Source organism: Typha latifolia, chromosome 6 (genome assembly GCF_019914945.1).
Source record: "Typha latifolia isolate L0001 chromosome 6, TyphaL0001v2, whole genome shotgun sequence".
NCBI lineage: Eukaryota > Viridiplantae > Streptophyta > Magnoliopsida > Poales > Typhaceae > Typha > Typha latifolia.
In genome coordinates this window covers 11,796,214-11,901,954 of record NC_133091.1, presented here as the reverse complement: position 1 = coordinate 11,901,954, position 105,741 = coordinate 11,796,214, and the positions used below count along the sequence as shown (strand labels likewise).

At 37.1% G+C, this 105,741-nt stretch overlaps 15 protein-coding genes and 1 long non-coding RNA gene across 23 annotated transcripts; 11 read left to right on the top strand and 5 right to left on the bottom strand.

Annotated features, from left to right (window-relative positions):
* Positions 1-2,377: 2,377 nt before the first annotated feature.
* On the bottom strand, positions 2,378-10,529 carry LOC140790680 (phospholipid-transporting ATPase 1). Its single transcript, XM_073140871.1, has 7 exons — positions 8,585-10,529; positions 8,150-8,456; positions 6,661-7,348; positions 6,451-6,574; positions 6,123-6,342; positions 3,025-3,483; positions 2,378-2,824 (listed from the first exon to the last, which is right to left on the bottom strand). Exons 1-7 carry the CDS (start codon positions 10,128-10,130, stop codon positions 2,614-2,616), a joined length of 3,555 nt encoding a protein of 1,184 aa, XP_072996972.1. The 5' UTR covers positions 10,131-10,529; the 3' UTR covers positions 2,378-2,613.
* A 3,062-nt stretch (positions 10,530-13,591) lies between these two features.
* On the bottom strand, positions 13,592-15,776 carry LOC140791175 (phospholipid-transporting ATPase 1-like). The gene is made up of 2 exons (XM_073141588.1): positions 14,225-15,776; positions 13,592-13,905 (listed from the first exon to the last, which is right to left on the bottom strand). The coding sequence occupies exons 1-2, from the start codon at positions 15,774-15,776 to the stop codon at positions 13,592-13,594; spliced, it is 1,866 nt and encodes a 621-aa protein (XP_072997689.1).
* A 2,326-nt stretch (positions 15,777-18,102) lies between these two features.
* LOC140791521 (uncharacterized) lies at positions 18,103-19,254 on the bottom strand. The gene is made up of 2 exons (XM_073142135.1): positions 18,984-19,254; positions 18,103-18,907 (listed from the first exon to the last, which is right to left on the bottom strand). The coding sequence occupies exons 1-2, from the start codon at positions 19,131-19,133 to the stop codon at positions 18,275-18,277; spliced, it is 783 nt and encodes a 260-aa protein (XP_072998236.1). The 5' UTR covers positions 19,134-19,254; the 3' UTR covers positions 18,103-18,274.
* Positions 19,255-22,568: 3,314 nt separating this feature from the next.
* Positions 22,569-27,107, top strand: LOC140791420 (uncharacterized). 3 transcript variants are annotated; one of them, XM_073141983.1, is made up of 3 exons: positions 22,569-26,506; positions 26,610-26,671; positions 26,757-27,107. In XM_073141983.1, the coding sequence occupies exons 1-2, from the start codon at positions 22,648-22,650 to the stop codon at positions 26,633-26,635; spliced, it is 3,885 nt and encodes a 1,294-aa protein (XP_072998084.1). In that variant the 5' UTR covers positions 22,569-22,647; the 3' UTR covers positions 26,636-26,671; positions 26,757-27,107. The 3 variants fall into 3 exon arrangements, with proteins under 3 accessions (XP_072998084.1, XP_072998083.1, XP_072998085.1); XM_073141984.1 differs by lacking the exon at positions 26,610-26,671 and having other exon boundaries at positions 22,985-23,103; positions 23,445-26,506; XM_073141982.1 differs by lacking the exon at positions 26,610-26,671.
* A 3,624-nt stretch (positions 27,108-30,731) lies between these two features.
* LOC140791174 (putative disease resistance protein RGA1) lies at positions 30,732-33,998 on the top strand. Its single transcript, XM_073141587.1, has 2 exons — positions 30,732-33,188; positions 33,485-33,998. The coding sequence occupies exons 1-2, from the start codon at positions 31,135-31,137 to the stop codon at positions 33,981-33,983; spliced, it is 2,553 nt and encodes an 850-aa protein (XP_072997688.1). The 5' UTR covers positions 30,732-31,134; the 3' UTR covers positions 33,984-33,998.
* Positions 33,999-41,146: 7,148 nt separating this feature from the next.
* LOC140790678 (putative disease resistance protein RGA3) lies at positions 41,147-44,401 on the top strand. 2 transcript variants are annotated; one of them, XM_073140868.1, is made up of 4 exons: positions 41,147-41,638; positions 41,724-43,822; positions 43,932-43,977; positions 44,063-44,401. In XM_073140868.1, the coding sequence occupies exons 2-3, from the start codon at positions 43,045-43,047 to the stop codon at positions 43,949-43,951; spliced, it is 798 nt and encodes a 265-aa protein (XP_072996969.1). In that variant the 5' UTR covers positions 41,147-41,638; positions 41,724-43,044; the 3' UTR covers positions 43,952-43,977; positions 44,063-44,401. The 2 variants fall into 2 exon arrangements, with proteins under 2 accessions (XP_072996969.1, XP_072996968.1); XM_073140867.1 differs by having other exon boundaries at positions 41,147-43,822.
* Positions 44,402-47,409: 3,008 nt separating this feature from the next.
* On the top strand, positions 47,410-51,364 carry LOC140790676 (putative disease resistance protein RGA4). The gene is made up of 3 exons (XM_073140865.1): positions 47,410-49,067; positions 50,885-50,925; positions 51,016-51,364. Exons 1-3 carry the CDS (start codon positions 47,481-47,483, stop codon positions 51,104-51,106), a joined length of 1,719 nt encoding a protein of 572 aa, XP_072996966.1. The 5' UTR covers positions 47,410-47,480; the 3' UTR covers positions 51,107-51,364.
* On the top strand, positions 49,578-50,838 carry LOC140790677 (putative disease resistance protein At3g14460). Its single transcript, XM_073140866.1, has one exon. The coding sequence runs from the start codon at positions 49,695-49,697 to the stop codon at positions 50,739-50,741; it is 1,047 nt and encodes a 348-aa protein (XP_072996967.1). The 5' UTR covers positions 49,578-49,694; the 3' UTR covers positions 50,742-50,838.
* A 6,565-nt stretch (positions 51,365-57,929) lies between the features above and the next one.
* Positions 57,930-61,926, top strand: LOC140791173 (disease resistance protein RPP13-like). The gene is made up of 5 exons (XM_073141586.1): positions 57,930-60,477; positions 60,733-60,825; positions 60,890-61,369; positions 61,479-61,530; positions 61,616-61,926. Exons 1-4 carry the CDS (start codon positions 57,930-57,932, stop codon positions 61,502-61,504), a joined length of 3,147 nt encoding a protein of 1,048 aa, XP_072997687.1. The 3' UTR covers positions 61,505-61,530; positions 61,616-61,926.
* A 4,641-nt stretch (positions 61,927-66,567) lies between these two features.
* On the top strand, positions 66,568-70,592 carry LOC140791575 (putative disease resistance protein RGA4). Of its 4 annotated transcripts, none has more exons than XR_012109586.1 (4): positions 66,568-68,286; positions 69,824-70,033; positions 70,138-70,179; positions 70,261-70,592. XR_012109586.1 is itself a non-coding variant. In XM_073142220.1 (4 exons), exons 1-3 carry the CDS (start codon positions 66,923-66,925, stop codon positions 70,146-70,148), a joined length of 3,054 nt encoding a protein of 1,017 aa, XP_072998321.1. In that variant the 5' UTR covers positions 66,578-66,922; the 3' UTR covers positions 70,149-70,179; positions 70,261-70,592. The 4 variants fall into 4 exon arrangements, 3 of the variants coding, with proteins under 3 accessions (XP_072998322.1, XP_072998320.1, XP_072998321.1); XM_073142220.1 differs by having other exon boundaries at positions 66,578-66,981; positions 67,050-70,033; XM_073142219.1 differs by having other exon boundaries at positions 66,569-70,033.
* A 642-nt stretch (positions 70,593-71,234) lies between these two features.
* On the top strand, positions 71,235-73,378 carry LOC140791364 (uncharacterized). Its single transcript, XR_012109558.1, has 2 exons — positions 71,235-71,880; positions 71,980-73,378. It is a non-coding gene; the product is annotated as an uncharacterized lncRNA (long non-coding RNA).
* Positions 73,379-74,601: 1,223 nt separating this feature from the next.
* Positions 74,602-77,208, top strand: LOC140791363 (disease resistance protein RGA2-like). Of its 2 annotated transcripts, none has more exons than XM_073141900.1 (2): positions 74,602-75,284; positions 75,391-77,208. In XM_073141900.1, exon 2 carries the CDS (start codon positions 75,670-75,672, stop codon positions 77,071-77,073), a length of 1,404 nt encoding a protein of 467 aa, XP_072998001.1. In that variant the 5' UTR covers positions 74,602-75,284; positions 75,391-75,669; the 3' UTR covers positions 77,074-77,208. The 2 variants fall into 2 exon arrangements, with proteins under 2 accessions (XP_072998001.1, XP_072998000.1); XM_073141899.1 differs by having other exon boundaries at positions 75,353-77,208.
* LOC140791172 (putative disease resistance protein RGA1) lies at positions 74,997-75,620 on the top strand. Its single transcript, XM_073141585.1, has one exon. It carries the CDS (start codon positions 74,997-74,999, stop codon positions 75,618-75,620), a length of 624 nt encoding a protein of 207 aa, XP_072997686.1.
* A 2,442-nt stretch (positions 77,209-79,650) lies between the features above and the next one.
* Positions 79,651-83,577, bottom strand: LOC140791387 (uncharacterized). The gene is made up of 4 exons (XM_073141937.1): positions 83,386-83,577; positions 82,821-83,282; positions 81,106-81,146; positions 79,651-80,961 (listed from the first exon to the last, which is right to left on the bottom strand). The coding sequence occupies exons 2-4, from the start codon at positions 83,128-83,130 to the stop codon at positions 79,972-79,974; spliced, it is 1,341 nt and encodes a 446-aa protein (XP_072998038.1). The 5' UTR covers positions 83,131-83,282; positions 83,386-83,577; the 3' UTR covers positions 79,651-79,971.
* A 12,349-nt stretch (positions 83,578-95,926) lies between these two features.
* On the top strand, positions 95,927-98,833 carry LOC140791524 (transcription factor Pur-alpha 1-like). The gene is made up of 5 exons (XM_073142139.1): positions 95,927-96,351; positions 96,441-96,488; positions 97,943-98,086; positions 98,185-98,427; positions 98,513-98,833. The coding sequence occupies exons 1-5, from the start codon at positions 96,103-96,105 to the stop codon at positions 98,618-98,620; spliced, it is 792 nt and encodes a 263-aa protein (XP_072998240.1). The 5' UTR covers positions 95,927-96,102; the 3' UTR covers positions 98,621-98,833.
* A 784-nt stretch (positions 98,834-99,617) lies between these two features.
* On the bottom strand, positions 99,618-101,450 carry LOC140791097 (thioredoxin-like 1-2, chloroplastic). The gene is made up of 4 exons (XM_073141490.1): positions 101,067-101,450; positions 100,703-100,879; positions 100,460-100,624; positions 99,618-100,336 (listed from the first exon to the last, which is right to left on the bottom strand). The coding sequence occupies exons 1-4, from the start codon at positions 101,307-101,309 to the stop codon at positions 100,070-100,072; spliced, it is 852 nt and encodes a 283-aa protein (XP_072997591.1). The 5' UTR covers positions 101,310-101,450; the 3' UTR covers positions 99,618-100,069.
* Between the last annotated feature and the right edge of the window lie 4,291 nt (positions 101,451-105,741).

Below are 105,741 nucleotides of genomic sequence, written 5' to 3'. Positions count from 1 at the left end.
CATACTTCTCTTTGTGGTTGGTGTCTCTCAACAACTCATATATATATATATATATATATATATATATATATATATATGTGGGGTTTATTTTCTATAGATCAAGTATTTTAGGCTAATCATAAATTAGATATAAAGACTAACTCTAATCAATGTATAAGTTTGGACATCAACGAACCAATTCTCTTAGAAAACAGGCTATCATAAACCATAACGGACCAACGAAAGCGTACATGGACATAATCTAAATCACAGGTTTATACATCTCCACTACTAAGCAGCATGATACGTTTGTCCTAAGGTTTGAATCCAAATGAAATTAATCAATATTTGCAACTGTGTTTATATTGATATATTCCACGTAGGCACCTACTGCATCTACAAGTGCGTGGAACTAGTGGAAAAAATTATTTAAAGTTTATGCCTTATTTCCTGAGTCCACGAATTTAGCAGCCTTTGATTAGCTTCCAGATCACCATTATATATATTATATTGTTCAAAGTACAACTTTGTCAACAAAAAAAAATAAAAATAGATAGACAAATCTAGGACAATTATCTTTTCGATGCCAAACATAAAGCTAATTACTGATTAGCATCTGAGTTAGGTGTAGCCCTAAAATGCTACAAAGAATGCTTCGTTTAAGAAAATATTTTAACATTATATGGTTAGTTTTCTTAATTAGAAGAATACCAGAAAGACAAGTTACATATAAAATGCTGGGAATTTAACGATTAATATCCATACGAGACGAAGGGTATGAATAATAATTTTAAAAAAAAATACTAGATCGCCAACTATAACGAAAAAAAGATGAGTTTATTTCCCTTTTTCTTTTTATAAGTTCTTAAAGAAAAGCATATAAAAATAGAGAACAAACAGATGTGACGCATAGGCATAGTAGTAAATAGAAATGCATGCAATCATATAAATATCATTGCATATGGCACAAGATCCATTAGTTACTTTTGAGATGGACGAAGAACATGGAGAGGTGGGAGAACTAAACTTTTTCCGGATTCCAAAATGGAAGCATGCATCCAAGAATGGATGAAAGAAATGAATGATACGATAGAAAAGAAGATATAATTAGAACGTTCAACTTCGATCCCTTCCTTGATTGAGGGGGAGGAGAGGGGTGGGAGGACCGATAAGACTCCTGGCGTCATGGAAGGTTGGGGTAGCAGTCGACCAACGGGGACCATCCGTACCACTCCTCCAACAAGCACCATAGCTTAGAGTTTTTTCTTCTTCTTTATTTTTATTTTTTTTATTTTTTTTGAATTTTTTTTTTAGGGTTTTGGTATTGGGAGGGGTTGTCCCCAACCTAGAACCAACAAGTGAACAAACCCTAGGTTGGATCCATTTTGGAAGGCCTCCTTGGGACCTAACAGATGTGACACCAACTGTTTGGGTGAGGGGGTTCACTTTACCATAAAGTTAGATCTTCAAATTCCACCTCAAACTATGTCGATCATTCATGTCTGTGATTGATATCAGCCCAGTGTGGCATAATAGAGCATGGTAAGACTTGGCATCCTCTAAGGAGACAAGCTAATGTGCAATGGTAGAAGGCTTTCTTTTTTCTTTTTCTCTTTTCTTTTCTTTTTGAGAGACAGAATGAGTGAGAAGATCCCATTAGTATAATTTACAAAGTATACAGAAAGATCCAAGGGGAAGATAACAAAACACTTTGATGGATAAAATAATTCTCACGGTTTCTAATTGACTGTACGAATACTCCAAAGTCCTGTGGTCGTAATGCCTGTCTTTTCGATTAACTCTGTGGATCTCTTTCTTTTTCTTTCCTTCCAGATGTGCATGGTAAGTAAGTAGAGGCTTGTCATCCAATTTGAGCAAAACTGAGAGAGATAGACGAAGGTTTTTTTCTTGGTCCGTTTCAGATTCGTTGGATCCATCTTGGTGTTTGTCATTAATCAATCATTTGGTTTATAGATGGATTTCTTGAGCATTTAAAGCCATTAGTTTCTTATCCTATGGTAGCAAAATTTTATACTAAATAATAGGGGGTTCATACACCCACTTGTTTACTGTCATCAATGCCCCCCTCCCCTCTCAGGATCCACAGGATCCATGCAAGTTGTTAGATTTAGAGGAGAAGAATTTTGGGGACTAATTCATCATTTTGCATAGTTTAGTCATTAATCTCACAGGTTAGCATCAGGCAAGTGGTAGTTTGAAAGAGAGAAACTTGAAGCAGTATGACATCCTCAAGATAAATGGTAAAAATACATCTTTATATTAGGTTGCATTGACCTTTCCGATAGGAGATAAATATATTTGATGGATAGCATAACGAAGAACAAAATGGCATAAAAATGATGTGCTGCTCATCATTCCAGATAATGAAGTCAGAAGGTTTCCATTTGAACAATATTACTTTTCATTTCATTTGCTTTAATTTAAAATGAATTATATATAGATAATATATGCAACTCTGGGACTACAAATCTACCCCTTTGGATAGGTAAGAAACACGAACGCGGCAAGACAACGGTCTCACAGCTGAAAGAATCGAGTAAATTATACACACAGAAAAGAAGAACTTGGATCAAATAACCAAAAAAAAATGACCGGTATAGAACCCCCCCTTTACTAAGGTTGTGAAAATGTTCTCATGGGAATATTTGTTGGAGTGGTGCCGTTCACATTCCCAAACTTCTCTAATTCTCTGGCTATTTGAATGTCACTGGGCATAACATACTCTGTAAAAGCTTTTGTGGCAAAATGAGGAATCATGCCGACTACCATGATGCTGAGCAAGCACAACCAAAACAAGCCAGTACCCATTATGTGATAGATTGCCCTGAAATATAAAGAGATATCAGCAACTCTTTTCAAGATATAATTGTATATTGCGAGAATGCATATAATAACATTTCCTTATTCTACGTTCTGCTGCACTAGTATAAGAGTTAAGAAAGGTACTTCTAAGCGTAAAAAATGCCGACAGATAAAGCTATGCCATCCAAAATGTAGTGTGGGAGTTAAGGAAAAAGGACATACCAGTATCCAGGTAGTAACCATATAGAGTCAATGATGATGACACAAATGGCTGTTGCAACAATACAGCCCCATATTGATGCATGTGTGATCCAATTCCACCGGATTATGTCCATCGCTAAGTGAACGTTTACCAGAATGACCACAGCAAGGGTCCATAGGTCTCCTAGACTGGATCCATCAATGGTGCTGTGTCTATATGCAAGATAGGGAATGAAAAAGATAGCTAGACTCTGCCAAACGGTGTCTAGCATAGTTAAGATAAACAACTTCAGGTTGTACTTCTCCTCCCTCTGTCCGGCTCCGTAGAGCGCGGGATACTCCAGCAATGTCTTCCTACTAAGATCCTTATCCAGAATTCCAACCACAATTGTTGGGGCAGCAGTATAGATCACAGAAAATAACACGCTGCTCCATTCAGTGATGGCAGTGGTCAAGGAGAAAGCTGTGTAAAGTACATACCTGCAAATGATCAAAGGTTATTGTTAGGCACTTAAATTATTGTATTCTCAATAAAAATTCCAAAGAGAACAATAATAATTCTAGCTCAGGATATGGCCACTAAATTACGATCACTGTATCTGTAGACATAGATTTCTCCAAGCTTCTATCAGGTAATCTTTATCGTTCATTACTGAAGACAGTTACCATCTAAAGAACAAAGACCTTTACATTTATCAAGAACTAGCAGATGATTTTATCATTTATTGGAGGAAAGACAGGTAATTCCATAATGCTACACACTTGAACTACAGGTTTTGAGCATAATCTTTCCAGTCAAAACAGTGAGTGATTAATCAAATGAAAAATACTACAAAAATTTATCCATTTATGCCAAGCAAAAGAGTAAGTACAAGCATTTCTAACAGCTTAAAATATCCAATCCTATTGAGCATTATTTAATTTGTTATTAAACACAACAGTGCCAATAGTTTTTGCCTTTTTGGGACCCCAAGAAAAAAAAAAGAAATGAACATAGTGTTTTATCATGTTCAAATGCAACAAAAATGCCAAATGATGTAAGTCACAAAAACAATGGTTTTGCTTTTCATTTTAGGAAAACCTCCTTGCAGCCTCTACTCATATTATGCCAGCAATAATTGGAATGCTAGCATGCACAAATATGGGGGAACAGGATTTGGTTTTCAACAACAACATATTTAGCATAGCAAAGTACAGAACTACCACATGCCTGAGAGTGATGGAGATGGAGAGAGTGTTGTTGTGAAAGGTCCGAAAGAAGCATTGACTTAGCTTTAACTTGACTACTAAAAGAGTAATCTGAAAATAGACTGATATATCAAAAGGTTAACTAATATTTCTCAACCATCATATTAAAGAAGATCCTTTCCTGCTTACTAGTCCTTGATGAGAGAACTTCTTGGGCATCCATACTATCTCAGGCATGGGATTCAGAAAGACGTGTGATCTTCAACTTATAATTAAAAACTGCCTTGCAAATGTGGCCCTTAACAACTCACCTACCACAGGAACTTACACAGGAAGGGAAGAGACCCAAAGGAATGACCACTAAATGTGCCTTTCAACCTTACGATCAGAATTTTCTGAAGGTTACCAATGTGTAATTATACTCAGTCATTATGATCTTAAATGATCACACACCTATTTCCTTCATAATAACAGAACAGATAGCTTTATTGTGCTAAACATTGGCAAGTGAACAGACAAAACAGAAGCATGAAAGATTGTGGTTCTGCATGAATACTTACATTAATTAAGTTCTCTTATCTAACAAACTTACTATTTCCCCGCCAACAGTACAAAGCAATCCACCTTTGTTATGATTAAGATCAAAATTCCAATCAAGCTGATTTTTTTCTATGATGCCACCAACTAGTGCCTAGTCTCCACTAATGACAATAAAATATGCCAAAGGGAAAGATTTTATCAAATATTCAGAAATTCATGATAAGCAGTACATAGTGGGTTTCAAATGGTTTATCAGTTGTTTCACAAACAGTACTCGCTAGATTTGCAAATTGCGTGGTTGCAACAATTGCTTCATGCAATTAACAGTGCATCTAATAATAATACCGTCTTCTTTCAAGAATATAAATTCTCTTATAGATTGTACCTAACGATACATCATCTTCTTCAAGAAAATGAATTTTCAAGCCATCATGTTTGGACAACTCAACCTCAATAACTAGCCATTAAGTTGATGGATATGTCATTTGTTGTATGGCAGCCATACGTCTACTGGTTTTTACTTAGTGTAGACTAATAGTGAATTTGACCACCAGTGAGAGTTGGAGGAGTATTCCCAACATACCATAGTTCCAATTCAAGGTTTTGTACTTCTGTTGTTGAGATTGATATTCCAATTGTAGGGCTAAGTTTGAGGAAATAAAGCTAATTATGATATTTCCATAGTAGATGTTAAGGGAAGCAAAGAATACAAGACCTGATAGAAACGTAAATTGTAGGCCTCATTCACTTTGAGTGAGATTAAGAAAATCTAACATAGCTATTCTAGATTCGTATTCCTAAAATTATACGTCTAATTTAGAGTAGGATATTCTAATGTTTACTTGTAATTTAAAATAATATAGTAATTACTTTTGACATGACACATGATTACAGTAAAGTACAAATAAGAAGTTAACTTTAATCAAATCAAGGGTAAAATCGCAATTGGACTTACATGTGGAATAATTTGAACAACATTTATAATTTAGAATAGTGGTAATTTGATGTTTAATTTCTAATCTAGAATAGTATTCCCTAATCTAGATTAGGAAAAAAGATAATCCAGAATGGAGGCTAAAGTACTTCTGTTTGTGCAAAATGAAATTGAAGTGTCCATAGCTAGTGTCCCCAAACAGAAGCAATAATCATGTCTAATATCAAATGATCATAAGGGGGAGAAGAAAGGAACAAAGTCAAAAACCATGGATAATAAGAAAATTCACGAAACTATAGAGCATATCATATCACAAAAATTGAGCGCATCTTAGTAGATTTACAAACATTTAGCACACCCAATGAAGAATAATGGGAAAATAAACAGAAACGTATGCCTCTGCAAGATTTTTGAAAAACAATTTAACTCAAGCACAACCATTAGAGAAAATTCTTACCAGAAAAGCACAAAGACAAACACGGCATTTCTGTAAAAGTTGTATAGGATCATATAGCCCATTCTTTGGTAATTCCAATGACCATGGACCAATAGAAGGGGTACTAAGAATCTGAATTGCCCCATCGCAAAATCCGAGGCCATAACTGCTTGCCGTCCCTCCTGACCACTGATGCCTATCCCAACATCAGCCATTTGAATCATGGAAACATCATTTGCACCTGGACAACATATATTGCTCAAACTTAGCTCACATTATGGGGCTCAAAATTAATATAGTTAAGAACTTAAGATAAACTTATCAATCAAATTAAAACAGAGTGATTTACCATCTCCAATAGCAAGCGTCATGTCATCTGTTCGGTTCTTGATAAGTGCAACTATTCCAGCTTTCTGGAGTGGTGCCACTCGGCAACATAAGACAACATTACACCCTGTGGCTACTCTAAATAGCTGCAGAATTTTAAACGAAAAAAGAGTCAAGTGAGCATAAAGTAATGAAAAGACTACTGTCATTCTAAATTAATCATGCACAGTACCTCTTTTTCTAACTCTGTCTCAAGAATGTATACAAGGCTGTTGCCATCAATGATTAAAGCAAGAGAAACCGCATCATTCTGTGAAGCAGGAGATATTGTTGAAAATTTGTTACACATGGCAATTGCATCCTCTAGATTTTTCCTACAAGACTCCTTTGAGTGACTGTTTATTACTATTTGTGTCATCTCATTTGATAAGAGCTTACAAGAATAGCCAATGGAAATGGCAGTTTCTTGCTTATCCCCTGTTAAAACCCAAACCTTGATCCCTGCTTGCCTCAGTGACTCTATTGCTTCAGGTACCCCTTGTTGCAGCTTATCTTCAATTCCTGAGGCGCCTAGTATGTGGAGATTGCATTCAATATTAGTTGCAACGGCTCGTAGTAAGCTCGCTCTTCCAAATAATGCTGTACTAGCTCTTTCATAGGTTGATTGCCACTCTTCAAACTCTATCTTACTCAATTCCCGCATGCCAATAACCAATGTTCTCAGACCCAATGACGAGTAATTATGGAGATGTGTCTCAGTTGCACGGACAATGTCCAAATTTAAGGATTTGTTGATGACTCCGAACATTGAGTTGTCTGCACCTTTCACAAATAGCTTGACTGTTTTATCAGGACAGCCAATTATGACAGACATCCTCTTACGGTCACTATCAAACTCATGAAGACCTAGTACATCGAATCTGCACATCCAACAACATCACAAAGCAAAAGGACCAGAAGTTAGACAAACTGAAATGCTCCTCGTGTGAAACTCTCAACTGATGCAAAAGTTGAAATAATATAAAATGCCATTTCGAAATACAACCAACAAAAGCAAATAAAATAAGAAAATTATCATTGCAAGAATAAGTATTACTCTCTTAAACTAGCAAAAACAGCACAAAAAAAGTAATGAAACTAAATATTTATAGCTCCAAGTATGAATTCCATAACTACTAAGAGCATTGTCCACCTCTAGAAGCAAAAGATGAATGCATTCTGCTTGGAGATCATCACCAGAAGTACAATAAGCTACCCATCACCATAAATACCTAATACCACATAACTAGTTAAGGAAGGTGGCGAGATGGTCCGCCATCACAAGGGGAAGATTTTCAGCAAGTATTAATACTATAGCCACAAACAAAGGAATGAATGAATGATTACCATCATCACCACAAAAGCTACAACTACTGATTAAACTATTCAGAACCTTGCAACAGCAAACACCAGCAACCATGTCAGCTGCAAACTATAAATCTGCTGATGAAAAAATATTCTTGCTATTAGTCCTGGCAAATGCTATGCAATTAGAAGATGTATCTTCTTCTGAAACAAACTCTTTGTCCTTTACAACAACTACTAGCACATAATAGCATAGTACCTTAAAGAAACTATGATAACAGTTCACTACTGATCTTCACTGCTAGCAAAAAATAATGGATTAACCGTGTAAGCATATAGTAGCTAATAGTTAGTTAAGCAAAAAAAAATCATGGTACCTCTGTCTATCCCCAAGAACATCAATGACTATGTGCCCTGAAGTTCGTTCAATTAGTACAAAGCCATATGCTGCTGCAGCGTAAACCAGTGCCTGCTCATCTGGAGACTCACCCTGATAATCAATCAACCTCTTTTTAGGGTCCGGAGTCTCAACAACCAAAGGCACAATGGTATTGCAGGCAGCCAGAGCCAGGAAAAAATCATGACAACTTTTCCCTTCCTTCGTTTTTCCACCATCTCTCAATGACCTCACAAGCTCAGGGTCAGTCTTAATAGGCATCTTTGGCATCCAAACCTGATCGTCGACTGTTGCCGGAATGATACAAGAAAAAAAGAAGAGAAAAACTCAACCCTCTTAAGCAGGCCATGTAACAAAATAAAAAATCATAACCGAATATTCGGAAGACTAAGAAGTTGAATGAAGGTTATCCTACCTTTAATGGGTTTGTTTGTCGTATCACCTAGCTCCGGAGCTTTTCCATCACTATAATCAACTCCTAAGATACTTGCACACTGGAACTCCATCTTGTTCTCTGTCAGAGTCCCAGTTTTATCCGAAAAAATATACTTAATCTGCCCCAAATCCTCATTTATATTCAAAGCTCTACACTGAAACCTCGAATTTGAAGCCTCATCATACAAATTAGTATCCCTGATCATGAAATAAGCCTGCCCCAACCTGACAAGTTCCATCGAGATATAGAGCGATATGGGGATCATAATCTGAAACACGATAACCGACATGAGGAAGGTGAAGAACACCTGCGACCCAAGCCCGTAGTAATTATACCTGCTCTCATCTCCGCCCGAGTAATCATTCTTCCTAAAGAACTGTGCCAGGTCCAACTCGTCCCCATGATTGCCCAGCCAAATTCCAGCTAAAATAGATGCAATGGAACACATCCCAATCAAGATTGCAGACAGGAGCAGTGTTTCTCTATTCATATGGGTCTCCAATCTGCTCCTCTTCGAAGGAGCCCCAGAGCTATTGAGCATGACCTTAGTGTCCCTCCCTGCGTACACAACCACCCCAATCGCCCACGCCGTGTTCTTAATCTCACAACCCCTGAGAATTATATTGGATGGGCCTAGCGAGACCCGCCGCCCATCAACCTCCAAATTGGCATGGAAGCCATATATATTGCGATTCGGGCGCTCACACCGGATAATCCCGGCAATCCCATTGACCTCTGAAGCCCACGGAATAGTCTCTTGCTTCGCATACCGCGTCTTTAGATTGGATTCGCCATCCAAATTGATGGTCTGCACATAGGCCACTCCGGTGGGGTCAGAGGTGGCAAGCAGGACCATGTCTGCTGGAAGGGTCTCGTTAGCTAACAACTTAACTACATCCCCCACGCACACATCCTTCCACCTCTTGGGCAAGAATTGGGCGCTGTCGGCCAGCACGTTCGCGATCCGGTTGTTCTCGATTCGATCCGAGCGGTGGCGGCGCCAGTCTTCATAGGCATCCTTGACGGCCGTGACAAGAAGGACGAAGGCGAGGGGAAGGATCGAAGCTCCACGGCCGAAGACCGCAAGCTGGGGGAGCTGGTTGAGGATGGCGATGATGAGGAAGTAGATGTAGGCGACACGGTGGAATTGCTCGAACAGGTTGCGGGGGAGGAAGGTGAGAACCGAGTACTTGCCGGTGCGGATCGAATTGCCCGCGAATTCAAACCGCTCGTTGGTCCGCGTGGGGTCGTTGACGAAGACGATGCGGGCATCGTCGTCGGCGATGTCCCTCTGCGATGCGGCGAGGCGCTCGGACTCGGCGCGCGAGCCGTGGCGGACGTGGACTGGAGGTTCGGCGAAGGAGATGCGATCGAGAGAGGCACGGGAGCGGGAAGAGCGCTGCGAGGAGTGGAAGGGGGCGTGGTCGTGGCGTAGAGGAGGATCCGAGATGGGTTTTGGGAGGTCGGTTAATGGTGGCGGAGATGGATTTGGGGGAAAAGAGGAAGGCGGCCACTCGGAGGTCATGGGAAGAGGGTGCTAGAGAGGTACCAGAGACATGGATTTGCTCCAAGATTGGATTTTTAGAGATGAGAACGGAGAAGAAAGTCAAAAGCTTCAAGATTGGATTTTTAGAGAGGAGAAGGGATGATGAGGAAGACGGGCTAGAAGAAGGTCAAAAGCTTACAAGATTGGATCTTTGAAGTAAAGAAAGGGTGGAGGACGAAGACCCACTTGGGGAAAGTTAAGAACGCGTTGGGGTTTATGGAGGAAAGGGAAAAGATGGAGGAAAAGACAAAGTTAGAAGAGGAGGAGGAGGAGGAGGAGGGAGAAGACAGAGCAAGGTCAAAGGAGGAGGCTCGGAGCTTGGGAGGAGGAAAGGAAGGAGCTTTGTTGGTAGTTGAGTTGAGACTTGGATGCTTGAGTAAAAAGGAAACGAAAAGAGTTGTTTGGGTATTAAAAGCCCAGGGGAAAAGTCCTAACAAGAAGAGAGAGAGAGGGAAAAGAAAAGGAAGGAAACAAAGGTGAGATTTTTAAATGGAACAGGACGTCTGGACGGGATTGGCATTGGCTACTATGGATGGAGACTTTATATCTGGAGATATGTTCTTTTTATCCATGATGATCAAATTGAGAAGAAAACAACGATAAAGGAGGGGAGAGAGAGAGAGAGAGAGTTTAAAATTTAAATGCCAAGTAGAGATATAGAGAGAGAACTCAGAAGATAGATAGGTCTCTTTCTTCTAGAAGGATTCTATTTGATTTTGAGTGGGTTTGGGTTTGGGTTAAGGTGCCAAATTGGAGTCCAGTAGGTACAGGGCATGATGAGTAATGATGGATTTGGATTTAGTTGTGAGTCACGTGGTTTCATTCATGGTCGATGCCTCTTGCTACGCCTTGGAATCTTATCTTTGTATCCAATCGATTAGGCGTGCAATTATATAGTTGGGATTCTCTTTGAGCATACATCAAACATATTAATCGTCACTAATTGACGATTTTAATTTAACTTCTCCATTAAATCATAGCGACTACTACTAATCCAACTCTATAATCCAAAAGGCTAAACATTATTGATTCTTTTGTGCCCATTGCCAACATATAAAGTTGTCACAAAAAATTAGCCGGCAAACCTCTCTCTCTCTCCCATAATATCTGAAACATTGAATCGAATTATTCTAATCATTCAATTCAACACGTTATTATGGACACTTAATACTTATTCTTCTCCCCTTCCACGCTATACCACCCAGCCTGCCTCGTGTACATTATAAGCAAGTGGGTCCCCCTCCTAGATTAAATTCCTCCATCGAAGGGTGCATCCAATAACTTGTAGATCACGGAAGGATCTCGACCGTACGATTGACGGAGCTCGATTATATAATATAGCTGAGTCAAAGTCAAAGATGGCTACCACATTCAAAGGTGTCAGTCATCCTATTCTATTACGATGGCTTGGAAAGAAGACTTGAATAAGATATAGTGTCATTCCTTATATTATAGGTGTCAAACTTGGCTTCTTAGTCCACGTAATAGCTAACAAAGATGATGATCATGTCAAAGAAGAGTGTCACGAATATTTTTCCTTCATTGAATTACGAAATTCTAGATGGAATCACGAGGAAAACACCTGGATCATAATTTTTTTGTGCAGATAAACCTACCAACTTCTACATAGAAATATTTATGGAGACGTAAATTGTATAGATTGAATACGTCGACTTTAACTAACTAACTAACTGGATAAACTTATCGGAATATAAATATAAATTTGAATATAAAGAAGGATAAGTAAATCTAGCAAGATATTATCCCGCCCCCTTTACAAACTTGATCATCAAAAAATTTCACCTCTAGATTCTTATTCCGTGAGGATCCATAAAGCTCTGCATACTTTCTCTTTACTAAATCATGATCACTGAAACGCCACTAGTCGAGGTGACATGAGAAGTTTTATTTATTTTTAAGTTTAAATATTTTTCATATGAAACTAAACTTAATTAATTTCTCCAATCTTCTTTTCTTGTCTATCATATTTCCTTTGAATCTTTCTTTATGTCACAATCAATATCACACAAACATGAAGGTTTATCTACTACGTCCAAAAGTGGTATCTTTCCTGAGTAACAAACTTGCTTTCATTTTCCAAAGCCACGTCATCAAATTAGAAGCCTTGTAAAAAAATAATGATGACACTTGGCATATTGTCTGCCACGTGTACTGGGGGGGGGGGGGGGCGGGGGGTGGAGTAGTTGTATTGATATATATTGAATAAAGGTGTTTAAAGTTAAGTGACGTCGAGGATCCTAACTAAACCTCAATTAGTTACTAGCATCATCTCACTTATTCATAACTCGACTTGCCTATTGGAATAATATTATAAGATAAGTCCACGGAAAGGCATTCCCCTTACAAGTACTTTCATATATAAGTATATCTAATTTTGTTGGTGGAATTGATAAAATATTGATGCGAGAATGTTAAATAGGTTCATTTTTAATGCGCAATTCTCGGATCTAGCGTTTGAACTCGTTGCCGTAAAGAATTTAATACAACAACAACTAATCAACCACTTCATCTTCATTCATGCAGATGAGGTGGAGGTAGGGGTGAAAACGGGTCGGATTAACTCCGACCCAGCTCGCTATCCGACCCGATTCGGATTGGATTCAGATAAAAAAAAAATTTCTATCCGATTCGGATACGGATTCGGATAGAATTTTTGAAAAAAAATCGGATACGGATTTGGATACGTATCGGATATATTTTTCGGATTCAGATACGGATATCGGATATCCGCATATTTTTTTAAAATAATTTACAGTTTTTAATTTCCTTATTTAAATAGTAAATATTAATATTATTACTAATAATACATTATATATTATTTATAGAGATTAATTTCTCTAATTTTATAAATTTGACATATAAAAAAATTATTTAGCCTAAAACTCTTAATAATTTTGTGTTAATTATATATAAATAAAATATTATAATTATTTTAAATTCAATCAATATCTGTTTAAGATCCGATCCTCTATCTGAAAATTATCAGTATCCGTTTAGTTAGGATATAGTTTTAAATTTTGCTATCCGTCTAATATTCGTATCCGAATTCGTATCCGGACTAAAAATATGGATCCGAATATGGATTGAGCACTATCCGATCTGTATCGGATCCGTTTTCACCCCTAGGTGGAGAAGTACTAGACTAAACTAATAGAAGGACAAAAATCTAAAGACAAATTCTTTCTCCTACTCTTATGATCATTCCTAGAAGGATAAGAGATCTTACTATTATTTTTCTGCTAAATTTAATCTAATAGCCGTTAACGAAGTACATACACAAAGGCAAATTAAAACAAAATGTCTAATATTTTTGAGACACTAAAAGCAAATTTCATAAGCTTTTCTTACTTAGAAGGCATATTAAAACGGAATAAGAAACAAGAGTTAAATTAAAGAAAGATGGAGGAGGTAATTAGGGTTTAGGAGTACCTTTGCTTGTCACCAAAGACATCAATGATGATGTGGCCAGAAGTCCTCTCTATGAGCATGAAGCCATAAGCAGCAGCAGCATAGACCAATGCTTGCTCATCTGGGGACTCACCTTGGTAGTCTATCAGCTTCATCTCTTGCTCAGGGGTGTCCACCAAAATTGGCACAATCGTATTGCAAGTAGCTAAGGCGAGGAAGAAATCACGAGCTCCATCTGCCTTTCTTCCAACCCCATCTCTTAGTAAACTTTGTAGCTCTGGATCAACCTTGATATTTGTCTTTGGTCTCAAGGTTACACCATCCACTGTTACAAAGATACATCCATGGAATCTTTGGTAAGGACTAAGGACTTGGGAGTATTAAAAACAATATGCCAAATTTAACTATACCAACTATGTTTAGCACCATATATTCTGCATTACTTAGTAATACAAAATATTTTGGCATATTTACATTTATTGCCACTGAGAATATTTAAAATATCATAATTACTACCGAATTATTGGACTGCTTTTTAAAAAAAAAAAAAAACTAGTTTGCATCCGTGTTAATAATTGCTTAAAAACTTAAGGGTTAAATTGAAAATAGTGAAAATATAAGGTGTGAAATGCAATTCAACATACCAGTAACAGGAGGCCGCTCGATAACATCGCCATCTATCCCGTTGCTGTAATCCGTCCCACACACACTAGCACACTTGAACTCCATCTTATTCTCGGTTAAAGTTCCCGTCTTATCCGAGAATACGTACTTTATCTGCCCCAAATCCTCGTTTATGTTCAGCGCCCGACACTGGAACCTGGAATTAGTCCTCTCATCAAACATACCCTTATCCTGCACCATGAAGAAAGCCTGCCCCAATCTCACCAATTCCATGGATATGTACAAAGATATCGGGATCATTATCTGGAAAAGTATCACCGAGCTCATAAAACTGAACACTACCCCCAACCCCTCCCCATACCACTTGTAATTATCCTTATCCGGGCCCGAATAGTCCTTCTTCCTATAGTACGGCATTTCGTCGAGCGCATTGCGGTGGCGATGCAACCACAGCCCGGCGAGGAGGGAAACGATCGAGCACAAGAGGGCGAGAGCAATGGCGAGCAAGATGGTCTCCCGATTCATGTGGGCTTCGAGCCGGCTTCGCTTGGATGGAGCTCCGGAGTTATTGAGCATGACCTTGGTGTCTTTGCCAGTGTAGACTGCGACCCCGATGACCCACCTCGTGTTCTTGATCTCGCAGCCGCGGAGGACGATGTTCGACGGCCCAAGCGAGAATCTTTTCCGGTCTACTTCGATGCTGGCTTGGAAGCCGTAGATATTTCTGTTGGGCTTCTCGCATTTGATCAATCCGGACATGGATTGGGGAGGAATCGAGAGAGTTTCTTGCTTGGCGTACCGAGTTTTGAGGTTGGATTCGCCGTCGAGGTTGATGGTCTGGATGTAGGCGACGCCGGTGGGGTCGCTGGTGGCGAGGAGGACCATGTCGCAGGGGAGGGTCTCGTTCGCGGTGACGCGGATGAGCTCCCCGACTTGGATATCCTTCCAACGCTTGTGCTTGAATTCGCCATCGATAAGTACGGCCGCTCCGCGGCTGTTCTCGGTGCTGTCCGACTGGTGTCGCCGCCAGTCCTCGTACGCGTCCTTCACCGCCGTGACGCCGAGGACGAAGGCTAACGGAAGGACGGAGGCGACCGGGGAGAAGACGCCGAGCTGGGGGACTTGGTTCAGCGCGGCGAGGACGAGGAAGTAGACATAGGCGACGCGGTGGAACTGTTCGAATAAATTCCTAGGAAGGAAAGTGAGGATGGAGTACTTGGTTGTCCGGATTGAATTGTTCGGGAACTTGACCGGACCATTGGTTCTCGACACATCATTGATGTAGATAAACCGCGCTTCCTCGTCGGCGATCTCTTTTTGCGAGCCGAGCCGCTCGGAGTTCGACCGCCTGGAATTCTTGCGGTCCGAATTCTCGACGAAGAAGCCTCTCTTCGAGCTCGACATCAACTCCGCTAGCGACGGCAACGCGTCCCGGGACGACATACTTCTTCTCTGAGATGGAAATGATCTCAGGATCGGGGACGGGATCGGGTCCGGCAATTTGGCGTCTTCGGGCGCTGTCGGCTGGGCCGGCGGCGAGGATGGGATCAAGAGAGGACGGTTGGAAGCCATGAATAATAGGACAGTTGGATAAATGATTAATTAGAAGAGTAGAGTATATGAAAGCATAGTAACTATAAGACAGAGAGGAAGATGGTAATGTGAATGGAGAAAAATGGGATTATGGAAAGATAAAAGTCGAGAGAGAGAGAGAGAGAGGGAAATGTATGAAAGTCTTCTCCATGGAGTCAAGAACTTCTAGATAAAGAGATCTCGGGCTAGTTTGGGTGGCATTTGGCGTTGGTTGTTATTAGCATTTCTAAGAAGCTGCTTTGAATTGGAAATTCCTTAATAAAATTCATTAATAACATCATGCCGTTCGTCAGCCACAAACATATGTTTCAAAATAATGCGGCAGTCGTCTTCTTCTTCTTCTTCTTCTTCTTCTTCTTCATGGGATTTCCTAAAAGCCGGCTAAGTCTAATGGATACTCATAGATGACTTCTCTTCAGATGTTTCTAGTGATCGATCATATGGACTAACTGGATGTAAATATCCGTTCTAAAATTGTCCTTAGAGATGATTTGATGGCTTTGGGTTTCCTAATCCTGTAATTCCATGTTTAATTTTACGTTCTAGATGATTGGAAAAGATCAAACTTCCCAAAGAATTACCGGTATCTAACTTTAATGGGAACACATTTAATGCTCGCATTCAACTATATTGGGTGGATATAGCCAAACTATATATATATGCTCTTCTAGAATAGTTGATTTCATAAAGATGGGATCATGGGAGAATAACTGCGTAATGGGAATCTAACTGTTATAAATCTTGCCATTTGGTATTAACTAACACCCTGAAATGGAGGCGGGTATCTGCATGAGTTGTATGGGGAGGACAGTTAGGCACACTTAAATGTGGATTTGTTAATTTAGATGCAATTAATTAGTGTGGGTGGATTTATAATTTGTATGGGCCCAATCTTGTTATTAGTAGACACTCTTACGGGCCGAGCCGAAGCATAAACTGGGCTATTTCGCGATTCTCAATGTTACTGTTTATTATAGGGATAATTACATTTAAACCCCGTTCCCCATTTTTATATTATACGCCTCTCTTAGGGATGGGGTAAAGGCCAATTCTAATTCTTACATTCCTTCTTGGTTGCTTGGCCATGTTTGAACACCCTCAAATCAGGTATGCAACATTAAACCTCCTTATTTATTTTATCAGTCTCACTGCTCTTAACTATGTAACACTTTTTTGTCGCTATATATAAATATAAATCCTCTAAACTATCTTTTTTGTTAGTTATCTATTTAAATTTTTATATTTAAAAAAGATATATCATGTGACTTTCACGTGATCGATTTTTGATGCTCTAAAGACTATTGTACACATATATCTTGACAAAAAAAAAAAAAAAAAAAGAGATTCTCTGAGGGTAAGATATTATTTGACGTTTCTAATATCACTCTCAAGAGGTTAAAAGATAGTAGACAGTTGATGAGGTCCTGTCTCAAAAATTAAATAGGGGGGAGGGACTCTTCCACCTTCTTTGTGAGGTCCCCCCACCCCCTCATTTTCTCCTATTTATCTTGTTTTTCCTCATCCTAGCTCCATCCTCCGTCAATTTTTTTTTTCCTTTCATCTCCTCCAACCTAAAATCCCTTGGCATCTCGGCTTCACTGTGGGCCCTTGTCTTCCTACGCCTCCTTCCTGATTATTCTCCTTGTCCTGTTGTTGCTGTTCTTCGTCGTTAAACTCATCCCTAGTCCATGCCTTTCGATAATCCTTGTTTCGGCATCCTGAGTTATTTGGACAATGCCTAGCCTGCTCTCACTCCTCGCCTTTGTCGCCGCCTTGGGTCACTGGCCACAATGTCACCACTTCCCATCGTCCGCCTAGTTGCAACCCCATCTTCGTTGCCTCGAATGTTGTTATCATACCTAAATTTTGGGTTTTTTGTTCTATCTTTCTCTTTCCTTAGCATGGTGGAGGTTTGGGGTCTTGGGTTTTCTATAGTTTTGGATGGAGTCAAATGATGTCAATTCTCTTATGCTTGCCTTCTTCCTCTAAGCCTTTTGCTATGCTCTCTGTGGTGCTGTCCATATTGAATAAGAGAGAGGCTTACTTCTAGGAGCGAAGAATTCTTTGCATATATTCTTATTTCTATTGTTAGTTGCTTGTTGCTTCTCTTTATTATGGTTCAGTTTGCGTTTAGCTAAGTGTAAAACTTGTTTCCATGGTGTAGCCCTACCTCCCTTTATATTTTAGTGCATGTTGTATTGTTTACTTGAAGCTTAATGAGTTTATAACTTTCTTTCATAACGACTGGATTGCCCACTTTTGGGATTTGATATATAATATTAAATTTTAATGCAATGTTAAGGACTTCTTTGGAAAAAATAAATATTTAGCAAACATTACGCATATCTTGTGTCATTTTACAAATCTTGCACAAATTCTCCTACTCGCAATTTCTGTATACACTTAGTAACACATTTAATTCGGAAGAAAATAAATCTACAATTCCAATTCAATTCAAATTTGTAAAATTAGAACATCTAATCTCTAACCTTTCCAATCCTAAGAAAAATTGGAAACGTAACCACCTTGACAGCGCTCCCATCGCCACCCCACGCCTTCAAGAAATCACCCACCGTACGTTCGGTCAGCAGCTCCACCCCCTTCTCCTGAGCCGTCTGATACGCCGACCACGACCGGACGTACGTCAGATACGTCTCCAAGTCCATCGCGCTCTCCGCCGCGAAATCCACCGGCCCCGTTCCCTCCTCCCCGTCCACCGGATCGAACGGGAAATCGATGCCCCTGTACTCATCCTCCACCGTCCGCCTCTCCGGGGCCCAGTAGGGCTCCGCACAAGTGTACACCCGACGGAAGACCGAGTCCACGGCGGGGTCTACCTCGGCGAGGGTGTAACACCAAACAGCGAGGACGCCCACGTGGCGCTTGAGGATGGAGCGGGCCTGGGCGTAGAAGGTGGGGAGGTCGAACCAGTGGAGGGCCTGGGCCACCGTGATGAGATCCACGGTGGATGGGTCCGCCACATGGAGGTCGGAGAGGGAGTGGGTGGGGTCTGGGGTGTGGATGTAGGTGACGTTGGGGAGTTTGGGTGCGTGGGAGAGCTGCTCTTCGCTCGTGTCGGTGGCCACGACGTTCTTGTACATCTTGGCTAGCTGTGGGCGATTAGGATTAACAAAAGGATTTATAGCAAATTTAATTAGTAAAGAGTAAGATTAAAGATTGTCTTACGGAAACGGCAGCCTGCCCGCTGCCGGTGCCGACATCCCAAGCTAAGTCGTGGTTTGGCGTCTTGGACGCGATATACTGGAAGAGCTCCGGTGGATAACTCGGCCGAGTTGCCGCATACTTATCCGCCTGCTTGCAGAATAGATTTGCCATTTCCTTCTATCTATGTAATCTATCTATCTATCTATCTATGGAAGAGATATATAGGAGAAGAGTACTGAAGGAATCTGACTGCTGACCCAACTAAACATTGACCACAATTGTGGATAACAATGTTAACTTTCTCCATAAGCTACCGTATAACTAAAGTATTTTTACCCAATTGCCCTAAAAATATCTCTCTTGTATAAATTGCTTAGAATAATTCTAAAGCTATCTAGTATTAAAAATAAAAGTCTTATATTTTGCAGGCTGAATTATCTCATATAACGTAAGGAGATCCAAAGAAAAAGAAAAAAAAAAGACAAAAAAACCCAGATTGCTCAACTAGGCGAAGAAGAAATCTGTCACTAGCCATCTTTAATGGATTCCAACCCTAAATAATATTATGAAAAAATTATTCGGTGGTTTGATGATTTTGCTTGATTCGGTTAATGGCTCGGCAGTACGATTTGTTTGGAGGAATAACTCGGCAATGCGATGGCTTGAAGCAGATTTCGATGGCGTTTGGTTCGGAGCAATTATTCAGCGACCCATAAGACTTGAAGCCTAGACTAGGCAGCTAAAAAGTTTGGTGAAGCCTACATGCCTCTATATGTAGGGAGGGTTGGCTCTTTGTTCAGCCCATATCTAACTTTCAGGTTCATGAATGGTCACAAAAAATAATCTGTCAGAAATGATTCGGCTTATAATTAACTTGTCAATTGACAAAAGTGATGCCTATTTTTATAGTTTAATCATCAAATAGATATTATTAGACTCGATGGATCGATCTTATTAATAATTAATATTTTCAACCTGACATTAGCATCAGATTGTTGGTTTGAGTTACATGATCTCACCTTAACAAACTCAATTTGCTAAACTGTAACAGCAAGATGATCACATTCAATTCCACCATCAATGCTATCCCTAGTTATAACTTGAGTAATTATGTGATCCCTCTCAAGATCATTGATGACATTGATAAGCGCTTTAGGTTCTTCGTTTGGGTTAATAGAGACAAAAAAGGCTGTCACTTGATTAATTGGAATACTATTAACTTGCCTAAAGATAGAGGGGGCCTAAGTATCCTCAACCTCAGGTTGGCTCGTTTGGCCTTCATGAACCCCATCATCTCAAACTTACTCAATGCTTGTTCCCTCCGTTGGGTTTAGCTCATGACAAGCAAATATGGGAGATTCAATCACATTTCTAATGCGGCCTCTAGTCTTAAAGATGGCTTCATTAAAAATATCAGTGATGGTAGAAATACCTCCATTATGCTCGAACCTTGGCTCTTTCTATGCCACTGTCTTTTAAGTCCACTTACCTCAACATGAATGTAAGCCTGGGAAGAAGAAAATGGCTAGATTAATGCATAGGGGCATGTGGCATACCGAAAGAATTTTACAATGGTTTGGTCAGAATATGTGTGATATTATCTAGAACATTAAGCTCCCCCGCTACCCTTCCAATGACACCTAGGTTTGGGCCGATGACCCTCGAGGTCTGGCCACCTTAAGAATGCTTATAATTTCCTTATTTCCAAATTCCATCCTTACAATAGGTTGACCTAAAATAGAAGCTTATTTGGAACTTGCCTATAGCTTCTCGTATCAATACCTTTCTTTGGAAGCTCACTTGGAATCGCTTGCCTACCAAAACTAGACTCCTAAAGCAAGGTATGCATATGGACCCCCTATGCGACATTTGTGGCAAGGATATTAAAATTGCCAACCACATTTTTCTTGATTGTAATATTGCCAAGCAAATCTGGGATCTAAACTTGTCAGTCTTGGGTATCCACCTGTCTTTCAATGGCAGGTGGCTTGAGGGAGATTGGCTTAAAGAGGGAGGAAACTTACTTAAGGACCGAAAATATTTTATTCTTGCACTGATTGCTAATTCTTTCTTGCAACTCTGGAAACACAGAAATGCTACAAATTGTAACTCTCTTTCTTACCCCGCCTAGACTAGTTGGTGCACCACTATGACTATGACTATGACTATGACTATGGAATATCTCCAATTGAACAACAAGTCTCAGCAAAAGCACATTCCCCCACCACTCATCCAATGGTCGTCGCCCTCATAGTTATGGGTCAAGCTCAACTGTGATGACTCTTTCAACTTGACCAATGCTAACTAGCTCGCTAAGTACTCTAGGATAATTGCATTGCCTTTTTTGTGGGATGGCTCAGGTGTGTCTAAGTTTACATCCATATTATGTTTTAACGCTGCTGGCATCTTGCTCTAGTTAGGTAGCAGAGTGTAATCGTTTTAGGTCGTCTTGCCTTCTCAGTTTAATGCAATTTTAATCACAAAAAAAAAATCATTTTGCCAAACCAATTAACACTAGGAAGAAGGTTAATAAATAAATAAATAAATGAATAAGAGGGCAATTTTAAAAGAGAAACCCATCACAACACATTCCATTTTGTGGCATTTTAGATCATTTTCTTTTATGTTTTAATCCACCATTATAATTTTAAGTTTTTGTTCATTTATTGTCCCGATTGGCGAGCTATCGCTATTCTTTCTTTGTGAGATTTATGAGGCTGTATGACTGCTAGTTTAATAAAACTAGTAAGACTAGAGATTTTCTATTCTAGTGAATTTGTGAGGCTACACTCTACTCTTAATTTTTTATGTGTGCTCTTGAACTTCATTCTCTACATTATATATAACATTATTTACTATAGGCCAAGCATAAGGCTTGTATTAAAAGTCTATCACTTAATTCCTCTATACTGTGAATTAGACTACATTGATGTATTCTTAAAAATTAATAAATTATTCCAACTTACAACCTTTTCCTTAAAAAACTAAACTATACCAGCTACATATAAACCAATCTCCACTGAATTGAATTATTGATTGAAATTTTATTAATAAATACCAAATTTGGGTTTTCGATAAATATTCTACCAAATTTTAAAAATGCAAAAAATAAAAATAATCAAATTGGCATATAATTGGTTGGCTTCATGTTATTGACACGACAATCTATAATGATACAGTATATTTCAAGTAGATGTTTCAGTTACACAATAATTCTCAGTAGTGTGTTTAGGATGCAAAATAAAATCTAAGCAATTCATGTATAAGATTCTCAATAATTTTATACATATATTTTAAATAAAAATTATATATATATATATATTGTATTTTTTTATTTTTTTGTTTGGTTGAAAAGTATAATAATTATCTTAAATAATTTTATTAAAAATTTATATTTAATTATTTAAATATAATAAAAAATTTACTTAAAAAATATTCATAATTTTATCACACTGTTAATCTGTAATAAGATTTTGTGCATAACTTATACGTAATTTGATCAAAACATACATAAACAAATATTTAATCATAGATTTATATTTTTAAAAAAACCTAATTTATAAATAGTTACTCTTCATGTACAAACCAATCACCACCTTACTAAAGGGATAGCTATTTGGTCAGTTTGCGGTCAGTTTGCATCAAAGTAAAGACGGAAAGAAAGAAAGGAATCGAGCTATATTATATGCCTTCCCCAGCCCGAAAGAAGAAGAATAGGATCCAATTCCAGTTGTATTATGACACCCTTCACTTTAATTACCTCTGTTTCAAGTCATTCTTCTCTATGGTATTTATTTGCTTTCTTTGCTTTGGAGTTCTAAGAGATTTAATCATTCTAGAAATGGCTCTAGAAATAGTGGGAGAACATCTTGTTTCAGTCGTTGTGGACGGGCTAGTTAGCAAGTTAGGCTCCCGGCTAAGGTCGGAGCTTGGACTGGTATGGAATTTTAAGAATGACCTCGATGACATGAAGAACACCTTGATCTCCATTCAAGCATTCCTCAACGATGCTGAGAAGCAATCTCATGAAAGGGAATCTGTGCGCACCTGGTTGAAGAACCTCAAAGCTGCTGCCTACGACATTGAAGACATGTTGGACCAATTCCAGTTCCAGGCCCAAAACCAGTCAAAGGATACCAAGGTATTGAAGTACTTCTCCTGCTCCATGTCATTTTTTTCTATGAGCCTCCCAATTATGGCTCACAAATTGAAGTGCATGAAAAAGAGACTAGACAATATTGCATCCAAAAGGAGCAGATATGGTCTGAAAGAGGGGTCTATCACTAATTCACAAGAAGTAATTGAGGGTCGCACGACCTTCTCCGCAGTGAACAAAGATGAAGTTTTAGGGAGGGGTGAAGAAGCGACAGAGATAATAAATAGGTTGCTGTCTCCCAGTGACGCTGTCTCTATTATTTCTATAGTCGGCATTGGGGGATTGGGGAAGACGACGCTTGCCAAACTAATCTTTAACGATGGCAGGATAAAGGGGGTCTTTGAGCCGAAGATATGGGTTCATGCTATGGACTTCAAACTGGAGAAATTGGTCGAAGATATATTGTTATCATCTGGAACTGCAAATAGGAATAGCCTTGGCAATTTGGAGTCCAAAATCAAAAGAGCCAAAGAGATTCTAGACGGGAAGAGATACTTGATTGTCTTGGACGACGTGTGGAATGAAGATCAGCAAAAATGGAAGGACTTCAAGCAGGTGCTACAAGATGGTAAAGGAGATAGCAAAATAATAGTGACTACGCGTAGTGAACGAGTTTCTTCAATCATGAGTGATGAAGCCCCACATAAGTTGAAGCTCTTGTCAGATGATGTTTGCTCAAAGTTGTTCGAGCAAAGGGCATTCCGGTCAGATGGTGCGAGAGATCAAAATCTAGTATCAATTGGAGAGAAATTAGCAAAGAAATGTCAAGGTGTACCTTTGGCAGCTAATGTTCTCGGAGGCATGCTCTGCTTTAAGAGTGGGGAAGATGCATGGAAGGAAGTATTACATAGTGAATTTTGGGAATTGAATAAAGAGGAAGGTGGATGCATGAATGAAATCATATCCTCTCTAAAGTTAAGCTATCAATATATGCCCTCTTCATTGAAATTATGCTTCGTTTATTGCTCTATGTATCCCAAAGCCTTTGAGCTAGACAAGGACATGCTAATTCAGCAATGGATTGCTCAAAGGTTCATTCAGAAGGAACATGTTGGTGATTATTATGTCAACTATCTGCTGGCCATTTCATTTCTTGAAGAAACTGAACGAGAAACTTACGAGATGCACGACTTGGTATACGATCTTGCAACATCTATTGCTGGGCATGAAGTTTCAGTCTTAGAAGCTGGAAAGAGCCAAAATATTAATCTCGAGGAGTGTCGCTATGCATCAATGATCAATTATGATGAACCATTAGTGTTCCGGAGAGATTTACCGCGGAAGGTTAGAGCACTACACTTCCAAGAATGCAGGTCTCTTCCTAATGATATCTTCTCATACACTAAGTATCTTAGAGTCTTAGAATTCAGTATTAATTCCAAATATCAGCTACCGACTTCAATATACAAGTTGAAACAACTAAGGTGTCTCAAAATTTTGGGCAACTTTGAAGGAGTAGATACAAGGATAGGAAAACTTTGGACCTTAGAGACACTGATAATCAAAGAGTCCAGTTATCTTGAAAGTCTACCTGAATCTCTGGGCAATCTTGTGAATTTGAAGACATTGAACATCGGTTGGTGCAATAATTTTGGAAGTCTACCTGAATCTCTAGGCAATCTTGTGAATTTGAAGACATTGAACATCGGTTGGTGCAATAATTTTGGAAGTCTACCTGAATCTCTAGGCAATCTTGTGAATTTGAAGACATTGAACATCGAAGGGTGCAATCTTGGAAGTCTACCTGAATCTTTAGGCAATCTTGTTAATTTGAAGACATTGAACATCAAAGAGTGCCATAATCTTGGAAGTCTACCTGAATCTTTGGGCAATCTTGTGAATTTGAAGACATTGAACATCGGTTGGTGCAATAATTTTGGAAGTCTACCTGAATCTCTAGGCAATCTTGTGAATTTGAAGACATTGAACATCGGTTGGTGCAATAATTTTGGAAGTCTACCAGAATCTCTAGGCAATCTTGTGAATTTGAAGACATTGAACATTGAAGACTGCTATGATATTGAAAGTCTACCTGAATCTGTGGGCAATCTTATGAATTTGGAGATATTGAACATCAGTGGTGGTTCTAATATTCGTGCTCTTCCTGTATCTATCGGAAAACTTACTAATTTGCTGCACCTCAACCTCTCCTTTTCTAGAAAACTTTGGGGAATTCCTGACTCGATTGGGAGCCTCCAAAAGCTACATTCATTGAACTTATGTGGTTGTATAAATCTCAAAAGTTTACCTGAATCTCTAGGTAATCTTATGGAATTGAGAATACTAGACATTCAGAGGTGTGGGCTTATTGAGTCACCAAAAGCTATTCGTGACATGACACATCTAAAGATCCAAAGCAGTGAGCCACTAGAATTTGGGCCTGCGACAAATATAGAACTTTACCTTATCGATGGTCAACCTAATGCATATGTGGTGTGCAACATCGCTCATGCTGAGAGAACAAATTTAAATGAGAGAGGAGGGAGTATCAAATTTCTAACATATGAATGTGAGAATGCGGATGGAGGGGTTGCGGAGGCCATGCTAGAAGCACTCCAACCACACCAGAATTTGCAGGATTTATTCATTTTCAGATACAGTGGCACAATGTTCCCTACTTGGATGAGGAATCAGATAGAGTCATTTCTCCCAAATCTGGTCAAGATCGCTCTTTTTTGTATCTCTGATTGTGAACTCTTGCCCATGCTAGGGCAGCTGCCTAAGCTTGAGATGATAGGTATTAAGGATATGCCAAAAATAAGGAGAATAAGTGACGAGTTCTGTGGGGCAAAAAATACGGCAGGGACATCATTCTCCTCACTGAAAATACTAATGCTCTATAATATGGCGGAGCTTGAAGAATGGGTGACTGCTGTAGTGGTAGGGGATGGAGAAAGAGGAGCATCCATGTTCCCTTGCCTTGAACAGTTGAGAATCTCTAATTGTCCGAAGCTACGAGTACGACCAGGTATTCCACCATCAGTTGAGACATTGAATCTAGAAAGCTCAATGCTACCACTTCTTATGGGGCTAGATGTTTGTGATGGAATGTCCCTAAAACACTTGAGCATTAGGTGGCTTGAAGATATGATCAGTTTGCCAGAGAGCATCCGACACCTCTTCACCTCTCTCGAAACCTTGAAAATTGATTATTGCAAATCATTTACCACACTTCCAGAATGGTTGGGGGAACTCTCCTCGTTGCGATCCTTGAAGATCGAAGGTTGCGGACTCATCGATCGTTTGCCTGAGAGCATTCAACATCTCACTGCACTAGAGACGTTAAATATCTGTCCATGCAGCGAGAGCTTAGGGAAACGCACTGAGAAAGAGACGGGTGAAGACTGGGATAAGATATCTCACATTCCGAATATCAGAATATCAACAAGTATGTAACCATACCATCCGTTAATTAATTTGTCGCCTAATACGTTTTCTTAGTCACATTTCTTCTTTGCTAGCTAGCTGATAATCTCCTCTCATATTTGTAGCATTAGGTTACACTTTGCCTCCTTAGGGAGTTGTGAGAAGATTAATGCCAGCAGCAAAATGAGTATAAAATCATATTCCATTATTTATTTATCTATTTTCCTTTACCTTTGAGCTGACTGTTTTAACATTGCTCGCTCTGTCTCCAGGCCTTGCCGTGAGGCTTCTTCCCTCCCTCCAAGTCCAAATTATTTTGGTCATCACATCCTACAGGAAACGGAGTTCCTCAATCTAGCATGACAATTTATTTCGACAAAATAAAGAAAACGGGATCAAAGCACCTTTCTTCTGCTATCATGTGTTTGTCTAATTGGCAAAATAAATACTAGTATATATTGTGTATCAAAATTATATTGTTTGATGTTTCTCCAGTACAGTGTGTTTGCATTTCAATCTCTACTTATTGTGTAAGTTTGCAATGTAATAAAGTTTGTAAGTTTGCAATGTAATAAAGTTTGTTTATCCCTATTTGTAATAAGATTGAAGCTTGCGTACTATAATTTTATTTGCCACGGTTATTTCCCCATTTAATTTTATTGTGTAAGTTTGCCATATACAGAGTGTGAAGCAAGATTGTAACTGCTTTATGTAAGCTTTAAATTGCTGGTTAGGATGGTTATTTCTAATCTGTCTCATTTTTCTCAGCAGGGGAAACAAGTACTTGGATTGTTGCTTCTACTTACAGCAGCAGTCTAACGCAACAGAATAATCTGGCATGCAATTAACTTCTCAATAGACAGAGATTATTCTGGAGCCTTTAATGGAGATCGCAATCACTTTGCCGGCACCGCCGACGTTGGTGATCAGTACCAGCTTGAAGTATGCATGGCCATTAATGGTGAGCTGTACCAGAAGAATTACCAGAAATGATGTTAATTATGCTTCTTACCTTCTATACTAGACCCAGGAAGACACCATCCATTGTCATCGGCACATCTGATCTCAAAGTAAGCTCCACACCTCTGCCCATTGTTGAACAGAGCAGTGCTTAGTGCTGCTGTGTTACTCCCATATCCTTTCACTGTAGATGTTTTCATATCCACAAGCTCCTCCTAGAGAAGAAAGAAGAGAAGAATAGTTCTGACAAACTGAAAACTCAACTGTTACCAGTAATAGAGAACATCAATCTTTTTCTATGCCTTACTTGTTTGTTTTTTTATTAAAACTACTATTCCATACACCCATAAAGATTTTATCGTAATTAACAAGTCAATTAACCTTCCTATCTAATAACTATTCCATAAACCCTAAAAAGGTTGGTGATTGTTTTTGAAAAAGAGTTCTTAGAGTTACAACATTTTTTCACCAACAAGATTCGTCTCTTTTTCAATGCACTAAGACTTTCGTCTTAAGGGTCATCTAGATAAAGAATCAATCTCGATGGCTACTGAGATTGGAGATCAATCACGGAAAGCGGTGAATTGCGAGTTATAATGAACAAGACTAAGTGAAATAAAATTGTAGAGTTATCGACGAGTTATTTTATAAGTCAGTCTTGTAACTGCTACAAGTTTAGTAATTGGTTTTAGTTCGAATTTGGATCCGTGATTTTTTTTCGTTTTAGATTTTCCACGTAAAATCTTATTGTTTATCTCTATTTTACTTTTTTATATTTATTCCACATATTTATTTAAGCAAATAATTAAAATTATTGTCTAGTATTTAGATTCATATGCGTGTCTAAGTAAGTTTTTTTAGATTATTTTATTACCTCGAGCATACAATCAATCATGGTCTTCGTGAATACTTGGATGCGAATTGGGTGGGTAATCAAGATGATCACATTCACTCAGGCATTCATCATCTCTCTTGGCTCTAACCCCATCTCCTGGAGCACAAGAAAACAATGAATTATTGCTCATTCCTCGATAGAGATCGAATATCATTCCTTAGCCACTACAACATCGGAACTCATTTGGCTTCAGTCACTCTTTGCCGAGCTGCCTTCCAACTTTTGGCTGCCCTTCTTTCTTTTCAGACAACATCGGTGCTATGCAATTAAGTATAAATTTAGTACTTCACTTAGGCAAGAAACACATTGCGATAGATCTTCACTTTGTCCGTGGCTTCATCAACATATTTCTCACATCTCCCACCAAGGATTAGCTTATTAATTTGTTAACTAAGGCTCTCTCTCTCTCTCTCTCTCTCTCTCTCTCTCTCTCTCTCTCTCTCTCTTCAATGATGCCAAGATCCTCACTCCAAGATAGGCGTGGCTAATGACACCTATATCTTGCAGGGGTGTAATATGTAAATATCCTTTCATGTGCATCAATCACACTCCAAGATTATTGCACAATAACGACCCCTGCACCTTCTATTCCTCCTCATACATTCCTTGTATAAGTAAGGCACAATATCAGCTTGCTTCCTTTTTCAGGTTTATACCATTGGCTCAACTGCTTACCAATGCTCATTCTATCATTATATACTCTCTAAATTCTTAATACAAAGATGAAAGAAGAGTACTCAAATGAGAGATGGAATTAGACAGAAAGTCAGTTGGTAATTTGGGTGCTTAACTAACATTTCGAAATTGGTGATTGGTACAAGGTTGAAGATGGCATGGCTATTAACGGGGAACTTAATGAGGTAATGCCTCTCTTCTTTGTAGAGTTTCAGATTTAGGTAGACATGATTATCGGACGGGCCGGGCCGGGTTCGGGCTAACCGGGCTTAAGTATTTGTTCACAGCCCGACCCACCAATCACTCGGCCCAACCCATATTTTAACTATTTTTAGAATTTTTTTAACTATTAGCTTTATTTTTTAAAAAAAATATTTATATTCCTCCATTTAAAAAATAATAAAAATAAATTAAATTTTTTTAAAGGTGTGCTTAAAATATTGCAAAACGGTACAATACCAAAATTTTTTATTGTAGTAATCGTAAATTACTGTAGCAGAACGGGTAAAGTACTATAGCAGACGAGTGCGGCACTATAGCAAAACGGGCGGGCCTAGTTGCGGGCCAAATGAGCGGGCTTTTGGGCGGGCAAAGGGCTGGCTCGTGCCGCCCATGGATAGTTTGGGCTCAGGCCGGGCCTGGCCTAAACCGGGTCCGGGCCGAGCTTAACCCGGTCCAAACCGGGCCGGGCACGGGCGGGCTGGATCATGTCTAGATTTAGGGTTTAGAGTTTGGGTGGTGAGAAAACGACAAGGATGGTGTGAGGTGCAGTGATAAGGAGTAGCGGTGAGGAGCGATTGTGGCGGCGGGCGTGGTGAGGAGCTATGGTGACGAGTGCGGTGAGGGGCGACTGTAGCGCATGGGTAAAAGTAGAGAGGGAGAAAGAGGAAAAGGGGGTTTCTCTTCTTCCCTAGCCCGTCAACTAGGAGAGTGGAGCGAGAAACTCTAGCAAAGCTAGGGCCGGCGCTGAGGTGAGGAAAAAGTTGAGTGAAAAATCAAAGTTTTCTCCATCTTTGACCATAAGTTTGAGCATGAACACAGTCGAATTAAATGAGTTAATAGAGATCCATATTCAGATCCAACTGATTTGGATATTAATTTTAGCTCTGCTTGCCGTTGTAGATCCCATATGAATATGATTGCAATGTTGAGATAGTGTGGGCATGTATCCAGAATCAATTTAGCACATGGCAACTTTGAACCGAAAAATTGATCCAGTTGTTAAGAATCATAAGTAAATTACCTATGACTACTTTGAGAATGCATCATTTCATATTAACTTCTTTATCTTAGATATTTCATGTAAGAACTTCTTTCAATAGGTTCTTTGTAAATAAAGTAATTCGTTGTGATTTGAGGACTCCTCCTTAGCTATTCAAACCATTAAACAGCTAATTACTAATTAAGAGATCACTGCCACAACTTCTCGATCTGCTAGAATTTATGAACTCATCACAATGACCATTCTAGAGAGAATTAAGCACGTAAAAAGAAAATTACGTTTTCAAATGAAGGAGAGAGATTGGCCATTGATGTATAGTACCAGGTTGAAGTCTGAACTTATCTGTATGTCTCTCCCTGCTTTCCACAGGGCCCTCGGCAAGAGAAAAGATTTTAGATTTGCAGATTTCAGAGAAGAAAGCCAAGATGGGAGTTTTAGACGCTTGGAAGGTTTAAAATTATGTACATATCTAGCTTATGTTTTTTTGATAGGCAAAGTTTGGACAGTCAAAAGAAGCACCAAGCAGTCAAAATGGGGATATTCATCTTGACGTATCTCAATTATCTTCTGGGAGTTGGCGTTTTAGTTAAAAGATAAGAAGCAAGAAATTTTGGTCGTATTTGGTTTTGGAGGACTTCGACCAAGTTTTCGTCGGCTGAAGAGGAATATGCGTGTCTTTCAAAATAGAATAAAAAAAACCAATTGGGATCCACTTGCAGCTAGCTGTCCTCTTGTCTTCTACCATTACTAAATTCAAGTAATCCATGTCAATGAAAGCCTGCGCCGCGCCCAAGACTTCGGAGTCAACCACAACAAGCTTAACTCCATTGCAAGTCATTCATCTCTCTGGCATCCAATTTCCTTTCTTCACCCAGGGGTTCTAGGAGATCTAGTCGGCATGGTGATTGTGGGAGAACTTCTTGCATCTGCCGTTGTGAAGGAGTTAGTTAGAAAGTTAGGCTCTGGGCTATGGTCGGAGATTGGACTGCTATGGAACTTCAAGAATGACCTAGAAGACATGAAGACCACCTTGCTCTCAATTCAATCAGTCCTCAGTGATGCCGAGGAGCGATCTTTGAATGACGAATTTGTGCGCGTTTGGTTGAAAAGGCTCAAATCTGCAGCCTATGAGATTGATGACATGTTGGACCAATTCCAAATCCAAAACCAGTCGAAGAATACAAAGGTATTAAACTATTTATCCAGCAGCTCCAAGTCAATATTTTATCTGGATCTCCCAATTATGGTTTACAGATTGAAAGATATGAGAAAGACTCTGGACAAAATTGCAGAAGAAAGAAGCAAATACAGTCTGACAGAGGAGGCCATCACTAATCAACAAGAAGTAATTGAGGGCCGCACGACCTTCTCTGCAGTGAACAAAGATGATGTTTTAGGGAGGGGTGAAGAAGCGACAGAGATAATAAATAGGTTGCTGTCTCCCAGTGACGCTGTCTCTATTATTTCTATAGTCGGCATTGGGGGATTGGGGAAGACGACGCTTGCCAAACTGATCTTTAACGATGACAGGATAAAGAATGCCTTTGACCCTAAGATATGGGTTCATGCCATGGACTTCAAAGTGGAGAAATTGGTCGAAGATATATTGTTATCATCTGCAACTGCAAATAGGAATAGCCTTGGCAATTTGGAGGCCAAAATCAAAAGAGCCAAAGAGATTCTAGACGGGAAGAGATACTTGATTGTCTTGGACGACGTGTGGAATGAAGATCAGCAAAAATGGAAGGACTTCAAGCAGGTGCTACAAGATGGTAAAGGAGATAGCAAAATAATAGTGACTACGCGCAGTGAACGAGTTTCTTCAATCATGAGCGATGAAGCCCCACATAAGTTGAAGTTCTTGTCAGATGATGTTTGCTCAAAGTTGTTCCAGCAAAGGGCATTCGGGTCAGATGGTGCGAGAGATCAAAATCTAGTATCAATTGGAGAGAAAATAGCAGAGAAATGTCAAGGTGTACCTTTGACAGCTAATGCTCTTGGAGGCATGCTCTGCTTTAAGAGTGGAGAAGATGCATGGAAGGAAGTATTACATAGTGAATTTTGGGAATTGAAGAAAGAGGAAGGTGGACGCCAGTCAGAGAATGAAATCATATCCTCTCTAAAGTTAAGCTATCAATATATGCCCTCCCCATTGAAATTATGCTTCGTTTATTGCTCCTGGTATCCCAAAGCCGTTGAGCTACACAAGGACATGCTGATTCAGCAATGGATTGCTCAAAGGTTCATTCAGCAGGAACATGTTGGTGATTATTATGTCAACTACCTGCTGGCCATTTCATTTCTTGAAGAAACTAAAGAAGAAACTTACAAGATGCACGACTTGGTGTACGATCTAGCAACATCTATTGCTGGGGATGAAGTTTCAGTCTTAGAAGCTGGAAAGAGCCCAAAAATTAATCCCGAGGAGTGTCGCTATGCATCAATTATCGAATATCATCAACTATCGGAGCTCCAGAGAGATTTACCGCGAAAGATTAGAGCACTACACTTCCGAGAATGCAGGTATCTTCGTAAGGATATCTTCCCATACACTAAATATCTTAGAGTCTTAGAATTCGATTATTTTTCCGAAGAACATAAGCTACCGACTTCAATATACAAGTTGAAACAACTAAGGTGGCTCAAAATTTCGGGCGACTTTAAAGTAGATACAAGGATAGGAAAACTTTGGACCTTAGAGACACTGATAATATCACGCAATTCGATTATCGAAAGTCCTCCTGACTCCATAGGGAGCCTTGTGAATTTGAAGACATTGAACATCGAAAACTGCTATGCTCTTAGTAGTCTATCTGAATCTCTGCTCAGTCTTATGAATTTGAAGACATTGAACATCAAATTTAGGTATAAATCTTTGGAGAGACACATTATTCTTAAATTTTATTTTCGTATGGAAAAAAGGACTGCACTCGTGGCTCCTTGGCTTAAATGAGGGTTGTGACTTCACCTTCTAAGGCTATTTTTCATCTTTTATTTTTTAGTCACATTTTAAGGCTATTTTCGTCTTTTGTTTTTTATTTCATTTGGCTTATATAAAAGCTTGTAATCATCTTTTATATGTTAATGAATATTTTGAGAGCTTTTGCCTATTGAGTGTTTGTTGGTGGATTTCAACGTCGATGGATTCCGACACCCCGATTGGTAGATTCCTCGGGTTTAATTATTTCTCCCTACTTTTTGTTCTCAACTCTACAATCAAAACGTTATTCTGCATCATAATTTCTGAGGAATCTTATGAATTTGAAGACATTGAACATTAAAGACTACTATGATATTGGAAGCCTACCTGAATCTGTGGGCAATCATATGAATTTGGAGACATTGAACATCAGTGGTGGTTCTAATATTCGTGCTCTTCCTGTATCTATCGAAAAACTTACTAATTTGCTGCACCTCAACCTCTCCTTTTCTAGAAAACTTTGGGGAATTCCTGACTCGATTGGGAACCTCCAAAAGCTACATTCATTGAACTTATGTGGTTGTATAAATCTCAAAAGTTTACCTGAATCTCTAGGTAATCTTATGGAATTGAGAATACTAGACATTCAGAGGTGTAGAATGCTTATTGAGTCACCAAAAGCTATTCGTGACATGACACATCTAAAGATCCAAAGAATTGAGCCACTAGAATTTGGGACTAATACAGATATGAAAGAAGAGAAGGTACTGGAGCAGAGTACCTCAATGAGAGATGTAATTAGAGAGAAAGGTACTGGAGCAGAGTAGTTCTGACTAACTGAAAACTCAACTGTTACAAGTAATAGAGAACATCAATCTTTTTCTATGCCTTACTTGTTTTATTATTTTTATTACAACTACTATTCCATATACCCATAAAGATTTAATCGTAATTAACAAGTCAATTAACTTTCCTATCTAATAAGTCTCTGTGTGATTCTTATTTACCCCTAGAAAGTGATATTTACATAATAAAGTAATTATCATTAACATCTTGTCACATGAGGTTTTATTATCAGACAAATTTCTTATTTTTATTGTGTCAAAAATATACCTTCGTTGGTTTGTCTAAGTTAGAATTACCATCTGGATGAAATTTAACAATGTAATATCTACAAGGCCAAAATAAGTTTTTCTTTTTTTGAATTATATGAATCTTATTCTCTTTATCTTATTGTTTGCTGATTAATTATTAATTATTATCTAATAATTAACTAGTTTTTACAAAAACGCAGTTTGCTCGTGGAATTGTTATGTTACACTTTCTTCAATGCATCTAAACACACGGATTACGGGCTCCTAATATGAATTTAATCATGCTTAATTTAAGAAAATTGATCTCTTTGCTGGAAATTGATGCTTGACGTATAAATGTCTAGGATTGAAAGAGTAGAACTAATTAGCTATTGACCACAAATTCCGGATCCAATAAGACTAATATATGCAAAAGTAATCAACTTTGAAGCTGTTTCTTGTGAAAACGTTTCAAATATCATAATTACCATCAAAATAATTGAGTCCTCTTAAAACTATCATTTCTTCAATTAAATCTAAACATAATTAAAACTGAACTAAGATTAAGACAAAATTATTTTGCTCTTATATAAATTTCTTAAAATGGTATGAAAGTTATCTAATATTATCCTCGTTAGAAACAAAATAGCTGAGGATTAGATAGACGTTTTAACTCACTTATCTAAAATAAAACTAATTGAATTTTACATGACAAACATATAACGAAAGCATATATATTATCATATCTTCGTTATTTGAAATATAATCGGAATTATTTTGTATGGGTCGAAAAGTTTATCTAATTTTTTATGACTTTTGTCTCTAATAAGAATTTTTGAATTCAGAAATTTAGTTGGATTAAATATGATGAAAAAAATAATGACCAAAGATTATAAAGAGATAAAGAGCCGAGTTCTCGTTTCGAGGAGAGTGTACGTTGCTGGTCCCGCTAACGTTACGGGAAGCAATGTTAAAGCTTGCGAACGAATCTTAGAGCCACCTGAAGATGTTTTGAGAATGATACAGCTCGATCATCATTAGCAACTCTCAAACACAAAGGGCACGGAGGTTCATGAATTTGGATCTTTGGAGTAGTCTCATTCAGGCAATCTACATGAAAGATATTGTTGGCGGTAACAATCTAATTCTAAAGAGATCACAATAAATTCGATCAAAATAATATAAATCACTTACAGATTACAGAATATAAAATTCTGAATAGTCGAGTCTAGTGTTGGACACTATCTCCTTAAGACCAATTTGCCCTCCACCGATTGCTTCTGGAACAGTGGACGTCGGTCTCCCAGGATACAACGACTGCCTTGCACTGGAAAGGAAGCATCTTTCTAATGCCTTGATTGAACCTAACTGTGCTGTACTCTCTTTCGGATGCAGACTTGCGTGCGAACCGAACCGAGCCGGGCGGCGCGCGTGTGTGAGTTAAGTTGCATAGTAACCTTTACCCACAAAATAAGTACCCCTTTTGGGGCCCAAAGCCCATAAGAAGTTTGTTACTTATATACCATACTAACATTTCTCAAATATCCAATATGGTACTAAACTTCCTTTTCTTTATTTTTTCATTGCCATGATACCCACTTTAGAGCCAATTTTCATTCACTTATTTTCATGGATTTGACTAAGTGAATATTTGACAATAAAGTACACTTTGAGCTAAATTAATTCTACCATTAAACCATCATTAATAATGTGTAGGTCCCACTTAAAACTTTGCTCAAAGTTAATAAAAATTCATGTCAAAAACATGAAATTACCAACAGATATGTCCGCATGGAAGAACCCCCCACTATTGGCATATCGCTACTTCTAAGAATCATGTTTGAAATTCAAGGGTACTTTTTGCCACAGTAATCTCTCACACGACCCACATTTCTCATATCTTACTGAATTAGTAGGGAATCTTTGTGATTCTTATAGGGGTGTACATATCATTTCATCTATTTCAGTCCATCACCCAATCTCCCCCTCTATTGTGTATTGAGCTTATATCAATTTCATCAAAATTAATAGAGCTTTCATGAAATACCCACTTCTAAAAATTCGCGTGTTATTCACGTGGAGCATGTCCACGTGATTCCCACATGATCAGTCAATGGAATAATCTCACCATGTATCTGAATAAGTCAAGAAATACCATAATAATCAAACAAATAATCCTGAATTATAATATCACATGCCTCAACAAGCCTCTAGGAATACAAGTCCATCACAAATTTGCTAAAACATAAATATCCTCGCAGGGGCTAAGTCCAATTGAAATAATAGATTAAACAAATGCTAAAAATAAGGAATGAATATGCTACTCCTTAATGTCCGCATCCTCTATAATCATCTCTGAAATATTTTCGCCAAAAATGGCGGTGAGCACAGGGCTCAGTAAGTAAAATCTAATAATAATCTAAGAATATTACATGATAAGTAAAAATGCAATTCATAACATGTTAGGGAAAAATGTACATTATGACTTTTAATAGCTTTCATCATTATAGCTTATTTTATATAGAAATCCACACAAGAGTCGAGTCACAATAACATATCTCACATAGCATCATACAAATCGAGGGGGACTAGTCAACTAGAGGTATTATCGCCCATACATGCCTGGCGACGCTGCATATGACCGGTTGTCTGTGGCCATCAGACTAAGAACCCCAGTCGTGGGCCCATCAACATCGTTCTAGTAATCATCGCATAGAGCGAAATCATCACATACGACTGATAAGAGCACACAACTCAATAGACGCCCTGACCCTATGTCCTCGGGTACTGCTAGAACTACAATCCTTGCCTCTCAATCATCTTTTCTAATATCATACTAGTCAAGTCTCCAACTAGGGCAGTGTAATCACCTAAATGCTCCACCTGCTACCGACCTCAGGTGTAGGCCGCTAATATAATACTATATAATATACACTCTACCCCTAACCCCGGGTTGAATAGGTAAAAGGGCACTGCCTAACTGGAACTTGATTAATAGTGATACGTGCACGTGGTGCCATGACCTCTATTATTTATTTAACAGAATCATCACAATAACAGATATTATAAACAAGTATAGAGTCTATCATACATGTGCATTAAGTGATAAATAATACAAATAAGAACTGACATGTAATTAAATGCAAATATGAGATGTCATATAAGTTTCATAAGTAAGAAAACGACATTTAATTATCACAGGTAAGATATGACATAAGCATGCATTTTTAAAAACTATTATAGAATTCTACTCGCCTGGGGTATTTCTGGAATCCGTCTTACTCTCCTAATCAGTCGGCTCTTCTTGAATTTCAAGATCCTTCTCGCACAATGCTGAATCTAATAATTTATAAATAAAATAAACATAAAATTAATGGACTTATAAACTAACATCTTGTTGTGTATATTTAAGTTTGATTCTCTAGGTCCGAGATATTATTTGTCTTAATTAAAATAATAATGGTCATTAGAGCCGTTCACATTGTAAATGTGAAGATAATTGAGAAGACTAATAAATTCAAATACCTATTTTGATTTTGTATAGTTCCTAATTTTATTAATAACATGGTTGAGAAAATTATAATAATTACAATTTAGGTAGCTAACAGAATTAAGAAAAATAACAAACTCAAAATTAGTTAGTCTAGGGTTAAAATGTTAAAGGTTGGGCTGGGCTCAAGGCCTAGCAAATTAAGTGAGAGTGAGAGAGGGAGAGTGGGTGCAGCCCACTAGACCAGAGGTAATGGACTGGGCTCAAGAGCCCAGTCTAGCAGGGTGAGATGGTGGACTGGGCTCCAGAGCCCAGTCCGACAACAAATAAGAAGGCCTCCCACAGCCCAGAAACTAAGGGGGTGGACTGGGCTCCAGAGCCCAGTCCACCGAGACCTTATAGAAGAGGGGACTGTGGACTTGGGCTGTACGCAGCCTACGCCATAGCCCACAGAGAGAGAGAGAGAGAGAGAGCGGTGGGGGGGGCCCAACCTCCACCCTCTCCTCGTCTCCTTGACAGAGAAGGAGAAACAGAGGAGAGTGGTGTTGCTGCCGGTGATCCTCGTCACCGGCAGCCCCCCCGGCTCCAGCAACTTCTCCCCAAGTTGACTAGATCGACTTGGGCGCAGGAGTGGACAGAACCTCCGGCTAGTGCGGCCGGAGGGTAAGAGTTGAGGAACTCCATGGCCGGCGGCCAAGGAGTTTTCAACTCAGTGCTAGGTGGGCTCGAAGCCCTCTTCTCAGGTACCCACCTCTTCCAAGTGAAGAGGTGGGTCGGCCGAGGTTGACGAATGAGGCCACCACCGCCGGTGGTGGCCGCTGGTGCCAAAGAAACCCGGCGGTCTCGCACCCCGTGGGTACCCAATTTGGGTATCTACAGCAAAGGGGGTGAAACAGGAAACTTCCCGAACCGGTGGGTGGTCGACCCGAGGTCGCCGGTCAGCGAATTTCTCCGGTGAAAGTAGACGAAAATAAAATCCTAATTACGCATGATTAACTAGGCTATTTTCAAATTGAACTAAAGAGGGGATGAAGGCTAACCTGACGATCGAGGTGAGGGGTTTTGGTTGGCTGCCGGCGCTCCGGTGACTCGCTGCCCGCGACGAAAACTTCGGCAGCTAGGGAGAGAAAAGAGAGTAGGGAAAAGCGAAGAAGGGGAGATTCCGAAAAGAGGGAAACTCGAGGGGAAGGAGAGGAGATTAAATAGAGAAGAGGTGGAGAGGGCAATAGAGTGGAGTTAACTCCACTCCGGCGCACCTCTCCCCCACCTCTCGCAATTGACTGCGAGAGGTGGGGGAGGGGGAAGGAGTCAACGCACGCACTTGCATGGCGTGTGCGCTAAATTATTATTATTATTAATAATAAATTTTAACGGGTGTTACATTTCGCCTACAGACTTTTCCTTTTAAAAAGTGTTATTTTTTAATTGTAACAGGAAACCCGCCAATATCATTATTATAAATGCATTATTCAGCTATCATACTTTCCATTGAAATCATTAAATTCTTTCAAAAATACCATATTATTAGTTTTCAAGGAATTTTCGTGGAGTATTCCTAAGAGGTAACTGTTTAACATCAACAAACATATCTAAATTGATTATCATACCCTTCTTTTGTTGCAAGCTAGAATGTTATAAAGAAACTTAGGATACCAGAATACAAATCTAGATACTCCAGTACTATGATGTCGAGTAGCATAAAAGATTTATATAATTGACTTTTAACTTATTCTCTTTGGGAAAGCACCGACCTCTGGGTTAGTAACCTCCCTTAACCCCCCGGTGCTCCGGGATTAGTAAACTCCCCTCGGAGCCATTGCCAATGGCCTCCTCCATCTCTCCTCCTCTAGTATTTCCTCCTCCACTTAGAGGTCCTTTTTTTTTGTTTACCTTCCCTCCCTTTTCTTCTTCCTCCTTCTCCCTCTTTCCTTTTCTGTCTTTCCCTTTACTTCCTCCTCCCTCCTCCCTCTTCCTTCCTCCTCTTGTCTCCTTTCACTTTCCTCAGTGGGCCCTCCCTCTCCTCCTCGTTTCGCCTTGGCTGAGGCTGCCATCATCTTGGATGGTGATGTCGTGGTCGTCGAGGTAATGATAGTCGCTGCCGGGGTCGTCGTTCTTCCTCCCACCTCACCGCCCTGCTGCTCTGTAGCTAGCCGGTGTTTGAATCCGTCAGCTCCTCCCCTTTCGTTTGTATATCAGGCTACGTTATAATAATTTCTTTCTGAAATTAATGAATTGTTGTAGGATATTAAGATTAACTCTACCTTGCTTGCATGTCTACAATTTTCATATAAAAATTTTGGTTAATTTAAACCAACTAATTTAATAGAATGGTATCCCAACAAGAATATTTCGTTATAAGATTAGGGCCATCAAAATAAACGAGTGGCTTGGGCTCGGTTCGACTGAAGCTCGAGTTCGGCTTGGCTCAGTTAGAAATGAGCTGAGCCTGAACCGTTGAATTCAGCTCGAAAATAATATCAAAGCAAGCTTAAGCTGCAACCGGCTCGTTCAGGCTCAGCTCGATAGTCTCGGTATAAAAGGGTTTCTTACAAAATTATAATTCCCAAATTCTAAATCTCTCAAATCTCTAGCCCACCGGTTCGAAATGGAGTTCTCGATCTAGCATGATGATTTACTTTGTCAAAATAAAGAAAAGGGAATCAAAGCACCCTTCTTATGCTATAATGTGTTTATCTGATTGGCAAAATAAATAGTAGTATATATTGTATATCAGAATTATTGCTGCAGTCGTGATCTTGCTTAATTGCAAGGACCATACATAGTGTGATGCTTCTTCAGTGTGTTTATGTTTCAATCTCTACTTATTGTGTAAGTTTGCAATATAACAAAGTTTATGGAACCCATTTGGCAAAAGATTGAATCTTTTGTACTATAATTGCTATAATTTCAAGTAGATGTTTCGAGTAGATCTTTAGGATGTGAAATATATTGTACTATAATGATACAGAATATTTCTAAGTAGATGTTTCGAGTTATACAACAATTCTCAATGGAAGTTTAGGATGTGAAATAAAATCTAAGTGGTTCATGTATAAGATTCTTTAAGAATAATTTTATACATATATTTTAAATAAAAATTAAATACATGTATAATTTTTTTTTACTTTTTTTTGTTGGTTGGAAAATATAATAATTATGTTGAATAATTTTATTTAAGAAATTTTATTTAATTAATAAACTATGAATAAGTATATTAAATATAATAAAAAGATTTCTTAGAAAGCGTATATAATGTTATTATACTTCTGTATAAAATTTTGTGTATAACTTATACGTGATTCGTCCAAAATAACATAAATAAATATTTAATTATAAATTTATATTAAAAAAACTTAATTTATAAATAATTACTCTTCATTCACAAACCAATCACCACCATACTAAAGGGATACCTACTTGGTCAGTTTGCATCAAATTAAAGATGGAAAGAAAGAAAGGAATCGAACTATACTATATGTCTTCCTCCGCCCAAAAGAAGAAGAATAGGATCCAATTCCAGTTGTATTATGACACCCTTCACTTTAATTACCTCTGTTTCAAGTCATTCTTCTCTATGGTATTTATTTGCTTTCTTTGCTTTGGAGTTCTAAGAGATCTAATCGTTCTAGAAATGGCGGGAGAACATCTTGTTTCTGACGTTGTGGACGGGCTAGTTAGCAAGTTAGGCTCCGGGCTATGGTCGGAGCTTGGACTGGTATGGAATTTTAAGAATGACCTCGATGACATGAAGAACACCTTGATCTCCATTCAAGCAGTCCTCAACGATGCTGAGCAGCAATCTGATGAAAAAGAATCTGTGTGCCTCTGGTTGAAGAGCCTCAAAGCTGCTGCCTACGACATTGAAGACATGTTGGACCAATTCCAGTTCCAGACCCAAAACCAGTCAAAGGATACCAAGGTATTGAAGTACTTCTCCTGCTCCAAGTCATTTTTTTTCTATGAGCCTCCCAATTATGGCTCACAAATTGAAGTGCATGAAAAAGAGACTAGACAATATTGCATCCAAAAGGAGCAGATATAGTCTGAAAGAGGGGTCTATCACTAATTCACAAGAAGTAATTGAGGGTCGCACGACCTTCTCCGCAGTGTACAAAGATGAAGTTTTAGGGAGGGGTGAAGAAGCGAACATGTTGGTGATTATTATGTCAACTACCTGCTGGCCATTTCATTTCTTGAAGAAACTTACAAGATGCACGACTTGGTGTACGATCTTGCAACATCTATTGCTGGGCATGAAGTTTTAGTCTTAGAAGCTGGAAAGAGCCAAAATATTAATCCCGAGGAGTGTCGCTATGCATCAATGATCCAATATCATCAACCATCAGAGCTCCAGAGAGATTTACCAAGAAAGGTTAAAGCACTACACTTCTAAGAATGCAGGTATCTTCCTAAGGATATCTTCTCATACACTAAATATATTAGAGTTTTAGAATTCAGTTTTTTTTCCGAAGATCAGCTACCGACTTCAATATACAAATTGAAACAACTAAGGTTTCTCAAAATTTTGGGCAACTTTGAAGCAGTAAATATAGGAAAACTTTGGACCTTAGAGACACTGATAATGTCAAACAGTTTGTCTATTTATAGTCTTTCCGATTCTATAGGGAGCCTAAAAAAACTAAATACTTTAAAAATAGATTATTGCTATTGTGTTACAAGCCTACCTGAATCTTTGGGCAATGTTGTGAATTTGAAGACATTGAACATCAAATATTGTAATAATCTTAGAAGTCTACTAGAATCTCTAGGCAATCTTGTAAATTTGAAGACATTGAACATTGAAGACTGCTATGATATTGAAAGTCTATCTGAATCTGTGGGCAATCTTATGAATTTGGAGATATTGAACATCAGTGGTGGTTCTAATATTCGTGCTCTTCCTGTATCTATCGGAAAACTTATTAATTTGCTGCACCTCAACCTCTCCTTTTCTAGAAAACTTTGGGGAATTCCTGACTCGATTGGGAGCCTCCAAAAGCTACATTCATTGAACTTATGTGGTTGTATAAATCTCAAAAGTTTACCTGAATCTCTGGGTAATCTTATGGAATTGAGAATACTAGACATTCAGAGGTGTGGAATGCTTATTGAGTCACCAAAAGCTATTCGTGACATGACACATCTAAAGATCCAAAGCAGTGAGCCACTAGAATTTGGGCCTGAGACAGATATAGAACTTTACCTTATCGATGGTCAGCCTAATGCATATGTGGTGTGCAACATCGCTCATGCTGAGAGAACAAATTTAAAGAAGAGAGGAGGGAGTATCAAATCGCTAATGCGGACGGAGAGGTTGCGGAGGCCATGCTAGAAGCACTCCAACCACACCAGAATTTGCAGGAATTATTCATTTTGAATTACAGTGGCACAATGTTCCCTAGTTGGATGAGGAGTCAGATGGAGTCATTTCTCCCAAATCTGGTCAGGATCAATCTTTATCGTATCTTAAAAATAAGGAGAATAAGTGAGGAATTCTGTGTGGCCAGAAATACTGCAGGTACATCATTCTCCTCACTGAAAAGACTAGGGCTCCATGATATGGCGGAGCTCGAAGAATGGGTAACGGCTGCAGCGGCAGGGGATGGAGAAAGAGGAACATCCTTGTTCCCTTGCCTTGAAAAGTTGGAAATCTCTGATTGTCCCAAGCTACGAGTACGACCAGGTATTCCACCATCAGTTGAGACATTGAATCTAGGAAGCTCAATGCTACCACTTCTTACGGGGCTAGATGTTTGTGATGGAATGTCCCTAAAACACTTGAGCATTGGCTGGCTTGAAGATATGATCAATTTGCCATGGAGCATCCGACACCTCCTTACCTCTCTCGAAACCTTGGAAATTAGTTATTGCAAATTTCTTGCCACACTTCCAGAATGGTTGGGGGAACTCTCCTCGTTGCGATCCTTGGAGATCGAAGGTTGCCGACTCATCGATCGTTTACCTGAGAGCATTCAACGCCTCACAGCATTGGAGACATTAGATATCGAGCGATGCAGCGAAAGCTTAAAGAAACGCATTGAGAAAGAGACGGGTGAAGACTGGGATAAGATATCTCACATTCCGAATATCAGAATATCAACAGGTACGTAACCATGCCATCCGTTAATTAATTTGTCGCCTAATACGTTTTCTTAGTCACTTTTCTTCTTTGCTAGCTAGCTGATAATCTCCTCTCATATTTGTTGCATTAGGTTACCCTTGGGAGTTGTGAGAAGATTAATGCCAGCAGCCAAATGAGTATAAAATCATATTCCTTTATTTATTTATCTATTTTCCTTTACCTTTGAGCTGACTGTTTTAACATTGCTCGCTCTGTCTCCAGGCCTTGCCATCAGGCATCTTCCCTCCCTCCAAATCCAAATTACTTTGGTCATCACATCCTAAAGGAAACGGAGTTCCTCAATCTGGCATGGCGATTTACTTCGACATAATAAAGAAAACAGGATCAAAGCACCTTTCTTCTGCTATCATGTGTTTGTCTAATTGGCAAAATAAATACTAGTATATATTGTGTATCAAAATTATATTGTTTGATGTTTCTCCAGTACAGTGTGTTTATATTTCAATCTCTACTTATTGTGTAAGTTTACAATGTAATAAAGTTTGTTTACCCCTATTCGTAATAAGATTGAAGCTTGCCACTGTTATTTCCCCATTTAAATTTATTGTGTAAGTTTGCAATTATACAGAGTGCGAAGCAAGCAGTCTATTGTTATTTGTAACTGCTTTATGTTAGCTTTAAATTGCTGGTTAGAATGGTTGTTTCTAATCTGTCTCGTTTTTCTCAAGAGTATTATCTCAAGTATTAGATAATATGATCAGGTACATTGCTAATATTGTTTTGCTGAAAGACCCATTAATTTTTTTTTTTTTTTTTTTTTTTTTTTGACAAAAGGCAGCATCTGCCCTGTTTTATTGAAACAAAATAAAAACATCAAGATATGAATTTGTTTAAACTAAAGTCCAAACTAAACACCAACAAACAACATATCCTGCAACAACATTCAAATATCACCACAGACAACAAAGACTTATTTAGAGGGTAAATAGACAAAAAAAACTACACATTCAATATAAATCCAAACAACATAGCATATTTCAGACAGGAATAACATCTAAATTTCCTCCGGGAATTACAAGTCAAAGCTTTAGTATCGGTCTTGAATGTCTACGAGGTAAACCATCTTCTTAGCCTTCTTCTTCACTTTTTTTCAAGCCTACCCAGCAATAGAATTAAAAAATTATGTGATTCTGCTAACAGATCTTAGAGCCACCTAAAGAGATTCTGAGAATGATACAGCTCGATCATCATTAGCAACTCTCAAACACAAAAGGCATCAATGTTCATGAACTTGGATCTTTGGATTACTCTCCACGAGGAAATCTGCATGAAAGACATGTCCGCACGGAAGAACTGCGGCTATAGGCATATTACTACTTCTAACAATCTTGTTTGAACTCCAAGGGGACTTCTGCCATAGTAATCTCTCATACAACCCACCTTTCTCATATCTTACTAAATTACTAGAGAATATTTGAGATTCTATACCAATGTCCTCCGTGATGTCAATGGTTTTTCATTTTCATCTTTTTCTTTACCTTCGAGATGACTATTTTAAGACTGTTCATTGTCTCCATGCCTTGCCGTGAGGATTAGTTAGTTTGGTCATCACATCTTACACGAAATGTGTTAAAGATTTGGCTCAAATTCAATTTTTAGTATTTTCTAGACCTGCTATGCGAGGGTGTTCAAACGGACCCTAAGGGCATTCAAACACAAAAGCTCAAAAGTAATTGATTTTGCAGATGTTCGAAGAGCCTACAGGTGTTCAAACGCAAAAGCCCGTAAGTAATTACATCTGTAGGTATTCGAACGCCATTCTGCGTTTCGAATCAGAATTTCAGAGGCATTCGAATGGGCCCCGTGGGCGTTCTAACGTCCCGCGAGATTTTCTAACTTAAGTCAGCCCTATAAATTCTGAAATGCAATTTTAGGGCTTTGATGCTTAAGAAAAATATCAAGAGAGCTAGCTACTATTGTATTGAGAGAGATTAGAATTGAGAAACTCTTTATAATTAAAGATTTGTATAGTAAAAAAAATTACTTTATTATTATTATTATTACTTTTTTTTTTTTACCTTCGAGAGCTGCTTTAAGACTGCTCATTCTGTCTCCATGCCTTGCCGTTAGGCTTCTTCCCTCCGAGTCGAAATTATTTTGGTCATCACATCCTACAGGAAACGGAGTTCGTCAATCTAGCATGCCAATTTACTTCAACATAATAAAGAAAAAGGGAATCAAAGCATGCTATCATGTTTTTGTTTATTGGCAAAATAAATACTAGTATATATTGTGCATCAGAATTGTTGCAGGGATCATATATAATGTGATATTTCTTCAGTGTGTTTCTATTTCAATCTCTACTTATTGTGTAAGTTTGCAATGTAATAAAGTCTGTGGAACCCTATTTAGAATAAGATTGAAGCTTGCGTACTAAACTATAATTTTATTTCCCACGATAATTTTATTGTGAAAGTTTGCAATATACAGAGTGTGAGCAAGCATTATATTATTATTGTGACTGCTTTATGTTAGCTTTAACTTGTTGGTTGGAATTGCTGTTTTTAAACTCTCTCATTTTTCTCTGCAGGGGAAAGAAGTACTTGGATTGTTGCTTCTACTTACAGCAACAGTATAATCTGGCATACAATTAACTTGCTAATTGACAGAAGTGATGCTTCTAAGTAGGTCCTTTGCAGGCATGCCCTTTAGAAACCATTGCTTTTCATTGCTTTTCATGTGTATACCCGAAGTTTAAATATATGTATATTAAAATGTAATAGGTATATAAACTTCAAAGCTTATCTTTCTACTTCCAGCCCTTGCATATGGGCATATAACTAAATAAGAGATTGGACCTTATTTGTAATAAGATTGAAGTTTGTGTAATATAAATAAATCTTGTTCAGCTCCCTTGTTATTTCTGACAATAATTTTGTGCCTGAAGAAGAATATCAGATTGTTCATTAGGGTAAAGACATATTTGGAGTGCTGCTTCTATAGTCTAAGGCAACAGTATCATTTGGCGTACAATTAACTTGTCAATTTGTGGAAGTGATGCCTCTGATTATAGTTTAATTAAATCGATAAGATTAGATTATATTGATCTGAGTCATCAATATCTGCGGCCTTTTATCGAACACCTAGAAACCCGAACTAAATCTAGTGCAAACACGGCCATTTGGAGTTACTCAAATTTTATCGTATAAAATAAGTAATCCAATAGAGAAGAAAATGCCAAATTTAATCTTCTATTATACTGTGGTTGATAATTTATTTCAGATTAAATTATTCATTCTTAGGTTAAAGAATAGAATAATTAGGTAAATTTGGAAGCGGAAAAAAAAAAATGAACAACCTAATTGATTTATAGAATCTGTTCAAGTTGCATGGTTGTTAATACGGAGCAAGTGGCCGCAAGATAATTAAATCAAATTTTGGTTGTTGTTGTTTGGTTTAGCTTACAAGCGGCAACAAATTTTCATTGGCTGAAGAACAATATGCCTTTCTCCAAGAAATTAAAAGAATAAACAACCAGAGAGGAAATTAAAATAATAAATCGCTGGCCATATCTCCACATCATAGCCAGAGATTTGGTAGTCAACCACAACATCATTCATCTCTCTGCTATCCAATTTCCTTTCTTCACCTTGGAGTCCTACAAGATCTACCCGGTTTGATGATGGCGGGAGAACTTCTTGCATCTGCTGTTGTGAAGGAGCTACTTAGCAAGTTGGGCTCCGGGCTGTGGTCGGAACCTGGACTGCTACCGAACTTCAAGAAGGAACTAGAAGACATGAAGACAACCCTGCACTCAATTCAAGCAGTCCTTAGTGATGCCCAGAATCGATCTCTCAAGGAAATATCTGTTTGCCTCTGGTTGAAGAGGCTCAAAGCTGCAGCTTACGACATTGAGGACGTGTTGGACCAACTCCACATCCATAACCAATCAAAGGATGCGAAGGTATTAAACTGCTTCTCCAGCTCCAAGTCATTTTTTTCTCTGGACCTCCCAATCATGGCTCACAAATTGAAGGGCATAAAAAAGAGACTTGAATATATCGCAGCAGAAAGAAGCAAATACAGTCTGAGAGAGGATTCCATCACTAATCCAAAAGAAATAATTGAGGGTCGCACGACCTTCTCTGCAGTGAACCCAGATGATGTTTTAGGGAGGGGTGAAGAAGCGACAGAGATAATAAACAGGTTGCTGTCTCCAAGTGACGCTCTCTCTATTATTCCTATAGTCGGCATTGGGGGCCTGGGGAAGACGACGCTCGCCAAACTAATCTTTAACGATGACAGGATAAAGAAGGTCTTCGAACCAAGGATATGGATTCATGCTATGGACTTCAAAGTGGGAAAATTGGTTGAAGATATACTATTGTCATCGGGAACTGAAAATAGGAATAGCCTTGGCAATTCAGAGTCCAACATGGAAAAAGTACAACGAATTCTCAATGGTAGGAGGTACTTAATTGTTTTGGATGATGTGTGGAATGAAGACGGGCAAAAATGGGAGGACTTCAAGCAGGTGCTACAAGGTGGTAAAGGAGATAGTAAAATAATAGTGACTACCCGCAGTGAACGAGTTCCTTTAATCATGAGCGCTGAAACCCCACATAAGTTGCAGCGCTTGTCAGATGATGCTTGCTTGAAGCTATTCGAGCAAAGGGCATTGTTGACAGGTGCTGCAAAAGATAACCTAGTATTAATTGGAGAGAGAATAGTAATGAAATGTCAAGGTGTACCTTTGATAGCTAAGGCTCTTGGAGGCATGCTTTGCTTTAAGAGTGAGGAAGACGCCTGGAAGGTAGTATTAGATAATGAATTATGGGATTTGAAGAAAGAAGAAGTTGGACACTCGTCAGAGAATGAAGTCATATCCTCTTTAAAGTTAAGCTATCAATATATGCCCTCTGCATTGAAATTATGCTTCGTTTACTGCTCCTTGTATCCCAAAGCCTTTGAGCTAGACAAGGACATGCTGATTCAACAATGGATTGCTCAAAGGTTCATTCAGAAGCAACATGTTGGTGATGACTATGTCAACTACCTGCTGGCAATTTCATTTCTTGAAGAAACTGGAGTAAAATATTACAAGATGCACGACTTGGTGTATGACCTTGCAAGATCAGTTGCTGGGGATGAAGTTTCAGTCTTAGACGGTAGAGTGAGCACAATAACTAATGCGACGGAGTGCCTCTATGCATCAATGATCCAATACCATCAACCATCGAAGCTCCAGAAAGATTTACCACGGAAGGTAAGAGCATTACACTTCCAAAACTGCAGTTCTCTTCCTGAGGATATCTTCTTATGTACTAAATGTCTTAGAGTCCTAGATTTCAGCAGTCCTTTCTTTGATAAGCTACCGACTTCAATGTACAAGTTAAAACAACTAAGGTATCTCAATCTTTCGGGCGATCTTCGAGAAGTAGATGTAAGGATAGGAAAACTTTGGACCTTAGAGAGGTTGATAATATCAGACAATTGGTTTATCCGTACTCTTCCTGACTCCATTGGAAGTCTCCAAAAATTAATTAATTTAAAACTAAATGGTTGCACCGATCTTATAAACCTACCTGAATCTCTAGGCAATCTTACAAATTTGGAGACATTAAGCATCACTGATTGTCATGATCTTCAAAACCTACCTGAATGTCTAGGCAATCTTGTAAAGTTAGAGACATTGAATATCAATAATTGTTCCCTTATTCGTGGTCTTCCTGTATCTATCGGCAAACTCAACAATTTGATCTACATTGATCTTTCCTTTTCTAGAGGACTTTTGAAACTTCCCGACTCAATTGGGAGCCTCCAAAATCTACACTCATTGAACTTAAATAGTTGTCTAAATCTTAGAATTCTACCTAAATCTCTCGGCAATCTCATGAACTTGAGTATATTAGACATTCGGGGGTGTGCAATGCTCGATGAGTTGCCCAAAGATATCTATAATATTACACATCTAAAGATCCAAAGAGAGGAGCCACTGGAACTTGGGCCCGATAGTGATAGTGATGTAGAACTACACCTTTTTGATGGTCCACCTACAGGAAATATAGTGCGCAACATCCGTGATGCTAAGAGAATAAATTTAAATGAGAGAGAGAGTATTAAATCGTTAAGTTATGAGTGTATGCGGAAAGAAGGATGGGATGGAGAGGCCATGCTAGATGCACTCCAACCGCACCAAAATTTGCAAAAATTGTGCATCCGACACTATCAAGGCTTAATGTTCCCTAGTTGGATGAGAAGCCAGATGGACACATTTCTCCCGAATATAATCAAGATCAAACTTTTTAGTATTTATGATTCTGAAGATCTGCCCGTGTTGGGGCAGCTGCCTAAGCTTGAGGTGATAGTTGTTGATAATATGCCAAAGGTAAGGAGAATAAGTGATGAGTTCTGTGGGCAAAGAAACGCAGCAGGTATATCATTCCCCTCGTTGAAAAGATTAACGCTTACAAATATGTGGGAGCTTGAAGAATGGGTGACTGCTGTGGTGGCAGGGGACGGAGAAAGAGGAACATCCCTGTTCCCTTGCCTTGAAGAGTTGTGCATCTCTGATTGTCCCAAGCTACGAGTACGACCAGGTATTCCACCATCAGTTAAGACATTGGATTTAGAAAGTTCAGTGCTACCACTTCTTACGGGGCTGGATGGTTGTCAAATGTCTCTAAAACACTTGAGCATCAACGATCTCGAAGAATGGATCAGTTTGCCAGAGAGCATTCGACACCTTAGCTCCCTTGAGACCTTGAGAATAGAAGAATGTGAATCGCTAGCCACACTTCCAGAATGGTTGGGGGACCTCTCGTCATTGGGATCCTTGGAGATCCGTGATTGCCCACTCATCGATTATTTGCCTGCGAGCATTCGACATCTTACTGCACTGAAGACATTAGATATCACGGCTTGCAGCGAAAGCTTATGAAAATACACTGAGAAAGAAATAGGTAAAGACTAGCATAAGATATCTCACATCCAGAATAAAAGAATATACAAAGGTACGCAATATGCTTTTCTTCTCCGGTAGCTACCTGATAACTTCCTTTCGTATTTGTTGTATTATATTAGGTTACCCTATGGATCGTGAGAAGATTAATGCCAGCAACCAAGTGAGTATAAAAGCATATTCCTTTTTCTTTTTTTCATTTTTCTTTACCTTTGAGCTGACCGCTTTAACAATGTTTGTTTTCTGTCTCCAGGCCTTGTTGTGAGACTTCTTCCCTCCAAGTACAAATTATTTTGGTCTACTGGAAACGGAGTTCCTCAATCTTGCAAAACAATTTACTTTGAGGAACTAAAGAAAAAGGAGTCAAAGCACCTTTCTTATGTTATCATGTGGTTATCTAATTGGCAAATTAAATAGTAATATATATTGTATGACCAGAACTATTGCTGCAGTTGTGATCTTGCTTAATTGCAGGAATCATATATAGTGCGATGTTTCTTCAGTGTGTTTATATTTCAATCTCCACGTACTGTGAGTTTTTGTAACGTAATAAAGTTTGTAGAACCCTATTGTAATAAGATTGAAGCTTGTGTACATAATTCTATTTACCATTGTTATTGTGATTGCTTTATGTTAGCTTTAAATTGCTAGCTAGAATGGTTGTTTCTAACATACAAGAAAGGAAGAAGAAGAAGAAGAAGAAGAAGAAGAAGAAGAAGAAGAAGAAGAAGAAGAAGAAGAAGAAAAGAAAACCAGATTGCTCAGCAGGGCAAAGAAGAAATCTGATAAAAGTGATGTGGCTTACAATTAACTTGTTCTCACAGAGAAACAAATAAACATGAAACAAAAACTTTTCATGGAGCCTTTAATGGAGACCGCAATCACGTCGCCGGCGCCGGAGACGTTGGTAATCAGTGCTAGATTAAATAATCCTAATTCTTTTATATTAATATATATAAGAAGAGAAAGTTTAGAGAGTAAAGTAAGTTTTGTTCTATCTGATAATAATTTTTAAAATAAGAAAGAGACTTGCTCTATTAAAAGCCTAATAATTGTAACTCAGTCGAAAACTTATACCAAAGAAGTTAGAAAGAATTACCAGAAGTAATGTTAGTTTTGTTTCTTATCTTCTATACTGAACATTGACACATTTAACTCGGGATGCTTTTAGAACAATAAAAGCAAGCAATTATTCCTTTTTGACTTCCTCAACTATCATCCTTTTTCACAATTACCACATAAACTATTTTAAAAAAATGTGAAATAACTAAATTGACCCTTCACTTAAAATGGCGAGAGAGACAAGTGGCTTAGCTAAAAAAAATATATTTTAATTTTCTTTATTGCCCCCAACTCATCTTCTTCATCCACCAACAGCAGTGGATCTGCCCTAACTACAACTGCGAGCTCTAGCTCGGTCATGGGAGGGAGGAGGCAACTGAAGTTACTCTCGTCCAACATCTCTCCCTCTCTAAGAAGCCTTCTTCCATCTCCAACCCGAGCTCTACCTTCTTCCATGGGAGGGAGGAGGTAATCCGAGCTCTAACCCGGTCCGCCCACCTCCAAGCTTTGCCTCAAATTGATTAGAGTGTGCATAGCAGAGTAAATGTCGTAAGTGACATACTACTATGAAAGGAAAAGTTTTTTAATAGAGGTGGGAGGTTGTAAAGAGGAGAAAGGGGTGGAATGTAGCATAACTTTAAAGAAGTTGGAGAAGAGGAGAGGGTTTTATTCGACAATCGAAGGATTTTTTTGGCATCATAAAAACCTATCTTGAGTTGCACATAATTTGCATGTGCATACAGAGGGTATTCTCGTTATATTTTTATCATGCGGCTAAGTAGTATAATCATAACAGAAGGGGTTATCTAATCATTGTGTACCAAAAAAAATTTAGAAAAATATTGTTAAATAATAGTGATAATTTGAGGGGGGTTGAATAAGAAATTATCCCAAAAAGCAATATACAGAAGTCAAATTATAATAATTCATATATATATAGTAAGGTGTTAATGAAAATAATAAAAAAATAGGTAAGGCTAAATACTACTCAAAAGAGTAACAACAGTCCACATTAAATTAGATAGCAATAAACACTTTAAAAATTCCAACTCCAACACCTCTAAATTTATTTTTGGTTTTCGAGGAGAATGGTAATTCTTGTCGTTCAACCATTGTGATTAAATTTTGTTGCATCAGATCGCATCCATACAAAGTAAAAAAAAAGAAGTAAACGGGACCATTGTTGTCTCCTTTACTGAATTCTGAATCTTATCCTCTGAAAAAAAAATTGGAAGCAAAGTGGCAAACTTTATGGAGATTAGAATTTGCCATACTATTTACCTTTGGTGGGAGGACAAAGAACAAAGCTAAGTTGTTTCTCTTTTTCTAATTATTAATTTAAGAACAGAATCTTAGTTTATATTAAGCTTCCAAAATCCAAACTGGCCAATAGTTTCTATTGGGATCCACTTCCAGATGTTTCCTGTCGTCAGGCACTACTAAATTCAAGTAAATATCCGCAGTGATGCCTTTCACGTTGCAGCCGGAGACCTCAAAAGTCAAACCAAATGCTTAGCTCTATTGCTAATCATTCATCTGTTTGGCATCCTAATTGTTTATAAGCTCTATTGTCGGAGGTGATATAGTGGAACACAAAAAGGAAAGAAGGAATCTAACTATTTTATTGAGCAACTGGCAACAGGATAACTCGATCAAATCTTAGTTCTTTGGTTTCGGAGGACTTTGATTAAGCTTTTCCAAACTGGCCAACAGTTTCTATGGGCTGATAAGGAATATAATTTTCTCAAAATGAAAACAAAAACAGAGAAGGTTGGTATGCACTTCCAGATGTCTTCTGTCATTAGGCAATACTAAATTCAAGTAAATCTCCCCGCCAGTTGTAATAACACAAAATTTTAAAATATATTTTATTTTATTTTTTATATATTTTAAGGTTTAGATTAGATCAAATTCTTTTATATATATATATTATATATCTCTCTAAATAAACAATATAGATACAAATTCTACCTTATTAAGACTATCTTTTTATCTATAAAAGGGGGAGAGAGGAGGAAAGAGAAAAAGAATAAAAAGGAGAGGCTTCGGTTACTGTAGCTGCTAGGAGAGAGAGAGAGAGAGAGAAGTGAGGGATCCGGTGCAAGAAAGAAGGGAGAGGAACGAGAAAGGAGAAGAGAGAAATAAAAAAGAAGTGGAGAGGAGTTCGAACCAGATTATTTGAGATTAAACAATCAAGGTAAATTTCAATTCATATATTTTATCATTTTATTCAATAATATTCTATTAGATTTATTTTACAATGTCCAAATTAATGACATGAGGATTTTGATATGGATGATGTTAGATATGCTATATGCGTAAGAGGTTAAGAAGTTCATTATTTAAAGATTATGATGTCTTTATATTTCTAAGAGGCTGAAAATATTTTAATTGAAGGAAATTTTGGATTTCTGCAAATATTTATCTATATATATATAAGAAGATATTTTATTTGTAAAAAATAAAATAGAAGAGATATTTCTTTGTTATATTTTTATAAAAGGTTATTTGCGAGTAGAGAGTTTTCATGAGATCAAAACTTTAATTATTAAAAGCTGATAACCAAACTAAAGTAGAAAAAAAACCATTAGTTACTATTTATTCATGTTTCATATAATGAAAATTTTGAATTATATAATTTGATCTTATAAAATAGGGCAATTTGCAAAATTATCTTTGTTTTTAGAATATGTTTAATCGACATGAATCTCTATGCAATTATCTTTGTTTTTCCTACTGCTATAGTAACAGCATGTATTATCGCAGCAACTGCTTTCTTCTTTTCATTTCTTTTCTTCAACAGTGATAGTCTTCCTTCTTCCTTTCTTTCTTCTTCCAAATTATGCTGTCGTCCCTATAATACTTTCTCTCTCTCTCACACTATTTTCTAGGTTTTTTTTTTCGGTTAATCATATCATGATCTTCTCAACTATCACTGTATATCACTTTCATTTTCTCAGAAAAAAATATATACCTCTTAAACTATTTAAATATATTGTTAAGCCTCTTTTATTAATATTTTATTAAAAACTTTGATAGAAATAATCTTAAAATTTTAATTAACCTAATAAATAGATAAAAATAATCTGTCTTCCAATGTCACCATTTTCTCCTTTAGTAGCATAAAATCCATTTATAATAAGAGGGAAAGAGAAAGTAATAATATATTTATCTGTCTAATTAGTGGTAAATTTTAATATAATTTTTAGTAGAGAGGTTTAGTGATACAATTAGATAATTTAGGGAGTGTATATGTCCACTTTTTCTCTCGAGAGAGTGAAAGTGATAAAAACTGGTAGTTGGAGTCAAAATATAATTAACTCTTTTCTTCTCACTATTTTATGAATATGGTACCCTAAATCTCCCTCCCTTTTATTGGTGATACCATTTAATATTTATTTTTATTAGGAGTTAGAAATTTAGGGAAGTCCAATTGCCATGCTCCTATTTGAGAATATGATGATTGTGAATTTCTAGGATAAAACTAGAAAATTATAAAAACTCAAATGGATCAAATCCTAGGTGAAGGTGGCACTACAAACAAGTATACTTAGTCCTCAAAATCTTCCTACAACATGGCACATACTTATGAGCTGAACGCCAAGCAAATAACTCACTCAACTAGAAATATATCTAATGATAAAAATCAATACATGATGCATATAGTAGTAGAAAACAAATCATAATGATATATATAAGCTGTCTTAGAAAATTAATATTCTTTTTGCCACTTACTTTCATTCATAACATCTTATGTTAAATAAATAAATATAATAAGAATTGATGTCTATTAAAAGTGTACTACTATAGTAACCATGAAAATGGATATATGTCATATTATCTCATCAATGATCGCATTACTATTTACCATCAGGTTAGCACTCGAGATTTTTTTTTAGATAGTTGATCCAATTAAGATTATAGAAAGTACCTCTACAGTACACTAATGACTTTTTCAATAGTAGTTGAGTAAGATCAAAGTCATCACGGATGAAAACTAAAATTTTATTTTTTAATTTCGCTAGAGTCACTTAGTAGCATATTGTAATGTCACATTCTAATATATATTTTTTTCTGAATTTATCTTCTTAGAAAATCTAGATTTTAAATTTCACTTTTATCGATATTCATTTATACTGATTTATTTTAAATTTCAAATATCATAATTCTCTTATCATAAATATTCTTGATTCTTCTTAATACAATTTAAGCATGAATTATCCATAAATTAGGATATCAATATTTTTAAAAATATATATCTCAATTCTTCTTACATTAGAAACAATGAATAAATGATAATATTGTATTTGATCCCATAAAAATTCTCATCCCATAAATAATATTTTTTAAAAGGATCTCTTATATTTTATTTTCTACAAATAAAATATATGAGAATAAATATTTTTTTATATGTTATTTTTGAAAATAAAGATAAAATATTAAATAATTTCAGAAATCTGAAATTCTATTTAATCCCGATATTTCTAATCTAGTAGAAATATAAAGACATCATAATCTCTTTTTATTGTGAAAATATAGTAAAACTGAATTTTTTATAACATGCATATAAATTAACGTCTCTTACTCTTCGATGAAAACTCTTAAACAATAAATTTCTTAACCTCTTACACATGTAGTATAAATAATATTATTCATATTAAAATTCTGATAAAATAACCTTTACTCAATTTGATATTATTTAAAAATGATAAAAAAATTTATTTAGCTTATCTTTTTTGATTGATTTTCTATTTGAAAATTTAGATAGTTAAAAGAAGCACCAAGCAATAAAATTGAAAATATATTAACAAGATAACTATTTTAAGGAAAGAAAGAATCCAATAAATATTTTATGGAGGAAGGGCCGAAGGGGTAATAAGATAAGTCATAAGTCAGATCAAGATCGAATTCTAGTTGTGTCTGGTTTTGGAAGACATCCATTAAGCTTTCAGTTAAACTAGCCAACAGTTTGTATTGGGATCCACTCTCAGATGTCTTCTGTCATCAATTGATAATGTCGTGCACGTTGTAGCCAGAGAATTCAAAAGTCAACTTCTCCCTTTCAAAATAATAATAATATATTTTTATAAATCACACCTTATATTTTATCTATTTTATGATTCACACTCTGTTTTTGAGAATTTTATAATTTGATCTCTCATTTTTTCTTATAATTATTATTTAACACTTTGATGTTATTTTGACTAACTAACATAAACTAAATTACAAAACTATCCTCATTATTTTATCTTATTTTTTATATCCATTCACCATCTTTCCCATCTACCTTTTCCACTGTGGTCGTCGATGTGTCATTGTTGCTACCATCACCAACTTTCGTCGCATTCCCTCCTCCCCCTCCCTCCTCCTCCTCCTTTTCTTCTTCTTCTTTTTTGGAAAAAGAATAAGAGGATAAAGAAGATAGAAGTAATTTAGGTATTTATAAATTATTTTGTATATTATAACGGAATATTTTTTTTTAATACCGTCTAAGTTAACTTAGGGTGTTAAATGAGATTTATAGAGAAAATGAGGGTCGAGTTATAAAATCCTCAAAGAGTGTGAATCACAAAATAGATAAAATGTAGGGTGTGATTTGTCAAAATCTATAATAATAATAATAAGAGCAATGATTCAATGAGTTATTAAAAATAATTTTCATCCTTTATAAATTAAAGGGTATATAAGATATTTTATATATGTGACTAGATTACTCCATAAAAAATTAGAATTTAAGTATTTTTTTATTGCTTATTCTTATTACTATTTTCTTAATAATAAGACGGTCAACTTCTACCAATTTATTATTATTTTTATCTTTTATAAAATATTAGATAGTTAAGAGAAATAAAATATAACTAATTTATTCTTACAATTTAGAAAAGTGACCGAATACTTCCGATTAATTTTATTTGGTATCATTAATCTTAATCTTTTGATTAGGAGAGAGAAATTAATACTTCTCGTTGAATCATTTGACTAATAATAATAATAATAATCATTCAAAAGACAACCAAAAGCTTAGCTATATTGATAATCATTCATCTCTCTCTCTAGCATCCAATTTCCTTTCTTCACTTTGGAGTTGTACGAGATCTAGTCGGTATGGTGATTGTGGGAGAACTTCTTGCATCTGCCGTCGTGAAGGAGCTAGTTAGCAAGTTGAGCTCCGGGCTATGGTCGGAGATTAGACTGCTACCGAACTTCAAGAAGGACCTCGAAGACATGAAGAACACCCTGGAATTAATTCAAGCAGTCCTCAATGATGCCGAGAAGCAATCTCTCGAGAACGAAGCCGTGCGCCTCTGGTTGAAGAGCCTCAAAGCTGCGGCCTATGATGTTGAGGACATGTTGAACGAATTCCAAACCAAATCAACGTTTTCAACCCCAATTATGGCTTGCAGATTAAAAGGGATGAGGAAGAGATTAGAGAAGATTGCAACAAAAAGAAGCACATACAATCTCAGGGAGGAGGCCCCCACCACTTATCAACAAGAAGTAATTGAGAGCCGCAAGACCATCTCGGTTGTGAACAGAGATGATGTTTTAGGGAGAGGGGAAGAGGCGACAGAGATAATAAACAGGTTGCTGTTTCCAAGTGACGCTATCTCTATTATTCCAATAGTCGGCATTGGGGGCCTGGGGAAGACGACGCTTGCCAAACTAATCTTTAACGATGACAGGATAAAGAATACATTTGACCCGAAGATATGGGTTCATGCTATGGACTTCAAACTGGAAAAGTTAGTTGAAACTATGCTATTATCATCGGGAACTGAAAATAGGAATAGCCTTGGCGATTTCGATTTCAATGCGAAAAGAGTCAAAGAAATTCTAGATAATAAGCGCTACTTGATTGTTTTGGATGATGTGTGGAATGAAGACCATCAAAAATGGGAAGAATTGAAGCAAATATTACCAGCAGGTGGTAAAGGAGAGAGCAAAATAATAGTGACTACACGCAGTGATCGAGTTCCTCTAATCATGAGCACTGAAACCCCACATAAGTTGAAGCGCTTGTCAGATGATGTTTGCTTGAAGCTGTTCAAGCAAAGGGCATTCTCGTCAGCTAGTGAAAAAATTAAACATATGCTAGTATCAATTGGAGATCAAAAAATAGCAAATAAATGTCAAGGTGTACCTTTGATAGCAAAGGCTCTTGGAGGCATGCTCTGCTTTAAGAGCGGGGAAGACGCATGGAAGGAAGTATTAGATAGTGAATTTTGGAAATTGAAGAAAGAGGGAGGTGGAAACCCGTCAGAGAATGAAATCATATCCTCTCTAAAGTTGAGCTATCAATATATGCCCTCCTCCGCATTGAAATTATGCTTCGTTTATTGCTCCTTGTATCCCAAAGCCTTTAGGCTAGACAAAGACATGCTGATTCAGCAATGGATTGCTCAAAGGTTCATTCAGAAACAACATGTCGGTGATTATTATGTCAACTACCTGCTGGCAATTTCATTTCTTGAAGAATGTGGAGCAAAATACTACAAGATGCACGACTTGGTGTACGATCTTGCAAGATCTATTGCTGGCGATGAAGTTTCAGTCTTAGAAGTTGGAAAGAGACCAAAAATTAATCTCGAGGAGTGCCGTTATGCATCAATAATCGGATACCATCAACCATCGGAGCTCCGGGTAGATTTACTGCGCAAGGTAAGAGCATTATACTTCCAACAATGCTGGTACCTTCCTGAGGAAATATTCTCATACACTAAGTGTCTTAAAGTCTTAGATTTGAGTGATCGTTCCATTTACAATCTATCGACTTCAACGTACAAGTTGAAACAATTAAGGTATCTCAAACTTTCGGGCAGTTTTCTTCAACTAGATGAAAGGATAGGAAAACTTTGCACCTTAGAGAGGTTGATAATATTAGACAATTTGGTTATGCGTACTCTTCCTGACTCTATTGGGAACCTCCGAAAACTAAATTATTTAAAACTTGCTGACTGCATTTTCCTTTCAACTCTACCTGGATCTCTCGGTAATCTTGTGAATTTGGAGACATTAAACATTGAAGACTGTTTTCATCTTAAAAGTTTACCTGAATCTCTGAGCAATCTTATAAATTTGGAGATAGTGAACATCAAAGGCTGTGGTAATCTTATAAGTTTACCTATATCTCTGGGCAGTCTTGTGAATTTGAAGACATTGAACTTCGAAAATTGTAGTAATCTTAGAAGTCTACCTATATCTTTGGGCAGTCTTGTGAATTTGAAGACATTGAACATCGAAGACTGTCGTTGCATTGAAAGCCTACCTGAATCTCTAGGCAATCTTGTGAATTTGGAGATATTAAAAATCAGTGGTTGTTCTAATATCCATGCTCTTCCTGTATCTATCGACAAACTTACTAATTTGATGCACCTCGATCTCTCCTTTTCTAGAGGACTTTGGCGACTTCCTGACTCAATTGGGAGCCTCCAAAAACTACGTTCATTGAATTTACATGGTTGTTTAAATCTTAAAAATGTACCTAAAACTCTAGATAATCTCATGGAGTTGAGAACACTAGACATTGAGAGGTGTGGAATGCTTATTGAGTCACCTAAAGCTATTTGTGAGATGAGACATCTAAAGATCCAAAGAAGTGAGCCACTAGAACTTGGGCCTAATACATATGTAGTGTCCAACATTGCTGATGCATAGAGAACAAATTTAAACGAGAGATGAGGGAGTATCGAATCGCTAATATATGAGTGTAAGAATGGGAAAGGAGGGGTTGCAGAGGCCATGGTAGAAGCACTCCAACCACATCAGAATTTGCAGAAATTACACATCTAGAATTACAATGGCACAATGTTCCCTAGTTGGATGAGGAGACAGATGGAGTCATTTCTCCCAAATCTAGTCAGGATCGATCTTTTTGAAATCTGTGTTTGTGAACTCTTGCCCGTGCTAGGGCAGCTGCCTAACCTTGAGATGATAAATATTTTGGATATGCCAAAAATAAGGAGAATAAGTGAGGAATTCTGTGGGGCAAGAATTACTGCAGGTACATCATTCTTCTCACTGAAAACACTAGGGCTCCGCAATATGCCGGAGCTCGAAAAATGGGTAACGGCTGCAGTGTGAAAAGTTGAAAATCTCTGATTGTCCCAAGCTACGAGTACGACCAGGTATTCCACCATCAGTTGAGACATTGAATCTAGGAAGCTCAATGCTACCACTTCTTACGGGGCTAGATGTTTGTGATGGAATGTCCCTAAAACACTTGAGCATTGGCTGGCTTGAAGATATGATCAATTTGCCATGGAGCATCCGACACCTCCTTACCTCTCTCGAAACCTTGGAAATTAGTTATTGCAAATCACTTGCCACACTTCCAGAATGGTTGGGGGAACTCTCCTCGTTGCGATCCTTGAAGATCGAAGGTTGCCAACTCATCGATCGTTTACCTGAGAGCATGCAACATCTCACTGCACTGGAGATATCAGATATCGAGCGATGCAGCGAAAGCTTAAAGAAACGCATTGAGAAAGAGACGGGTGAAGATTGGGATAAGATATCTCATATTCCGAATATCGTAATATCAACAGGTACGTAACCATGCCATCTGTTAATTAATTTGTCGCCTAATACGTTTTCTTAGTCACTTTTCTTCTTTGCTAGCTAGCTGATAATCTCCTCTCATATTTGTTGCATTAGGTTACCCTTTGCCTTGGGAGTTGTGAGAAGATTGATGCCAGCAGCCAAATGAGTATAAAATCATATTCCATTATTTATTTATCTATTTTCCTTTACCTTTGAGCAGACTGTTTTAACATTGCTCGCTCTGTCTCCAGGCCTTGCCGTGAGGCTTCTTCCCTCCCTCCAAATCCAAATTACTTTGGTCATCACATCCTAAAGGAAACGGAGTTCCTCAATCTGGCATGACGATTTACTTCGACATAATAAAGAAAACGGGATCAAAGCACTTTCTTCTGCTATCATGTGTTTGTCTAATTGGCAAAATAAATACTAGTATATATTGTTTGATGTTTCTTCAGCACAGTGTGTTCATACTTCAATCTATTTATTCTGTAAGTTTGCAATGTAATAAAGTTTGTTTATCCCCTATTTGTAATAAGATTGAAGCTTGCCACTGTTATTTCCCCATTTAATTTTATTGTGTAAATTTGCAATATACAGAGTGGGAAGCAAGCATTCTATTGTTATTGTAACTGCTTTATGTTAGCTTTAAATTGCTAGTTAGAATGGTTGTTTCTAATCTGTCTCATTTTTCTCAAGAGTATTATCTCAAGTATTAGATAATATGATTAGGTACATTGCTAATATTGTTTTGCTCAAAGACCATTAAATTAATTTAATTAGAGGAGGCAAATCCATTACACAATTCCGTACTATAAAACAGCATACCCTATAGCTACTAAGATTGGAAGAGCATCATACAAATATTAAGTTTCAAGATAACATTTAGTGTTAATAAAATGCAATATGCTAAGTACAATGAGACAATATAGATACTATGAATAATGGAAGCATCAATACCATGGAGGAATGCAGATGCTATCCCAAGGGATAGTGATCAAATTCTTCCTTTTTCTCTTTCTCAGCAAATTGCATTCATTGCATTTTAATTTTACAGTTAATTACACTTATAACTTCCCTCAATTTTAGCTCAATTTTATAATATCCTCATACATTTTTAACTTAAATATTTAACTCTTATATAGTCTTGACTAAAATGTAATTATCTTTTTTTATTATATTAACCAAATCAGAGTCTGAATTTGAAGATCTTTATTAAAGACAAAATCTCAAAGGATTAAATAGGCTTTTTAACACATCTAAAATAATACCAATGAAAGCATATATATATTTAATATATTTATTATATATTTATTATTTAAAATATAATCGGTATTATTTTATATGTATTGGAAAGCTTATTCAATCTTATATGACTTTATCTCTAATGAGTATTTTAAATTTAGATATTTAGTTTGATCAAATATGATTTAAAAAAAATGTATATTAGTCAAGATTAAAAAAGGATTACATATTTAAATTAAAAAGATATGAGCTTTTTCCTTGACATTGAGCCAAACCACGTAAAGTAAAGTGCAATTTCCTCTTAATTTTACTAGTCATTTTTATTTATTCGAAGGTAACCGATAATCTAATTATAGATTTGGATAATTATTTATCCTCAAAGAGTAATCTTGTAGATCTTGTATCTTTTGTTGATTTATTTAATAATTAAATATTAAATAAATGGTACAATAGTAAATACGCTAGTCTCTTTTTATCTCTCCTCTCTTGCCATTGGAATTATTATTTTTTTTTCTCTTCTATCTTGCCATTGAAAAGAAGTGCATCAGGTACCAATGGTGATGGGTCTGCCTACTTCTTGGTGGACAACACTAATTGGAACTCGTTAGGTTTAGACATTGGGTTTGGAAGTATTGTTATCTTTAAAGAGAGTTGATTGGTTTGAATAACAAGTGAAACTGATGAGGAAATTAATACCTTCTAAAATAATCAAAGTAGTCATACCTAGATATTTTGTTAAGCTAATCTTTCTCTATGAGATAGTTAAGAATGGGAAAGTAATAAAAACAACAAAAGATTGTAAGCAAAAAGTTAAATACGATATATTAATTTTAAATAGCAATCACATGAGAAGGTAGAAAATTTTCACAAATTCCTTATTTTAGGTTCTACGAAACAATCAAACAATAATCAACAGCTGCCAATCCAAACTTCCCCCACATAACTTTCACCTCATCCAGGAAATTGGTAGGTACGATTTATTACAAAACAAAATCCATCCTCATATTTTCCATGTGATCTATAAAAAACCATGAGATATTTAATATACAACAAAAAGAACGCAGTATTGATGCCTGCCATGGAAAATAAGCAGTGTACAACTAACTAGTATTTAGAAGGTTCTATGACTAAATCTTCAGCCTCTAGAGTAGAATGTACATGGACTGCTGTGGACCCAAAATACAAGGATATCTGGATGCTTTACCATGTTATCGCATTCCATATATCTCTGAAGGATCACCTAGATCGATCACGATTATCTTGTCATGACAAAGATGATGATCTAATGATCCAAACTTCTTAAAAACTGTCGCACCGAAGAGATCCTTGCCGATCTTCCGCTTAGACGCGAACTGCTTCTTGAAATGATTCCTCATCAGAGAGCCGAGTTCTCGTTCCGAGGAGAGCGTACAATGCTGGTCCCGCTAATGCTACTGGAAGCAATGTTAAAGCCTGCGAACGAATCTTAGAGCCACCTGAAGATGTTTTGAGAATGATACAGCTCGATCATCATTAGCAACTCTCAAACACAAAGGGCATGGAGGTTCATGAATTTGGATCTTTGGAGTAGTCTCATTCAGGCAATCTACATGAAAGATATGTCCGCATGGAAGAACCCCCCCACTGTTGGCATATGGCTACTTCTAACAATCATGTTTGAAATCCAAGGGTACTTTTTGCCACAGTAATCTCTCACACGACCCACATTTCTCATATCTTACTGAATTAGTAGGGGATCTTTGTGATTCTTATAGGGGTGTATATATCATTTCATCTATTTCAGTCCATCACCCGATCTCTCCCTCTATTGTGTATTGAGCTTATATCAATTTCATCAAAATTAATAGAGCTTTTCGCCTACAAGCTTTTCCTTTTGAAATGCTTTTTTTTAATTGTAACGGGAAACCTCCAATATCATAATTGTAAATGCATTATTCAGCTATCATACTTTTCATTGAAATCATTAAATTCTTTCAAAAATACCATATTATTAGTTTTCAAGGAATTTTCGTGGAGTATTTCTAAGAGGTAACTGTTTAAAATCAACAAATATATCTAAATTGATTATCATACCCTTCTTTTGTTGCGATCTAGAATGTTAAATGTATCACCAATGTTATAAAGAAACTTAGGATACCAGAATACAAATCTAGATACTCCAGTACTATGATGTCGAGTAGCATAAAAGATTTATATAATTGACTTTTAACTTATTCTCTTTGGGAAAGCACCGACCTCTGGGTTAGTAACCTCCCTTAACCCCCCGGTGCTCCGGGATTAGTAACTCCCCTCGGAGCCATTGCCAACGGCCTCCTCCATCTCTCCTCCTCTAGTATTTCCTCCTCCACTTAGAGGTCCTTTAATTTTTTTACCTTCCCTCCCTTTTCTTCTTCCTCCTTCTCCCTCTTTCCTTTTCTGTCTTTCCCTTTACTTCCTCCTCCCTCCTCCTTCCTCCTCTTGTCGCCTTTCACTTTCCTCAGTGGGCCCTCCCTCTCCTCCTCGTTTCGCCTTGGCTGAGGCTGCCATCACCTTGGATGGTGATGTCGTGGTCGTCGAGGTAATGATAGTCGTTGCCGGGGTCGTCGCTCTTCCTCCCACCTCGCCGCCCTGCTGCTCTGTAGCTAGCCGGTGTTTGAATCCGTCAGCTCCTCCCCTTTCATTTGTATATCAGGCTACGTTATAATAATTTCTTTCTTGAAATTAATGAATTGTTGTAGGATATTAAGATTAACTCTACCTTGCTTGCATGTCTACAATTTTCATATAAAACCTTTGGTTAATTTAAACCAACTAATTTAATAGAATGGTATCCCAACAGGAATATTTCGTTATAATATTAGGACTGTCAAAATAAATGAGTGGCTTGGGCTAGGTTCGACTGAAGCTCGAGTTCGGCTCGGCTCACTTAGAAATGAGCTAAGCCCGAGCCGTTGAATTTGGCTCGAAAATAATATTGAAGCGAGCTTAAGCGCAACCGGCTCGCTTCAGGCTCGGTTCGATAGTCTCGGTATAAAAGGGTTTCTTACAAAATTATAATTCTCAAATTCTAAATCTCTCAAATCTCTATTCCGCCTCCTCCTCCTTTGGCAACGACAAACCGCCTGCTTCTTCGACGTCCTTCTCCACCACGACCTGCTTCCTTCTCCTCCTTCGGCAACGGCATATCCCGTGCTCCACCACGGCCCGCCTCGTCCTCCTTCGCCAAGTCACCGCCTCCTCCTCCTCCTTCGACAATGGCAAGCCGCCGCCTCCTACTCCTTCAGCAACAGCAAGCCGGCTCCTTCTCCTTCGGCAATGGCAAGCCCCGTGCTCGTCCTCCACTAAGCTATCGCCTCATCCTCCTTCGCTAAGCTGCTGCCGCATTCTCCTCCTCCATCGACTAATAAGAGGTTGTGGTTCAGCTTGGGCTCAGTCCAGTTCGACCCGGCTCAGCTTGAATGAGGCTATATAATAGACTCATTTTAGGCTCGGGCTCGGCTCGAGTTAAGCTGAACTGAGCCGAGCCTGAGCAGATTTATAAGGCTCGAAATTAATTTCGAGTCTAGCATGAGCCGGAACCAGCTCTCACAGGCTCGGCTCATAGGGTGTTAATGATAAAATTAGTAAACTATTTAAAAGTTTCCTTTTTTCTTTTAGTTGTTTATTTTATTATATGATTTTTTATTTAGTTATCTTTTGACGACCCGGTTGTAATAGGAGTTATAGTATAAACAAAAAGTTAAGAAGGAATCTAATAAATATTTTATATGGAGCAAGCGGTAATAAGATAACTCGATCAATCTCTAGCTGTCTTGTTACGGAGGATATTCATTAAGCTTCCAAACTGGCCAACAGTTTCTACTGGGATCCACTTCTAGATGTCTTTCTGTCATCAGGCAATACTAAATTCCAGTAAATCTCTCTGGCAGGTTATGATGTCGTTCACGTCGCAGCCAGAGATATCAAAAGTCAGCCTTACATCGAAAAAAAGAAGAGCTTCAAAAGTAAAACCAAAAGCTTAGCTATATTGCTAATCATTCATCTCTCTCTAGCCGTCTAGCACCCAATTTCCTTTCTTCACTTTGGAGTTGTTCGAAATCTAGTCGGCATGGTGATTGTGGGAGAACTTCTTGCATCTGCCGTTGTGAAGGAGTTAGTTAGCAAGTTAGGCTCTGGGCTATGGTCGGAGATTGGACTGCTATGGAACTTCAAGAATGACCTAGAAGACATGAAGACCACCTTGCTCTCAGTTCAAGCAGTCCTCAATGATGCCGAGAAGCGATCTTTCAATGACGAATTTGTGCGCGTTTGGTTGAAGAGGCTCAAATCTGCAGCCTATGAGATTGAGGACATGTTGGACCAATTCCAAATCCAAAACCAGTCGAAGAATACAAAGGTATTAAACTATTTCTCCAGCAGCTCCAAGTCAATATTTTATCTGGATCTCCCAATTATGGTTTACAGATTGAAAGATATGAGAAAGACTCTGGACAAAATTGCAGAAGAAAGAAGCAAATACAGTCTGAGAGAGGAGGCGATCACTAATCAACAAGAAGTAATTGAGGGCCGCACGACCTTCTCTGCAGTGAACAAAGATGATGTTTTAGGGAGAGGCGAAGAGGCGACTGAGATAATAAACAGATTGCTGTCTCCAAGTGACACTATCTCTATTATTCCTATAGTCGGCATTGGGGGCCTGGGGAAGACGACGCTTGCCAAACTAATCTTTAACGATGACAGGATAAAGAATGCCTTTGAGCCAAAGATATGGGTTCATGCCATGGACTTCAAAGTGGAAAAATTGGTCGAAGATATATTGTTATCATCTGGAACTACAAATAGGAATAGCCTTGGCAATTTGGAGTCCAAAGTGCAAAGAGTAAAACAAATTCTAAATGGGAGGAGGTACTTGATTGTTTTGGATGATGTGTGGAATGAAGACTGGAAACAGTGGGAGCCCTTCAAGCAAATATTACAAGGTGGTGAAAGAGAGAGCAGAATCATAGTGACTACCCGCAGTAAACAGGTTCTCTCAATCATGCACGCTGAAACCCCACATATGTTGAAGCACTTGTCATATCATGATCGCTTGGAGCTGTTCGAGCGAAGGGCGTTTGGGTCAGCTGGTGCAAAAGTTAATCTAGTATCAATTGGAAAGCAAATAGTGAAGAAATGTCAAGGTGTACCTTTGACAGCTAATACTCTTGGAGGCATGCTCTGTTTTAAGAGTGGGGAAGACGCATGGAAGGAAGTGTTAGATAGTGAATTTTGGGAATTGGAGGAAGAGGAAGGTGGACATTCATCAGAGAATGAAATTATATCCTCTCTAAAGTTAAGCTATCAATATATGCCCTCCCCATTGAAATTATGCTTCGTTTATTGCTCCTTGTATCCCAAAGCCTTTGAGCTAGACAAGGACATGCTGATTCAACAATGGATTGCTCAAAGGTTCATTCAGAAGCAATATGTTGGTGATCATTATGTCAACTACCTGCTGGCAATTTCATTTCTTGAAGAAACTGAACTAGAAACTTACAAGATGCATGACTTGGTCTACGATCTTGCAAGATCTATTGCTGGGGATGAAGTTGCAGTCTTGGAAGCTAAGAAGAGCCCAAAAATTAATCCCGCGGAGTGCCTCTATGCATCAATAATCGAATACTCTCAACTATCGAAGCTCCAGAAAGATTTACCACGGAAGGTAAGAGCATTACACTATCAAGAATGCAGTTATCTTTCTAAGGAAATCTTCTCATACACTAAATGTCTCAGAGTCTTAGATTTGAATAATTGTTCCTTTGGTAAGCCACCGACCTCAGTATACAAGCTGAAACAACTAAGGTATCTCAAATTTTCGGGTGATCTTGGACAAGTAGATGAAAGGATAGAAAATCTTTGGAACTTACAGACGTTGATAGTATCAGACTATTGGGATATTAGTACTCTTCTTGATTCCATAGGGAGGCTCCAAAACCTAAATAATTTAAAACTAGGTAATTGTCATAATTTTAGAAGCCTACCTGAATCTCTAGTTAATCTTGTGAATTTGAGGACAATGAGCATCACTAATTGTCGTAATCTTGAAACTCTACCTGAATCTTTGGCCAATCTTATAAATTTAGAGATATTGAACATCAATAATTGTTCTATTATTACTCTTCCGATATCTATTGGCAAACTTTATAAATTGGTCTACCTTGATCTTTCCTTTTCTCGTGAACTTTCAAAACTTCCCGACTCTATTGGGAGCCTCCAAAAACTATATTCATTAAAATTATGTGGTTGTTATAATCTTCAAAATCTACCTGAATCTCTGAGCAATCTCATAGAATTAAGAACACTAGACATTAAGGGGTGTGCAATGCTTGATGAGTTACCCAACACCATCAGCAATATGACAAAGATCCAAAGAGAGGAGTCACCAGAACTTGGGCACGATAGTGCTGTTCAACTTTATGTTTTCAAGGGTCCATCTACTGAATTTGTAGTGCACAACATCACTAATGCTAAGAGAATAAATCTAAGGGAGAGAGGGAGTATCAAATCCCTAATGTATGAGTGTGATAATTACATAATTGATGATGGGATCAAACGGGCAACAGAGGCTATGGTAGAAGCACTCCAACCGCACCAAAATTTGCAGGAATTGTGCATCCAGCACTATGAATGTTTGATTTTCCCTAGCTGGATGAGGAGCCGGATAGAGTCATTCCTCCCGAATTTAGTCAAGATCAAATTCATAGGCGTCCATTATTGTAAACACCTGCCTGTGCTAGGGCAGCTGCCTAAGCTTGAGGAGATACTTATTAAAGATATGCACAAAGTAAGAAGAATAAATGAGGAGTTCTGTGGGGACAGAAACACATCAGGTACATCATTCCCTTCACTGAGAAGACTAGGATTTTTTGAAATGTGGGGGCTTGAAGAATGGGTGACTGCTGAAGTGACAGAGGATGGAGAAAGAGGAGCATCTATGTTCCCATGCCTTGAAGAGCTGAACATCTATAATTGTCCCAAGCTACGAGTACAACTAGGTATTCCACCATCAGTCAAGACATTGATTCTAGTAAGTTCAATGCTACCACTTCTTATGGGGCTAGATGTTCGTGAAATGTCCCTCAAACACTTAAGAATCAGTAGTCTTAAACATCAGACCAGTTTGCTAGATAGCATCAGACACCTCACCTCCCTCGAAACCTTGGAAATTAATTTTTGCAAATCACTTGCCACACTTCCAGAATGGTTGGGGGAACTCTCCTCATTGCGATCCTTGGAGGTCTACGACTGCCCACTTATCAATTGTTTACCTGAGAGTATTCAACGCCTCACTGCACTGGAAACATTAGATATCGCGGCCTGCAGCGAAAATTTATGGAAACGCACTGAGAAAGAGATAGGTACAGACTGGTATAAGATATCTCACATCCAGAATAAAAGAATATCCACAGGTGCGTCATATGCTGCATATTGAATTGTTGCCTAACAAGTTTTGTTAGCCACGTTTCTTCTTTGGTAGCTAGATAATAATTTCCTATCATATATGTTGTATTAGGCTACTATTAAGACTTGGAAGAAGATTAACGCCAGCAGCCAAGTGAGTATAAAAGCTAATTCCTTTTTTTTTTTTACTTTACCTTCGAGATAACTGCTTTAAGACTGCTCATTCTGTCTGCAGGCCTTGTCGTGAGGCTTCTTCCCTCAAAGTCCAAATTATTTTGGTCATCACATTTTACAGGAAATAGAGTTCTCGATCTAGCATGATGATTTACTTTGTCAAAATAAAGAAAAGGGAATCAAAGCACCTTTCTTATGCTATAATGTGTTTATCTGATTGGCAAAATAAATAGTAGTATATATTGTATATCAGAATTATTGCTGCAGTCGTGATCTTGCTTAATTGCAAGGACCATATATAGTGTGATGTTTCTTCAGTGTGTTTATGTTTCAATCTCTACTTATTGTGTAAGTTTGCAATATAACAAAGTTTATGGAACCTTTTTGGAAAAAGATTGAATCTTTTGTACTATAATTGCTATAATTTCAAGTAGATGTTTCGAGTAGATCTTTAGGATGTGAAATATACTGTACTATAATGATACAGTATATTTCAAGTAGATGTTTCGAGTTATACAACAATTCTCAATGGAAGTTAAGGATGTGAAATAAAAATCTAAGCTGTTCATGTAAAAGATTCTTTAAGGATAATTTTATACATATATTTTTTACAAAAATTAAATATATATATAATTTTTTTTACTTTTTTTTGTTGGTTGAAAAATAAAATAATTATGTTGAATAATTTTATTTAAGAAATTTTATTTAATTAATAAACTATGAATAAGTATATTAAATATAATAAAAAAAATTCTTAGAAAACGTATATAATTTTATCACACCCTCTGTATAAAATTTTGTGATAACTTATACGTGATTCGACAAAAATAACATAAATAAATATTTAATTATAAATTTATATTTAAAAAAAAACTTAATTTATAAATAATTACTCTTCATGCACAAACCAATCACCACCTTAATAAATGGATAGCTACTTGCATGATGAAAAGTAAAGATGGAAAGCAAGAAAGGAATCAAGGTATACTATATGCCTTCCTTCGCCCAAAAGAAAAAGAAAAGAATGGGATCCAATTCCAGTTGTATTATTGACCCTTCACTTCAATTACCTCTGTTTCAAGTCATTCTTCTCTATGGTATTTATTTCCTTTCTTTGCTTTGGAGTTTCGAGAGATCTAATCGTTCTAGTAATGGCGGGAGAACATCTTGTTTCTGTCGTTGTGGACGGGCTAGTTAGCAAGTTCGTCGCCGGACTATGGTCGGAGCTTGGGCTGGTATGGAATTTTAAGAATGACCTCGATGACATGAAGAACACCTTGATCTCAGTTCAAGCAGTCCTCAACGATGCCGAGAAGCGATCTTTCAGCGAGGAATCAGTGCGCCTCTAGTTGAAGAGCCTCAAAGCTGCAGCCTACGACATTGAGGACATGTTGGACCAATTCCAGTTCCAAACCCAAAACCAGTCAAAGGATACCAAGGTATTGAAATACTTCTCTTGCTCCAAGTCATTTTTTTCGATGAGCTTCCCAATTATGGCTCACAAATTGAAGAGCATGAAAAAGAGACTAGACAATATTGCATCAAAAAGAAGCAAATATAGTTTGAAAGAGGAGGCTATCACTAATCCACAAGAAGTAATTGAGGGTGGCATGACCTTTTCCGCAGTGAACAAAGATGAAGTTTTAGGGAGGGGTGAAGAAGCGACAGAGATAATAAACAGGTTGCTGTCTCCCAGTGACGCTGTCTCTATTATTTCTATAGTCGGCATTGGGGGCCTGGGGAAGACAACGCTTGCCAAACTAATCTTTAACGATGGCAGGATAAAGGAGGCCTTTGAGCTGAAGATATGGGTTCATGCTATGGACTTCAAACTGGAAAAATTGGTAGACAATGTTCTGTCATCATTGGGAACTGAAAATAGTAATATCGCTCGCAATTTGGAGGCCAAGGTGGAAAGAGCCAAAGAGATTCTAGACGGGAAGAAATACTTGATTGTCTTGGACGACATGTGGAATGAAGATCAGCAAAAATGGAAGGATTTCAAGCAGGTGCTACAAGATGGTAAAGGAGATAGCAAAATAATAGTGACTACGCGTAGTGACTTCTCATTAACCTCCACCAGGAGGTTAGAGGACTTCTTATTAACCTGATCGCCCTCCACCGGGTTAGAGGACTTCTCATTAACCTCAGGCCCATTAGGACAGGCAATAATCCTGTGACCGATATGACCACATCTGAAACAAACAACTGAAAGATTCTCATAGGCCATCGCCTGAATAACTTGCTCTCCAGGCAAAACGAGGGTGAATTACTTAAGTGGCTTAGTAAGATCAAGCTCAACACAAATTCTGGCAAAATGCCCATGAGAACGGGCGAGGGTATATCCATCAATCTTCAGAGGTTTGCCGATATCTGCAGCAATGTCCATAAGCATATCTTGGGGCCAGTATTCCCCCGGCAACTCGACCAATTGCACCCAAACGAGAGCAGATAAGATTTCCTTAGATAGTGGGTGGAAATTCGGCCTCCAATGAATAAGATTGAGGACCATGCCTCTAAAGGTCTATGGCCCTCCTGTAAGAATTTTTAACATATCATTTTCATAGGAAAATTTGAAAGTGCAAAAGCCAGCAGCCATATCAATAACTTGGAGATTTCTAGCAGATTTCCACCTCCTCTCTGTCTCCTTACCAAGATAGGATAGAGGAGATGGTCTCCCGAGAAACTTACCTATAAGGCTAAACTTCTATTCAACCCTGCTCTCTTGCACTCTGGCAGGAACAGTTGCAGCTTTCGTCGTGGCGGCTTGTACGATTCTCTGAAGTATAGATGAGTATTCGGCAGCGGGTCCTTTTGGATCAGCTCGTGTGTAGGTGGCCTTGAACAGTTCCGCCCACGACTTGGGGAATGACGAGGAGAGAGCCTTAGCCTTGGCATTTGAAACGGCACCCTTGCCAATTTTTGGTATCTCTTCATTAGGCCCAGCAGTATTTACTATCGTTGGAGCAGCACCTTGAGCATCATTTACTATCTCATTAACATGGCCAACAGCCAGAGGCGGGTCGGGAGGTGGATTCAGTGGAACAGAAGGAGGTGGAGGCAAGGAAGCAAAACCAATCGTCTCAGCGGAGTTCATTCCTCAAGATGTTGTTTAATTACTACACTAGAATACTTGCTTCCTTTTTCAGGTTTATACCATTGGCTCAACTGCTTACCAATGCTCATTCTATCATTATATACTCTCTAAATTCTTAATACAAAGATGAAAGAAGAGTACTTAAATGAGAGATGGAATTAGACAGAAAGACAGTTGGTAATTTGGGTGCTTAACTAACATTTCGAAATTGGTGATCGGTACAAGGTTGAAGATGGCATGGCTATTAATGGCGAACTTAATGCAGTAATGCCTCTCTTCTTCATAGAGTTTCAGATTTAGGGTTTAGGTTTTGGGTGGTGAGAAAACGACGAGCATGGTGTGAGGTGCGGTGATAAGGAGTAGCGGTGAGGAGCGATTGTGGCGGCGGGCGTGGTGAGGAGCTATGGTGACGGGTGCGGTGAGGGGCGACTGTATCGCATGGGTAAAAGTAGAGAGGGAGAAAGAGGAAAAGGGGGTTTCTCTTCTTCCCTAGCCCGTCAACTAGGAGAGTGGAGCGAGAAACTCTAGCAAAGCTAGGGCCGGCGTTGAGGTGAGGAAAAAGTTGAGTGAAAAATCAAAGTTTTCTCCATCTTTGACCATAAGTTTGAGCATGAACCCGGTCGAATTAAATGAGTTAATAGAGATCCATATTCAGATCCAACTGATTTGGATATTAATTTTAGCTCTGCTTGCCGTTGTGGATCCCATATGAATATGATTGCAATGTTGAGATAGTGTGGGCATGTATCCAGAATCAATTTAGCACATCGCAACTTTGAACCGAAAAATTGATCCAGTTGTTAAGAATCATAAGTAAATTACCTATGACTACTTTGAGAATGCATCATTTCATATTAACTTCTTTATCTTAGATATTTCATGTAAGAACTTCTTTCAATAGGTTCTTTGTAAATAAAGTAATTCGTTGTGATTTGAGGACTCCTCCTTAGCTATTCAAACCATTAAACAGCTAATTACTAATTAAGAGATCACTGCCACAACTTCTCGATCTGCTAGAATTTATGAACTCATCACAATGACCATTCTAGAGAGAATTAAGCACGTAAAAAGAAAATTACGTTTTCAAATGAAGGAGAGAGATTGGCCATTGATGTATAGTACCAGGTTGAAGTCTGAACTTATCTGTATGTCTCTCCCTGCTTTCCACAGGGCCCTCGGCAAGAGAAAAAGATTTTAGATTTGCAGATTTCAGAGAAGAAAGCCAAGATGGGAGTTTTAGACGCTTGGAAGGTTTAAAATTATGTACATATCTAGCTTATGTTTTTTTGATAGGCAAAGTTTGGACAGTCAAAAGAAGCACCAAGCAGTCAAAATGGGGATATTCATCTTGACGTATCTCAATTATCTTCTGGGAGTTGGCGTTTTAGTTAAAAGATAAGAAGCAAGAAATTTTGGTCGTATTTGGTTTTGGAGGACTTCGACCAAGTTTTCGTCGGCTGAAGAGGAATATGCGTGTCTTTCAAAATAGAATAAAAAAAACCAATTGGGATCCACTTGCAGCTAGCTGTCCTCTTGTCTTCTACCATTACTAAATTCAAGTAATCCATGTCAATGAAAGCCTGCGCCGCGCCCAAGACTTCGGAGTCAACCACAACAAGCTTAACTCCATTGCAAGTCATTCATCTCTCTGGCATCCAATTTCCTTTCTTCACCCAGGGGTTCTAGGAGATCTAGTCGGCATGGTGATTGTGGGAGAACTTCTTGCATCTGCCGTTGTGAAGGAGTTAGTTAGAAAGTTAGGCTCTGGGCTATGGTCGGAGATTGGACTGCTATGGAACTTCAAGAATGACCTAGAAGACATGAAGACCACCTTGCTCTCAATTCAATCAGTCCTCAGTGATGCCGAGGAGCGATCTTTGAATGACGAATTTGTGCGCGTTTGGTTGAAAAGGCTCAAATCTGCAGCCTATGAGATTGATGACATGTTGGACCAATTCCAAATCCAAAACCAGTCGAAGAATACAAAGGTATTAAACTATTTATCCAGCAGCTCCAAGTCAATATTTTATCTGGATCTCCCAATTATGGTTTACAGATTGAAAGATATGAGAAAGACTCTGGACAAAATTGCAGAAGAAAGAAGCAAATACAGTCTGACAGAGGAGGCCATCACTAATCAACAAGAAGTAATTGAGGGCCGCACGACCTTCTCTGCAGTGAACAAAGATGATGTTTTAGGGAGGGGTGAAGAAGCGACAGAGATAATAAATAGGTTGCTGTCTCCCAGTGACGCTGTCTCTATTATTTCTATAGTCGGCATTGGGGGATTGGGGAAGACGACGCTTGCCAATACTGATCTTTAACGATGACAGGATAAAGAATGCCTTTGACCCTAAGATATGGGTTCATGCCATGGACTTCAAAGTGGAGAAATTGGTCGAAGATATATTGTTATCATCTGCAACTGCAAATAGGAATAGCCTTGGCAATTTGGAGGCCAAAATCAAAAGAGCCAAAGAGATTCTAGACGGGAAGAGATACTTGATTGTCTTGGACGACGTGTGGAATGAAGATCAGCAAAAATGGAAGGACTTCAAGCAGGTGCTACAAGATGGTAAAGGAGATAGCAAAATAATAGTGACTACGCGCAGTGAACGAGTTTCTTCAATCATGAGCGATGAAGCCCCACATAAGTTGAAGTTCTTGTCAGATGATGTTTGCTCAAAGTTGTTCCAGCAAAGGGCATTCGGGTCAGATGGTGCGAGAGATCAAAATCTAGTATCAATTGGAGAGAAAATAGCAGAGAAATGTCAAGGTGTACCTTTGACAGCTAATGCTCTTGGAGGCATGCTCTGCTTTAAGAGTGGAGAAGATGCATGGAAGGAAGTATTACATAGTGAATTTTGGGAATTGAAGAAAGAGGAAGGTGGACGCCAGTCAGAGAATGAAATCATATCCTCTCTAAAGTTAAGCTATCAATATATGCCCTCCCCATTGAAATTATGCTTCGTTTATTGCTCCTGGTATCCCAAAGCCGTTGAGCTACACAAGGACATGCTGATTCAGCAATGGATTGCTCAAAGGTTCATTCAGCAGGAACATGTTGGTGATTATTATGTCAACTACCTGCTGGCCATTTCATTTCTTGAAGAAACTAAAGAAGAAACTTACAAGATGCACGACTTGGTGTACGATCTAGCAACATCTATTGCTGGGGATGAAGTTTCAGTCTTAGAAGCTGGAAAGAGCCCAAAAATTAATCCCGAGGAGTGTCGCTATGCATCAATTATCGAATATCATCAACTATCGGAGCTCCAGAGAGATTTACCGCGAAAGATTAGAGCACTACACTTCCGAGAATGCAGGTATCTTCGTAAGGATATCTTCCCATACACTAAATATCTTAGAGTCTTAGAATTCGATTATTTTTCCGAAGAACATAAGCTACCGACTTCAATATACAAGTTGAAACAACTAAGGTGGCTCAAAATTTCGGGCGACTTTAAAGTAGATACAAGGATAGGAAAACTTTGGACCTTAGAGACACTGATAATATCACGCAATTCGATTATCGAAAGTCCTCCTGACTCCATAGGGAGCCTTGTGAATTTGAAGACATTGAACATCGAAAACTGCTATGCTCTTAGTAGTCTACCTGAATCTCTGCTCAGTCTTATGAATTTGAAGACATTGAACATCAAATTTAGGTATAAATCTTTGGAGAGACACATTATTCTTAAATTTTATTTTCGTATGGAAAAAGGACTGCACTCGTGGCTCCTTGGCTTAAATGAGGGTTGTGACTTCACCTTCTAAGGCTATTTTTCATCTTTTATTTTTTAGTCACATTTTAAGGCTATTTTCGTCTTTTGTTTTTTATTTCATTTGGCTTATATAAAAGCTTGTAATCATCTTTTATATGTTAATGAATATTTTGAGAGCTTTTGCCTATTGAGTGTTTGTTGGTGGATTTCAACGTCGATGGATTCCGACACCCCGATTGGTAGATTCCTCGGGTTTAATTATTTCTCCCTACTTTTTGTTCTCAACTCTACAATCAAAACGTTATTCTGCATCATAATTTCTGAGGAATCTTATGAATTTGAAGACATTGAACATTAAAGACTACTATGATATTGGAAGCCTACCTGAATCTGTGGGCAATCATATGAATTTGGAGACATTGAACATCAGTGGTGGTTCTAATATTCGTGCTCTTCCTGTATCTATCGAAAAACTTACTAATTTGCTGCACCTCAACCTCTCCTTTTCTAGAAAACTTTGGGGAATTCCTGACTCGATTGGGAACCTCCAAAAGCTACATTCATTGAACTTATGTGGTTGTATAAATCTCAAAAGTTTACCTGAATCTCTAGGTAATCTTATGGAATTGAGAATACTAGACATTCAGAGGTGTAGAATGCTTATTGAGTCACCAAAAGCTATTCGTGACATGACACATCTAAAGATCCAAAGAATTGAGCCACTAGAATTTGGGACTAATACAGATATGAAAGAAGAGAAGGTACTGGAGCAGAGTACCTCAATGAGAGATGTAATTAGAGAGAAAGGTACTGGAGCAGAGTAGTTCTGACTAACTGAAAACTCAACTGTTACAAGTAATAGAGAACATCAATCTTTTTCTATGCCTTACTTGTTTTATTATTTTTATTACAACTACTATTCCATATACCCATAAAGATTTAATCGTAATTAACAAGTCAATTAACTTTCCTATCTAATAAGTCTCTGTGTGATTCTTATTTACCCCTAGAAAGTGATATTTACATAATAAAGTAATTATCATTAACATCTTGTCACATGAGGTTTTATTATCAGACAAATTTCTTATTTTTATTGTGTCAAAAATATACCTTCGTTGGTTTGTCTAAGTTAGAATTACCATCTGGATGAAATTTAACAATGTAATATCTACAAGGCCAAAATAAGTTTTTCTTTTTTGAATTATATGAATCTTATTCTCTTTATCTTATTGTTTGCTGATTAATTATTAATTATTATCTAATAATTAACTAGTTTTTACAAAAACGCAGTTTGCTCGTGGAATTGTTATGTTACACTTTCTTCAATGCATCTAAACACACGGATTACGGGCTCCTAATATGAATTTAATCATGCTTAATTTAAGAAAATTGATCTCTTTGCTGGAAATTGATGCTTGACGTATAAATGTCTAGGATTTAAAGAGTAGAACTAATTAGCTATTGACCACAAATTCCGGATCCAATAAGACTAATATATGCAAAAGTAATCAACTTTGAAGCTGTTTCTTGTGAAAACGTTTCAAATATCATAATTACCATCAAAATAATTGAGTCCTCTTAAAACTATCATTTCTTCAATTAAATCTAAACATAATTAAAACTGAACTAAGATTAAGACAAAATTATTTTGCTCTTATATAAATTTCTTAAAATGGTATGAAAGTTATCTAATATTATCCTCGTTAGAAACAAAATAGCTGAGGATTAGATAGACGTTTTAACTCACTTATCTAAAATAAAACTAATTGAATTTTACATGACAAACATATAACGAAAGCATATATATTATCATATCTTCGTTATTTGAAATATAATCGGAATTATTTTGTATGGGTCGAAAAGTTTATCTAATTTTTTATGACTTTTGTCTCTAATAAGAATTTTTGAATTCAGAAATTTAGTTGGATTAAATATGATGAAAAAAATAATGACCAAAGATTATAAAGAGATTAAGTATTTAAACTAAAAAGATATGAGTTAAAGTGCAATATCCTTTAATTTTACTAGTAAATTTTTTTTATTAGAAGGTAAACCGGTAATCTAATTATAAATTTGGATAATTATTTATCCTAAAGAGTAATCTTATAGATCTTATATCTTTTGTTTATTTATTTAATAATTAAATAAATAAATGGTATAATAGTAAATAGGTTAGTCTCTTTTTATCTCTCCTCTCTTGCCATTGGAATTATTATTATTTTTTTCTCTTCTCTCTTGACATTGAAAAGAAGTGCATCAGGTACCAATGGTGATGGGTCTGCCTACTTCTTGGTGGACAACACTAATTGGAACTTGTTAGGTTTAGACATTGGGTTTGGAAGTATTGTTATCTTTAAAGAGATTTGATCGGTTTGGATAACAAGTGAAACTGATGAGGAAATTAATACCTTCTAAAATAATCAAAGTAGTCATACCTAGATATTTTGTTAAGCTAATCTTTCTCTATGAGATAGTTAAGAATGGGAAAGTAATAAAAACAACAAAAGATTGCAAGCAAAAAGTTAAATACGATATATTAATTTTAAATAGCAATCACATGAGAAGGTAGAAAATTTTCACAAATTCCTTATTTTAGGTTCTAGGAAACAATCAAACAATAATCAACAGCTGCCAATCCAAACTTCCCCAGCATAACTTTCACCTCATCCAGGAAATTGGTAGGTACGATTTATTACAAAACAAAATCCATCCTCATATTTTCCATGTGATCTATAAAAAACCATGAGACATTTAATATACAACAAAAATAACGTAGTATTGATGCCTGCCATGGAAAATAAGCAGTGTACAACTAACTAGTCTTTAGAAGGTTCTATGACTAAATCTTCAGCCTCTAGAGTAGAATGTACATGGACTGCTGTGGACCCATAAAATACAAGGATATCTGGATGCTTTACCATGTTATCGCATTCCATCTATCTTTGAAGGATCACCCAGATTGATCACGGTTATGTTGCCGTGACAAAGATGATGACGATGCTGATGATCCAAACTTCTTAAAAACTTTCGCACTGAAGAGATCCTTCCCGATCTTCCGCTTAGATGAAAACTGCTTCTTGAAATGACTCCTCATCAGAGAGCCCCCGCGTCTCAATAGTGGAAGAGACTGATTTCTCTTTGAGGAGTCCTCATTCCGAGGGGAGTTTACATTGCTGGTCCCGCTAACGCTACTAGAAGCAATGTTAGGACCTTGAAGCCTGCGAACAGATCTTAGAGCCACCTGAAGAGGTTCTGAGAATGATACAGTTCGATCATCATTAGCAACTCTCAGACACAAAGGGCATGGAGGTTCATGAATTTGGATCTTTGGAGTCGTCTCCTCCAAGCAATCTGCATGAAAGACATGTCCGCATGGAAGAACCCCAGCTATTGGCATATCGCTACTTCTAACAATCCTGTTTGAACTCCAAGGAGACTTCTGCCACAGTAATCTCTCACATAACCCACATTTCTCATATCTTACTGAATTAGTAGGGAATCTTTGGGATTCCATACCAATGTCCTCCGTGATGTCAATGGCATCTCCATCATACCCAAAGTCAAAACTACTAGAGTTACTCCATCTAAAACCTTCCCTCCTTGAACTTGTACTAGGTTCTGGAGAATCCTCCATTTTCCGGAGTTCAGTCAGGGCCTTATGAAGCTTGAGCTCTGGGCTCATTAGGCTCTCATGGGAAGCAGGTGAAGCCAAACTATCAGCACCAGCTGTCAACCTCCCGTCATTACTAGTTTCAGGCATTCCACCAGCTTCAGCTTCTGAAACAGGATTTCGGAACACTAGGGGGTAAACTGGTTTTGACATGAATGAACGCCTGCCTGAATAATTACGAGATGGCAGGAAGATTGGAGGCTTGCTTGTGGATGCCCACTGACTGGACTCCACAAATGGGGATGCAGAACTTGCAGTAGTGAAATGCCTCTGCAACCAAAAGTAGAATAATTTCAAAGAGTGTCCATAAGCAACATTTTTTCAACTTCCAGAGAAAGCACACCACCAAATGAACATATATTTACAATTTAGTAGGTTATCAATGTCTCGATGAACTGGGAGAAGATATTTTACCTCACTAGACCAGGGGTAAACAGAAGTCTCAGGCCTTGCTCCTGAAGCAAATAGAAAGAACTGAAGATTAGTTCAATCACACTCAAAGAAATATAAGGAGGTTTGCTAACCACATTAAATGATTATAAATGATTATCGCACCATAAATTTTCTACAAAAAGAAAATGATTCTGAAACTTTTAATCTCTAATGTCATTGGCATATATATGCAGTATTGCAGTTCAAGTACATATATCGAGGGTATCATCATAAAAAAAATAAAAAGGAAAAAAAGGAAAAAAGGATAACCTCTTGGAAGCTCATCTGAGCAAGTTAATACTTAAGTATAGTTGCAGTGAAAGCTTTGATTTGATCAAACAGAAGCTTAAGCAGTCAACTGGAAAGTCAATATTTCCACTTTATATCGATGACAACTGTAGTGGGTAATGATATGATCACCTAATACAATGTAACAAAGGCAAGAAAAAGAAAGGGAGTAGATTGATGGCATAACAGAATTTCTGACCTTGTTCTACAAACATGAGACTAAATATCAACTAAATGCGAGATCAATCTGATTAATAGGTGAAAATGCTTTGCGATGAAGCCAAAAGATCCTATAGCCTCCAACTGAACTGTTTTGACTCCAAATAGTCTATCATGTTTCCTAATTTGGAAAACATTAGATAATTTTTTCAATTTGAGGTCAGAAACTTAACTTTACAGAACAAGAAATAAATAAATAAACTTCTCCTATGTTGCTTAGAACTTATAACTTTTTCCATTCTCAGCCAACATATGTTTATTTAGTACATAACTAGCACATATGAAAGTTATATCACTATGATTACTTATATTAGACACCGCAACCCACATCCCTAGTATACAAGTTCCGGTCTCCGCCGCTGTTGATTAGCACTTGCCAGCACAAAAACTCCAATGTAATCTACTCCCTCCATAATATTGCAACAATCATAGAAAGACTATCTATGTTAGATATCTCAACAACAACTTTATAAGACCTAAGTCTGCATTCTCCTCCAATATGCAAACTCAACAATTTTTTTTTCTTTTGAATTTACTTATAGATGTCCATATGCATGTCTGAGAAGTGCTTTCATGCCTAGGCTTTTGGTGGCTGGTCTACAGGGTGGGCACCTGAAGTGCAACTGAACAATTTCATACATGTTCCAAGTGTCTACAGAAGATTACAAATAGTCCACCTCTGGTTGCCCTTTTCCTTACTTAATCCCCCTTAAAACTCTCACATTCTTACCAAGGAGGACTACTTCAATCCTACATAGAATGGGATATGCTAAGATTCATCAAAACTCCCACTCCTAGAGATAGCAGAATGTTTACTCCTTGAAGCCGAGATTTAGCTAGAGATTTTAGCATATAAGGACGAGATAAATCCTTATCTTATCAGGCAACAACATCTTACAGAGTTTCTGGGCTAAACCTAGAAAAACAAAAAAACCTACTGTCTTCTAACTTTTTTTTCTCGTCTAAAATCTAAGTGACCTTGTGAGTTTACTTAGTTCACCTCAACTTTAAAATGATTACCATAACATATATTTAATGGCCTTATTTACTTTAAAAACAAAAAAAACAAATAACACTATCTTAGAAACCAGTTATGGGCTTCAAAAATCAAGGTCATGTAAAAGAAAAACATAGGTACGCAAAGACATCAAACAGCTGTAACTACTTATCCCAATATATCTATCAATTACCTCCTGATGGAGTAGAAAACTCTCCAAGATCGAATCTTTGCAGCGAAGGAGTCCACCGAGGAGGAGCATGAAGATTCTCAGCTGGGCTCCCTAAATCAGAGAGTGCCCCATCAGAAATAGAATGATGATGATGATCACTGCCGAACCTCCTCCTACTTCCTTTACTCTGTGATGATACTGATGAACCATACAATTGCGCGTCATGAATCCTATGAGGTAAACCATCCGACTGGTACCTGCAGTCCCATCTTCGCGGCGCTGGAGGCGAAAAGCTCGAGTTCATTCGCCAACGAGGCTCACTAGGATCCATGGAGCAGTCTCTACTGGAAGGATTAGACTTCGCTCCATGTGGCCTAGCGGCCACGCAACAGAGAGCACCCGTCTTGGCTATTCTTGTATGACAGCATTCAAAATAAAAAGCTTTCCACCCAAATTCCCAGGAACTAAGCACAAAGCCAGAATCTTGCGAACCATCCAATTGAACCCCAGATAACAAAATCCAATCAGATCAAGAAGGACCAGAACTTTGACGAAAGCCAATAAAGATCGAGGAAGAAGCGGGCACCTGATGGTGCAGGGGGAGGAGAGCGGCCGATCGAGATCGCGGGGTCGGTGGCGGAGAAGAAGGGCGAAAAGGGATAGGAAAGAGGGGGAAAAGGTGCGACCTTTGACGATAAGGGCCGGAGGGAAAGGGGAAAAAAGGGCAATAGGAGACGACTTTCTCCACAAATAGCCAAAAACAACAACAACAAATGGCACTCCCAGCTTCCCCCCACCCCACTATAGATTATGGCCGCCGTACTTGGGAACGGAGATGGTCACGTGGGACTCACGTGACTTATTATTTCACAGGAATTAAATAAATATTTTTATTTATTTTTCCCCATTTTACAATATCACTAATTTTTTTAAGAATAATTACACTAAGATCCCAAGAACTATTATTTATTTCTTTCTATATGCATCACCTTATTTTTTTTCTTTAGTAAGACACGTACATGTTACTTTTAATAAAAATTAATAAAATAGATAATTCTAAAAAATTATAATTAAAAGGATTAATGTATTATGAAAAATAAGTGAGAGAGTCTATGTAGAAATTAGCAACGGCTCAAAATAGTTGAATTTAATTCAGCTTCTTATGCTTTAATATCAGTTAACATTGAATGGTTGTTGACAAGTTTTAAACCACTTTTATCAGGTAATATTATATTATTCTCATATCAGTTAAGTTTTAACTATAATTAATTAGATTAAACTAACAAAAATATTTACCAAAAAATAACAAAATGTTATTATTTTAAAGAACATAATTAATTTAATGGATAATTCCATTTAGTATGATACTCTGAACTATATACTATCTGAAATTTTTATTATCCTATCCCAGTTTACTTTTGAACTTAAAAAAAAAAGTAACTATACAAACTTCTAAATCAAAAAATATTTTGAATTAGCAGATCTATATAGTAAAAAATATTCAGAGAACGTATTTAAAAAATAGTGATAATTTAACGGATCTAAATAGAATTAACCCTTAGCTCTCTCGCGATCTAATAAGAAAACATAAAGATGATATAAGAACTAGTAAAATTGTATGATGTAAGAGACATTATATTAATAAGATAAGGTGTGAAATGGAAAAAAAAAATCCCAATTATGTGTCCTTGAAAATATGAAGCCAACTCTTCCAATAAAAGGACCAATTGGTTAATATCATATTAGCATCCACAGTGACATTATTTATTAAGACTAATAGAAAAGGATTAGACGTGGGACCCAAAAGAGACAAGAATTTGGCCTTTACCTTTTGGCTTAATCGAGTGTGCAGGAGGGTTAGGTGATAGTGTCCATGATCTCGATGCGATGGACGACTACTTTAATAAAATTTCAGAAGAAAAAGAGAAGAAGAGAGAGACTACTTTAATTACTGGATTCCTTTTTGTTGGTTTGTGGTCAATTAATTGTTTAATTAATTGGCATTACTTAGATTATCTAAAGACGTATCTATTAATTAAATTTTGTTATTAACCTTGATTTCCGGATAAGTGAACGGTAGTTAGGAATGGTTAGCATGAAGCCATTATGGCCATCATATCTCTTTGATTAGTGGTTAATAAATGTTAGATTCTTGTAATTATGATAAGGACGTGGGTATGATTTGTTGATTACCATTAGCCAGCCGTAAGCTACAATTAGTTCGTTTTCAAATAAAAGATTACTAGTCTTAATAAAAAAATAGATAATTTATAAAATTAAAAGTAGGGAATTTTATAAATCATACCTATATTTTATCTATTTTGTAATTTACACCAAGTCCATAAGGTTTTTATAACCCAACACTTATTTTTTCCTTATAATTTTCATTTAATACCCTTCGTACGAGCAAAAAAATATTTTGTTATAATATATAAAATAATTTTTAAATACATAAATTACTCAGGCCTTCTTTAGAGAACAAACAGAGAGAGAAAAAAATAGTGGTGAGAGTATTTTAGTTATTTGGTCGATATTCGTTAGTCAAAATAACGTCGAAGTATTAAATAAAAATTATAGAGAAAATGAGGGTTGAATTATAAAATTGTCAAAGATGGGGTGTGAATCACAAAATAGATAAAATATAAGATATGTTTTGTAAACTAACCTTAAAAGTAATGTCTCAAAATCTATGACAGTATAATAATTCATAAAATTAAATTTTGATAGAGATTTGGTATGGGCTAATCTAATTAATATCATAATGGTTGGAACTTATATTTATTGGATCTCCAACTACAAAATGGGCATAGCAATATCCAGCCCATCTGCTTATTCTAAACCCTTATTGGTTCGTGAATATCTATTTTACGTTCAAGATCTAATAACAGTAGTGCTCGGCTGGTCACTTCTCGAAGAATGGCATGGAAGAACCACAGAAGCGCCAAAGATGAGAGTTTTATTCAACAGAGTTGTTTTTCGCCTCAGTTCGTAGCTAGGGTTTTTCAAGGTATCATCTTAATCTCTTCTGTTCGATTTATATCCACTGCCATATCTTGAGCTTCCTCGAATCGATTATTGGGTTTACTTGCATTTCCTTTGCTTAAGGAAACGTGTAGAGAATTAACTTTTTGAATTAGCATACTAGCATCTTGATTTGTTTCAGTAGGAGGTTTGATATGTCTATATTTTTATAATATTATATATATATTGTAAATTAATGGAAGAACTTAAATTACCTCCTATATTTGCAATTAATAAATTTTCTATGCGTAGTAGTACTTATCTCATTATTTAATAGTTGCATATTTTTCAAAAAAAAAAATTGCAGTACTTGATCTATAATTTGCCGTTAATAACTTTTAAATTGCATTTATTTTAATCTGTAGTTACTTATTTCTCTTGGATTGTGATCAACTGGGAGGGGATGGCTTTCTTTTGTTAGGACTAAAACTAGCTTACCTTGTTTCTTTCTTAAAAGGAAGAGACATTTTTCTTCTATGGAAATGAGCTAGTATAACTTACAGTGACTTTGATGTACTGATGTCTTCATCTTAATTTTATTTGATATTATTGCAAATATATATGTGTACGGAGATTTCAGAATAGTTTGACTAGTCTGTGCAATTCACATCACAGGGCAGATATTCCATGTTTGTCTGCCTGTGATAACTAAACAACTTATCGCACTAGAATAATTCTCGCTGCCAACTTCTCAAACTTTGGCAACTTATTTCTTGAAAGCACTAGTCCCTGGATAAGTTTGACGTGCTAATAAGTATCTCAGTTGGTCATCGCTACTTTTTTGCTGTGTGTGAATTAAAAGCACAAAGAAAACCCCCTATGGTTTATGAGAGTGTTATTTTTTATACCTTTCAACTTGATTTGTATAATTAACTTAATATTTTGATGCACCAATTTGATTATTCACTTGAGTTACATGGAGGCTGCGTGTAGTTTTGATTACTCGGTTGCCTAACCTTGGTGTCCGAGAATGAAGTGGGTGACTGTCTTTCAATTAGGGCTGTCAAAATAATCGAGCCGGCTCGAGCTCGGCTTGATAATGCTCGATCAAGCTCGGCTCGAAAATAGACTGAGCCAAGCTTGATCATTAAAGCTAGGGTCGAAATTAAATTCGAGCCAAGCTTGATCTTGAGCCGGTTTGATCGAGTCGGCTCGATAAGGCTCGAATATATATATATATATATATATATATATATATATATATATATATATATATATAACATGAATAATACCAAACTAATATGAACCATCAAATCAAAACCCTTTCACCGATTCAAAATTTCAGCCATTATTTTCTGACACAATTATCTTTTTTGTTTGTAATTTATATTTTGGTTGCTTGTAGTTTTTTGACACAATTATCTTTATTGCTTGTAATTTATATTTTTGTTGCTTATAGTTTTCTAACCCATTTATCTTTATTACTTGTAATTTATATTTTGATAATATTATATCTTTATAGTTGAATTATGTTTTATTTTAAGCTTGATTCAAGCCTAAATTAATTCAAGCTTGCTCAAGCTCGAAAATAGTTTGAAATTGATAAAGCTTGAAATTGCTAATTGAGTAGCTCGTTTAAGTTCAAAATTGGCTTGAGTTCTAAATTGATTCGAATTGAAATTATTTTCATTTAAGCTTGATCACAAAGACAGACTTGAAATTAATTTTAATCCCATGGTAATTGTATGGCAATCTTGTGCTAATGTGAATTCTCTTCCCTCCTTTTTATTTTCATTAATTTCAGTTTGATATTCTTCTGCTTCTCTTCTTTGTCTTATTGTGCCACAATGATGAAATAGATAAACATCAGTTGCTAAAAATCCTAAAATTTTGCCTTTTGAATTGAAACTCCTATCTCATAAGAAAAGAAAGAACTTTTCTAGATATCTAGACAAATTTAGGTTTTCATGCTCTCAGAGTGACTACAACCTGCTAAAGGAGTCGTTTTTTTTCTTCTATTGCTGAAAATTTCATATCTTTAGAACAGATTGTATAGCAATCTTTGTTCCTTTTCATTCCTTTGATATTGCTGCCTCAGTCACTGTCAGAAACTGCAATCTATATTGTTCATGATGGAGGCCGAATTAGTGAATTGTTGCTGTGGATGTGTTGAATTTCAGGACCAAGCTCTGCTGCTTTAATGGTGCTGAGGTATACCCCGGGAAGGGTGTAAGATTTGTATGAGATGATTTCTGGAGAGGCATAATTTAGTTTTTCACATATGGTATCTTCACTTTCTTTATGGAAATTTTCAGTTGGGTCTTTCTTTTTCCTATTTGAATGGGGTTTTGATCAAACTAGCCTTAAATTTTATTATAATATAGCCTATAAAAATCGGTAAATTCATGAGCGTTTTGCCTTAGGATAAGCAATTTTATATAAAAGTAAAATTTTAATTTAAGCAACTGAAACACTAACTTAAACGGAATCTTACAAATAAAACGTTAAATATTTTAGTATTTGGGCATAAGATAAAAATGCGGAACTAGCCAACAATTGAATTAAAACGTAAAACGCTTATGACTTCAGTTTTTTTAAGTATTACTATAGTAAAAAAAAACTCTTTTAGTAATAAGTTTGAGGAGTAATCTATTTTAGTACAAGACTAGTTTGGTCTTCTCCAAAACTGCTTGAACTCTGCCAAGCTTACCTGGCAGCAACGTACAGGAAGCAGCACAAGAAGGTATGCTGCTGAGATGCGTTTTGTTTGGCAAGTTCAAGGCAAATCTTTTAATGGTTATAAGACATCGTAGCAGGAGGACTCTGTAAAGGTCCACTAATTAACACTTACAGATAGAAGTTCTCTTGGGGGAAGTGTGGCACCTCCAATGCCGGTCCTGTAATATGTCCAAGAATTATGCTTCTTGAGTTCTTTCTTTGTACAAGGATACTATATCTGGGTTTAAATGTGTCGAGGCTGACATCAGTGAATTATGAGGACCTTTTACGAGTATTGGTTGAACTGCTACAATTCACCTCTAATGTACTTGCTATATTTATTACCTCAGGTAAATGCTGGGTAGCGGAATGAGAAGTGAATAATTAATAGAGTAGTTTCATACTTGTATAGATGCATTTGGCATTCCTTTCTGTCATTCCAATATATCATGAATTATCGCGACATGAACTCCATTTTGATTTCATAGGAAACAATTACTCATTTATGTCAGAAATCGAAAATTCGATGCAAACAATCTCATTTTTTTGGGCCTTGCATTTTGAATTTACACTGTTATATTCGATGCAAACAATCTCATTTGGAAGTCTACGATTTAAAGCATCTACGCATGCCTATATAATGGTCAGACCTTAACAGCACTTGTTTGCTTTTGTAGTGAGATCAAGGAGCAGAAAAAGAAAACCAAGAATGAGAAGAAAGCTAAGAAAGCTGAGCTGATGGCGGCCAGGCATAACAAAACCATTCCCAAGGATCTGAAAGTTCTTAAAATTGGTGGTGGTGGAATTGGTTGAAAGGGATGAGCAAACTTATATGCCCAAGACTCAGAAAGCTTCAAAGCTTAGCGGCGGCAGTAAGCAATGAGCACTACCTGTTGCATCGTATATGCAAGCATCACTTCTGCTTATACGATGAAAGATTACAAACTTCATACGAAATAGTTGCTTGTAAAATTGACCTTCTTATGTATTTTTCGGTGTTCTAAATTTCTTCCGAGTTGCTGTTGATTACAACTTACCCTACATCTTTTCCATTTTCCTTTTTTTTTTTTTTTTTTTTTTTGCTGTTAACTACTTGTGCTAGTTATCTCAATAAAAACCACCCAAATTCTGGGTTTCTGCAGTTGAAGTTCATGTTATTGGAGCAATATGTCTTGATGCATTTCTCTAAGGCCAATTTTGCTCCCCCCTTGTTTAGAATAAATCTATTTTATGACAATTTGACAACAAATGACTTGATGCATTTATCTCGCCTGCAGCCTCGCTTCAATAAAATCATTACCTATGCTGCTATGCATCACACCCTAAAACTAGATGTTCTTTTGGTGGATTTGGCTGAGAACTATAAAAAATGAACTATTCTACAGGTTCAATGTACTTGTTCACTAACCAGATTGGACTCCCTTTCTATCAGCTAGATTCTCAAACATGCTGAAAGATTGAAAGAATAAATGGATAAGGACAGCACAGTGCAACTTGTGGTGATCAGGAACAGCAAAGTTGAGGAGAGGTAATCAAAACTTTACCTGACATTTGCCACAATCAGCAGCAGAATATCTACACAGTTTTCAGAGGTAGCAGCCTTTATTGTATTACTGTTCTCCTGCCTGCTCGTTTCTTGCTTTATAATTAACGTGCTTAGATTCTCGCTCCAATAATTTGAATGCATAACCCCACATTCTTTATCGTCTTGTGCATTGTTCATCGTATCTAAGATTTAGTGAGTGCTCTCTGACCTTTTCCTTTTTCTATCTCTATCAAATAAGTGAAAAAAAAAAAAAATGTATATGATACAAGCCTTTCTCTTTTCAATGGAGAACAGAAGTTATTACTGTGGTCATTCCACACAAGCCCACTTGTATTTCTGAGGTTTTAATGAAGACCAACCGACCACGACGTTGTATGTATAGCCTCATATTCACTCTCTATTTTATAGTTCTTTTTCTTCTTCTTCTTCTTTTGACTTCTTGTAAAAATTATCATCTTTGACATGTTTGCCACTCTTCTTCTTTCTAAGTATGTCGGCAGAATTAGCCTTCAGTTTATTAATGTTTTCGATTAAATATTCTTCGTGGGCTTTGTTTCATGTGAGTTTTTACTCGGGGCAAGATTACGAAGACACTTATATAAAATATTTGAAAGTATATTTTAATTATATTAAATGGAAATTATGGAATTTTATTAGTAAGTTTTACATCTACGGATGATTAAATATATATATATATATATAATAATGATCGTCCGTCTAATTTATCTGCCAGATTTAATTTCAAAGGATGATTAATATTTTTCTTTGTGTCGTCCAATCTTTCAGCAAATTGTCTTATAGTTTTCAAACATGAAAATTAAATATCATATTGTATATCGAATCTAAATATATTAAATTAGTGAAAAATTATATAGATAAAATTGTGTGAACTGAATCAATTTTTTCTTATCAAAGCAATAAATAAATTATCTGGATTAAGAGATGCTGTATAATTTAGCCGGTCCATATTAACCTCGATGAATCATTTTTACATATTAGTGACAATATAATGATACAAATCTATCATTGCCGGAGTTTTACATCTTGAACGGCTTGGAGAAACAAATGTATCATCCATTTTAGATATCAAGATATTATAGTTTGCACAAAGTGATGTAACATCGTTTACGAGATTATCCGAATAATTATCTCTCATTTATATAGCATCTTCAGCCCTTTGTTCAGAATTCGAGCTATCATTCATCACCATTTTGAGGACATTAACATAGATAAAACATAATAATCAAGTTTAATCTAAGCATCAAAGTTTGATCCCAACAAATATCATCTGGTCGTTTTGAAAGTTCACCAAGTTTGAATGCTTCAACAATTTCAAGTGTTTATTTTTCACGAAGAAGATTAGGACGTTTACACGATGCGCCGACAACATTAAATATATTGTTGATTAAATTGAAGAAAATAATATCTTGTAGATGGTGTTTACAGCACCAACTTGTGTCAATTGTAATATATTGATATGCAAAATGATAAACATAATATGCTGATTTATTTTTTTGACAAAATAAGTACTTTAAGTTCACTCACCTTATCGTGCATGTACTGGCTCCATTATATCCTTATCCACGGATCCTTGCAATGCTCAACCCATGTTTTACTGATTGATTCTACTATTCCTTCAAGTGTTCATGTTGTAGTGTCAGGAATATGCGTACTAAAAAAAAAATGCTCAATTACATGTCCTTTATTATCAATTACTGTGATACAATTGCACTTTATTCTTTCATAAAAAAAAAAATTTCCTGTATCATGTACTGATATTAAAAGATTATGCATCGCCGAATAATAACAACATTTGTAGTCTCAATTAGAGTAACATTAGCGACATTTTTATGAATTTCAGATGCTTCCAATTTCAACATTTTCAGGAGCAGTTCTTAGCACTACATGTTTGATTTATTTGTTTGGATAATCTTTTGTTATTATTTGACTCCTCTGTTGCCATGCTCTCAAAAGGCTAATTCTTGTTGTTACAGAAGTCGAGCATAATCAATTGCTGCATGCAAACGAATCTGGTGTTCATATGTCCACAATAGATCATCTAATAAGATAATTGGATGGAGAGTGGCATCATTTATGATATCCTACCTTTCATGGGAATCTAACACATTTCCTTATTTTGGTGCTGACCTTCCATATCTTTCTCAAACCACATCTTTTCTCAGGTGCAAAGATCATGCTCAATCTCAAATAAGATTTCATTCCATAAATGCAAGAGATCTAGATTCTGCATAAGAAAACGATTGGGATTAACTTTAGATCTAATAGAGAAACAAGCCAGCTAGAGTAAAGCCATGTAGCATTAACTAATTATTTAGTTAATTGAATATGAATAACAAAACTGGGGGGACCAGGCAAGTTGGCTTTGTTATAGCAGGATAGGCAACTTGTGGTCTTAGGGGCAAGTTCCAGTTCATTAATCATTAAGGATTAGCTTATCCAGAATGGATTCTTTGGCGGCCGAAAGGATAAAAGATCTGAAAGTGCACCATTCAACAAGTGGCTTAAAGCTAATAAAATGATTTCGAAAGCGAGAGGTTGAAGAAGAAAAGCCGGAAGAAGTGCTAAATGCTAATGCAGTACGATGGTCATCTTAATCAGATAAACTTTCTTTCATGGTAATAGAGGTTTACAAGTCCTTTAATTCGTTACGTCTTATTCCATCACATGCAGAGAACTGATAGAATCCAGCTACCATATATGATATGAAGGTGGTGCTCCACACTTTACCAGTATTAATATCAAAGAATCATTCTATGCTAAAAGGTTTGCTGTGATGGGAAGTTTTCTTTCCTATGAGCTTTTGATAGGGTAGCATCTTGTACATGCAGTGTGCTGCAGGGAAATAAAGATTTATTTATGGAGGTTATAAACCTATAATCTAAATTATTGCGATAAATTCTGAAGACCCATTGCGTGTGGACTAGGTAATGTCAAGTTTGATTCACTTCATGCTTTCTGTAAAGTCTTTGTTTGAGATGAATAGGTATATGTTCTTTTTACTACTTGTAGGTCACAAAAAACATTAATTCAAATGCTAATCTCTACATTTGATCTTCACAAAAGTTTTTTTCTTCGTTTTTTTGAGAAATGATAGGCTTAGCCCGGTTATGAATTAATTTACGCCGAAAGAATTAAATCATATAGGTCAATTTCCTTAGAGCAAGAGCTTTTATTCATATTTCTACATGGACAAAGTAGGTTTGAAGTGAGTAATACTAAGGAAGCTAAATTTTAACAGTCTATGCATATATTATATGCTTGACTTTCCATCCATTTGGCTTGTAGTAGCTGAAGAAGGAAAACAGCTTACAACAAATAGGCTGAGTTATGTCAAATAGACAGAAGAAAAGGGCATTCATCACAAAACTTAACGCTCTAGAACTAGGAACCACCCATAGTTTGAATTAATAGAATAGAATAAAATAAAGGTCCAAGAAAAGCAAATTCTCTTCTTCTTTTTTCCTTGTTTAGAAGAATAATACTCATGTTGTTCAATGAACAACTAGTTGAATGGAACTCACCAAATCTGACTGTATTGGGGCAGTGTTAATTTGCCGAATGGATTTCAGTAGCCCACAGTTTCTGATTGTCCAATTAAAAGTGTCATTTTTTCTCGCTGAACCCAATTTTTTTATTTATGTAGTTTATCTTTTTTTTTTCTTCTATAAGAAAAGAAAAACCACAGGAGTACAATGTTACCATTATTCAGTAAAATGGGGGAAAAATTATATCATGACTATGATAAAGATCATTTTGGGTCAGCTCAGATTTCAAAGTTGCTTGACATACTGCTGACAGTCTTTTGGATGGTTGTTCAATTGTTTATCTGAACACTGTATACCTTTCTCTTTCTCTCTCTCTCTCTCTAAAAGACATTTTTGCTCACACTGTCTGAAAGTTCCCAGATCTCTGATATATTGTGAAATAAAATATTCTCCGGCAATCTCTTGATCAGATCATGTCTTAAATCATTCCATATTTGGAAAGAAGCCTACATGCTGTTGTCCCCCTTGTCATGAGCCTATATTCTTATTCTGCAAAAAATTTCTGAGATCTGGGCTCAAATGGATTCACCAAACAATTGGATTGTAATTTTATCCATCTTAACTAATCAAAATGGATGGTAAATATATTGGTAGTGGTAAAGAACTAAAGACCTTTTAACTCATTTAAGGCTTTGATTTATGGTAAAAAGATAGAGAATTTGGCCCTACATGTTATCTCTTTCCAGTCCACACATTCTCTTCCATATCAAGTTGCCATTTAATTTTTGTTCCTTATTTCTCAGACACTGTTTATTTCCCTATCCCTCATAACCAAATCCTTCTTTCTGTGAGCCCATCACACATTGTGAGACCCACTTAAAGATAAGATGTATATGCCCCTTTTCTTCTCTCTCTAGAGCAGTAACTGGTATTAGGTTCAAACAAAAAGGAGATCTCTAGGCAGCTGTGAGTTCTGCAGCCACTGTTGCCAAGACAAATGCCTGATATTGGTGAGAAATTGACATTAGGGGAAATTAAAAGGGATTTCATCTTTTAAAATCTTTTTGGAGAACAACAATTCCTGTCTTGACTGATGAAGGAAAATGGATCTTTGTGGTATTAAAATGTCATAACAAGAACCAATGCAACAAAGTCTTCAGTAGAGTTTCTCCCCTTCTTGGATTCAAGCATGATTGTACTAACAAAAAGAAAGAAAGAAAATAAAACCTCCAGTTGTTACTGGAAATGTGTTGTTTAGAATATATAATATGTTATTCTGTGCAGATCATCTTGTTTATTGTTTTAATCTGCCATCAGACTGTTTTGGCCCTTGGTGGAGTTGAATCGATGGTAGAACCAGAAAATAAGTAGCTCCTCAGTCATTACACTTGGATTATCAGAACTGCAAACTATTTATAAGAGCTAATGAATATCTTATAAGTTTTCAGATTGCGAGATCGATTTTTTTTTCCCCTTACTTTATCTTTAATGCAATCTTCAGAAGAAATCTTTCAGAATCGTTAAATCTCTGAGTGTTTAATGGTTTCTCTCTTTACTATTGTAAATAAGGTCATGCAGAAACTGTAGATAATATCTCCAAACAGGCATTTAAGCCTGAGTTCCTCTTTTAAGGCATAATGCTACTTGGTTAAATGGGATAGTGGAAAGTGATGCATTCATTTAGCAAGAGGGAAACAGTGAGACTCACCACTTGCTCTTTGTTATAATTGTCTAATTCCAAGATCCTTCTAGGAGTAATCTCATAGATAACGTCTGCAATTTTAGTCCCCACCTCCTCACACAACTCTATATAAGAACCTTGAACCTCCCTCCTATCTCTCCATCCTCTTCCTCTTTCTTTCTTTCTTTCTTCCTTCTTCTACCCATTTCAGCAATCGCTCTTCTCACCTGTAGCTTAACATTAGGCTCAAGAAGTTTGGTGCAGCCAAGGATGACTTGCCGACAACTCGAAAGGATATGTTACTCTTTCCTTTAGCAAGTCTAGACAAAGATATCGGCAAGTTGTCTTTGGCTACATCTATCTTCTTGCTCCTCATGTCAAGCTTGTGGTGATAGTGTATGTCAATCTTTTAATCACTCTTTTACGGATTATAATGAGATATTTCAATCATTTTTGCATCTTCTATATTTATCTATTACAATTGCAATTCTGACCCTTTTTAAAAATAAAAAAAAAAGATTTTAATCCTACGTTTAAGTATTTATTAATTCAATAAAACTTACCCACATTTAAGTGATAAATGCCATTTAAAAAAATTATAAAATTAATAAATGCCAGAAATAATATTTCTAAACGGGCCGGGCTGGATTTTTAAAAGTTTCCAGCCCGATCCGTTATCCAATAAGAAGCTCCTCAGAGCGGTGCGTGCGCGATTGAAATAACTGCGCAGGACCGGTGCCCGAGCCTGTCGTCAAATCCCTCTCGCGCCAAATAATGGAACCCTAACCCTAATGCGACTCCCAATTCTCCTCCGATCGTCAATCGACGTTAGTTTGTAGACAAATTGGTTGAAGGTGAAGGCAATTAGGGTTTTCGTCGTGAGCGATTGTGATGGAGAGAGGTGGGTCGGACGTGGAATTGGTGTCGAAGACGCTACAAATCGAGAATAAGCTATTCTACTTCGATCTTAAGGAGAATCCGAGAGGGAGGTACCTCAAGATCTCGGAGAAGTCGGCCGTGGCGAGGTCCACCGTCATCGTTCCCGTCGATGGCATTGTTTGGTTTCTTGATCTCTTTAATTACTACCTCACTACTGATGAGCGTGAGGCTTTGAGCAAGGAGCTCAAGTTAGATACAAAGGTTGGTTGCGGTGATAAGCTAATTGTTGGTTTTGGGATTTGGGTTTTGTTTGCTGATTCAATTTTTGTTTGTGTGATTTTTGCTATTAGGTGTTTTACTTTGATATTGGGGAGAATAAAAGAGGGCGCTTTTTGAAGGTAAACTTTTGTTCTGCCTGAATTTATTCTTTGTATAAGAATATTTTGTTTGTCTGAAGGATAATAATGCTGTGAAAGGTTTATGTTTGGGATTAACTGGAATCTGGCTGGTATAATTATTACACAATTTGCAATTATTGGGCAATCATTAACCTTCTCCTACGTTTGAAGTTCATATTTAGTAGAATTTGTTTGGGTATTAAAATATGGAAGTCCTACATTGTCTGCGGGAGCTCTTTTCTTGGCAAAAATGTTAATTCTCGAGTTCTTTGCTGAAGGCTAAATTTGATGATGTCAACTTATGTAGAATAACAAATGTCCTGTTTGTTGATATTCCTCTTGATACTTGTCAATATTTGACCTAGCTTTTCTGTTCGGTTTATTCTCTAATAATAAAATTTTGGTATCCCTAGTAAGTCCTGATAGTCATTATGTTTTGTAATCATATAATACATGTGCCTAAATTGACTTGCTTCTTGTGTTATGACTTTCTCTATATTTTGGTTTGCTCTAGTCAGGCAGTTGACAATTTTTTTTAAAAAAAAAAGGTAACTAAAGCCTTAGTCCCTAATTGATTTGATTACTAGCATCAATAGATTTTCAAGTGAAGATACTGTTTAACATGCAATTATGCATTTCAAATAAACTGTCTTCCAGGGAAAATGTAGAAACGTACAGAATGATGGAAAAAAAGTTTGGTGAGTAGTCTATGTTTTAGTTGAGCTGTGATTTGTTTGCAATTCAATTGAATTAATCTACTTAACCACTTACTTTGCATAAATGATCTTCTGTTATTTTAGATCAAAATGTATGAATAAGATCTCGTGAGCATTTTTGTGAAAGTTAATATAGTGGTAATGTAGCCCAATTTTCTTCCTAGCTTAAATTTATTGAAATTCAAGATGTAGCCAGAAGGCCAGAACTACTTCCCTAAATATAGATGTGCCTAAAACCTTATTTATTATGCATTATAATCAAATTAAACAGTGATATTTTTTAAATAGTTTATTTACCAGAGAGAAAGGTCTATTTGGAAGTTTCAAATGGCGACAGTGACAGTGTTAGTTGATCTTCCCCTATTCTAGTGAATATGATTTCCCTAGTGAATAATGAATATAAATGGTGATATTAGCAATGTTCAAGATTGGGAATTTTTTAATACCTGAAAAATTAAACATCATACTATAGATACATGGTTGTGATTTAGTTTTAATATCTCAACAGATAAGCATAGGAAAAAGAAGAGAAGAAAATAGAGTTAAATTAATTTAAAGTATAGCAAGAACAAGGAAGGAAGAATGAAATTTATCGCTATTTAAAACAAAGGTGTACCCCATTGATATATTATTAATAGGAAGCTGTTCCAGTTTTTATTTCTAGTATATCTTAATGGATATACCTTTAAGAAGAATTAATGCCTATAATTAAAATTAATGAATTTGTTTCTTGCATAGCTTTCAGAAGCATCGGCCAATAGAAATCGCAGTACAATCTTTGTTCCAGCAGGAACTTCTGGTGAGGAAGGATGGGAATCATTCAGGAATGTTTTATTAGAGATAAATGATGAGGCCTCTCAACTATACATTGTACCAAATCAGGTACAAGCAGATGAACTATTTTGTGCCAGTTTCTTTATTGGATGATGCTCTTTAAGTTATTGGTCATTCTCCTTATTATCCTTTCTTAATTAAAACAGAAACATATGGAACCTCTAGAACACCTTCCTGGACCTTCAGATGACATCAGTTCCCGATTCATGTCAGGCCGTAGCAACCATTTGGCCTCTGCGTCAGAGTTGACCGTTGAGCGGTTAGTTGAACTGCCTCCGCAGGGTGAAGTTGGAAGCATGGACATGTCTAAAGTTATCAGGGTTGATCAGAAGAGGTTCTTCTTTGATTTAGGTAGCAACAATAGGGGTGATTTCTTAAGGATATCTGAGGTATGGTGTTCTCTATCATAATTAGCATAGAAACTTATTCCTGCCAACAAGTTCGTTTTAACCTTAAATTGCTTTCCTCTAACAGGTGGCTGGAGCTGATCGTTCCTCAATCATCCTACCCCTCTCTGCTTTGAGGCAATTCCATGAAACGATCGGTCATTTTGTGGATAAAACCAACGATAAGTCTGAATAAATGAGAGGTGCAAATGTGCACATAATTGAGCCATCACATGGATATTGGGCTTCGATAGACTATGTAGTTATACACCATTCATGTTTGTTGGATAATTATCTTCTTTTTCCCAGTGAGTTGATTTGTTTCCCGAGCTTCCTTTCAGCTTTTGGGATAAAGGGAGAATAACTTTACATCTAATGTTATAAAGAGGTGACCTTCTGCATTACAAAATGTCTCAGCCTTCCATACTTCTGGTTGTGGTATAATTTATTTATGTCACAAAGATCTGGTGATTTCCAGCTTGCCAAATGGGTGGAGAACTGACAAAAATTATTGAGAATCAATGTGATACAAGTCCTCTTTTGTGGATCTCTCACTCACTGGCTCAGAAGAACAAGTGGTGTTGTTCTTTGAACACAAGCAAACACGTAGCCAGACTCGTGTCGACCACTCCCCTGTAAAGGATAATGACAACTAGATCTTCTCGTCGTCTCTGTGACCACAAAGGTTAGAGTTCCAAAGGTTACATCACTAGGGTGTGGACTGTGGAGGAGAGTTAATATAGTACGATATGTGCATTGTTTGATGGTAGAACCTTCCAGTCATCCTACTGAAATCTAGAAATCTCTGGAAAGATCGGTCCTTTTACCTACGCATAGAAAACAAGCCTTACCAGAGACTAATGGTGGCAAAACTTCTCATAAATTTCCCTGCACTAGTAATTAAAGGGCGATTTGTATAAGAAACATATTATAATTCTGTTTCTTTTTCTGGTCAGGCTTATTTGCATAATTTTATACAATCCTCAACTTGAAGCAAAGACACCACATAGCCAACTCATTTCTTCCCCACTAATTCATTACAAAATATTCAGATTCAAGCTACAGAAACCAACTATTTGTGGTTCGCATAACTATGGATCAATGATCAAAGAAACCTTCAAGTTGCCCAATGGCATTACCACCAAACATCAAGTTGAAGTGCTAATGAAATATCCACAACCATACAAAACGAGTTGAAGAGCTCATAAAGTCTTGTCTATTATGTGAATAATTCATACAAGAATCACTCAGTTGCTCTCCTTATCCCAAACTTCAACACTAGTAAGCAGGCTCTGGAAAGTAAAAATAGCTTAAGCCTGCAAAAGCTAGCATTTTTCTATATACATCACAGCTCACAACTCATAACTCTACTAGATTAAATATTTAATATAGATTGAATAACTAAGCCAATCCTCTTAAAAAACGGACTGCAACAGGCTCAGATCATAAGCACGCTGACACCCACTTAGAATTTTCATCATAAATTTCCCTAAGTGCCCAGTGGCTGTGCCTTGCAACAACAGAACATTTTCAACAAAAGAGATACACTTCAAAAAGATCTCACATCAGCAGCAGAGGTCCATAATTATAGACAGCAATCCAGAAACGAAACTGTACAAAGGTGAGGATCTTATAGTCCACCATCTCATCTTCCAGATGTAACCAAGGATTTGTCCTCAGAATCCTCAGTAGCTGTTGCAGTTGGAGACAAAGGAAGCCCTCGGCTTGCAGGGGGAGCTCTCTCTGCAACATCATCTGCGCTTGGGACTAGCACAGGATTCCTTGTATAGTTGAATGAGAGGTCTTTGTTTGCAGCCAAAGCCATGAGCTCAGACTCCTCTAGCCCCTTTAGTGGCCCAAGGCTGCACCTTTCTGGTGTGTGCTTTGCCAATGCATCTTTAAACTTCTTAATCTGCAACCCAAATAAGAAAATTAAAATGGTCCATTAAGATCAAATGGGCAACTTTGGAGCTTAAACTGAATCAAATTTACAACATGAAAGAGGACGGAAGTAAGAAAAGAAATGGGATCTCACTGTTGCATTTGTGCAGCTGAAGCTGCACAGGCGACCTTGTGCACCTCTGTAGAACCTAAAGAAGGGAAGGACATGCACGTTTAAGCTATAACACATGGATTTGTGCCTTTCATAATTCACTTGGAGGAAGAGGATATCTGGGTTCATCTCGGCAAACTGGCAAATCTGCAAACAGGAAGATGATCATGAGAAGGAGAACATCACTAGTTCTAAAAGACAAATCTTTTTGTATGAGTCGCATACTTTTGGGTGAAGGGCTCGGCAGCCTCCACAGCCAGGGGAGAAGAAGTCCACTATAACAAGCTTGTCCCCTGCGTTTAACAAGGAATCGACAAGATCTTGAGCTGATTCAATTTCCTTCATGTTGGGTTGCAGCCCCTTCTCCCACCATTTCTGAGACTTCCCGATGCTAAGGCTCCTCTGTAATTTTGAGAAATACCATCGAAATTTTAACATACGAGAAAAGAAAATACCCTATTTTGGGAAAGAAATTCGAATGAGAAAGAGGGCAAATTCGAAAACCTTCTTCCAGTCGATGACAGAACCAAGAAAAATTAGTCATCTAAATAGGTAAAAAAAAAATCCCAACTTTGAGACATCGACAGACCTGCACAGTCGAAGAAACGGGAGTAGGGTTCGTGGGCTGTCTTCTGCTAGTCTCCAAAACCAATCTCCCGCGAAAAAACTCGCTTTTCCGAGATGATCGCCTTTCCTCCTCGAACGCCAACGAGGAGCATCGAGGAAACCGAACAAAAGACTGCCTTCTCTTGTGGCAAGAGAAGCCGAGAGACCGTCGCCCGCATGGCAATAAGAGGCTTCCTTTGACCAACACCTCCGCCATGGATTCCATAACCCAAGTTTTGAACTCCCAATCGAGATCGCATTCAAAGGAAGGAAGGGAAAGGAGAGTGCTTTCGAGAAGAAACGAGGACGGAATGGAAGAAAGGAGCCCACAACCATTTTATTGCACAAAAAAGAATAGGATAAGGATAAAGTCCCGTTTCATTCTCCGTTCCGTTATACCACATTTGATTGTATCCCTACCGTCCATCCAGCATCCAACCGCTGTAAAACTAAAACGCGGGAGGATCTCTTCTCCCGACGCGCTGTGAATAAGTGGATCTGCCTGGATAAAAACCCCAGCCAAATTAGACCCAAAAAAAGAACTTCAAAATGAGACCCATCTAATGCTCGTTTCCTACGTTGGCGCAGTTTGCGAACACGTAGGTTAATATTCGTGCATTTGTTTGTGCCTCTAAGAAAACAAGTTTACCAGGTTGTTAAGCGTGTGGAATTGTGGATAAGGGAAGGTTTTAACGGTGTTTTAGGATTTTATCCACGGATTTTGTGGAGGAAATATTTCTTTGAATGCTTCTTAGCCATATAATAATCTTATAAATATATATATATATATAATTTATATTTACACATGCATACCTAAATTTATTTCCTTCAACTTATTTGGCTGGTTCTATTTTGTATGCATGTGAAATAACACACAGTAAGATAGGTATTAAGATGAGTGGATGTGAAACATATGGGAGATATAGTTTGATGCTTATGAGCTCATCGGTAATACTAGTTATAGTGATCCGTACTTTGTATTTTCTGAATGTATAATATGAGTAGCCCATGAGAAGATTTTGAATGTTAAATATATTATTATGTTTCACTAGTTCGAGACGTGTAATTGGATTCTCACCGAGAATTTCTTAGAGTTGATATCTAATCGAAAATTTAATTTGTAGTATATAAATTTGAGCAGTTGATGTTTTTTTTTTGGTTATATCGGTTTGTATTTTTGATCATTTGTCGTGACATAAAAAGAGAGAAATTAAAGATAAGTATTAAATCATTTGATTTATTTAAATTAAAATCTTTTCTATTTTAACTTGAAATGGGCTACTATTTGGCCCAATTTCTTCTAGTGCTACTTCGGCCACTCTTATTATTTTTATAATTGAGAACTCTAATTTTCTTATTGAGGAATTAGCCATCTAATAATAGGCTGGGATTTCCTTCGTTATACTAGCATGTATTAATAATGTACTCAAACTCAACGAAGGTTGTGCCAACAGGCACATCACATACTGCAGTACTTATTGGCCATGTCGTAAGGGGAGAGAGAAAAAAAAGAGATACTAACTTTTGCCTTTGAATTTGCTGCTCGTCGCTCGCCGTCGCCGTCACCTCAGCTCATCGGGTGCCCTAGTTTGAGGGAGGAGAGATTGAGATATATACATATACATACACACACACACATATATATATATATATATATATATATATATAATGTTATCGATTAAAATTTAAGTTGCGGATTCGGATCTGATTTCTCTCTCTCTCTCTCTCTCTCTCTCTCTCTCTCTCTCTCTCTCTCTCTCTCTCTCTCTCTCTCTCTCTAGCTAGAGCACCCGATGCGCTCGGGCAACGACAATCGACGACAGCGATCGGGACGGCAATTAGCAAAGGATAGCTCAACGACGAGATCGACGGTGAGCGACGAAACTATTAGAAGGGGAGCCGTGCGGCACCCCTTTATATTACGTGCCGGTACGTTGCCGACACACGACTATCCATGCTCAAACTAACTTATATATATTAACTCACACTCTAAGTCGTCATCAAATGTGCACGATTAATATATTGGCGTTCATCAATAATGCATTCAAACTAACTCATATATATATATATATATATATATGTGGCTCACACCGAATCTCAACTAACACCTATTATTTTGAGGATAAGGGTAAATTTTTTTAATTATGTAACATTCATTAAGAAGCTATAACATTTGCCCAATCCAATGTTTTTCACTATCATATTCTTGAGCATATACTTAGACTTTGAGTGCCTTCTCTAAACTCCTCTTGCCCATCATCTTGACTCCTTAGGTGTCAAGTAATCCCCACAAGGCCAAACTTTATAGCAATATTAGTCCACTTCATGTCTTTATTAACCATTCAACAACAATGGGAAAAAAAAAATTTAAAGAGTAAAAATTGTCACTTATGTGATAACGAAACCTATCAAATGAGCCATTAATTAGAATACACGTCGGGATTAGAGACAAAGCCACGTAGTCAGTCATCCAAATATTATAAGATCAAATATCTAATAGAGATACTTTCCCCCTTGCCAACTACTTTGCATCAATTGTTTTCAAGGATGAGGACTACTTTTGCCATTATCTTAAACACATTTTTCTTCCCTTTTTTCTTTCAAAATTTCATTATTATCCACATAATTTGAACCCTAAATTAGTTTGCTATTTAGCAGGATCATTCTTTTTGTTGTTCTACTTTATAGAATTAACTAAATCCAGTTACACCTCATTGAATTATCATTACTCTATGTACAAATTCTTTATTTACTACCTGTATATAATACAAAGTTAATAGGAAAAGAAAGACTTTAAATAATTTTGCAAAATGAAATAGAAATACTATCTTGGTGTTTTAATGCAAATGGATAATAAGATGAGTCATTTGCATTAAAAATATGTACAACAGTATAAGTACACACAAAAAAATATAATTAAAAAAGAATCCTATCTTTTCTTTTGTTATTATTAACACTCATCATGTTGAAATTTATCATACAGCCCTTAGGTTTTGCTATTAATTACGCCTAACCAAATAATTACTATATAGATAAGTTAAATTAACTATATATATATATATATATATATATATGTAATAGGGGCAATACCCCCACTCTAATATACAATTTTTATTAAGGATATCTTAGAATATTTTGTATTAACAGTTGTTAGATTAAATTTAACTCATAATATTTTCGAGGCTATAAAAGCAATAACTATATGATAAGATATTATTAATAATAAAAGTAAAATAAGGGCATTGTTTATAAATTTCACCAAGTAGAAATAGGGATAAAGTCACTCTATTAGGTTGGATTCCTTCAATTAAATTAAGGCCACCACTTATTTATTGCTTTGACAATTGTCTCAACTATAGCATACACATTAACTCCAAGAGTAATAAAAAATATATATAATTAAATGCTAATCAAACTCCTACATTGGTACTTCGAAATAATTGGGTATGACATAAACACACGTACGCACCCACACTAATTAAAAGAATAAATTAAGGAGATAAGGTAGGTTTAGGAAACGTTAATTACCAAACCTTATCAACTTGGTGATGGAGAAATGCATGCATCATTACGATAACCATGCATACATAGTTTAAGCTAATCAGCCCCACTTGTCATTACTATACTAATATCCACCTTAATAGTCCAAAATTAGGGCCTAAGAGGGTCATTAATTAACTATAAGAAAGATATCTAAGGGAGCATGTCCTGTGGAAATGAAGCACAAAGTAGGACTTATCCTCATATTATATTATATTAAATTTTTTTCTAATATATTTGACTATTTAATTTTTACTAGGATCAATTTATTTTAGATTAAAATGTAACACTCTGCAACTTTTTATAAGAGTAAATACGATACTGACTGTAACTAATTCCCACCATTTTCTTTAATTTTTACACCCTCCACGTGTCCAGTGAGACTGTGACGTGGCGGATAAGACGATGCATAAGGGATGACGTCATCCGGCCAACCGAACGTAACTGAAGCTAAGGGTAGTTGGAGCGGAAAGGCAATGATGCTCTTGGACTGGGTTAGATTCGGGGTGCATCCGTGGACCAATAGGAATCCCTTTCAGCTGGACGCGTGTCGACTCGGTGAAGCAATTGTAATGAGAAGCTGTGTTGTGTGGATTGCAAGAGATCGGAGGACCACCATATGATGATGGATATGTAGCTGTAACTTGCAAGGCTTGTTGTTCATGTCACTGTTATCATCCCATGTATCTTGGAATTATACTATGGAATAATTATACTACCTCTTCTGAATTAATAAAAATATCTAAATTAAATTTTATCTCCCTTCTTTCCTCCAAAGCATAAGAGTAATTATGTCATATAATTGCTCACTTAACTTACATGCCATAACTCATGGCCTTATAAAATTAGCGTTTAAGATATTTATAATAGTTCAGTGGATTTATATGTCACAAAAAAAACGTTACGAGAAGACGACGCATAAGAAAAGGTGATAGTTCGGGTGTCTAAAACATAAGGATAAATTACAATTAAATTCTTAAAGTATTCTCTATTTTGTAATTAGATTATGAAAGCTTTGTGCTGTGATTACCCTAGATACACCAATTATGGGATATAGCTGTCCTTATAGGTGAATAAGAGTATAGTTTATGATTAAGTCTAAGTATGCTTAGGAAATA

Coding starts and splice junctions, on each gene's coding strand:
- LOC140791172 (XM_073141585.1), top strand. CDS start 74,997: ATGGTGATTGTGGGAGAACTTCTTGCATCTGCCGTTGTGAAGGAGTTA.
- LOC140791173 (XM_073141586.1), top strand. CDS start 57,930: ATGGTGATTGTGGGAGAACTTCTTGCATCTGCCGTCGTGAAGGAGCTA. Junction 60,478..60,732: donor GTCCAACATTGCTGATGCAT/AGAGAACAAATT, acceptor TGCCCGTGCTAG/GGCAGCTGCCTAACCTTGAG. Junction 60,826..60,889: donor TGGGGCAAGAATTACTGCAG/GTACATCATTCT, acceptor CGAAAAATGGGT/AACGGCTGCAGTGTGAAAAG.
- LOC140791521 (XM_073142135.1), bottom strand. CDS start 19,133: ATGGCAAATCTATTCTGCAAGCAGGCGGATAAGTATGCGGCAACTCGG. Junction 18,908..18,983: donor GCGGGCAGGCTGCCGTTTCC/GTAAGACAATCT, acceptor AATCGCCCACAG/CTAGCCAAGATGTACAAGAA.
- LOC140791387 (XM_073141937.1), bottom strand. CDS start 83,130: ATGGATCCTAGTGAGCCTCGTTGGCGAATGAACTCGAGCTTTTCGCCT. Junction 81,147..82,820: donor GTTTTCTACTCCATCAGGAG/GTAATTGATAGA, acceptor TATTTGCTTCAG/GAGCAAGGCCTGAGACTTCT. Junction 80,962..81,105: donor TTTACCCCTGGTCTAGTGAG/GTAAAATATCTT, acceptor TTTTGGTTGCAG/AGGCATTTCACTACTGCAAG.
- LOC140791575 (XM_073142219.1), top strand. CDS start 66,694: ATGGTGATTGTGGGAGAACTTCTTGCATCTGCCGTTGTGAAGGAGTTA.
- LOC140790680 (XM_073140871.1), bottom strand. CDS start 10,130: ATGACCTCCGAGTGGCCGCCTTCCTCTTTTCCCCCAAATCCATCTCCG. Junction 6,575..6,660: donor AGACAGAGTTAGAAAAAGAG/GTACTGTGCATG, acceptor AAAATTCTGCAG/CTATTTAGAGTAGCCACAGG. Junction 2,825..3,024: donor TGGTTACTACCTGGATACTG/GTATGTCCTTTT, acceptor TTTATATTTCAG/GGCAATCTATCACATAATGG.
- LOC140791175 (XM_073141588.1), bottom strand. CDS start 15,776: ATGGCTTCCAACCGTCCTCTCTTGATCCCATCCTCGCCGCCGGCCCAG. Junction 13,906..14,224: donor CGAGCGGCCTCCTGTTACTG/GTATGTTGAATT, acceptor TCTTTGTAACAG/TGGATGGTGTAACCTTGAGA.
- LOC140791363 (XM_073141900.1), top strand. CDS start 75,670: ATGGACTTCAAAGTGGAGAAATTGGTCGAAGATATATTGTTATCATCT.
- LOC140790678 (XM_073140868.1), top strand. CDS start 43,045: ATGCTAGAAGCACTCCAACCACACCAGAATTTGCAGGAATTATTCATT. Junction 43,823..43,931: donor GAATATCAGAATATCAACAG/GTACGTAACCAT, acceptor TTGTTGCATTAG/GTTACCCTTGGGAGTTGTGA.
- LOC140790676 (XM_073140865.1), top strand. CDS start 47,481: ATGATGGCGGGAGAACTTCTTGCATCTGCTGTTGTGAAGGAGCTACTT. Junction 49,068..50,884: donor AGAAAGATTTACCACGGAAG/GTAAGAGCATTA, acceptor GTATTATATTAG/GTTACCCTATGGATCGTGAG. Junction 50,926..51,015: donor AGATTAATGCCAGCAACCAA/GTGAGTATAAAA, acceptor TTCTGTCTCCAG/GCCTTGTTGTGAGACTTCTT.
- LOC140791524 (XM_073142139.1), top strand. CDS start 96,103: ATGGAGAGAGGTGGGTCGGACGTGGAATTGGTGTCGAAGACGCTACAA. Junction 96,489..97,942: donor AAAGAGGGCGCTTTTTGAAG/GTAAACTTTTGT, acceptor TTTCTTGCATAG/CTTTCAGAAGCATCGGCCAA. Junction 98,087..98,184: donor TATACATTGTACCAAATCAG/GTACAAGCAGAT, acceptor TAATTAAAACAG/AAACATATGGAACCTCTAGA.
- LOC140791174 (XM_073141587.1), top strand. CDS start 31,135: ATGGTGATTGTGGGAGAACTTCTTGCATCTGCCGTTGTGAAGGAGTTA. Junction 33,189..33,484: donor GTGGCTCCTTGGCTTAAATG/AGGGTTGTGACT, acceptor ATAATTTCTGAG/GAATCTTATGAATTTGAAGA.
- LOC140790677 (XM_073140866.1), top strand. CDS start 49,695: ATGAACTTGAGTATATTAGACATTCGGGGGTGTGCAATGCTCGATGAG.
- LOC140791097 (XM_073141490.1), bottom strand. CDS start 101,309: ATGGAATCCATGGCGGAGGTGTTGGTCAAAGGAAGCCTCTTATTGCCA. Junction 100,880..101,066: donor CCGTTTCTTCGACTGTGCAG/GTCTGTCGATGT, acceptor TCAAAATTACAG/AGGAGCCTTAGCATCGGGAA. Junction 100,337..100,459: donor TCAGCTGCACAAATGCAACA/GTGAGATCCCAT, acceptor TTTGGGTTGCAG/ATTAAGAAGTTTAAAGATGC.
- LOC140791420 (XM_073141982.1), top strand. CDS start 22,648: ATGCCTTCCCCAGCCCGAAAGAAGAAGAATAGGATCCAATTCCAGTTG. Junction 26,507..26,756: donor GAATATCAGAATATCAACAA/GTATGTAACCAT, acceptor CTCTGTCTCCAG/GCCTTGCCGTGAGGCTTCTT.